Below are 133,222 nucleotides of genomic sequence, written 5' to 3'. Positions count from 1 at the left end.
GTCCTTGCCTCCTGGCGCACGTGGGTACTGATCTGAATTGGGGCTGTGCACACTTACGCTAAAGTAAAAATAAATAATAGGCTCAGCTATACACAACACAACATAATGTAGTTTCACCCAAGTGATCTTTTTTTAAATCACAACTAGAGTTTGTGATACTAGGAGTATCCAGCTGGTGGCAGCAGTGCTTTTCTTAACATTATAATGCAACTGAATACCTTCCAAAGCCTAATCTTTGAAGGAGATGGAAAAATCAAGGAATATGGAGGAGTCAGATCCTGATAAAAGTAGTGAATACGCTTTTAAACAACGATGCCTGTAAAATCATTTCTACATATTGGCTTTCTTAATTTTCACCGTGAGGTCATGTTTTCGAATATTCATAATGATATGGGTACGAAGTTTTTAAAATGAAAGGGTGAAGCTTTAATACAGCACCCAGAATCATGAGACTTGCACTGAAAGCCTAGTACCAAGGGATCCAAATCACCAGTGTTCACTATTGTCTGAAACTAGGATTCTGAAAAGCGCGAGGTAGGTAGAAAGTTGTAAGGGTTATTGATCTCTTCCTAGCCTGCTGGGGGGTGGGGGTGGAGGCGTGGCATTCTGTGAGGATCATCTCCCTAAGTTGTGGCGTTCTCTGTGTCATCCCTCCCAATGCCCCTAGGAAGGTAACTGCATGGAGAAATACACTGCACCAGTGAGTGCTACGTGAGTATGCTGTGCTGTGAATTCTGTGATCAAAGCAGCTCTGCAGCAACCTGCTGCAATTGCAGAACATAGGAAGTTGCCTTATACTAAGCCAGGCCCTTGGTCCATCTAGCCCGGTATTGTTGACACTGGCTGACAGCAGTGGCTCTCCGGGGTTTCAGGCATGATTCCTTCCTACCTGCAGATAGATGCCAGGGATTGGACCTGAGGCCTTCTGCATGTAAAGCATGTGCGCTACCCCTGAGCTATGGCCCCAGGGAGCTCTGCTTTGACAGCAGAGAGCGTACCTCTATATTCACAGCCGGTTTGCACATTACATTTCTTCACAGAACCCTATACATGGGGATGGTCAGGACTGTTTTCAGAGAGGGAAATAAGCCAGCAGCTTGTATGCAAGTACTGTCCTTTAGATCAGTGCAATCCAGGCCAGCTGTGGATTGTGTGCTCTTCCTCCCATAAGAGTGGATCTTGCTCAGGCTCAGTATGGCCACCACACTGTTTGCTGTTGAAATATTTGTTCCCTGGAATGTCTGCCTCTGGAACTCTAATTGGTGTCCTATTTTTCCCCCTGCGCTTTGATGGCTTCCAGATTTGGGACAAGATGTGCAGTGCTGCTAATGTTCACCTTTTGTTTTTAATTTCAGTTGTGGGGCAACTAAAACGGTTTTCTCTTGAAAGAGGCAATAACATTTGTGAACCACCACTCAAAAATGCTTTCAGTTACATATTTGTGGGAGAGAGATTAAGATGCATTTTCTGCACTGCTGAGACTCGTCCTAGCTCAGCTTCCATTCTTGGTAACTGTAGTATCAAATGAACCTCTTGTGAATAGACTCTGTGTAAGGGTAATTTTCCTGAGCAGGCACTGCTTTTTGTGAGACTTGCCTCCCTTGCCATAAATAATAGGCTGTTGCTGGCAGAAAGAGCTGGCCTGGCAGGTCAAGCCTTAGCTCCATTATATCCTATGTACCCTCGTGTATGACCCCGATTGAAGCCGGTGCCCCTAAATGTGAACTCGTGTATGACCCCGATTGAAGCCGGTGCCCCTAAATGTGAACTCTTGGAATTTTAACATGCTCTGTGGTTGTGTTGTCCCGACATGCACGAACCATAAAGGCAGAAGTAGGGAACCTTTTCCAGCTGAGGGCCAAATTCTACTTCAGAGAAGTGCGTGGGGGGCGCATTCCAGTGGTGGGCGGGGCCAAAGTCCAAAGGGGTGAGGCCAAAAATACAAAACATACCACCACATTTTAGCGTCAAGCTCTTCCTGCCAGTAAGTCTGAGGAGAGTCATCTGAACCTTTAGAATGGGAAAAGAACTGCACAGAAGCCAGGAAACAGTTGGGGAAGGGGGGTGTGTGGCCCTCCAAGGAACCCTGGAGGGCCAAATTTGGCCCCCAGACCTGAGATTTCCCATTCCTGCATTAAGGGCTGTTTCACCCATTCTTAAGTTTTATTTTGAATACTGGGTGATAATCAGAGCTAAATTTGAAGCGAGACAGGGCTTAGGCACAGAACTAAAACTGTCTGCCACACATGTTTATCACATCTGCTTGTTTCTGAAACAAGAATATACTTAGCGCTTGTAATATTTTTCTTTTTCATTACCCAATCCGTTAGGAAGCTGTGAAACGAAGCTCCAAAATGTTTGTATATCTGCTGTCTGAAAAACATTCAAGAGTCCTTTGAGGAGGAGGAGGGGGAAAGAGAGAAATTCTACAGTGCAGTCACTGAAGAATACGAGCCACACCCTGTAAAGTTACTCACCCCTGTGGTATCAGCCAAAAGTTACAGGCTGTTCCTTATTTCAGCATTGCTTAGAAAGTGACTGTTTTTGACAAGATACACAGAACTTAGTTATGAATGGAAGAGATTAGCACGCCCTACAAGGTGGTGAAAAAATAACTTAAGGGCAAGTTTTAGCATAGCGCTATACACATAATTTTACTTCTCACGCACTCTATGGTTATGTGTGTTTGAACGTATAGCCGATCTGTTGGTCTTTGGGTGGGTAAAGATGATTATTTTTACCACACATTTTACTTAATGTCTGCATCTAATAAGTGGTAAAATGCTCCTCCTCTCTTTGCAGAATTAGAAAGACAAACAAGCTACCCCAGAGTGAGAAAGTTCTCTGAGGAGGCATTTTATTGACTACATAGGCTTTTGAGGAAGGGTGGCAGGCAATTATTGTGTAGATTGAGTTCACACAGCCATAGTGCCAAGTCTCACAGAAGCCACACTGGGGGAGAGTTTTGATGTGTCATATTTTTCCTGCTACATCATGAGAAACGCCGGGTTGGATGAATCACAGGTCGGAATTAAGATTGCCGGGAGAATTATCAACAACCTCGGATATGCAGACGATACCACCCTAATGGCAGAAAGTGAAGAGGATCTAAAGATCCTCTTGTTGAGGGTGAAAGAGGAGAGTGCAAAAGCTGCTTTGAAACTCAACATTAAAAAAACTAAGATCATGGCATCTGGCCCCATCACTTCCTGGCATAAAGAAGGGGAAAAAATGGAAGCTGTGACAGATTTTATTTTCTTGGGCTCCAAGATCACCGCAGACGGTGACTGTAGCCATGAAATTAAAAGACGCTTGCTCCTTGGGAGGAAAGCTATGGCAAACCTAGACAGCATAGGAAGAAGCAGAGACATCACCTTGCCGACAAAGGTCCGTCTAATCAAAGCTATGGTTTTCCCAGTAGTAATGTATGGCTGTGAGAGCTGGACTATATGGAAGGCTGAGCGCTGGAAAATGGATGCTTTCGAACTGTGGTGCAGCTCATAAGGTTTCATGAATCCTGTCCAATAAGAGTTGTATCAAAGGAAGGATTTCCGTGCCATCAGGGGGCTGGCCATAAGTGCAACCAGGATGCATGGCTGAATAGCTGCTTTCTGCTCATCTTGGAATACATAAAACTGTTGCCAGGGAGTCCATAGCCTCTTAACAGAGGAAGAGCTAGCTAAGAAATAATGCATAGGTGAGTGGGGTGTGCTGTTTGAAACGAAAGCCAGCACGATTGAAGGGCTGGCCTATAGGGCTCCCTAAATGGAAAGATTCCAAATGCACACAAACTAGAGCTTGATTTCACACACCGCCAGAGATTCCCAGCCCCGCTCAAACGTACTGCACACAGGATCATACAACATAATGTTGGATATGTACAATTTGCCACTTCAAAGGCTGGGCTGAATCTTGGTGCAGATGTGTGTTTCATTCTGTGCGAATGTCCTTCTGAAGTCTGCCTCTGCACTAGAGCTACAGAAGACCACTGCTTTTTTGTAGATGAAACTGAAGTTTCTGTAAGGATTACTCCTTTAGCCTTCTATCAAATAAAACAAATGCTGTTTTGTCCCTGAACACACAGGGTTGTATCCAGTTGTGGTCACAGAAAGTGTCTGTAAGTGGAATGAGGAGGAAGGCGATTTTTGGTGCTTCCCCCATCTGCTCCAGAGAATTAGGGAACCCTCCAGAGTAGATTTGGGGGTTCTGGGGAACCACAGGGGGAGGAGGAATTGCTGAAAATTGTTTCACTCCCCATTCCGCTAGCTAACACCTTCCATCACTGGAATGACCACAAATGGATACAATGCATAATCATTAATCCTAGTGACACACAGGCCCTGTTCAGCCATAACAGTGGCAACTTAATCAACCCATGAATTGTGGGAATGTGCACTGTGCATCCTGCTTTTACTTTCGAGCAACAACCTATGAATGTTGCCTTTGTACATTATTACCATGATGTTCAACCTGGGCACCTGGGATTGTTCGTGGGTTAAACAACCCCTGGTTAACCCATAGTTTGTTAACCCACAAATTGCCACTGAATGCCACCATTACATCCAAACAAGGTCACAGTTTCTTTCTAGTTCACCTCTGTGACATATTTGTCAAAGTGAGAGTCTGCTAAATAAAATTGAAACTAGTTTTGATATTTCTAGCTTTCTCACAAAACATTTTTTTCTTAGTAGCACAATATTCCCTATGCACTTTTAAATTCAGCATTCGCCTGTTGCGCTAGAATACTGAAGACTTCTTGGCCATCTTCCCTTTCAGTGCAAACAGCAAATTAGCCACTACAGTTTCCTAATCCCCTTTCTATCTCGGTTTCCTCCCCAAATTGAGGGGAGATGCTTTTGACATTACTCCGCCATCTCTCTCTGTGTGTGTGTGTGTGCGTGCGTGCATGCGTGTTTACATACAAATACATTTGCGTGTGTGTGTGTGTGTACACACACAGAGCTAGTTAGATATCTGAGGCAGGAAGGTATTTTAACATGCATTAGGAAAGTTGCAGTTCTTTTCTGCATTGTGATTCTATTCTAGGATTGTGATTGGTCCCTGGATCCTGTTGCATCTTTCTGTTCACATGGTGAAAAAGATATGTAGCCACTTTTTATGGGAGAGAGGTAGGTACATACTAATTTTTCAAGATGCATTTGTGAAGTAGCTCTAAGGTAAACAGATTGCAAGGTCCTCTGGTGACCTGTCCTCTGGTACTCCTTAAAGTGCCATGCACATTAATGGTACTATACTAGCAGCAGCAGCAACAACAGCAACAAATATTTTAACAACTATTGTTACTGTTAATTGGTGTTGGTGCTGCTATTGGCATTGATAGATGGTTGGGAATGGTTACCCCCCCCCCCGCAAAAAAAAGTTTTGGCGTACTGTACGTGGTGGGCCTCAGGGAACCCTTGGAGGTTTCTTGCAAGCGAAGTGAGGCATGAACCATTCAAATGATACACATCTAATCTGAAGTCTGATAATGCCTCGCTGAAACTTGTGAAAAATGAAAAATCTGACACCTCAATTGGCATTTGAGAACCGTGGCATTTCTAGACAGAAAGCTCCTAGCGCTAACTACCAAAAGGCATTGTGCAGTTATTCCATCTTTTCTTCCTCAGCAGATTTCTTCCCAAAAGAAGCAGTGAGAAAACATAGGAGGGCTACAAATGGAAGGCGATGGTGTCTGGACCCTCCCCCCACCCCCATAAAGTTCCATAAATGAGGCGCTGTGATTGCATAATAAAAGACTCATCTGGAAGCACCCTTGGTATCATGGAGCCTGCTGGAATATATCATTTTGCCCATACGTGCTGCTAGAAACCTCATTAAATATTTGCAAAATGACTCCATTGCAAGTAGCTTAGTTTATGAATTCATTATATTTGCTGCTGGATGTGTATGTGGCGTTTGCATGTGTTGGATATTCACATGATAAGCTGGCACATCTTCAATGACAACATATTCAAGACTATGGTTAAGGTTTATATGCAAATGAATATTCTTCAGATTGTTCTAGTGCCTGGTTTTATTTTTAATTTGAAGCCTTGTGCATATGCCTTATATGTCGAAGGCATGAACTCTGGATAGTTGATGTAGTATAGTATCTGGAGAGAGATCTACCATCCCAACACAGCAGCCATGGGCACCACAGCACCTGCAGGGACCTGTAACAGCAACTGTGAGACTCATTGCTCCCCACGACTGCTGAGATACATTTCTTTGTTTTTAAACATTTTTATGAGGCACCAGGCACTGTATCCTGCCCCTGAACCTGCCATTGGTCAGTTACTGGCAAGCTAGAAGAGTAGAAAAGAGTAACTTCTTAGTCCTGCCCATCCACTCCATTCCCCCTGAAATGATTGTCAAGAGGAGAGGTCCAGAGACGGTGACAGGAGGCAGTTTTGTTACTATTAGGATTCTAGCTACTGCATACAGTGTATAGAAAGATCCAACCTCTTTCTTGTCCTCCATTTAGTAGTCAGCGTACTGGTCTTTCAGTTCACAAGTTTGTCTTCTGTGAAATGGGTGTTTTTTGTGGAATGTGGGGTCAAACACATAGTTTAGTATTTGGGGCTCAGGCCCAACCTCTGCCTTGTATTCAGTTTCTTGGGCAAGTTACTTAACCTTTGTGGCTAGCCATACCCGCAGCAGCCATTTTGTGATTGGCCACACCCCTATGGCAGCCATTTTATGGTGGCACCCGCAACAGTTTCTCAAGTTTTTAAATGTGTCCACCGGCCCAAAAGGGTTGTGGGGCCCTATTCTAGGTGTAGGCTGCATTTTATGTCTGTGAGAGTCTTTTTTTACCTCTTGTCACTTGCCTCTACTCACTGTTCAGAGATAGGATTGAAGTAAACACAACTGCTACAACCAGTGGTACCATTGCCATTATGATAATGCAAAAGTAGTACAATCTAACAAAGGATGTGATTCCATTACTTTCAGTGGGACACTATCCAACACACTGCTCTTGTGCTAGTAGGAATGGCTGCTAGTGCAACTGAGGACTTCTCCTATTCCGTAAGTGTTAGTTTGAGCTAGTTTCCAGGGCTTGCGCTATGAAGTGGTAGCTTCTGGTTGTGCTAGTGTTCATTCCTGCTAGCACAACATGATTGGCACTGATGGACTGCCAGCACTGGATACTGCCCTATGGGATTTTCAGCTCAATCTTTTGCACGTTTACTCAGAAGTCCCACTTTGCTCAATGGGGCTTACTCTCAAGGAATGACTAGGCATGGCTAACTTTTGGTGGAGTGGGCCCAAATTCTGATGGGCCCAATGAGCCTTAAAAATACAAAAACAAAAACATTTTTCTCCCTGGCCATGTTACTCAATTGTTGAGAAAGTTTTGATGATGTAGGCATTAATTTCCTTAGGTATTGTATCTTGCCCAAGGTCAGAGGACAAAGTGACCACACAAGGGGTTTGTAATTGCATTACCCTCTCCTAGATGGTAGACAATGACTTTTCCTTCTGTAGTTGCCCCAGAAAAAGGGATTACAAATTTGTTTAAAAGATACAAATAGCTTCAACTACAATAAAACAATTCATCCAGTATGCTTGGGAGAGGGGTTTTGTTTTTGTTTTTTAAAAAATGTCGTTTGAAGCTTTTGTGTTTCTTGTACATTGTATAATTCTTCTACTTTTCTTTGTCTTTTTAAAAAGCAGTCACTGAGTTCTGGAACTAAAAGGCATCCACTGTACTTTTACACAGAAAGATAAAAACATCCTTCAACCTGCCAGTTCTCATCAGTCTTATCTTAATTTTCCCCAACCTCATTTTTCAGAGACTGAATGAATGCTGAAGAATGTGAAGATTCAGAAGCAGGAGTCTTGGGTACTAAAAAGGCTATAGCTGGGATACAAAGAGGCATGTCCAGTGGAATTTTGGCTTTCTGTTGTTGCCTAAACAGCTGAGTGTCTGAATATAGTTACTGATTTTCCTACTTTTCAGATAGACACTGTTTAGGTGAATGTCCAATATTTCACTGGTGTCTCTCTGAGTTTGGGGGCATGCACAAAATTTTTCTGGGATAGTCAGCTTTCCCAGGTGAATGTTGAGAGTCACCACATTTCAGATGTTCCACGTCAAACTAGACACACATCTTAGGAAGACAGGAGCTGCCTTACAGTGGCCCAGTTCACACGGCATGACAGCCCACCATGGGTTGTTTAATCCTCAGCGGGGCATGGTGCGTGCCAGCTGCCATTTTGCAAGTTCATCCCCTGACCAGGGGTCATTGTGCTGTGGGTTACACGAGGGTTAAACAATCCTTGCATAACCCTACAACAGACCATTGGTTACGCAAGGGTTGTTTAACCCTCACCTTCTTAACCCATGGTGGCTGGCTTTCCATGACACAACAACTCCCAGTCAGGAGGGTTAAATGTGCAAGCTACAGGCGCTGCAGCTCATCATGGGTTAAGTGACCCACAGTCAGCCATGGCGTGTTCTGCAAACCAGGTCACTAAGTAGGACATCTGAACCTGTATGCACTTCCCATATCCCCATCTGCCCCTTCTCCTCATCTCGATACAAGATACTTGTTCTCTGAGCATGAGTAACTTAGGAACATAGGAAGTTGCCTTATACTGAGTCAGACCACTGTCAACATGGACCAGCAGCAGCGGCTCTCCGGGGTTTCAGGCAGGATTCCTTCCTAGCCCTTCCTGGAGATGCCGGAGGTCGAACCTGGGGCTTCTGCATGCAAAGCATGTAGCCCACCACCAAGCTACAGCCCCCAAGGTCCCATGCTTGGAACTCCCAGCATCTTTTACCTGTTTCAATATGCAGCTGCAAAAGGTGGGGAGTTCTCACCCTTTGCCCCCAATGCACTGCCCTCATCCACCCCCCCACCCCACCCCAAGCTCCCATTAGCCATGAAGAGAAGTTTTACTCTCTGCGGATAATAATAGCTTCAGAGGTGATTTGGATTACAGCCCTCTGTAGCTGATCGTAGCTTGGGGGTGAGGGGAAGAGTTGTATTAGAGGTTTGAAGCATGGGGGCAAGGGCTAGGCACTTGCTCCTCCTGCATTGTGGCCCCAATATAAATCGCCCTCTCAGCTGCTTTTATGTCAGCCGAATAAAACAAATGTGGTCTGACTCTCTCACTCTAACATGGCTAATTAGCCATCTAACTAGCTGTCAGTTTTATTGGTTTCCAGGGAGCAGTATTTGAGTAGCACACATTTGTTTGTTTGTCTTCTCTGTCCTGTGATGCATATTTGGTGAACTGGAATTTTTTCTTGAATTGTTTTGGGTCATGGTCCCACGGAGCTTTTTGTTTTTCTCCCCACGTTTTGAGGAACAGCCATCATCTCTGTACACCCCACCCATTCTCATGGCAGCCGAATGTGGGTGAAATACAAAGCACACATGGACGCCTCACGGGAACTGATTCAGGTAAAACACCAAGAAGATATGGGAGGAGCGGTGTGGTGTACTAGAGGCAGGGCTCACGGGGATGCAGCACTGGCACTTTTTTAAAGAGCAGGGATGCTGACGTCACCTGCCTCCTCTCCAGACTTCCCTGGTCCCTCTGAGCTGTAATCCTCACAGTAGCTTGCGGCATGGGTGGGGGATGAATTTTCTCTGCAACAATATATAGTTGAGAGTGATCTCTGTTGTAATGCAAAGTATATTGGGGTGGCCTGATCTTGAATGGGAAACTTAGACCCATTACCTTTACAATTTAACCTCCTCATAGTGGGGGATGGAAATGGCTAGAACTGCACTGGCTACCTATTCGCTACTAGCGAATAGCGCTACTAGACCAGGTTTAAGGTTTTAGCACCAGTGTACAAAGCCGCGGTGGCTTAGTGGTTAAGACGCTGAACTGCAGACTGGAAGGTCGGCAGGTCAGCAGTTCGAGACCCGAGTGCTGCGTGACGGAGTGAGCTCCCGTCTTCAGCCCCAGCTTCTGCCAACCTAGCAGTTCGAAAGAAGAAATTGCAAGTAGATAAATAGGTACCGCCTTGGCGGGAAAGGTAACAGCGTTCCGTGCACCTCGGTGTTCAGTCATGCCGGCCACATGACCACGGAAGTGTCTTCGGACAGCGCTGGCTCTTCGGCTTAGAAACGGGGATGAGCACCGCACCCTAGAGTCGGACACGACTGGTTGGGGACACCTTTACCTTTTACAAAGCCCTAAACATCTTGGGACCAAGATACCTGAGAGGGTGCCTTCTCCCTTCCCAACCTGCCTGGTCACTGAGATCATAGAATCATAGAATACTAGGGTTGGAAGGGGCCTATAAGACCATCTAGTCCAGCCCCTTGCTCATATCAGGTATCCAAGTCAAAGCATCCCTGACAGGCGGCTGTCCAGCCTCTTCTCGAATGCCTCCAGTGTGGGAGAGCCCACCACCTCCCTAGGTAATTGGTTCCATTGTCATATTGCTCTAACAGTCAGGAAGTTTTTCCTGATGCTCAGCCGGAATCTGGCTTCCTGTCACTTGAGCCCATTATTCTGTGTCCTGCACTCTGGGAAGACCAAGAAGAGATCCTGGCCTTCCTCTTTGTGACAACCTTTCAAGTACTTGAAGAGCACTATCATATCTCCCCTCAGTCATCGGAGGGCTTGCTCCTGGTGATTCCACATGGACCTATAGCCCAACTGGAGTCCACCAGGGGAAGAGCCTTCAGTCAGTGTGGCAGCCCCCTTTCTTTGGAATTCCCTGCCCCTGGAGGTCAGGCAGGCACCAACACTGTTCTGTTTCTGGAGCCTCTTGAAAACAGCACTGTTCCAGGAGGCTTTCCTTAATCGACCAGTCATGGTTTTTATTAGTATTCTGTTTTTTAAAAATAGCATAATTTTAATGTGGTGTTTTAATCATTTTATCCTTTTACTGTTTTGTCTCCTGCATTCACCGCTCTGAAATCTGTTCTAGATATGGAGTGGTATACAAATATTGTAAACAAACAAACAAACTGGTTTGTTGGTATGGATCAATACAGCCGCCTGCATTTTTGGCCTCTCCGGGGGCGGGGGGGCTATGGGGACTGTCATGATGAGCACGTGCTCTTCAGAATTTACCACTGCACCACAGAAGGGGAGTGCAGTGCCTGCCCTAGGTTCTGCTGCTGCAACTAATGGTGCATTCCTATCGGGATGGCCATCAGCCCTTGAACTCGGAGCCTTACGGCCATCCAATGCAGAGTAGGAGGAGCGGCAGCGGAGATCTTTGCCTCCACGCTCCTCTCACTCTGCATTTTGGCTAGATGGGCTTTTTTGCCCACCTAGCTGAGGCTCTACAGAGCGGGAAGGAAGGGGGCTGTGAAGGCCCAAGGTTACATCATAAGCCAGCCTCCCCAGTCCCCTCCCTTCCCTGCCCACCAGCACACACCCATTCCCGCCTCTCCAAGGTCACCTTTGCAACCTGGAAGAGGCAGCTGGCGCAGTTCTCTCCAGGCCGGCTGTGAGGGGGACTCGGAGGGAAGCTCGGATTCCAGGCTCCGAGGTCGGAGCACTGTCTATAGCCTTGGAGCCAGGAATCTGAACTATCCTATGGCCCCCCAGACTCTGCCTAGGGGCCATAGGATTGCTCCCTAAGTTGACAAGATACAGAGGAGCTCCTCTACCTGTAATAGCACAATGAGGATTTTGGCAGGGGCACCTGTTCTGATCCCTACATAGCAAGCTGCACCTGCTAAATACCTTTCTACACTGATAGTAAAAGTATGGGAGCTTTGTCCTCCCTTGCATCTGTTCTCTTTAGTTGCAACTATTGTAACTTTCCAAGGAGCTCTGCATTTCTTCTTGTTCTTCTTCAAATGCTTTGCTATGTGGCTGAAAGTAACAGAGCAAAGAGATTCTGGTGCCTTGGGACATTTCTGGCTATACTCCAGAGTGGGAGGGAGGCATCCAATTTGATCTGGCTGCACTCCACCAAGTTGCTTGTCTTGAGTCTTTTCAGTGATGGCCCTGAAAGGACCAGTAAATCCCATTGTCTTTAAGGAATATTATCTGTACATGTTGGATCAGTTTCCTCCATTAATTGGTTTTGGTCTCACCAGAATAGTCATTTTATCACTTAAAAGAATGGACACCTTCCAAAGGGTTGGAAAGGAATACATCTTCTATATGAGCTCCTTTTGTCTCAGATGGATTTGCATGCAGTCAATAACGAGGCTGTTCAACTGGAGCTGAAAAACAGCCTGACAATGCCAGGCCCTGAATGGATCCTCTGTCAAAAGTATGAGCCAATGAATCCACCCAGCACATAAGAACTCCAGTTGGCTTCCACAGTCCTGAATGTATCTTTAGCATTCTATAGGCTTATTGGCTTTGCCTGCTATGGCCCCAAGTTCTGATGTATGCTCTTGAACCATGCTATGGATCCGAGGGGTGGGTAGGTATCTATTGGCTTTAAACAAATCAGCAACCATGATTACAAATACATATTTTTAAAGTTCAGTGAATTTTAAAAAAAGGTTTCCAAGGCTGCCTTCATGATTGCCCTTTTTTCTACATTTTTCCCTACAGTACCAGAAAACAAACTCCCATTCATGGTGCTTATGTAAATACCTAAATTGCTACTGATGTCAATAAAAACAGAATCAGTTCCAGCATTGAACTGAAGCTACCATAATGCCCATCATTATGACAGCAGGTATGGCATTATGGTAGCTTCAGATCAATGCTGAGTGCAATACACAGGGCCACCATCAATGGTAGGCATGGTTGAGCACCTGCAAAGGGCACACACCAAGCAGGGACTCACTGCCAAGACCCCCGTAGACTTACTGTTCCTCTTCACCATTGTAACCTGCTTGTTCACCTACCTCGCTGGCCCAGACAACCATGGTGGTGAGAAGGAGGGGAAATAGACGCCACGACCTACCTGCACACTGGCTCTCTGCCTATCAAGCAAGCAAGTGGCGGCAACAATGAGAAAGAGGATGAGGAGCAACAGCAGCTGGTGAGAAGGGGGGCAAGATGGTAGACTCATTGAGGGAGGGAGCATTTAGGGTGTCTTGCCCAGGGGCCCTCAAAAACTTGGAGATGGCACTGTGTACACACCCCGTGAAGTGCAGTGACTCGGTGAGCTCTACACACAGAGACACATTGTACTTCCCTGTAGAATTCCTGGCTGTGAGGACCAGGCCATCCACTATCAGGGACAGCATGCCCTCACCACAGTGGTCCCTGTATTTTACTTTTCCCTCATAAAATGAATGGCAGATTTTCATGTATACAAGAGAAACATACTCAGAACATAGTCAAATGGCAGTAGCCAGTGCTGGAAGTCCACCAACAGCAATCGCATTGCCCTAGCAGGAACGGCTGCTAGATCAACAGAAAGTTAGTGCTTGATAGCAGAACCCCAGAAACTAGCTAAATTAGCACTTCCAGAAAGGGACAAGTCAGTGGAGCTCCCTTCTCCCATTCCGGAAGCACTAGTCAGGGCTATTTTCCAGTTGTGCTATCCAGCGTTAGCTGTATTTCCATTAGCACAAGGACAGCACGGAATACTATCCACAGTCAGCTTATTTCTATACTGCATTTTCCACAATACGTGGTGCTCAAAGCGGCTCACAAAACGAACAGATGCAGTCGCCACGATTATAACGCACGACAATATACCATTAACTCAGACAGTTCATTTAAAACATACCAAATTTTAAAGAAGCACAAGACATACTGGTAGGTCAGTTAACAATATCTAGGACCAAAAATAACATAAGTGCATCAAACAATTGACTAAACAGTTCATGTTAAGAGACCTAGAAATAAGAAATTCATCCACATCAAACTCACACCAAAAAAAAAAGGGGGGGGGAAGCCACAAGTCACTTCCAGTAGCCCACCCTCAAGCAGCAGAAAGAGACCCTCTTCTTAGTAGAGTCTCATGTCCTGAGCAAAGTAAGGCCACCCTCATCCTCATAACATCTCCCCGCCTAGTTTTCTTTTGGCAGAAGAGCCCCAGGAGAGATAAAAACCTCTCCCTTTGCAGGGGCACATAGGAGCAAGCTTGAACACCATTGTATTGGAGTCAAAAACTGATCCCTGCCTTGATAACCCCAGATATTCATTTATTGATTGATATAACCCTCCCCTCCAAGGAGTTCAAGGAAGCAAACATGGTTTTCTCTCACCCACCTCCACGTTTTTATCCTCACAATAACCCTATGAGGTAGGTTAGGCTGAAAGGTAGTGGCTGGCCCAAAGGGCTGAGTGGAGGTTTGAGCCTCCCCAGTCCTACTCCAGTGCTCTAACTACTACACCACACTGGTCCTCTCTCTTAAAAACAATGCATTCCGTGCCTGAAATGAAGCTTGCTGTTGTTCGCATAGTCCCATCCCGGGTTCTGTTGCTTGGTCATCCTGGAGTAAAATGGAATGCTGGAAGACTGGGACAAAATTGCTTATGATCCACATTTTGTTCATATTCAATCAGATATTTTACAGCACAATCCTATACATATCTACTCAGAAGTTAGTCCCATTAAGTTCAATTGGGGTTTAATCTTAGGGTGATGTGGGTACAATTGTAGCCTTAATGCACTTTTAAAAGAAGTCATTAAGGCTGCAATTCTGTACAGACTTCCCTGGGAGTAGCCCCTGTGAACTCAATTGAGCTTACTTCTGAGTTGACTTTCTGCACTTTAGGCCAACCACAGATTGATTCAGAGACACAGCACTGTTTGTCCAGCTTTGTCTTCATATGACCATTAACAAAGCCAAATGCTTATTCATGGATATTTCTAAGTACCCACGCCATCTGCCCACTGAAGTATTGGCAAGGGATTTCACTGCCTGCACTGTTGTAAGAATAGCATCAATGCTGCATGGATGGGCCTGTGTTGCATTTGCTTTAAATGAAGTGATTTTTCTTGCAGTCATTCCTACAGGCATGCTGGCTGGGGAATGCTGCAAATTGTAGGACTTCTAAACATGCATAGGATTGCACCTTAAACAGGTTTTGTGACAAGGAGCCCCAACTCCCTTTAAACTTGTATGTTTTGATGTGCCATTGAAATTCTTCTGTTCTTGTATCAAGGGGTGGGGGGAAATTCTTGTATCGCCATTTGGTTTCTGAGCTTTCAAATATGAGTGAGCTCCTAATGAAATAATGATTCATCATTTATCCTAGCTTCTTCACATGACGCTAACTAGCAGCCTGTTGGCACAGTACAATATGTTTTAAGTTAATTAAGTAATGCAACAATATCATCTTAACCTCAAAGCATATGGTTTTATTTGGGCAACAAATGGAAGTAACAAAAGTCAAGCTAAAAATATGTCTTAATGCCTTTTAAAAAAAGAAAGAAAACCTATATATAGCACTACGATGTAAGATGCGATGTTCAAATGGTCACATGAGTTTCCATTTCATTCTAGACACACGTGGCAGCTTCTCAACAGATACCTGACGCAAAATAGGCAATAGGTAATAGGCAGTTTGAAACATTACATATCGTACATGCTTTCCAAAGTATTGATCTTGATAGCAGGCAAGATCATCGTCCTAATCCAGCTGCTCTGAAGTATATGTCATGTTTCTGAATGCACAAAGGATCTGGGGGTTCATCACATGGGGGCAGAAATCCGCATCAATACTGGGGCTTTCTCCAACCAGTTTCATCGCAGGATTAGATTGGGCTCCTTTATGCAGTTGTTTCTATCTCACTAAATTCCGTTCCTTACCTTTTCACGGGGTGGCAACTTTTCCACGAAAAGCCATTATGCGCACTGGGGGCATCATGAAATTTCCTCCCTGGTTCCTGCCACCTCCCCTCCCCTCACAGATTACTGGTGGTTTGGTTGTGATTGATTGATACGCAATGCGGGTGGACAGCAACCTCCACCGAACTGCCCAAACTCTGCCCTCGCAGGCACTGTTTTCCCGGCAAACTGCTGGCATGCTGGCCGGTCTGTGCTGTGAAGTAAGCAGCTGGAAGCAAAACTCGTTGCATTGCATTTAATTGCGGCATGGTGGCAAGCCGACACGACAGCAAGCCGGCAGGTCAGTATACCGACATGCCCACCACCCTGACATCACTGTCATCCGCATGACCGCGCCCCCAACAACCCCAAACAAAGTGGGGGTTTCACACTTCGGGAGAAGTACACAGGCAGGCCATGGTGCTCCTGTTGTCCAGGCTGAAAAAATACTGCATTTTTTCTGTTCGGGGATAACACGGCATAGGCAGGGGGAAATGGCAGGAAAATCACTGGAGGATTACGACATCGTGTAATGGACCCACAAACTTCCATGAGTGACCCATCATGAATGTACGATCAACTGCAGTTGTAGAGATGTCCATAGAGTCTCTGAGTGTTCATGCTGTCCTCTCCACACTGAACTGAATGGAGAAGTCCACCACTGTAGAAATTCTGGGTGAACATCAAAAGTCACCTCAGAGCTCTGGACTGAGTCCATGATGTGAAGTGTTAGTGAGATTACAATTAGCCTTGCGGGGTCCACGGAAGGAGCCTCCTCGAAGATTGTTACAATTGGGCATACCCTGGAAACGGTGCATTGCGCCGGCTAATCCTTCTACCACCTGATCAAACCGCAGCTCGGCGGTGTGGTGCTGGCTACATTTTGGCGGAGCAGAGTTTGGTCTGGACATGACACAACGACGACGAATTAGCCTTGCTGGACAAATGGTTGTGGAGTTAGATTTCTTTAGGTCCTTTAGATCAGTCTTCATCCATGGAAGCCCTTCTTCAAGGGCCCCCTCAATCTGAGGCTTGGAGGATGGCAACAAGAGAGAGATCTTTTACAGTTGTTGCCCCTCAGTTCTAGAATGGTCTCTTAAGGGAAGCTCAGCTGGTGCCCACACTGCGATCTTCTGAGCGCCAGGCCAAGTCTTTCCTGTTTTCCTGGCCCTTTTAAAGTATTTCAGTATTGTTAATGTTTAAGATCCACTGTGGTTTCAATTCTTGTACCTGATGGTGGTTTTAGTTTTTGTGTCCTTATTATGTTATGTGTTGTGTAAGCATGTCTATTGGTTTTATACTGTGTTATTGTTTTAATGTTATTATATTTTTAAATATATTGTAAAATGCCAACAGAGAAATGTATTTTGTGAGGCAGTTAATAAAATGATTAAGGGTGCAATCCTATGCCTGTTTAGACAGAAAAGCATGGCTGGTTGGAGCATGCTGGGAACTGTAGGACCGCCCCCCCGCCGTCTAAACAGGCATAGGATTGTGCCCTAAATAAATAAAATAAATCTGGTGCTCTCCAGATGTGTTGGTCTACAACTCCCATAGTGATGAGGGATGATGGAAGTTGTAGTCTAACACATCTGGAGGATTCCAGGCTGGAGAAGGTTTAGATATTTAAACCATATTATTAACTCCCTCCAAACCTACTGCACCAACAACAATTCTTTCCTAAGAGAGAAGGTCACATGCTGTTTCTCCCAGCTGCAGCCCATGCACACAGGGATATAGGAAGCTGCTTTATACAGAGTCAGGCCATGGGTCCATCTAGCCCAGTATTGTTGACACTGACTGGCAGCGGCTCTCCAGGGTTTGAGGCAGGAGTCTTTCCTCGCTCTTCCTGGAGAAGCCGGGGATTGAATCTGGGACCTTCTGCATGTAAAGCATGTGCTCTACTACTGAGCTACCATAATGCTGTAGATCCTTCCCCAATCTGGTGCCCTCCATATATTTTGGACTACACCTCCCATCTTTCCTGTTACATAGAGTGGGATCCAAAGCACCAGAGGTGGTGTTCTGCTCACACATGGGTGCTTTTCCGTTTCCTCTTTCCAGCAGCAGCTCCCTACATCCTTAAAAAGCTCACCCCAAAGTCAGGAGACTCTCTGAAGTTGCAGCCCATGAGACGAGCCCTGCTGCCACCAGGATGAAATGTGCTTTCTGCTCACACACAGAAGGGGGTGGGGGGTGGGGGGTGGGCCTCAGTCATAGGATATCCCGTTCAAGCACAGTGCATAGCCTCAGAAGATTCAATAGGTTTTACGAAGGACTACCTTGTGAATTACTCTAGCCTGATGTTGAAAAAGTAGGGGCCATGTGTCTACTCTAAAGTGCGGTAAATGCCTGTGACTTACAGGTCAAGTTTGCACATGATTACAAACAGGAAATTGAACATTTCCTGTCTATGTGACATGTTTGAGTTTGGCATTACACTGATCATCAAAAATGCTTTTCTAACGTTAGCCTAAGGAAGAAAAATCCTTGACCTTTTCCAAGAGCATTTGCTACAGAGAGCTGAACCCAAACTACTGCTGCATGTGTTCACCCCACTTCCAAGCAGCGAGAAGTTTCAAGGGTTCCAGCACTTACCCAGGATTCCGTTTTCTTAGAAGGAGGTCCCTGGAGACTTACAGAGTTTCTATTACATAAGATTTTTTTACATGTATATACAGGCTGAGCCTAAGATGGGGGTTCACACAGCATAAACACTCCATCACATTCCTGTATCAGATTTCTAGGGAGCCCATAGTGCCATAGCATTCCCTACAGAGAGCAAGCCAGCCCTCTGCCCCTTTCAGCCTCATTTCCAGCATTGAATGACTTCCTGCTGCACACACAGGCCTCACTTCCCCTGCCCCCGTGTCTAGTGGTGGGCAGATGGAGAGAAAGATGAGTCATCTCTGCCCATCTCCTCTGCCACCTTGGGCCATTCTAGCTCCCACTGAAATACATCACCAGAATGTGACCTGCTGTCACCTCTCCTTTTGTCAGGTGCTTTGAGAGCTCTACTTACAAGAATCTGAGAGCCAAGAATTACAGAACTGGGCAGGATTCCGAATCTCTTTGCAGTCATAGGCACTGGGCTGTAAGGGACCCAGAAAGGTAATTCAGACCAACCCCAACCCATAAGACTGCAAATCTGAGCATACTAACTTGGTATAGTGGGAAAGATCTTTCTCAATCCATTTTTCACACTGTAATGTCTGTAAATTCACCTTAGATCCCTGAGTGTTGGGCAAGCTGACCACATCACATATCTTTATTGTGTCCTGCTCAGCATCATATCTGGTTTTGTGCATTTTGTTTTCAGTCCTTCCTTTGGGATTTTTGGATAGTGCTTATCTGAGGAATCTTTCAAGTGTAAATGAATTTGGTTGCCAAAACATTAACCCTTACATTACCTTGATAGTCCATCTCGTTGGTGTGATTTTTTAATCCAGCTTTCCCCAACCAGGGTCCCCCCAGATGTGTTTGCCTATAAACCCCATCATTCTTGACCATTGGCCATGCTAACTGGGGCTGTGGGTGTTAAGGCAAAAACATCTGGAGGGACCCAGGTTGGGGAAGCATAAGGAATCTAAACTAGAGACACTGTTGTATCCATTATTTATACATTAAAGACGCAATCCTATGCATGTTTAGAAAGAAAAAGGTCCTACAACTCCCATCATCCTCCAGCCAGCCATGAGTTGCAGGACTTTCTTCTGTCTAAACATGCATAGGGTTGTGCCTTAAGAAAATTCCAGCTTCAAAGAGGTACTGTCACTGTCCACTTGACCATAGGAACCTGGCACTGGCAGATACAAAACTTCTTTAATGAGCTCTGTCCTCCTGGAAAGCTATGTAAGGAGGGATGCACCCTAAGAGCTACATCCCTCCTTTCCTACCATCCCACCTGAAAAGAAGGCTTCTTTCCCATGAAGCCTTTCCCAACTGGTGAATCTCTATCCATTAGCCCACCTGAGCAATCCTATCTAGATAGGCGGCTGCCCCCAAACTCAGAGGCATCCGCCTGTCCAAAGCAGAGCAGGAGAAGCATGGAGGGGATCATTCCCTCCGTGCTTCTCCTGCCCTGCTTTTTCAGCTAGAGAGCCAATTGTGGCTGTCTAGCCGCAGGAGCACGGAGCGGGGAAGGAGGCTGCTGTACGACACATTGTCAGGAGGTTGCTCCCTGTTGCCTTCTGAAATCCTCAGGTAGCCAGAATCAACATCCAGCGGGCTGAGCACCGCCTCTCAGTGCCCACTATCTTGCGCTTGAGGGTGTGCTGGCGCCTAGCGTCCAGAAACTGCTGTTGCTCCACCCTCTCCCTGCCAGGGTCACTATCACTCTCAGGAATGTGTACCGGGAGGGGCTCTCCCCCTGGCTGCTCCTCTGAAACACGCGCGGGTTCCTCTCCCACAGATTCTAACTCTTCCTCAGAATCAGAACCACTTTGGGGCTCTCTGGGCTCCGATTCAACCCTGACATACATAGGATGTGTCATACAGGCAGTTACGTCCTCCCTGCCCCGGAACGCCCCCAGCCACACCCCTTTCCGGCCGCTCCACACTCCTCTTGCGAGTGCAAAGCACGGGACTGTTCTGCGCTGCCTCTGAGGCAGCGTGGAAGTTGGGGGAGGTCGGTTCCTGGAAAACAACATATCCTATGGCCGTCTATCTGCTGTCTAGCGGCCATAGGATTGCTCCCTAAGCCTGTAGGGCTGGATTATTCACAAGATTGTGCATAGGCGTTTGCATGATTCACTGATGCAAGCCTATACCTGGAAGTTAGTGTTATTTTAACTTTCCTTTCCTTTTCAGCAATTGCCTGGGTTCTCTGTGCATTACCAGTTAAACAAACTGGATCGTATTATAGCATAACGTAGCTGAATTAAACTCTGGTGTTAGGTCCAAAGGAGTAAGTTTGATCACAATGTGTAATGCCCTGTGTCAAATAAGGTGGCTGAGGCTTCTCAGGTGAGTTGTTCTGTGCTACTTGACAATGAGACTTACTTTGGCATAACTGGGTGTGGGCTAAGGCTGTAAATTACAGCAGAAATTCTAAATGAGCAAAGTACACCTGGTGATAGAGTCAGGTAATCATTTATAATATTGTTCCACATTTCTGTGAGTCTGTCCATCTTTTCCTCCCAAAGAGCTTTGCTGATAGAGGCAGAAGAGGTACCAAGGAAAGCCGAGATGGAGGAAAGTTAATAGACTGGGAAACCTGTCTTTTAGGAGAGAGTCCCTCAAATTTCCTCTCACTCTAGGAACTGCATAGGAGATTACCATTGCTTCCCCCACATTAAGGATCCATTGGTACCTCTGTGACCTCTGCATTACACCAGTCCCCATTCTCATCTCAGACCTATTTGCCTGTTGTAGCAACCAACAGACATAATGCAAAAGAAAGGGGTGAACTATTCTGTGCTCAGCAGACCTGGGAGGAAAGAGTCAGCAATGAAGGTGAGTAGGGGTGAGCTACAACCGGCATATATTCCATACATATTTCCACCATTTGGTGAAGATTTTGCTGGTTTCATATATTTTCAAGATGAGGACATGCAGAGCTCTGAAAAAGCTGAGTTCCATTAATTAGTGGGTACCTACTCAGTACAAAGTGCCTTGTATTTCTGGGCACACAATAAATCACCAGAGAAATAAGCATTTTCCAAAAGTTCTGTATGGGAGAGAAAGATGGATGCGATGTAGTTGAGTGTGCAACATAAAATGGAGCTTCCGTACTCCTGTTGAGTCAGCAATTACTGGGTCTAGAATACATCCCATTAAAACAATAAGATGGAGCTTGTGCAACTCTCATCTTGCTTAATTATAGCATCCAGGTAATGTTATGCTGTCTAAAACAACTGGATGGCACCAAGGGAGTCAGCGTGCAGCTGTGACAGCGACCTGTACTGTTTAACTATGTTTGGATGACTAACATTTGCAATCCAGCACAAGCGTTTGGCACTGTGTCCAACCTGCCCAGCATGCCCTATGTCAATGTGCACCATGCTCTCTTCTTTGCCTGTCTGGCCCACCAGTGTTAGCCGGGCATCCACACACCTTTACTGGGTCATGACAATTTTGTCAGTGGTCCTGCATTCATTGAAGCACAGGTGAGACCTGCCCATCCCAGTTCCAGGAAGTAGAGAGGCTTCCTGGGCTGGAGTCTGGGATACTTAAGGGGCTGGATCAGCTGCAAAGTAGTTTTTAGAATGCGCTCTGACACCTGTCCAGAGCCATGCTTGATTTGTGCCAGTTTTCAGAGGTTTCCATAGGATGTGGAAACCTAATGTCTTACTATGGATTACAGATGATCATCACTTCAGTCTTAGCTGGGGGCATGTGAAAATATATGTGGAGCTGGTAATCTGGGATGTTAATCTACATCAATGGTGCAGAACCTCAGGCTGAGGGCCAAATCCAGCACTCCAGGATTTCCCAGAGGGCCATTCTCCTTTCCTCTGGCCCCACCCTCTTTTCCCTGACCACCAATCATATGGTGAATTTTGTGCAGTTTTCCCCCCATTCTAAAAGGTTGAAATACCTCTGCTAAGGCATGGGACTGCTCTCTGTGGAGCTAAAATCCTGCAACTTTACTGGGGTTTCTGCTCCTGGATTCCTTGTAGGATTGTGCTTGGCACCTTTCCATGTGGTTTTTTCCCCCTTTTCTTTCTTTCTGGGCAAGTTCTATATCTTTCATTAAAAAGCCACTAGATGGTGCTGTGGTATTCATGCAATAAAGTGCCATTTCATCAATACAACATAGATTTACCATGGTTCCTAGAGAGAGGAGGGAAAATACCAGACTTTTGTCGTCATGAAAAAAACTACAATAAAGGTTGCAAAGAGTGGGAGGTGCCCTGTAGGATGCTGACGTCGTATATAGGACCTGCGTGTATAGAACTTTCATGAGTGACCAGTCACAAGTGCAGAATAAATGTCTCGTGTAGAAACGGCCTTAGTTACTAGCAGTAACATCTTTGAACTACAATTTGCTGGCATTTTTTCACTCCACCACTTTTGCCTTCAGTTCCACCCACTACTGGAATGTGCCACCTGAGATCTTGTCCAAAGTGGAATTCAGCCCTCAGACTGAAAGGGGTTCAACACCCCTGAACCACAGGGCAAGGGATTGCCTCCACATCTCCTGATTTCCTCATGCTTCTGAATGTATGGTAAAAACTGACCACTTGGCCAATGCCTTGTTCCCCATCTGTGGCTGCCTGCAAACTCTAATAGGGTTACAAATGGTCGGCCACCATATGGTAAATCAGTGTACCTATTTAGCCACCTATGATGGAGCATTCAGACAGAGTTTTACATGCACACGTGGCCCAGAATACACACTTTGTGGGGAGTTTTCCATAAGACGAATGATTGTGAGAAACCAAGGCTCACACAAAACCCAGGGGAGAAAACTGAGCCACCACTGTAGCTGAATAACAAGGAAACAAATCACCTATTAAAAAAGCTGAAGTTATCCATATATTGAGGAGGAAGTGTTCTTTATTGCTCAAGACTGGCACTGAGAATTTAAAAACAAAACATATCTCTTGGCATTTAGTATCTGCCTTTTATCTGTGTGGTTACCATCCCCCCTCCTGCAGTTAAGAACAGGCTATGTTTGTTTTTAAAATAAACAAATCATGCCACTGCTTATAAGAATACTTTCCTTCTGACTTGCCCAGAGTGTGTTGGCATGAATCACTGTTCCAAGCAATGGGATTACACAGAGCACTGTTTTTTCATGGGCTGCAGTTACGTGGAAGAAAAAGGCTCTGGGCCGTTGGTTTCCAGCAGAAGAGATAAAGTTGCCATTGATCAGAATGAGACTGCTCTGTATGGCAAGAAGAGAGAGGGCCTTCTCGGTGGCAGCCCCTGTGAGATCTGTCTGGCACCAAGATTGTCATTGTTTCAGTGCCAAGTTAAGACTTTCTTCTACTCCCAGCCATTTGATGGCATATGATGGGGATTCTTAATTTAGTTGCTTTACTGGCATTTTAAATTGCTTTTAGTTGTTCTAAATTGTTTTAACTTTTTCTATGCTTTAACCCTTGCTGTCTTTTTTAGAGAACGGGATCTAATTATTGTTGTTGTTGTTATTAATCAAATAATATATCTAAACATTCAGATACCTGATTCTCTTGTAACAACACTGTCTTTTGAACTAAAGCTCTAAATCAGAGTTATGGATCTCCTGATGTTGTTGGACTCCAATTCCCATCAGCCCCTAGCCAGCCTGGCTAATGGTGAGGGATGATCATGGGAGTAGTTGTGCATCAACATCCAGAGGGCCAGCAGTTCCCCTGCCCTGCTCTAAATAATTGAAGGAAGATTTGCTATGGGGGAAAGGACTACATAAGTCACACTACAGCAGTTTCTTGTGGACATGTAGGACTTGATGAACACATGGAGCCCCTTACGTTCAAGTGCTTCACCATTCACTTCAGTGGAACTCTGTGCATCCAGTGGGATGTGCATGAAGAACTGGATACTCTACTGGACTCAACGGGGAAGTCTATTTACAAAGCTGTGGTCCCTGTGACCCAGCAATGGGCTTTACATCCACTCTATTTACTTAAAGCAGGTCCACAAAAGGCTTCCTTGTTCTCCTGGAATAGTGCTTTGAATTCACAAGTGGAAATGTGAAAGGTACTATGAGCTTTTCTACGCGAGGCTGTTAATTGGCTGTTAATCCACTCTAGTTTTGGTTTTGTCACAGAATTGTGATCTGAGCATTACAAGAGCAGCATTTCCTTTCCTGCTTTTCTGCTACATAACCTCTAGGTGGAGCTGTGCTATAGTAGCATAGCACAAATACACAACAGGAAATCATGCTTTTTTCACATTTTCCCTGCTCTGAAGAAACTCACAGATAGTGCTGGTTAGACACAGAAGTGAAAATGGAGGGTCACATCATCCTCTAAAAAACCTGCAAACAAACCGCGAATAGGGAATGATGAGTGCATGATAAATGCTTTGAGTAGAAAAGCCCTATGTTGTGTTGGATTTTGTATACCTGTAAACTGTGTGGACCTGTGACGATCCAGAATTCACTCTGGTGTGTATATATGTGTCTAAAATAGTGAAGAAAAAGCTTGGGGGCATCGTGTGTGGTTTGTGGTGATTGCATGCACTGAATTGGTGTATCTAGTCATCAGTCACAACCTTCCCCAAGGGACATACGGGCACGTTTTAAGACTTTGACCTCTTTTTTTAAATTTTCTTGTTGCATTTCAACCAGCTTTCTTTGAATAATTACTGGTTTTCATAGAATCATAGAAGAGTAGGGTTGGAAGGGGCCTACAAGGCCATTGAGTCCAACCTCCTGCTCAGTGCAGGAATCCAAGTCAGAGCATCCCTGACAGATGGCTGTCCAGCCTTGTCTTGAATGCCTCCAGTGTGGGAGAGCCCACTACCTCCCTAGGTAATTGGTTCCATTGTCATATTACTCTAACAGTCAGGAAGCTTTTCCTGATGTTCAGCCGGAATCTAGCTTCCTGTCACTTGAGCCCATTATTCCGTGTCCTGCACTCTGGGATGATCGAGAAGAGATCCTGGCCTTCCTCTCTGGAACAACCTTTCAAGTACTTGAAGAGCGCTATCATATCTCCCCTCAATCTTCTCTTCTCAAGGCTAAACATGCCCAGTTCTTTCAGTCTCTCTTCATAGGGCTTTGTTTCCAGTGCCCTGATCATCTTTGTTGCCCTCCTCTGAACCCTGTCTGCATCCTTCTTAAAATGTAGTGCCCAGAACTGGACACAGTACTCCAGATGAGGCCTAACCAGTGCTGAGTAGAGGGGAACTAGTGCTTTCCAGGATTTGGAAGTGATGCTTCTGTTAATGTAGCCCAAAATAGCATTTGCCTTTTTTGCAGCCACATCACATTGTTGGCTCATATTCAGCTTGTGATCGACAACAATTCCAAGATCCTTCTCGCTTGTAGTATTGTTGAGCCATGTATCCCCCATCTTGTAACTGTGCATTTGGTTTCTTTTTCCTAGGTGCAGAACTTGGCATTTATCCCTATTAAATGTCATTCTGTTGTTTTCTGCCCAGCACTCCAGTCTATCAAGATCACTTTGAATTTTGTTTCTGTCTTCCAAAGTATTAGCTATCCCACCCAATTTTGTGTCATCTGCAAATTTGATCAGCATTCCCTGAACCTCCTCCTCCAAGTCATTAACAAAAATGTTGAAGAGCACTGGGCCCAGGACTGAGCCCTGCGGTACCCCGCTCATTACCTCTCCCCAGTTTGAGAAGGTCCCATTGATAAGCACTCTTTGAGTCCGATTTTGTAGACAACTGTGAATCCACCGGATCGTTGTTTCATCTAGCCCACTTTGAGCTAGTTTGCTCATCAGGATATCATGGGGCACTTTGTCGAAAGTTTTGCTGAAGTCGAGGTATATGATGTCTACAGCATTCCCACAGTCCACAAGGGAGGTGACTTGATCAAAAAATGAGATCAGATTCGTCTGGCAGGACTTCTTTTTGACAAATCCATGTTGGCTTCGAGTAATCACTGCGTTGTTTTCAAGGTGCTTACAGATGGATTGCTTTATCATATGCTCCAGAATTTTCCCAGGGATTGATGTCAGACTGACTTGTCTGTAGTTCTCAGGTTCCTCCCTTTTACCCTTTTTGAAGATAGGGACAACATTAGCCCTCCTCCAGTCATCTTGCACTTCACTTCTCCTCCATGATTTCTCAAAGTTAATAGACAGTGGTTCTGAGAGTTCTTCTTCCAGTTCCTTTACTACTCTAGGGTGCAGTTCATCTGGTGCTAGAGATTTGAACTCATTCAAAGTAATTAGGTGTTCCTTGACCATATGCCTATCAATCTCAAGCTGCAATCCTGCCCCTTCAGCCTGTACTTCGCCTTTGCCAGGGGGGTCATAGACCCTCTTTTGGGAGAAGACTGAGCCAAAGTAGGAATTGAGCACCTCTGCCTTTTCTTTGCCATTTGTTATCATTTTGTCATCTTTATTTAATAGCTGAACCACCATTTCTTTCCTCTGTCTTTTACTATGCACTTAGCTGAAGAAAGCCTTTTTGTTGCTTTTAGCATCCCTCACTAACCTCAGCTCGTTCTCAGCTTTAGCCTTCCTGACGCCATCCCTGCAATTCTGTGCTACCTGCCTGTACTCTTCCTTTGCTGCTTGGCCTTCTTTCCACTTCCTATATGTGTCCTTTTTTGTTTTCAGGTCATCTCTAAGCTTTTTGTGAAGCCTCATTGGCTTCTTTTGTTGTCTTCTACCTTTTCTTCTTGTTGGAATGGTTTGTAATTGTGCCTTGAGAATTTCCTTTTTTAAACGCTCCCACCCATCTTGGACTCCTTTTCTCGTTAGAGTCACTTGCCATGGGACCTTACTGATCATTCTTCTGAGTTTATTAAAATCAGCTTTCCTAAAATCCAGGGTACACATTTGACTACACTCGGCTTTTGCTTCCCTTAGAACCAAGAACTCAAGTATAACATGGTCGCTTTCCCCCAGAGTTCCTGTAACTGCTGCTTTATCCGCTAAGTCATCTCTGTTGGTTAGGATCAAGTCAAGGATAGCCAATCCTCTAGTTCCTTCCTCTACTTTCTGTAGGAGGAAGTTATGCGCCACACAAGTCAGGAATTTCCTGGAGGGCCCATGTTTTGCAGAATTTGTCTCCCAACAAATATCAGGGAAATTGAAGTTCCTCATTACTTCCTTGAAACATTGGCTATTTGCTTTTCAAAAGTTTCATCCTCGTCTTCTCCTTGATTGGGTGGCTGGTAGTAGACTCTGACCACCAGGTTCCTTTTATTCTTTGCTCCATTTTTTTGATCCAGATGCTCTCGATGGGGCTACCAAGCTCATCCTCCTGTATTTCTGTGCAGAGATATTTATTTTTCACATACAGTGCAACCCTACCTCCCTTTCTGTTCCTCCTGTTCTTTTTGAACAAGTTATATCCTTCAATTGCTGTATTCCAGTCATGAGAGTCATCCCACCAAGTCTCAGTTATACCTATCAAGTCATAATTTCCCTCTTGTATTAAGAGTTCAAGTGTGTTCTGTTTGTTCCCATACTCTGGGCACTAGTATATAGACATTGAAGACCAAGTGCTTCATAGTCTGGCTTTCTTCCTGCTGGCAGCACTCTGCTGCCAAGTAAAACTGCCTTACATTTGTCCTGCATCTAGTAACCAGTCCCACCATATTCAGATTTGTAGGGCATTTGAAAGGAGTCATATACAAGGAGAAGGACAATCCCAACAATGACACTGCACCAAGGAGCTCAGTTTGGTTACTCTATATACGCACTGTACAGTGGATAGCATAGAAAGGTTAACTCTGGTTTTCCTTGATCCTATTTGCATGAACTGGCTTGGCCTAACTTTTATTTAATCAATGCATCGTGTGTATGATCCATTCGTTTTGGATCAATTCGGATCAATTACCAAAACCAATGTAATTCCAATTACATAAATGATAATGCTGTGCCATCAATGTATGGCACTATATTAATACAGATCCATATCCTGAGAAGCTCCTAAAGTTCAACATAAGAGAGGTAGTAAAGCAGCCTTTTCCCTCCTGTTGCCCTCCAGGTGTTTTGCACTGCATCCCTGACTGTTGGTCATGCTATCTGTGGATGATGGAAGTTGAAGTCCAAAACATCTGGAGGGCAACAGGTTGGGGAAGGTTGCAGTAGAGGGAAAATGGAGACAAGGATAAGCAGAGAATGAATCTATGTTTACTTTGGTCAAACATATTTAGGTAGATTTCAGTAAGTGACAAGGACTAATGGCTGTACCAGAGACTACACAGGCAAGTAGCTTTTGAGAAGGAATTTGAAAGAAAAAAGAAAGATGACATGACAGGTGTCCAGGAGCAGGAGACCTTTTTGGACCACTGATGATGGTGGAGTTACTACAGCAAACGTTACTGGGCAGAATATATTGGTGGTATGAATTGGGAGGAGGAGTGCAAGGCCATGGAGGGTTTTGAAGAGAAGACAAGGAATTTGTACTGGACTGGGATCCAGTAGGGATCTGAGATGGGAAATGTAGGGATCTGAGGTGGGAAATCATGTGGTCTGAATGATGAAAGAGGTGAATGGTTCTGGCGACAGCGTTCTGGATATAGCTGAGAGAGCCAGGATGTAACAATGCAAAGCCAAAGAGAAGATGCTTGTTATAGCCAAGGCATCAGATGACTAGATGGCTTTATACAATTGCAGTCAATGCCTTGAACATTTATTGGAACCCTTCTGACATCGGTTCCAATTGCTTCTCCTTGCAGCTACATCATTGTAGAAAGGAGAAATGGGATGTTACCAGTTTTCAGAAACAACTCCTTTCTCAAGTTGTTGCTCAGCTGATGGTCTAACTTCCCCACACCCACTTCCCCAGAAAGGTGCCATGCTTTGGCACTCTTGCATTCCTCAGTGCCTCCTCATTTGCCTGGCAGAACCCCAAATCATGCAATAATTTGGAAAAGTCCCATGGAGTATCTGCAAGGGAAAACCAGGGACACATCCCTGGATGAATGTGGTGCCACCCCTTCATCATGGTCACTCATAAAGATCTGTTGCACACAGAGCTGTAAGTGCAGGAGGAAATCACTTATGCAACATAATCTTAGGATTTGATGTTGAGTGGCACTTAAAACTCCACTGTCATCCAGTTCATTATGTGTGTTGGGACAATTGCTTGTGACTGCCAAAAGTATATAATGTCCTTGACTGAACAAATAAAGCCATGTTCTCTGCCTCTGAAACTGTAGTCAGGCTAGTCTTGCAGAGCTTGTCCCAGCAGAAAATGTTTTTTGAGGATCAGAGGCTGAGTCAACAATCTTCATTCTTCCAGTTGCTTGATCCCCATTTTGAGCCATTTGCTTCAGAGAAACAGGCTGCCGTTAATACTCAAGGGCTTGCCTACACTGCAGCTTGTCATAGCTCAAGCTTGCCTGGTGATGCATGGGACTTGCTCTGACTTTTGTACCCGACCTTTTTATTACACAAAAGCTGTTCTGGGATGGTGTGTTTCGGAGGGTGAGGGGAGCAGCAGGGGAGAGTACTTAACCCTTTCCCCACTTGCCAGTTTCTCAGTGCAACTCCCCCTCCCCAAAGATGCGCCCACTTGCAAGGTTCCTGATCAACTTTTACACTTGTCTGGAACTCTGCTGGTGAAAAGTGACCTTGGAAAGAAAGTGGCTGTAAAAGCATGGCAAGTGAGGAAGAGGTTAAGCATCACTTTTCCAGGAAAAATTGTTCCCTCTTCAAGCAGATTTTATGTAAGAAAAATTGCCACCTGAGTTTTGTTACACACACTTGGATATTATGCTTATTTCCAACCTTTGGTTTAAATCCAGTTGTGTCATTCATTCTGCTAATAAAAACAGTTCCTTCAGGAGAAGGGGGGGGATTTCCCACCCCACCCCCACAGCCCCCTGTGCACCCTCAGAAACAGCTCTGGTGGATTGAGAGGGCTGCAGCAAGAAGGAGAGATGGAGTAAGTCCCATCGTGCTAGCGGACTTCTGTTAATACAGCTCTGGACTTTACCCATAGGCAACAATGATTTGTTGCAGTAGCATTCTTTAGTTTAAAAACTCACAGAAAATTGTGCAACTGTGCCAAGCTCTGTTCAGAAAAACTGAAAAGAGAAATGCACAATGGCCAAAATAGCAGGCGGGGAGTGAAAAATTGGCTTGCTTTGCATGCAGTCACCTTTTGTGGGGAGCAGCAGAGGAAGTATAGCAAGGACACAGCAGCCTCAGTCAATCACAGCAATCATGTCCGCTAAGTGCAGAGTCAACAGGAAGTCTCTGTGACATCAGAGGAGCAAAACCAGTGGCAGTATGCTATCAACAAAAGCCCACTGTGTGACATCAGAGCAGATTGGCCAATGATATCAAAAGCATAGCCACAGGCAGAAAGGTGAGAGGCTGAGCTTTGGGGGGGGGGCAGAGTCCTTAGGTGGTTATAAATTTGCTGTGTTGCTTTTTTTTTTTTTTTTTGCCCTATGCCTTCAACTAGGACATCAGCACAGTGAGAGTCATTATTCCTGCCTTCAAAAGTCCATGTACTTTGTTTAAAAATGCAGTCTCAGTGTTTTTCAAACACTTTACTTATTTTTAATACAATAGCAGAGGGACCCCATGATGCTTATGCAATGGACCACTGGAACAAATATTTAAGGACTCAGAAATGCAGAAATGTTCAATACAATTTTTTTTATTTGGGGGGAGGGTCAGAGTAAAACCGAGCCCAAAATTTGAAATAGATTTTGGGGAGAGGGAACACTGCCTATTAGCTACATTGCCTAGCCTGCAGGCTGGTGAGCTAGAGCTTTTGAGCATCTACAGCAGGGGTGGGGAAACATTGGCCCTTAAGATGTTGAATTACAATACCCATCTTCCCTTACTATGCTGGCTGAGGCTGATAGAAGTTGGAGTCCAGCAAGATCTGGAGGGTCAAAGGTTCCCCACCCCGATCTACAGCAACCAGGTATTCTTCAGATGTTTTTGACAGCAATTCCTATCAGCCCCAGCCAGCATTTATTCATTCATTACATTTTTATATTGCCCAATAGCCAAAGCTCTCTGGACAGTTCACAAAAATGAACCAATGGTCAGGGATAATGGGAGTTGTAGTCCAGAACATCTGGAGGGCACCAGGTTGGGGAAGGCTGATCTCTACAGGCAGGTTCTCTTGAGTTTGGCCCTTCTGTTTAGTCTTGAGCTTTGACAGCTTTCCATCAACTGTTTGGGCAACTGCCTCCTTCCCTGCTTCTATGGTTTAAAAAACAGATTGAAAACAACACAAAGCAGTAGTTTCCTGACTCTGAAGCTAACAGCCATAACGGTGCAGGAAGCAAATCCCTAAAGCACAAACAGGAACTGGAACAGGAACTAAAGCATGAACAGGAAGTGGATTGCAGATGTTTTGGAGGGAGGTGAAGGCGCATCCCATATGCTTGTGACCCTTGCACAAGCCATGTGTGCCAGAATACAAGAGTCCGCACAGGGCCCTTGCGGGCATATTTGGGGAACACGGAAGCATAGTGGGAGACCGTTGCATGCTGTCCACTCACACAGCAGGAAACCTGCTTCCAACCTGCAATGAATATTCTTTTGATATTGCCTTCCTTCTCCCCAGCTTCTGTGTTTTGTTGTTCTGCTTCTCACTCTTGTGGCTTAGCACACCAGCACCACAACAAGATAGGATGGTGCTATGTGGACATGTAACCCACTGGTATATTTTTGTTTAAGAATTCTGAGTGGGAATATTGCTACACATGCTCAGTAAAGGTGTGAGATAGGGAGTGGCCACCATTTTAGGCAGTTACCAAAATGCAGTGTGGAAGAAGCTTGCATTCTCCTCCCTGTAAGACCCTGAACCTTTGAGACAGGTTAGTAGGGAGGTTTCCTTTTGAAAAAACTTTTAAAGAGTCGTGATTTTTTTACAAACACTATGAGTTCCTTTTTCTTTATGTTCTTTTATATTGTATAAACTGCTGTTTGCAAAGTTTCTTCTGTTCTATTGGACTCATCCACCTTGAGAAGATTGCTGTGGAGCTGGAGTGAACTGAGTAGAGACTGTTTTCCATTGGCCAGCAGAAAAATCAAGCTTTGGAGAGAAGTTTTATTTATATTTTTGTTGTGGACTCAAGCTGAAAGACAGAACTTTGGGAGGGCTTTGCTGTTTTATTGTTTTGGTGATGAGTGAATTGTTATGCATGTAAAATTATTACATGTGCATTATTATTGTTTTTAATTAAGAAATTAAAATTATATATGTTGTCTCTGTACAAGGCCTTTGCTGTAAGTCCCTTTACAGACCCTGAAGAAAAGTGTTACAGGCATGCTCTTAATTAATCAGAAATAAAGTGCTAGATAGGACAGAGGTATCAGCAGCCACAGAGGCTGGCCTTCCCTCTATGGCACAGGTGCAGAACCTAAGGCCCAGAAGCCAAATTTGCTCCTCCAGGGTTCCTCAGAAGTCCACACCCCCTGGCTCTAACCCCTTTCCCCAGCCGCCAATTGTTTGGTTGTTTCCCTGCTTTTGTGCAGTTTTTTCTCCCTTTGTAAAAGGTTGAAATGCAGTTAGTTACTAGCAGAAAGAATGTTCAGCTAAAATATGCTAGTATTTGGGGCATGTTGGCCTTGCCCTGTTTGCTTTTAGTCCTGCTGCAGGAACCTAAGAATCTATAGGCCCCTTTCACTGCCCCTTTTTCCTTCAGCCTCCACCCACCACTGGAGTGCGGCCCCCAATTGCTTCTCTGAAATGGAATTCAGCCCTCTGGCTGGAAGAGGTTCAACACCCCTGCTCTGTGGCATAAGGCAAACATAGAGTTGGAACAAAGCTCTTCCATTCTCTGTCCCTCAACTCCCTGGTTAGCTGCTTTTGAAATTCAGGGTGTCCAGAGAGCAGCTTTTCATACTCCCATTTTGGGTGGTGGTGGAGGGGTGTCCTTAGCAGGTCAATGAGGCAACAATTTGAAAACTGCATCTCTTCCATGTGCACCAGGTCTGGGGAACCTGTGGCCCTCCAGATATTGCTGGATTACCACTCCCATCATCCCTTACAATTGTCCATCCTGGCTGGGGCTGATGAGGGTTGGAGTCCAACAACATCGGGAGGGACAGTTTCCCCATCCCTGCTGTATACAGATAGTGATGGGGATATGTTCCCCTGCTGAATGTGTTCCCCTTGCCTGGCACACAAGCTGTGAAAGGCCCATTTTTCTGAGCGCGGTCAGAAAAATAAAAGATGGGACCAAGGGGGTGTTTCCACCAGAGATTTACTTCGAGCTGGCTGTGTGTTGGGGTCATTAGGGATACATGATGTCATGGCCCAATCAACAGCACCCTGGAGTTTATCAGGGAAAAACTGAATTTCCTGAGACTGCTTAAAGTCTGATTCTTTTCCTTGAGTTGGGTTCTCTGCAGTATAGTTGCTGTGTGCCCCAACCCCCGCATTGGCCTCAGGTATGCTAGCCCTGCCCAGGGGTGTGCCTTTCACCGTGACCCCAGTCAAGGGGTGTTTTCTGTGTTTCCTGTCCCTGCACAAACCAATTAGTGTATCCTCAGAAGTAACCCCCATTGTGCTGAATGAGGCCTGCCCTCTGAATGCCCACATCAGCACTTACAGAGCTCCCCCTCAATTGATATGGCACAGTTTAAAGCCTAATTCCCTAACTGCAGTAGGCTCTGATTCTCCTTTGTTTGGTTTATTGCCTTAGGAAGTAACTACTTTGACCCTACTGCACTTTCTTTCTGATGTGATCAAAAACAGGCAGGGGTGGGGATGTGTTGGCCGGGGCCATAGGGAAAATATTCAAATTATTTGATCTGCATTGGCTGGTAGGCTTGATACTATACATTTTCTGTCACATGATACCATCTGTCCCACCAGCCCTCAGAAACTGAAGTGTGTGTTCATATGTGTGTGTGTTTAAAGCAGTTGGCTTGGTATGATGGGAGTTGTAGTCCGGCCTATCTGGAGGGCACCAGGTTGAGGAAGCCTGCTTTAAAGCAACCATGGAGCCTTCTCCAACCTGGCGCCATCGATGTTTTGTTCTACAATGCCCAGCATTCCTAACCATTGACCATGCTGGATGGGGCTGATGGGAGTTGAAGTTCAAAATGACTGGAGGGTACCAGGTTGGGGACAGATGTGAGCCTGATGCTTTAGTGAAATATCGAAAAGAGCCTGGTTGTCCTCAAAAAGCACCTTCTTTTCTAATGTGAATTAGATGAGCTGAATCGGAAAAAATCATAGACAGCAGGACCACCACTGAGAATTTCACCAAAGAGCTTTAGAGTGGTTCGCAGATGATATGGCAGTGATTCAATAGCTGCGTCTGTGTGGTATAACAATTAAATGAATGACATATGTGAGAAGTACAATGCCTTCTATCACAGTCCCTGCTTACAATGATCTGTCTGTCATTTTTGTGCTCTAGCCAGGCAGTGCTTAAAGTTAACGAACAAGGCAAGAGCATGTTATTTTGCTGGGGACATTGGGACATTCTGCTTTCCCTTTTGGTTTCTCCCATGGAGGGAGCCAGGAAGGGCTGAACTATCCTTTAGCTGGCACCTGTAAGCATAGGCTTCAACCCACCTCTTCCAGAGAGTGCGTGTGAGAGGTGATCTGCACTTTCAGAACAACTATGTGGTGCAGCTAGGTTGGGCTGTATCACTTTAAACTGCAGGGTGGAGGTTGAATATTTGACTACTCCTCCATTTCTCTTTAACAAAGTAAAATCTCCGCATATTGGGGAGAGAACTAGACTACAATCATTACCTATATTCAATTAAAAAAAAAAAACCTGCCAGTTTAAGACCAGAGTTAAGGCTATCTCATGTTTGCTCAAGTTCCACAAAGCCAGGAATTTTTAAGCTAAGGCTCATGCCTTAGCTGATGTGCCCCATGATCAGTGATGATGTTGTGCGGTGTCACAAATTGTGCTTCCTTACAACTTAGCCTTCATGCACACTTTTCTGTGCTCTTTCAGGCCCAAATCCAGATGGGGAGGGTGGAGTGCCTGGGACCAACAAAGATGTCCCACATGATCCTGGTCCTGTACTGCCTTATGAAGCATCTGAGCCTTACTGCATTGCTAGAGGAATCCTCCTGTGGGTTGACCCAGGGCAGTTTGTTGCTTGAAAGCAAGCACAGTTTGTGACATGACGCAGCAGCAGCATCACTGATTACAGGGCACATCTGTTAAGGCATTAGAGGGGTGAGGCCACACATGCCATCCCCCATCACCAATGTCTTTGACTTCGCCGCATTGAGCGGGGAAAGTCTGCAGGGTCCTTCTGCTTACTTGCGTTTGTGCATTCCCTTGAAAGCAAGTAGAACCCTTTGGGCGGTTGGGAGCCCTGATAAAGGAGAGTTCCCAATTACGTGGGGGCTTCTACTCACACTTAAACTAACGCAAGTAGAAGCACCCTGCAGACTTCCCTACTCAACATGGGGAAGTCAAAGACATCGGAGATGGAGGCTGGTGTGTGTGGACCTGTCGCTCTTGTACACATTGCTTGTACCCTAGTCAGGTGTAACTCCTGCATAAGGTGCTAGTTTGGCTTTGACAATGCTTCGACTAGATGGGAACAGTTGGGCTTACTAGTTTCTGGGGGCTGAAATAGACATTACTTTAAATGTGTGTCTAGCAGTAATATCTTCCTTTCATTTGCTATCTACAGTAAGTGCAAGAGCCCCAAACCAGATCTTAAAAACCTGCACTACCCGACCCCCCATGCTACCAGTCTGATCTGGATCAGGGTCCCTGTACCTACTTTGGAGTAAAAATGAAAAAAGCTGTAGCTGCTAGACACACATTTAAAGTAATGTCTGTTTTGGGTTCTGTGACAAGGGTTCCTCTAGTCTATTTTCTGGAACTTAAAATGTGTTCAGGTCACCTCAACATAGGTCTGGAAGAAAATTTTGTTCTTGAAAGGAAACTCATATGTGGAGGGGGGATTTGATTAACAAAATTGATAATTGAGCCAAGATGGCAAACAGAATACAAGCTTGTGGTGGGTGCATTAGTTTAGGGACATCCTTGGACCATGCCTTTATGTGTTTATTTATTTCATTTCTATATTGCCCAATAGCCAAAGCTCTCTGGGCGGTTCACAACAATTAAAATGACAAATGCATCATAAAATACAATATAAACTTTTAAGAGCTTAAAATGACAGTATTGAAATACAAACCACAATAAAGCCTACAGTAACAGATTTAAAACAACAGAGCTAAAAGACTAAAAGCCTGCTGTTTCCAGTCAGGGATTCACACTGACACCAGACAAAATCACCTTCCCTTTACAGTGGGTCTTCCTGCAGCCAGGAATAGAAAGGCTTGGAACAAGATCCACTCCAGCCAGGTGGATTGGAGCATCTTCAGTTCCTGCTCTCTAATCCTGTGGTCATGTGTTTAAATCCCCTTGGGATTCCTACTCAAGAGGTGAGGGAGGTTGTACTTCTAAAGACTTTACTTTTAGGGGAGGGATCACAGTTTAGTGGTAGAGCAACTGCTTTGCATGCAGAAGGTCTTAGGTTCAATCCCCCAATATCTCCAGCTAACAAGTGATGGGAAAGACATCTACAAGAGCTGCTACCAGTGACAATACTGGGCTAGATGGTCTGATCAAGAATCTACAGCAGCTTTTTAGATTCTGTTTTTCAGCAACAAGCAAGAGCCGGCCAATATAGGCTACTTTTATCTTATTTCTTTGAGGGAGGGGAAGCGGGCTCAGCTGTTTGTACTCCACTTTGTTTCAAAACCTCTGTAGCAATTTCATTTTAAAGGTGCTTGGGAAACAAAGCAACAGCCATCAAATTAAGCAGTCATGAGATCGTTTCTAGAAACAGAGGGGACAGTTTGTTCTCAGCTGGTTTGTTTTATCATGATCTCAGAACAGAAGCCCATGGCTTCAGCGGTCTCCTCTGTAATAACTGCCAAGTAAGGAACATAGAATCAAGAAAAATCACTCAGAATCCCTTTTCCACACCAGGGGAGAATGACTGAAGAGCAGTATTTTTTTTAATTTATATTTTGGCATGACATAAAAACTGGGAGGTCAGAGGAGTAGATCACCTTGGGCTCACACTTTCTGATATCTGTGAGGATAACTACATCCGCCTTACCTTGCTGACAAAGAATACTTAGCCCATCCACAGTAAAGTCCATATCAACTAGCAGCAACTAAAATGCAGCTTGTTAGAGGAGCAAATACAAAACTAACAAGTGATTATGAACTAATCAATGAAGCATACTTTGAAAAAAAGAATCCTGAAGTTAATATAGCCCAAACGTCCCCAACCTGCTGTTGGGCTACTTGGTGAGAGGTATAGTTCAGTGGTAGAGCACATGCTTTGCATGGAAATGGTTCCATGCTCAGTCTGTGACATCTCTAGTTAGTCACAGGTAGCAGGGCTGAGAAAGATTCTTGAGAGATTCTGTGCAGCTGAAGTTCCTGGCTAGATGGCCTGTTTGCTGAATTGGTGTAAGGCAGGTCTTTGTTTCTTGTCACAGATGCAGCATTATTTTACAAAATGTAGCTCACAGTGCCCTAGAAATGTACCCATTTTAGAGACATGCTAGCGAAAACAGAAAACTATAGAATGTGTAACCATCATTTTGCAGGTTCTGTGCGGGTTCTCAATGCAGTTATCACTTCCTAAATATATTGGTTTCTCTAACAGGGTAGAGTGTCCCTCTGGATGCTGCTGGACAAAACTGGAACATGAGAGCCTGTGTGTGGTGTAGTGGTTAGAGTGCTGGACTGGGACTGGGGTGACCCGGGTTCTAGTCCCCACTCGGCCATGAAACTCACTGGATGGCTTTGAGCCAGTCGCTGACTCTTAGCCTAACCTACCTCACAGGGTTATTGCAAGGCTAAAATGGAGAGGAGGACCATGTACGCCGCCTTGGGCTCCTTGGAAGAAAGGTGGGATATATAAATACATAAGCAGTCAGGTAAGCAATGACTTCTATCCCTTTTTTGTCACATCACAAAGTACAATCTCTCAGCCTTGTCCTATGATCCCTTGTAGTCATTCTGCTCAAGTGTACCCAGGGTCTCCCCCTGCCCAGGAAAAGTCCGCTCACATGTTTCAAAGGAAGGTCAGTTCTGCACATGCATTCCTTGGCACACGCAGTCCCATCCCGGCCACTGAAATCAATAGCTGAGTCTGAATGCAGTGCACACTGGGTGTGCACATACAGAACTGCACATCAAGGACATAAAATGTGACCTGAATCATTAGCATTTTCTTATGAACGACAAGTTAATATTCAACGGTCTTCATTTTCAGGTTTCAAGTGTCATAGGATCACAGGCTATACTGGAAATCCTCGTTAACAAATGGCAGCTTATTTAACGAAGAGCCCTATAATGATCATTCCAATCCAATACAGAATCTGGCAGATAAAACCTGGACTCCCACCAATGTGTAATTTAACATAATCAAGCTGGGAGACACGATTGAGAGAGTCTGCCTAAGAACTGATTCTGAAGGGCACTTCATAAATGTAGTGCTAATGGAAATACTCCATCAGTACTCATTTATTTCACATATCTGAAGAGTCTACAAAATAAGTGAAATGACTTCACTACAAATATCAGTTCTGAAGGTCACATAGTTTGAAATCCTCTTAACTACTCACAACAGGGCGGAGGGGGGTGGCAGGCAGCTGCTGTGATCAACCTCAGCATCTGTGTAAATTGTGTGCTGTAATAATCTGTCAGTGGCCAATTTGCATATGGACCAGGCACTGCTGTTTAAGGCTGCATTCCTATACTCATTTAACTGGGAGTAAGCCCCCTTGAAATCAATGGGACTTACTTTCAAGTAGACCTGTATAGGATTGCACTGTCAGTGATCACATCTCCAGCCACAAAATGCAGCCACATTCTTTAGAACTAAAACATGGCAGCCAGCTGTCACCAGAAAGCCCTGCCCACCCAGTTGGTCCTCTGCTACGTTGTGTTCTATATGAGACTGCCCTTGATGACTGCTCAGAAGCTTCAGCTGAAGTATGAGGTCAAACTCCAACACCTGCATTGGCTCCCTATTATCTTCCATGCATAATTGAAGGCACTGTTTTTGACCTCTGAAATTCTAAACTCCTGAGCCATGTATTCAAGAAGCCACTATTTCCCCTACATTCCATCATTTTAAGATCATCGAAGGGCAGCCTCCCAATAATACAATTTACGGACAACAACATCGTGATGGAGAGCACTCTTGGTAGGGATTCCACTGTCACGCCTTGCTCTCCACACCTCCTGCCCCCTTGGCAGGTTGTTTTGTACCATAACGGTGCTGACAGCAAGCAGAAATTTAACATGTGAACCCAGGTTTAGAAGCGTGATTTTATGTACATGCCTTAAGTTCCATTTTGTCCTTCACTCTTTTCTATGTCTTCAGCAAGGTTTTACAACTGAAAAACAGCCTGTTCCATAAAGTGTTGCATTTTTCATGCAAGATCAAATCTGTACCATCAACCTACCTGGGTGGTGTAGAGCCAGTCATTTTTTGTTTCTTTTATTGTTGTGCTTTAATCTAGTTGTTTTATGACTGTTTTAACAAAGATTAATTTTATATTGTTTGTATTACTCTTAGCCACCTTCCATGCCACTTTTGGGTGGGGGTTGGGGGAGTGGAAAGGCAGGGTATAACTCAAAGCAAATAAATAAGTACTGAGGTGTTTTGAAGGTAATATGGGATCTCTCTCTCTCTCTCTCTATATATATATATAGTAATCTGCCCCAAGGTCCTTGATGGAGGATGGGAAAGAAACCTCTGAGCCAATGGAGCTGTTTGCATGACACAACAGCCCACCATGAGTTATTTAACAGGCTGTGGATTATGCAAAGGTTACGCCTCATAAAACCCACACAACAACCCCTGAGCGGGGGTTGCGTATTGAATGTGGGGCCCATGGGCGTCATGGTATGTCACGGGTTAAATAACCCACAATATGTCATTTGAACCGGTCACTCTGCTCTTTTTCTTGAGGGTAGGGTGGCCTGTTGTCACAGGACAGTCCTCTACTTGAAGGTGTCCTCAATTTGAAGGGGATACCCATCCAAGCCTGGTTTAAAGATCAAGAACCTTAAGAAGGGAGAGCGGGAAAGGGGTCTTGAAGTTGCCAATCCACAGTGAGAACCTGGACAGGTGACTAAGCGGGCACACAGGAGGTCACCTAGTCAGTCTTCTGTACTATGAGATGAACTATATTTATAGTAATTATTTCTAAATTTGCATCTACACATATAAATTAGCATATGCAATTTTTCTGCAATCCTGCATTCTCTTTTTTGGCAATGCATGCCCTCCTTTTTCTTAATGTGTACTGGCCACCCTACTCTAAGGACATGGATCTGAATTGTGCAGCCAGTCAAGTGCTCTGACCTTTAGACTTTGACAAACCATTACCATCATAGGAAGCTGCCTTATACCAGGTCAGACTGTTTGTCCATCTAGCCAGTATTGTTACCATTTTGACTTGCAGCTACTCCCCAGGGGCTCAGGCAAAGTTCTTTCCCATACCATGCCAGAGATCCTTTTAACTAAGTATGTCAGGATTCAACCTGCAGAACCTGTGCCTGACCACTGAGCTAGGGAAGAGGTTCTACACAGCCTTCTCCGCTTATAGTAAGTACCCCGTTGAATAGCTCTGTATAACTCGGAAGTTTTGCATTTATTCTTTTACGGAGATTTATTTACTGGAAGTGTGAGATTGTGGAACAACGGCATTTTAGTCCTGACAACGATTGATTTCTACAGATGCCATTTCAAAAGAGCCTCAGCTCTTTAAACCATTTTGTGATTGTCGCATAGACATAGGAAAAACGTGATTTTAAACTTTGTGGTGCGCTCAACGTTTTCCGTTGGCGTTACAAACACGGCAACTGCAAATGCGGGGAAAACTGGGGAAGGGACAAGAGCTCTTTTACTTTTTTTCAGGTGCGAAAAGCTACGATCGTGAAGATGTGCGTCGACGCGCCCCGTCCAGCCACACAGCGCGCTGACCCGGGTCGAGGCCGCCCGGCCGCCGCGCGCGTGTAACCCACTAGAGAAGGCCTGAATCCTCCGCTCGGCCCCTCCCCTTGAGGCTCCGATTGGCCGCCTCCGCCGCCGGGAAAATGGGGTGACCCGCGCGCTGGGGTTTCCAGCGGGGAAGAGAGGCGAGTGAGCTCAGCCGGGAGCCGCCCTCTGCAAGGGCGGAGGGGCGTTCGGCGCGGAAAGAGGTCTGAGCAAAGAGCCTCCCTCTTCCCGCGTAGGCCGGGTTCAGATCCGTCCCTGCTCAGAAAGCAATTTAAGGGCAAGGGAGGTTCTGCAGCCTCGCGCGGCCGGCAAGCAAGATTGCCGCCAGCGTGGAGCGGGAAGTAGAATGAAGCACAACAGGCATCTACAAGTACCTTCCCAGCCCATCGTGCACACGTCCACTCGGCGCCTCCCCGGACTTCTTCCGAGTGCCTCCACGCTCCAGTGGCAGCATCTCAGCCCAACCCTCCTTGGCACTCTCGCTCTCTCCACTCCTCTCTTTACTGCCTTTCCTATTGGCAGGCCCTGGCTTCTTTCCCCAAACTGGATCTTTCGGCCCCCAGACTACTTTTCCGAGGCTGCATGCAGTTGCGCCGCCCTCTGCACCGCCGCCCTCATAAGCCACTAGCGATCCTACATGTACGACTCCCGCAGATTTTATTATTTATTTATTATTATATATATATATCCCACCTTTCCTCCAAGGAGCCCAAGGCGGCTTCCATGACCCTCTCCCTCTCCTCACAACAAGCCTGTGAGGTAGGTTGGACTGAAGAGTCAGTGACTGGCCCAAACTCACCCGGTGAGCCTCGTGGCCGAATGCGTACTAGTACCTGGATCTCCCGAGTCCCAATCCAACCCCCTAACCACTACACCAGATAACCGGCCTTGATTTCAGCCTGGGGCGAGCGGCCAAGTCTGTTCTTCAGTTGGGATCTGCGTGATCATCACTTTCTAGGGTGGCATTTTGCTCGTCCTTTCCTCTTCCCTCCCCTCGCAGTATGATGTTAATCCCTTCAAATAGGTGGATTCGCTGAAGCCAGAAAGTTTAGGTTGTGAATGACGATCTTAAGGGAAGTTAATCGGCGGTCCGATCCGGAGTCATAGCTTTGAAGGGGTGATGCCACGAGACCTTTCCGGTTTAAAGTCCACCGGTGCGTCCCGGCCATACGCGTATTCATGAAAAAGCAAGCCCCCCACCAAGGTAACTTGGGGGATCCCTTACATGACTGCAAGCGTAACATGTCTCTACACACACTCGTCGGACCTGCTGGGTCCAGCGGAACTTCATCTCAAGCAAGCCTCCGGTCTTATTCAGCCGTGCAGCCTCCGCATAGTTGGGCACGCCTACACCGACTGAAATCGATAGGCTCGCGACCGCGCCCAACTCTGCCTAGGACGACAGTAGCCTTACTTGGGAGTAAGCCCTACTGACCTCAATGCGACTTTCTTCCAAAGAAAGCTGCATAAACTCGCGTTAACGGTGCATAGGAGCGTAGCCTTGCGGTCGAGGACCGGCGCCCGCTTTCCCCCGCCCACTTCTTTCTTTTCCTGCCGAACCTCCCATTGTCCCTCATTTACCCGCCTCGCCTCGCGGCCCCCGTGACGCCATAAGCCCCCTGTCGCCAGATCTCTCCCCATTTGTCTCCAGCCACCATTGTTACGTCACAATCAGCCCACAATTTAGCCGGAGATCGCGCTCTCCTTCCTTCCCTTCCCTCCCCTCCTCCTCCTCCCCCCAGCGGTGGCCGAGGCTCGGACCCGCCCCTTCGTCCCTTGCCCGCCTCTGCAGCGTGACTGAGCCGGCTGGCTCGGGCTCCCGCTCTCTCTCCGCCTCCTCTTTCTGCCGGGATCCATCGCCACCTTAAAATTGCCCGCTGCCGAGTCCGCGTCGAAGGTAAGGAGGCATCGGCTTGGCCAAGTGCTTCGCGCTCGGGTCGAGGCCTCTGTCGCAACTCGCGCCTCCGAAGCGGGAGGTCGCCGAGGCGGGGGGGGGCGGGGGGCGCCCAGCTGTTGCTTTCCAGGGCGCGCCCCCGACTCGGGTTGCCCTTGTAGGGGAAAGAGAAGGCGCGATCGAAGGCGCGCGTTTCCCTCCCCCCGTCTGGGGCGGCGGGCCGGGCAGCCGAAGCGGAGCCTCTGCTCTGGCGAGCACGAGAAGGTGGGAGCGCGGGGAGACTCCGAAGCGGCCGGCGCTCCCACGCCCTCGCATCAGCCCATGCCAGCAGCGGCCGGTGGTTGGCTGGCATGCGCTGACAGGCACCGTGGGCTGCCGAGGGGGCTCCTCGCAAGTGGCGCCGGCCGGGGAGGGTGGGGGGAGGTGGCTGTTGTTTCCAGGCAGTCTTCGCGAAAATGGGAGCGCGCGCGCGGGGGAGGGACACGTTTCTCATCTCCCCACCCCCGAAAAGCTGGGTCAGGGTGGGCACCCGATCGCGAACTACACGTGCATCCGCCCTCTTTCGCTTCCCCGTTATTGCTCTGGGCGACGCACGGAAACGGAGAAGAGTTGGTGAGGCGGCCTATCGCGAGTTTTTAAAATTAACGCTGCAAGCCAAGCGCTGCCTATTTCTCCCCGGCAGGGGCTCAGAAGACTGCAACAAGTGCTGCAGCTCCGACTTCCACCAGCATCTTCCCCCTCTTCCTCCGCTGCTGCTGGGGAAGGAGGGTGTGAGGCGGCTGGCACTTTGCGCCCCAGCTTGCTGTAGCAGACAGTGACTGACAGACCCCATGAGAGAGTTTTAGTCTCTCGGACTCGAATTCGCTACTCGAAAGCAAGTCCCTCTGAAAGCCATGGGGCGCTGTAGGAAAAAGCCTGGTCGCTTCCAGGCACAAGGATCCCTGCTGCAATATGCTGACGTAGGGCAGGGGTAGACAGGAGAGAGATCCCCAGATGTTTTGGACTTCAGCTCCAGCACTCCTGACCATTGCCCACACTGGCAGGGGCCTCTGGGAGTTGGAAGTCCAAAATATCTGGAGATCTACCTTCTGCCAGCCCACCCCTGTTGTGGGGTATTGCCGGTTTTGAGGGTACTCATAAGTTGGGTGGGGAGTGCCCAAGACTGCTGGTGATGGAGCCCTTCTGTGATGAGCAATCTTAGATTACCTAGTGTTTAGAATTGTGTGTGTGCACGCATGCAATTAAAAGGTGATCTAGGTTGCCTCCCTGCTCAGGATTTCCCATTCTAAGCACCCTATGTTCTCATAGGAATAAGACTATAGCCCATCGTTATTCAGACTACAGTGTGCTAGCAATAGTCTCCAGCCACGCACATGCTTCAGAGTTGGCCTCCTTATGGTGTGTCACATCCACAGGAAGGGATGGTCCAGCATTGGAGCTTTGGGAGAAGAGCAGGCTTCCTTCCTGTAGGCAATGCATTGAGCAAGTTCCCTCCAGTGTCAAAACAGGGGTGTGCATTCACATACACACAACTGTCTTTGATTCTGGCAAACAGCCCTGTGTCTTAGGCTGCAATCTCATGCATGTTTTCCAGGGTGAAAGCCCCACTGTGGGATGTACTTCCAAGTAAATATGCATAGGGCTGTTCTGTTGAACTGTATGAAGTGTATCCTTGAGCCTTACTTCTACATTTGCTGCATAGTTAAAAACTGGAAAACTTTCAAGTTCAGTTTTTGTTGAGGTATGGGAGGCAATGGACTACTATGAATTATTAATTCATTTGTAGCCCCCCCCCCGCCCCAAAGGCAGAGAACAGGAAGGATCTTGGTATGCCTGTTACGGGGGGGGGGGGTAATGCAAATCAGGGACCTTGAAGGGTCAGGCAAGCTATGCTGTATGCTTCCAAAGAAGGCAACCCCCCAGCCCCCCCCCTGCAGCGCACACACACAAATATCAGCAGCTGCTTTCAACAAAAGAGAATTTCTTCCCGTTTGCTTAGACATTGTCAGAATGAGAGTGGATTTTGTCTGTCCTCACAAGAGTAAACTTCTGTATTCTATAGAACTGCTCAGTCCCACTTGATTGTGGTAATGTACTGATGTGCCTCAGAAGAGGCAGGGAACACCCTAAAGTGACTTGATTTTCCACTCCGGAATTATGCAAACCAGATTGAAATCTTTGATTGGACAAATGTGTTGGTGCATAGGCATCACCAAAATAATGACTTCTTCTTTTGGTGTTACATTTTTGTTTTTTAACTTGGGCCTCATGATTGGATATTGGTTTGCTAAAAGACATTAACCAGCTTTCTTTCATAGTAATGCATTGTTTAATATCAAAAATATAAAGTGTCTAGCAGTGCATATCAAAGACTGGTAGGTTGCTATGGTAGATGAAAAAGTGAAATAACCTCTACTGTAGGAACTTAGTTGCATGTGGGCTCTGGAATACAAAAGATTCAGTATTGCAAAGATCACCTTTTTGTTTATGTGGAAAGACAACACCATTGCTTAGTCAGCAAGGAGATTTGCTCCCAAGACATAAGATCCTTCGTTCACAACGTGGAATATGCTGATTGCACAGCAGTTGCAGCACTGGGAAGGAGAGGCCAGCAGGGTCTTGTATCGCAGATCTGACAGGCTGACAACATGGTCCTGGGCTAACATTGATGTAATGCTAGTAGTGGGTATGGTTAACACTAAGCAGAAACCACAAGAGTAGCTGTAGAAATGAGACAAGATGGCAGTTACGGATGGTACAGGTACCTGACTGGGTGTAGGAGTCCGTCAGACTCCCCCACCCCCGGAATCCAGGTCGGTGAGCTGCCGCCCCTGTCCACCGAGCCGCACGAGTGGCTGGGATTTATTGGACCCGTCTGCTCACGCCCGGCACCCACTCATCCTCCTTTCAAGCTGCCATCTTTATGCAAGATGGAGCTCTACATTTTTTCATATTTACTGTTGCACACAGCGGTGGTCATAAAGGGCCATTTCCACAACATTAGAGGTCTCTAAAGTTGTGGAAATGGCTCTTTATGGCTACTGTTGTCTGCAACAGTAACTATATGAAAATATAGGCCCCATCTTGCATAAAAGATGGTGGCTTGCATGGAGGAGCAGGCAGGCACAGTGGGCTCCCGGACAGCTCTCTGAGTTCTCTAGGGACTTGCACATCCTGGCTTGCGCAGACAAGGAGCAGGCCTGGCTGCTCGAGCGCCCGCAGAGTACGGACTCCAGTGAGTCTGTCCATCCTTAATAACAGTAGCAACAGACACATCATCCCTGGCAACTCTGAAGCCACCCATCAATAATGACATTGCACATGGATGACTCTCCTACATATGGGGAAAGCACCAATCAACACATTGTTGGGGCTCCTGTGCCTTCCCAAAACAGAGTATTAGTGTAACTGTACATAGGAACAGCTGGTTTCTCACTGGCAGGGCATGTGGGGCGTGGGGAGAGACACCTATGCCACCATGGAAGAATGGCTACCTGCTTCCCTGTGGAGAGACATGTGGATAGTGAGATACAATGAGTAGCAGTATTTGACGTTATCGATGGTGGATGGTCCTGTGGGATTGGCAGCTGGAATCCTTTGTGCTGTCCTCCCCACTCGCCCATTGGTAGTCTTCCTGCAGTCAGGCGTTCAGAGATTTTGCCTGTTGGTGATAAGATAATGTCACTGCTGCAACACTTGTCTCATCTAGGGAACTTTGGAACTTTGTCTCCCGGTGGTGTGTTCAGCTCCATGTGCCTTGGTTCTGATTTCTGCAAGATAGAATACCTCATTGGTACTTCTGGCTGAATACTCATGAGTGGAGTAGAATAGTTGGGTGCTCACCAAAAAAGGTGGCTGTGCTTTACATACTTAGTTAAAACTGAGAGGGTTGTTTAAGCCAACACTGATGGGTCCTGGGGAGAGTGCAAAACAAATATTTTGAACAAAAGGAAAGGATTGATTGTATGAAGTGCTTAACTGGAAGATGTGATTCTACTGGAAGGAATGTCTAATGGTTTGCTCAGTCTTCCCCAACTTGGTGAACTACCATTCAAGTCAATGGCAACTCCCATTCCCAGTGGCCATGCTGGCTGGGATGATGGGAGCTGTAGTCAAACACATCTGGAGGGAACCAGGTTGGAGAAAATTGGCTTAATCTAATCAGGCTCAGCTCTGTCACTACGGAGCTCTCTTAAAGTACAGCCGGTGTTATATATATTTTCCAGCTCTGTGTGTGTTTGTAAGTAATAGATTTGGATTTTCAGCTCTAGCCTGAAAATGTCTAGGGCTGGGCAAGTGTCTGAAAAAGGTTTTCATTCAGATGTTGGAGGCAAAGTAGGCATAGGTATATGGCAGGGGTGGGCACATGGCAGATCTCCAGATGTTGGTAGATCTTCAGATGTTTTTGATTTCAACTTCCTTAAGCCCCTGCCAGCATGGCCAATGATCAGGAATGCTGGGAGTTGATGTCCAAAACATCTGGAGACCTACTTTCTGCCCACCCCGGTATATAATATCTTTCGTCAGGCCACTGTTTGTTACATTGCAGATTTCTGGACCTTTTGAAGTAAGAAAAAGTGCGCTAATTAAGAGCTTGCATATGTACCTTCCCCACTGTCTGGAGCTAACACAGTACCAATGCTTTGAACAAATGAATATGATTCTTGGAAGGGAATAGTTAGTAATGGGGAAATGCTCTTTGAACAATTGTGATTTGTTTTCTTTTAGTGTGAAAAGTGGATCAGGGTGCAATTCTATGCATGTTTAGACAGAAAAAAAGTCCTGTAACTTGCAGCATTCCCCAGCCAGCTCTGCTGGCTGGGAGTTGTAAAACTTTTTTCTGTCTAAACATGCAAAGGACTGCACCTTTACTCATTGAGCTTCGAAAAGAAGTCATCCATGTACCTGCATGGCAACTATGTACATGGGAGCAGCGTTACATTTCTCTGTATCTCTCACACTAGCCTCCATGTTTTGTTCCCACTCTTGTGTTGAAGGGAGCCTATAGTGTGCTTGCTTGTTTAAATCCATCACGTAGAGCAGGCTTCCCCAACCTGGTGCCCTCCAGATGTTTTGGACTTCAACTCTCATCAGCCCCAGCTAGCATGGCCAGTGCTCAGGAACAGTGGGAGTTGTAGTCCAAAATATCTGGAGCGTACCACCCTGGGAAAGGCTAATGTAGAGGGTTGCCAAGTTAGAATTACAAGGATTATTTTGGATTGACAGAGGATATCTGTTGTTCAGAATGACTATGGAAATAAAATGGATACTTCTTGTAACGTTGTGATGCTTTGGAATAAGGAGTGACCCTTTTTGAGGTGGAACATTTGGTAACCATGTGCAATCAGTCTAAGTGATCTGTTTTGTTTTTGCTGTAAAGGTTTTTATCCTCTTGTCTTCAGAACCGCCCATGTTCATGATCAGTACAAACCACATCCTTAGATAAATTATTTGTATTCTGTCATTGTACACAACAAACTGCCTGCTATGCATGATGCTGTCTGGCCTGCTATTCATTTGAAAGGAATGGATAAGTATCTTAAATAAGTTTTTATCTTGTTGGGTAGTATTCCTTACTACTGTTCCCAGTGCCTTCGACTTGAGGACTTGTTGCCCCTGCTTTGTCATGACTAAAGGTCACTCGCTTTATTCTGGAAATGTCTGTTTTGCAGTGTTGTGGCTGCTTCTCGAGGTAGGCTTCCTTTGTGGGGTGGGTTATTATTGTGAAGGGCACAGGAAGAGCCCCTGTAGGCCAATTTCTCTCTGTGTGCTAAACTGATCAGATTATTACAACTGTAGGATCATAGAATTATAGAATTGGAAGGGATCTTGGAGGTCGTTTAGTCCAGTCCCATGCTCAGTGCAGGAAACTTTCTGCTACAGCATCCCTGACAGACAACCACCCAGCCTCAGCTTAAAAGCCCCCAGTGAAGGAGAGGCCGCCACCTCCCAAAGCCATCTGTTCACTGTCAAACAACTCTTATAATGTACCTACTGAGTCTCTGGTTGTTGATGTTAAGAGAAAGAATTGAGGCCAAGTTAAGCTGCTTTGTGCTTCTAATAGCCTTTTTTTGCTAGGGAAAAACGTATATCTTTAGAATTCAACACAAGGAACAATTTCATTGGAACAGTTATTGTGCAAAAAAAGTGTGTCATTTGGAATAGAATTGGCTCTCAAGTGTGTCCTTAACATTGGTTGTATTCAGAGTTTGGATGTGTGTGTGTGTTTAGGAATGCAAGAATGGACTTGTTCTCCTTGATGTGCTCTGGGAGGAAAATGTACCTCCTTAAGCTCTGTTTAAACACAAAGTTCCTAGAAGTTCAGAGGGCAGTGGTGCTTTTCCACCCATTAATTATCAGCTCACTTTGCTTTGCAAGTGCATACTCACCCAGTTAAAATTGATCTTAGCTACATTTCCCAAAGCCTGTGTTGAAAATAATAATGGAAAAGTAGATGGAGCGAAATACTTAGCTGGAGAGAACTGCTTAATCCTCAGACAGCAAGCTTCTGATATGGTGCAACAATCCACTCATTTGGGAGTAAGTCCCATTGCACCAGTTAGGCTTGCTTCTGTGTAGACATGTATAGGATTGCGTTGTTAATGGGTGCTTTTTAACACGTGTCCTAAACTAATGATAAAATCTAATGTAATGACTATGGTTTGTTAGGAGTAACCCCTGCATCACTAACATCCTGATCATGTGGGTGTCTGCAAAGGGTAGCTGCTACATCAGTGAACTGGTGCAACTGCAAGTGAGTTGAGATGCCATCCCTAGTTGGTATCCCATTGACTTTAGGTTAGCCTTTCCCACCCTGGTGCCCTCCAGATGTTTTGGACTACAACTCCCAGCATTGCTGGCCATTGTCTGTGCTGGCTGGGGCTGATGAGAGTCCACAACATCTGGAGGGAACAAGGTTGGGGATGGCTGCTTTAGATAATGGTGTGATTAATTGACACTCATTCTATTTGTTGACAGCACTGACCATATGCAAAAGTTGCCCCATGTCCTGCTCATATGGGTAAGATTGCATTTGAGGGTTGGTTGGTTCACACATTACCTATTCACAGTGAGGCAGCTCACTGCACACCATGCATGCAGTGTAATATGTGAGGCAAGGGGGAGAGGTCTATACACAATTCTCTTCACCCCTTTTTAGAGGAAGTTACAATGTGAATAGTACGTGTATGTAGTGTTGCAAGTCTGCCATGAAAGGCTGGTGTCACATTCCATAATTTGCACAAAATGATTACTGAAGAAAGTGACTATTTCCACCCACCACAAAGCAAAATCTGCCTTATCTGGGAGCTGCAAGCCTATGGCAATTAAGCATGTTGCATAAAAGGTCATTAGGAATCCAGAGAATTAAAGAAATAATAAGGTAAGTGGTGCCAGTGGAGAAGATGCAAAGTCAGTCCACAATGAACATTAGGTAACTGATATCAAAACATAATTGGCAAAACAGTTTGGATAGTATCCAAAGAGAAAATGCTGAATTAAAGCTCATCACTAAAACTGGAAAGGGATATGTGAGAGATGAAGTGGAATCAAACTCTATTATTCAGGGTCAAAGTGTACTTAACATTTTCGCTTATGAATATTGTGTAGAATGTAGACATTGAAAAGCTTGATATATGGATGTCTAGAAAAAGTTATGAAGTTAGGTTTACTTAGTAAACTCTGAGTAATACATCACTTTTGTCAAAGAGATTTCAAAATTAATTGAATCTAGCCTGAAATGTGTATGTTGAACACCCACGCGCGCACGCACACACACACATCTTAATCACATAGGATTTTTTTCGAAGTGAGGATTGTGATCCCAGGTCTATGAAATAACAATAGTATTGCCAGTGAGGTAATACTTTGGGAGGTGTATAAATATAGTCTGATTTTGGGGTCAGATAGTTTCTTTGATATCAAAGCTTCTTAGGGTGTGACAGCTTTATAGAGAAGTCCTGGTAAGCAAAATAGACTTGGCAATGCTCTCTTCTGTCATAGCAAGAAGTATGTAGAAAATATTCTTTTATTTGCTTTTAAACACATTTTGGAAATTGTACATTTGTATCAAGAAAAGAAAGAAACGGATTAAAAGATTCCTGAACTATAATTACTGTTAGCACGAAACTTGCTAAAACCCACCAAGCGATCATAGAATCATAGAACAGTAGGGTTGGAAGGGGCCTACAAGGCCATCGAGTCCAACCCCCCAATCTAGGTGCACACTTTGTCTAGGTGTGTCATTATTTGCTGTAGTGGGTTACCAGGCAGCCAAAGGCTCCTGGACTACTGAACTATATAAGCAGATAGCTCAAACCCAGGAAAACCATCACTGCAGGTTTCACCTCTCACATTGTACCATACCTGTGCCCGTGCCCATAGCTCAGTTTCATGTAGGAGGTTGAATGGGCTCTTATTGTTTCATATCCTGTCTTCACATGCTTACTGGCTGCCTGCACCTGACTCAGGCAGACAGTATGTAAACAGACACTGTCACTTCATGACTTGGTCATCCTTTGATACTGTACTAGAGCCTTTTTGCTCCTGATCGTAATCTCCTTTTGCTTTGGCCAGGAGATCAAAAGGTTGGTGCACTGGTGTAGACCAGCCTTCTTCCTGAAAGACTGCTCATGTACCAGGACTGACTTTTTATCTCCATCCAGCTCCTGGAGAGCATGTGGTGCATTCTAGGGCACACTCTCTCCTCATGTGGGACTACAGCTAAGCCTCTCTCACATGGCATGTGCTCCATTGGGGTTCGTATGTTTATCCATGTTCTGAACCCCATGTGTGGGATAAGCAACCCTGCTGCTTCTGCACTCAACCCCCCCCCCCAAGTGGCTTTAAAAAGAAAAGTGTCAGGGGGCTCAGTTACCTGTCTTTATGCATAAGATGCAGCTGAGAGCTAGTGTGGGGTACAGACTGCGTAATCCCCAGGTTCGTCCCCACTCAGCCATAAAGTTCCCTGGGTGACTTCAGGTCAGCCACTGACTTTCAGCCTAACCTACCTCACAGGGCTGTGAGGACAAAATAGAGGAGAGGACGATGTATGCCACATTGGGCTCCTTGGAGGAAACAGTGGGATATGAATGTAAGCAACAAACAAATAAAATAGCCTGGCAGACTCTAAAAGTCACTTCTGTGTCTGAAAGCAAAATGTAGGAGGGTATTATGTATATGTCAATTTTGCTAGTGCTATATGATGACAAGGCTCGAGGAGGATATCAAACATACCTGTATCTTTTTCAAAAGTAGATCCTTTTCTTGTTGGCTTTTACACATTAGGCAAGAGCAGACCTTTAACTTGGAGCATTTTCACGAATGAGACAACTCTTATTTAATTGTTCTTAATATCTTAGTGCATTTTCATACAGGAGGATTAAAGTGCTTCAGTGGGTTTTTTAGTCAAAATGTTCATTTGCATGACAAATGTCTGTTCTCTGCATTCTTGTCTGCATGAACAGCAATAGGACTTTTTAAGAGGCAATTTTAAGCCTCACATGTGAAAATTCCCTCTTCTGCATGAAGAATAATGTAGACGAGAGGCATTTGTAGTACAAATGATCATTCTGGACAATATGGATTTCATGTTTATATTACAAAAGTAAACCATGTTAAGCCTCATGTATAAAAACAGTGCCATCTATGAAGTGGCCCCTAGAATTGCTACAAAAGAATAGTGAGTGTAGAGTTGCCTTGATCCTTTCTGGCCCTTAAGATTACACAGAGCTGACAATGGCAGTGCTCCAGATATCCTATAGTATTTCTTACTGCTTTTTGTAAATAAAATAAATGGACAAGTATTGAGAGGAAGATGTAGAATGTATTTTTAAATCTACATTAGTCGCAGAACTGTTTTTCATGGTTCTGAGAGGGATACTGTGGGAAGCACTGAACAGAAATGGGGAATAAAGTCCAGAAATGGGAGGGGGGGAAAGAACTGGAAGACTTAATTGGTATTAAGAACTCTGAGTGCCATAAAACCTTACATGAAGCAATTAAAAAAAAAACAGGCTTGTGTTCGCTACCTTTTCATGTAAGGGCTTCTCAGATAATTTGGTGCCTGAAGAAGAAAATCTAAATGGTTTCCTCTGCTTAATGGTAAATTGACAATTTGCTGCTCTTTTAGTGGAACCCCATATTAACCATTTGAGGCAGCCTGCCTCACTCTTTCTAATTGTAGGTTGGGCTGTGGGGCTTTTGTTTGAAGTGAAGGTGCTTTTCCTCCTTGAAGATAGCGATGGGTGAATTCCCCTGCGCTCAACTTGGAACTCAAGTGACTCATTATGTATGAGATTTCACGGACATCTCTTTGGAAGTGCAGCGGGGGGGACTTCTCTCTCGGCTTATAATGTCAGTGAATATATGCTAATGGTACCATGCACACACCTTGTTTATTTATTTATTTACAGTTATATCCCACCTTTTCTCCAAGGAGCCCAACGTGGCATATATGACCCTCCTCTCCATTTTATTCTCACAGTAACCCTGTGAGGTAAGTCAGGCTGAGAGTCAGTGACTGCCCCAAAGTCACCCAGTGAGCTTCATGGCCGAGTGGGGACTTGAACTTGGGTCTCCCGGGTCCCACTCCAACACTCTAACCGCTATACCACACTGGCTCCTGTCATTTTGGCCCCTTGGAATTTTATTCACACATGCAATACACCTTTGCACAATGTGTACATGTGAGAACAAGATAAACGAGATGGGCGGCAGCAAGAAAGCAAGCAAACAAGAATTGGAGTCAAATAGAGAAGATACTCTCCAAACAACAGACCGCTTGAATAGTGGCTTGATCTCATAGTTTCAAGGGGAGTTTGAGCCAAGAGCGAAGGAATAATATTAAAGATTATTAATAATCTTAATCACACTGGGGGCCAGTGTGGTGTAGTGGCTAGAGTGTTGAGCTGGGAGCCAGAAGATCCGGGTTCTAGTCCCCACTCGGCCATGGAAGCTCACTGGGTGACTTTGGGCCAGTCACAGACTCTCAGCCCAACCCACCTCACAGGGTTGTTGTTGTGAGGCTAAAATGGAGAGGAGGAGGATTATGTATGCTGCCTTGGGCTCTTCAAAGAGGAAAAAAGGCGGGATATAAATGTAATAAATAAATAAATAATAAATAAAGAACTCTAGCAAGGCAGCCTGGACAATACATGCGTGGAGCTTCTAAATTCTGAGCCGGAAAGGATTTGAGGGAAGTGAGATTCCATTTACATCCAAGCATGACATGCTGAAAGACTCCTATTCTGAACCAGGTAACTATGAACACTGACAATGTCATTAGTTGTAGAACATGATTATTCCATGCCTTTTATTTTGTCAGCCATGGAGAGATGTCAGTCTCTTTCTTCAGCGATGGTCTCTGTCAAAGTTTGAGAGAACAACGGTATCTGCACTGCCAGCCAGCATTGTGAAGTTTTTAGTTCCAACTTTAAAGTAAGATCTTTCTCTTTTTTTTGCACGGTCTTACAACTAAGTATGCAAGTTGCATACTTTTCCTGTGCTGCATTCAGTTCAGCTAGCATTTACTCTTGGTGCCAGTCTGTGCTACCAGTGGGAGTTAGCTGTCAGCTTTGAGGTAATCACATCCAATGAATTCCAGTATCTGGTAAGCTTTAGACCTATAGTTACAGGAAAGGATAAGTGAAACCTGATCAGGGGTAGGTGATGATGACATCCTGAAAGTTGTTGGTTCTTCTGCACAGGAAACCACCATTTTCCCCACAAAGCCGACTTGCATGCTCTTTTTGCCTGCCTACTCATTTTCTCTTTCATCTGTTTTAAAAAATAATGTGGAGGTTTTTCACTCCTTAATTGTGCCTCTATACTATGAATCTTGTATTTGATTTTCATATTCTGCCCTTTAAAAAAGCCATGCATGCATGCGCGTGCGCGCACACGCACACACAGGCAAGCAATCTTTTCACAGTGCTGTGGGCTGGGGAATTTCCATACACTAAACCAGAATGCTCACTAGATGATAAAAAAAAACCCTCTCCATTTGCCTTTCATTGAGTAGCATTGCAAGAGAAGCTCCATCATAGCATAAAATCCTCGTCTTTGCAATCCCTTAATTTTTCTCTGTGTTTGGAATTCAACATGGGACTGTTCTGGAGTAAATTAGTTGTTAAGGCTTGAGCTACATTTTGCATACCCTCATCTGCATCCTTCCTAGGAAGTTCGATACCTTTTTGTTAGGGCTCTGCTACACAATTAACAGCCTTACCTGTAGTTCTGCTGTACCACTTGCTGTTGGTGGGGGGCTTGAATATTATAATGTAAAGCAACTTTGTTAATATACAAAGGTAACAAGGGGAAAGGAAGTTCTAGTCTTTGACACACTAATTTGGAATTCAAAAGTAGCGTTTTAGGTGTGTGCTTGTTTTAACATAGGGGGGTGTTGCAAGGTTCAAGTTTCCCCGCTTGAAGTCTTAATTGGTAAAGTAACAGACATCATGTGAGGCTACTGATCGTGCGTTTCTTCAGTTCTGCTGTGGGCCTGTCCACCATGGGTTGTGTGTTCCAGTGGATAGGTGAACTTTGGCCTGGGATGCCTAGGCTGTGTTTCTGGCTCACTCCACCATTGGTCTCCTGCTTCGACCAATGTCTATATCTCAGACTCAGTTTTACCCCTTGTTCATTTTTTAAAATTTAGGTTAACTTGCTTCCCCCTTCTGTAGAATAGCAGCAGTCTTGACCTCCCTCACACACGTGAAGCAGTAAAATGCTTTGTGTGTTAAAGCTCAACACAAACACTCTGTTTTCTATTATAATAATCCTAAAGTCTGGCTGTTGCACTACCATTTTGTTAGTGCAAGCGAGCCTGGCTAGGTGACTCAGCCCCTGCTCCCCCCACTGTAAGCTAAATTTGCAGTTTGTGCCAATATTAAAGAAAGCAAACCTCCCCCTAACCTGTTAATTCCTTCTGTGGCTCATAGCCATGTTAAACACAATGCGCCAAGCGCTGCTGGTGTCCTGCGTGTTCATACCAATGGACCTTGTTTTGGAATCTCTCTTCTGATTTTACTTCATGTCATTTCCTTAAAACCCTGCATCTCCTTTGTCCTTCATTACCTTTGTAAGAACAACAACAAAAAGTGTTTTGAAATCCAATCCAATGGATAGAGTTAATCTAAAGTCCTCGCAGGGCAATGTTAGTAACAGGTATAAAACTTTGCCTTTTAATCTGGTTGGTATTGATTTCTAAACTTCCCATTACTGGCATGCTGTGGGAAGTGGAGGGGGACGTTGTGCTACTGACATAATTTTTAATGGGCTCCTCTATAATTATCTTCAAAATCTATACTTTAGTCCTAGAATTACTCTTTGAAGCACTGAGCTGGCTAGGTATAAAGGAGCTGTAAAATCTTAAAATGTGGGTAGTAGCAGGGGGTGGAACCTAAGAAGCTTTCATATCCCAGGTCAGATAATCTAGGCCAACACTGTAGGCTGACTGGCAGCAACTCTCCAGGGGGAGAGGAAATTATTTGGGGGTATCTGTGGAAATTAGTAATGAGAAAATATTTTCTGTCCATGTGGAGCCCAGGAGTGGTAATTGAGGGTTTGGTTATTGCATTAGAGCAGGCTTCCCCAACCTGGGGGTAGCTGGGGATGCATTGACCATGCTGGCTGGGGATGATGGGGGCTGTAGTCACTAGAAATTCCTGCTGGAGACAAACCAGGGTCCATCTAGTCTCGGATTCTTTTTCCAAATGGTCAGCCCAGAAACCTCTGGGAAGTTTGAGGGCACCAAGATAAATGGCCTTCTCTTGATATTTGTCCCCAGAATTAGCTGGTTTTCAGAGGTGTGCTGGAGGATCAGTCAAGCTGTTATGGCTAGCAGCTGTTGATACTCCTATCCACTATAAATGTATCTTAATCTCTCGTTTTTAAAAAAAGCCACTGAGTTAGTCACCTCTGCTACCCTGTGTGGCATTAAATGCCATACGCGAATTATACATGGTATAAAGTAACGTTTGCAGCAGCATTGGTTGTCTGAGCTTCTCTTCCTTCTTTCTCTGCAAAAATGGAGAAGTCTGGGGGAGAAGAACCAGTTCAAACCATGGCATTGCAGCAAACTCTGGGTTAAAGGAGTGGTGATTTGAGGGAAAGAAAAAATTATTTGGGGGTTTGGTGCTCAGTTTCCGCCTCCGTCAGATTGTGGTCCTGGGGAATTACTTCTCTCCATCTAGTCCAACATTGTGTTAAACTCATGCAAGGTCAGCACCCCTTTTTTTGTGTAAAGGAAAAACTACAGCCATAGAAGGCTGCTCACACATACAAGCAATTTCATCACTTCAGTTGGGCTGTACCTTGTAATCGGGACAGACTCACTGGGCCGTACCCAGTGCGACACTACTGCTAATGTAAATTACATTGTGCTGGCATAAACGACCCCTAGCGCAATGCTAGTAGTGCTCCTGGAAACCTGTCGTGCCCACAAGTACTATTGGCTTTGCACCGGCACAATGTAATTTACAGTAGCGATGGTGTCACATTGGATACTGCTGCCCGCTGAGTGCATTCTGGATTCAGTTATGAACAATCAAGTATTGCTGTCTTAAAACTAGCAAACTCGGTTTCCTCAGAAGTTTCCATGCTTTAAAGAATGGTCTCTTCCTTTACTTTTAGCAAAACACCCAGGGAAACTTCCCTCAATCTGCATGTTGGTATCATGGTTATAGCTCTGTTCACGCTATACTGGTAAGAGCCCTACTCGGTACATTAAATTTACCATTGGTAAGCCCAACCTATATTATAGATCAGGAATGGGCAACTTACGGCCCTCCAGATGTTTTGGCCTATAACTCCTTTTAGCCCTAGCCCAAACAGTCATTAGTGAGGGATGATGGAGTTGTAGGCCAAAACATCTGGAGTGCCACAGGTTGCCCATCCTTGTTGTAGATGGATGGTGTGTGTGTGTGTTGGACATTATTATTATTGATTACATTTCTATACCATAGCCAAAGCTCTCTGGCCAGTTTACAGAGATTAAAACATTAAAATACAATATACATGTATCATCTCTCAAGTGTGGAAGGAGGAATCTTCCCCACCCACATCACTGCCACAACCATCATTCTTCCCTAGATATGTTAAATATATACACTTTGTATTGCTTGGTTAGCATATGGTTATGATAATGCTGTTCAGAAACCAACTTTTGCCTGCATTCTGTATTTAACGCCCATGCCTTGCTTTACTTTTGATTCTAGCTCATTGCTTCCTTCATAGGTGGTGAATGACTTGGTAATATTATATCTCTTTTGCCTCCACTTGTCCCTTGCTCCAAAGGGTGAATCCTAACTTTCCAAACTTGGCTTGGCTGGAACATGAACTTGAAGTACACCAACCTTCCCCAATCTGTGTTTTGGATTCTAACTCCCATCAGCCTCAGCCAGCATGGCCAATGGTTAGGAGTGCTGGAAGTTGTAGTCCAAAATATTTGGAGGACACCAGGTTGGGGAAGGCTCACATACATACATTTTGCTCCATAAGTGGCTGGGTCTATGACCAAAGTATATCTCGCATACATTGTCAAGATGAATCAGCACCAATCTCTGTTTAAGAGGCTGTTGGTAGAGGCTTCTCTATAAATTGATCTGTGAGTGGATGTCTCTCTGCATAGCATCTGCTTGCTACTGATTCAGCATGGAAAATTCCACATTGGAATGTGCTCTTGATCTCTTAATCCTTCTAATGTTGTTTCTTGCCACCATTAAAAATATAGACATTTTTACAAGTAAAATTATTTCTTGTTAGAAGTGAGTGTTGATCATGAAGCATATTTTTTATCAATTAATTTTAAGGTATTTTTACCTTGCCCTTCAGATAAATTCCTAGGGCATCTTACAGTAATAGATCAAAAATACAATCTAACAAAAGGTTAAGAGCATAAGGGTACAGAAGGGGGAAATGTTTTTCCCGGCCTCTACTTAGAGTGAATATGGATGTGAAAGGTTCATGATGATTTAGTGTAGCAGTTTTCAAACTTTCTACCTTCAGGAGCCCCTTCTACATGGACTCATCTGCCACTGAATGCCAGAATGTCCTATATAGAACGCACATTGATGTTGCTATATAAATTAAGCCCAGCACGGTGATGCGCTGGCCAGCCATGTTGGCCCTTGCTGCTGTGTGAACTTGACATAGCATTCTGGAACATACCACATGGGGTTAAATCAAACATCGTCTGAGCAGATCCCCCCCATTCTCCCCTCCCCACACTGCACCCCCCTCAGTCTGCCCCAAGAGGGGAAATCAGTTCCACCAGCGGTTTCCATTCTGCTGGTGGGTGCCAAGCATTGGATACAGCCCACAGTTTTATATGCCTGAATGTTGTAAGGAAACAGGTGATAGTTGACAAGCTTCTCTGAAGGTTTGCATGTCATTGCTGATCCTCTGATTGAGGAGTTTCCAAAGACCTTCAGATTTCCCCTGAACGCACTCTAGAAAGCACGGTTCTACAACAGTGACCAGTTCTGGTTGACCGGAGAACACCCAGTGTTCTCTTCTATGTCTGTACATTTCAGTGAAAGATGATGATGATGATGGACAAACTGTATTTTCAGCAGGTTGTCAACAGTTTGTTCCCTGTTATTTCCCCCCAGGCCCATTCCACATTCCCTGTTATCTGGGCCAAACTAGAAGTGCCATCATTTGTGCAATTAGGTGAATGGCTTTTTATAAATACAAACTGTATTCTTCCATATGAGCCTGCCCGAGTTTTAAAACCAGAGAGAGAGTTTTCTCTCTCTCCTATCACTATTGGAGGCAGATTTGGTGGGAATGTGAGAGAGGGCCTTCTCGGTGGCTGCTCCTAGGCTCTGCAACTCCATGTCAAGGGAGGCCGCCTTAGCTCCTTCTTTGTTGTTCTTCTCCCAGCAGGCAAAGACATTTATATTCAGAGAGGCTTTTGACTTCTAAGTTGTTTGCTGAAGTGGGTTTTAACTGGTGGGTGCAGTTTGTTTTTTTATTGATGCATTTTTAACTGATGCATTTTTATGCTTTAATTATAAAAATGTATGTTATCATATTTCAGTGTTGCCTGCCTTGAGCACTATTTGTAGCGGAAAGGCTGGATATAAATTTAATAAATAAAGAGCAGGTTGTGAGGCCATATCTGGATCAGGACCAGAGTGAGGGAGGCTACCCCACCCTGTAGTCCTTATCCAGATTAGGCACCTTGCACTTGCTGTTTACTCTATAAAAGGAATAGTCACATAATTAGTGATACGAATAAATGATCACAGAGAGCCAAACCAGTAAAGAATAACGTCAGATGTGGCTCTTGGGGCATACAGAGTGGCTCTTGGGGCGTGCAGATGTGGCTCTTGGGGCATGCAGATGTGGCTCTTGGGGCATACAGATGTGGCTCTTGGGGTGTACAGAGTGGCTCTTGGGGCGTGCAGATGTGGCTCTTGGGGCATGCAGATCTGTAGGGTGTACAGATTTTGTTAAATCTGTTCGTCTGTGTTTTGTGGATTGTCAGGTGTCTTTTGTTCCATCGTTCGCTCATTGGTGGAACTGGATTTTTCTCAATTTCCTGAACTTGCGTTCACGCTGGAAAGTGCACACTTGTGCAGATGTGCACTTCTGAAAATGTGCAGGGGCCCCCTCCACATTTTTATGCTTTAACCTATGAGGGAAATGTGCATTTTGGTTGGTGTGTCCCCCCCCCGCATCTTTGTACTAAATATGTGCACAATTCCTGAAAATAAAAAAGCAGTCCACAAGTCCACGTGACTCAGAAAAAGTCAGTCTGCTTCGAAATCTGCAGGTCAGATTAATAGAAATGCAAATTCGTTTGAACGTGTTGCAGTGTTGCAGATTTCTCCAACATCCCTTGAGGGTACATCTGCAACCACAGATGGGGTGCTGCTGACCACCATGCTAGTCTTTTAGATCCTGCAGACGGATCCTGGCCTGGGGGAAGCAGCCTGCTGCCAGCCTCACTCAAAGTTTCCTTTGCTTTCTTCCTCCTTAGTAGATTTGCCTGATTAGCCAGCTGTGAAATGAGAATTCTTACTGTGAATGAGCTTCAGCCAGAGATCTTGAGGTTGTCTCCCTGCCCCCATTCCTTTTGTCTTCTTTTAATCGGATTACAGTAGCTAGTCACCCAGTTTAATCTTAGATGGCCTATTGATGTCTGATCCTGTTCACTAGATCCAGAGCATGCTTCTTGACCCTTGCACTCCACGTATTTAATAGCACAGCAGATCAGATAACCTGTGTATTTAACGAGACTTGTATATCTGATAAGAATTGTCTCATTCTTTATATTTTGTTTCCCTTGCTATTTATGAACCGATTTCTGATAAAATCTCAGTGGCTTACAAAAGATAAAAATATTAATGCAGCTAAAACAAAGCCATAACCAAAAACAAAAAGCACACAGAGTAGTAAAATGGCAAAGTCAAAGCAACAGAATAAAAACATCTTCGAACAGGATTTAAAAGACCTGAGAAAATAAAATGGGTTTAGCCTGGTTCCAGAAAGATACGACTTGATACCAGGTGAGCCTCCCTGGGGATGAAATTCCAAAGATAACCAAGGAGGACTTCTACTTGGTAGCCACCTACTTAACATCTGAAGCTGGCACACTTGGAGAAGGGCCTCTGAACATGACCTTGGCATATTGGCAAGTTTATCTGGGTGGGAGAGAGCAATCCCTAAGGGACACAAGCCATAAAAGGTTTTTAAGGCAAGCACCAGCACTTTTGAACTGGGCTTGGAAATGGACTGGCAGCCAGTCTGTTTTGGAACTGGGAAGAGATGATAAAATCATAGGGATGGAAAGGACTCCAAATGTCATCTATTCCAACTCCCTGCCAATGCAGGAAGGATCACAGCTACAGCATCCCCAATAGATGGGCATCCAGCTTCTGCCTGAAAACCTCTTATGAAGGAAAGTCCACCACCTTCTAAGGTAGTCTGTTCTACTGTCAAACAGCTTTGTACCATCAGGAAGTTCTTCCTCATAGTTAGTTGAAATCCCCTTTCTCGTAACTTGAACCTGTTGTTTCCCATCGGCTAGTCCCAGTTAGTCCAGAATTCAACTGCTGGGTTACTAACTGCAGTTTCTGGGCCATCTTCAAAGGCAGCCCCATATTGCAGTAAGCAAAATGCAAGGAAAGAGCTGAAATAGAAGCAGATGGTTCTGATCCACGTTTATACTTGCAGGCCTCTGGGGTGCTCTGTTCGGTCAGACTTGGGCATATGCTACTAATGTTTGAGTAGCTGTATATATGTTAAATGTCTGGTACTTGATGACTTCTCACAGTTGTTAAGGTTATGATGACTTTAAACCAAGCTTAAATTTTTGGTCACTTTCATAGCAGCGATCCAGTTTCTCTTACTTTGAAATTGTAGGAGCATTGTACTGTAACTGCAGAGCTGGCCCAAGGCATTTTTCTACCTGAGGCAAAGGACAAGATGGTGCGGGGCCCTCCCCATTCTGTGCATGTACAGAAGCCAGTTGAATCTCGCTCCTATGGTAGCAATTGGATAGATTCCACAACCACACTTGATGCAGCACGCTTTTCTAGGTGGCCCAGGACAGGATGTGTGGCATACATACCCAGGTCTGTCCTCCAGTGGAGGAGAACAGCCGGAGAATCCAGGAGGAACAACTGGGAAGTTGTCACTACTGCTTCTCAGCATCTGCTGCCTGAGTCAGTCGCTTCACTCTGTCTAATGGTAGGGCCAGCCTGTATAACCGCTTATGTTTAATGTGTAAGTCATTTGGTAGGAGCAGTGTAACCTGAAAGGTGGATTATTATTTTTAAAATAAATACATGACTTTGAAGTAAAATACATAGGATTAGATTGTTACTGGGAATGTTATACCTGTTGGAAATCTAGAGTAGTGATCAGAACCAATTTACAGGGTTAAGTCTAAGCCATTACCAAGAAAAATATTTGGGGTGTATGTGTGTGTACACCATCAGTCGTATGTTCCAGTCACCTGGATAGTTTTGGCTGATTCACATGATTCTCAAGGCACAGCAAATACCGGTCATGTAAGAAGTAATTATTTGAGTGCTCCATGCACTGCAGAGTATCCTGGGGTTATTGTGACACATAATGGGTCAATCAGATTGGCTGCTTTGCTATGCGGTTGGGAGAAACACACATTCTCTCTCTCTTGAGATAATGGCATATTTTTGATGATTTAGCCTAATGTACTAGCCCTGAGCCTGTTGCTATTAATTACTTGCCTGTGAGTGTGTTATGGGTGCATCATTAAAACCTTCCTGTGCCCTCTTGGTTAACGCTTTCAAACAGCTTTGCCAGATAGAATCCAGACACCATTTCTTTCACTTGTTATGGTTTGAAACTGGGGATCGATGTTTATTTCTCTGAAGTTCCCAGGCTCTCTTAATGGGAAACAATGATGGTATTATATCCTGTGCTTCCTCCAAAGACCTCAAAATGTTTAGCATGGATTTTCCAGCCGGGGGACTAACCTAAACTGGCTTAGTTTAAGAAATTGAACTGTCTTCATAGCCTTTCCATTTCTGAAGCCATTTTTTTTTAAAGAAAGGAAACCAAAAAAACTGGCATTAAAATGGTGAACAAATGAGACTAAATAATAGCTTCTTTCACCTTGAATATTTAAGAAAGGCAGGGTCGAATGGCACATTTCTGCTTTAGTTCTGCTAAAAGAATGACGTGTTGCTATTGCTCAGTAGTGGTGGCCTCATTTGATCAAGCCTGTTGGAGCGTTTTTCCTGCTGTGCTTCCCAGCTAGACTTCATTTTTGTTGGGACAGCATTAGTCCTGCTCTCCTTTCAAAGACAAAGTGGTAACCTAAGAAAATGTGATCAGCCAGAGGCAAATAGTATCTCTGACTTCAACCTACTTAAGGCAACACTTTGGACGGCAACCAAAGTCAAATGGTAGTGAGATTATTAATTTCAACAGTAGGAAAGTTTTTGCGCTGCCTGTGCAGAATTACCTTTCAAACTTCACTGTCCACTTGTTATCTGCCTTCCTCCAGGCCATCTGTTGGCTGAGCAATGGCTGGGCAGTTAATCATACTTCAGCAGCTACCCGTCTTCCAAGAGCTGAGGTGGAAAGTGGCCATGTGGCTGGAAGGAGGCCAAGTTCACATTTTTACCACGTCAGCTAGGGAGCCGCTTTTCTTGCAGCTCTGCCAGTGTGTTGTATGTTATCTCCATAGGCAGGGCCACTGACAAAATTCCTTTTCATGATGATGCCTGCTTTAAAAGGAATCCTAGAATGGTCTCACTCGGGTTATTCTGATGCGCATATTGCTAGAGGGGCAGAGGATTGAACCATGGGGAAGCAGCTACCATGCTGCTAAAGTAAAGTGATAATTGGGCCTCGGTAGGCCCACTTGGGCATTCTCCATGCATCAAACCTACATGTGGAGTCTGTGCATTGACACAGACATCTGCCTAGGGAAATGCTACACAGAAGTCTGTGCCAGTGCACGGACATCCAGAGGCTGTGGCTAGTGCTATGCAGGATGTTAGGACAAGGCCTGCTGCTCCCTTTTGCCCTGTGGCGAGTGCTCAAATAGGGGTTCTGTCTGATGCCATTTGTGAATGGGAAATGGGAACGCTATATAAGAGAGGGGCTCAGTAGAGCACACATGTTGCCTGCAGAAGGTCTCAGGTTCAATCCCAGGTAGGGCTAGGAAAGAATCATGCCCTAAACGCCAGAGAGCTGCTGCCCATCATGCCCATCGGTGTTGACAATAGCAGGCTAGTAGGATCAGTGGTCTAAGGAAGACACCATCCTGTGTTCCTATATATGGGCATATGTAGCACTTTCGAAATTCTTTTCAAAACTGTATTAGCTTTTTTGGCAGTGTATCAGAAAAAAATGATTTCATTCTTTTCTGATGCATAGTGAAACTTGTGCTATGTGCTGACTAGAGATGTGAAGGCTCAGGAAAAAACAATTTTTCTCCCAAGGAATTTTTTGTATTTTTCCCAATTGAGCAATTGGGAATTTGGAGGGTAATTGGGGGAAACAAAACTCCTATGAAATATTTTCTCTTTTGGAATGAGTGAAATGCTTTTTAAGATGAGGTTTTTAAAAACTGTGTAGCATGATCTTTTTTCCTGGGGATACTGTAGACGTATGCAACATGCAAATCCAAAATGCCCTTCTTGCACCTAGAGTGCTGCCATCTTCAAGAAAGGGATGGACAGGGCTTTTGTTTCCTTGTGAATTGCTGCTTGCAGCCTTCTGGTGACCTTTGATGAAGTGTGGAGATACTACAAGCAAGTATTCTGCATCTGCTATCCTCTTGATTGCACAAAATTAAAGCTGCAGTCCTTTAATTGGGCCAGTCACTGACTTTCAGCCAAATCTACTTCACAGGTTGTTGTGAGGATAAAATGGAGAGGAGGAGGATCATGTAATCCATCTTGGGCTCTGTAACAAATAAATAAAATGTACACGATTGCACCATATGTCATTTATACTGTTGAAACTGCAGCGCTATGTGCACTCTCTCTAGGGAGTAAGCTCCACTAAACAGTGGGTCTTACTTCTGAGTAAATATATATAGGATTTCTCTGCAAATTTCATAAATATGCCAAATAGTGTCATTTTATATGCTACGTTATGAATGATAAACTTTATGCTAAAGCAGTAAAATATGTTTACGTTTGGTAAGAAAGTATTGCATATATTTCAAATCCTCCCCCCCCCCCCCGGTTAAAAAAAAAAGGCTTGTTTTTCACGATGTCAGCATTTCCAAAAGTTTTATGTCATCCGTTTGTGTATTTTCCCATCCCCATCTCCACATCTTAAGCTACTGTTGCATTATGGAGACAGTAGAATTGAATATGGGAATGCTGTTTTTAGAGGCAATCCTATGTGTTGTACTTTTAAGAATGGAGCTACTTGCCACATTGCAGATATCCTAATCTAGAAAGGAAAAGCTCAAGAAAATGGTGTACACCCGGGATTGCAACTCGTTGCATATGACCCTGAATTTACAACTGATGCAGAATTATACATAACTCTTGGAATGGATTGCTACTTGTTTACGTTTTCCCCAAGGTTTCACATAGAGTGCGTATATGTTTGATGTGTTTCAGTTTGAACAAGCTCTTTATATCAACTATACAAGCCCACTCAGTTTTGCTAACGTTGCACTACGCAAGTACTAGTAACATAAACGGCCCATATACTTGAGATAGCAGCAGATCACAAATAAAAATATTGTATGATTTTATACATTTGCTCCTGGGACTTCAATAAAAACTTAAGGAAGACATTTGAGATGGCTATATCAAAACACCTCTTTTAGCTTGACTTTATTTATTACATTTATATCCCTCCATTTTTCCTCTTTAAGAAACCCAAGGCGGCGTACATAATCCTCCTCTTCTCCATTTTATCCTCACAACAACAACCCTGTGAGGTAGGTGGGGCTGAGAGTCTGTGACTGACCCAAACTCACCCAGTGAGCTTCCATGGCCGAGTGGGGACTAGAACTCGGATCTCCCAGCTCCCAGTCCAACACTCTCGCCACTACACCACACTGGCTTAATTACTCTTAGATAGGTTGTATACTTCTGAGCAAATTTGTTTTCTTAAGCCTTCATCCAGTGTGCTTCCTTTTTTCAAAGGGCTTCACCATAAGAACATAAGAAGAGCCATGCTGGATCAGACCAAGGCTCCATCTAGTCCAGCATTCTGTTCACACAGCGGCCAACCAGTTATTGACTGAGAACCCACAAGCAGGGCGTGAGCACAACAACACCTTCCCACCCATGTTCCCCAGCAACTGGTGTACCTAGGCTCACTGCCTCTGGTACTGGAGGTAGCACATAGCCATCAGGACTAGTGGCCATTGATAGCCTTTTCCTCCAGGAATTTGACTAACCCCTTTTTAAAGCCATGATAAAGGCTATCATTATATCCTGTGGCAAAGAAACTCCATAGGTCAACTATGCGCTGTGTGAAGACGTACTTCCCTTTATCTGTCCTGAATCTCCCACCAATCAGCTTCATAGGATGACCCCAGGTTCTAGTATTTTGAGAGAGGGAGAAAAATGCCTCCCTATCCACATTCTCCACACCATGCATAATTTTGTAGACCTCTATCCCCTTACCCTCCTTTTTTCCAAGCTAAACCATCCCAGCTATAGCAACCTTCTCTCATAGGCGAGATGCTCCAGCCCCTTGATCATTTTAGTTGCCCTTTTCTGCACTGCCTACCATAGAGCAGGGTAGGCAGTGTGGTGCCCATGGGCATCAGTGAGCCTTCAGACACCTTTCTTTGTGCCTGCTAAGGTGCTCCACCCCTCCAACTTTTTAAAACATTTCTTTACTTGCAGCTGGGATTACTGGGAAATAGGAATCTGTTGGTGCTGAAAACTGTGGGTCCAAAGGAGTTGTTTAGTGTGTTGGGGCTGAGCCCTTACCTCTGCCTTGTACTCAGAGTTTTGAGCAGGTTACTTGTCTTTTGCTATGACTCCCATGGCAGCCATTTTGTGGTGCTGCCCAGGGCAGTTTTTCCAGTTGCCAAATGTGGCCAAGGCCCCCAAAAGATTGCTTACTCCTGCCATAGTCTTGACCATTTGCTAGTGCACATTGCTTGACATGATACCCACTGCAGGTCACACTGAGGGTGGCGTTGGCTGCTTAGCATCTGGCTAGGAGTCCCTACATCTCAGGGAGTAGTGGGTTTATGAGCCACAGTGGTGGAGGTTGCAGAGAGCAGACCAGTGGGGAACACTTAAGGGTCAAGCTGCACATGAGAAACCTGTGATTGGATCAATGCAGCTAAGCGGGCTGCTATTTGATCAGAGTATGGGAGGGGGTGAAGCCTTCCCCCATACTTTTCTCAATCATTGCCCCTCCCCCAGCTGCTCTTTGTCCTGGAGGGGAAGTATCGTTCTTACACTTTGCACACACTTTGCTGCTCAGACTAAATGGCAACACTCCAGAGCTTCACTAAAGAAAGGAGGGGGGAGTCATTTCTTGTGTAATGTGCAGTTTGGGCCCAAGGTAGATTAGATCAGGGGTCCCCAATGTGGCCACAAAACTTTTTTAATTTTTAATTTGTTTCTGTGTTTTTAATATGCTTACATGGGTTTGTATATATCCCTAGCAATGAATACATACAACCTTCTAGGAATTATATATAGGCTTCAATAAAAGCAGACCAAATATCCAAATAACTATCCATTTCAAGGTGCCTTCTATATGCCACCCGTTGAAATATTGAAAGTGTTGTAAGGTCCTCAATCCATTGATTATAAGAGGTGAGAGTGTATCTTTCCAATATTGTAATATCAGTCTTTTACCTGTCAAAAGTGTGCAGAGAATCCATTTATGCCGACCATTTGTTAATTTCCATGAAGCAGGTAAATAATTTAAAAGAACATGTACATCGGTGAATGTTAAGACTGTTCCAGTACAAAATTTATCTCTGTGTTAACCTCTTTCCCAAAAGAAGTAACTACTGGATATTGGCAAAACATATGTTTAAAAGAAGCATTAGCTGTATTGCACCACCAGCAATTAGCCGAATTAGACAATCCCTTTAAAGAGGCATGGTGGTGTCCAACAAACATGAAACAAAAGTTTTTGCTGAATAAGGCACAGGCCAAGATCCATAGACATGACAAGTAGATGCCAGAGCAGCAAACCACTGATTAAGTGTGTTGTGGTGGTGCCCACAGCAGTTTCTCACATTCCCAAATGTGCCCACGGGTTAAAAAGGCTGGGCACCCTGAATTAAATAGTTGCTGAACATGGGCTGGATGTGCCTGATCTCAGAAGCTAAGCAGGGTCAGCCCTGGTTAGTACTTGGATGGGAGACCCCCCGGGAATCAAACTTCCTGTATTGAGCAGGGGGTTGGACTCAATGGTCTTGTAGGCCCCTTCTAACCCTATGATCCTGTGTCATTTGTGTGTTTTAGTAAGATTTTAGGAACATAGGAAGCTGCCTTACTGAGTCAGTCCCTGGGTCCGTCTAGCCCAGTATTGTTGACACTGACTGGCAGCAGCTCTCCAGGGTTTCAGGCAGGATTCCTTCCTAGCCCTACCTGCAGATGCTGGGGATTGAACCTGGGACCTTCTGCATGCCAAGCAGGTGCTCTCTCAGTGGGCTGTGGCCCCTTCCAGTTTGCTTCCCATTTTGCTCTTGCATTTGACTTCCGGTATTAACACTCACTTTCATTATAACCAACCAGTAAAAGGTATTTAAAGATTGCTTCAGGTTTGTTTATTATATCATACTCTGAAAAGTTACTTTCCTATCTGAAACCACAACGTTAGTATTAGAATGGGTGTATCTGCTGCTCTGCCTGATAAACCAACCCTGAGGTCATTCTGGTTTTGCAAGCAGATATGCTGGAGTGTTACTACGGTTTCTCTTTTGTCCTTGACACCACTGTTTCTTCATGGTCTCTGCGCATCCCACATAATGGGGCTTTGCGCCTGCTCAGAACCTTTGTTGGAATCATTGTTTCTCCTGTATAGAACATGAGTGTCCCTTTCTCTTGTACATCCTATTCATATTTTGTTTCTGTATTATCGAGTAACCTCTTTTTCTAACTGTACCCTCCTTCCTTCCCGTTCAAACTCCTGACTCACCTATGTCAAGTTTTATACTATTGTGAAAGCAACCCATGTGGAGAAATGGCCAGTTACCACATCCTGAAAATGTAACGGTTTTCATGATGCATTAGCTGGCACTTCTTACCACGCATGGATTCCCTGGAAGACCATTTTACCATGTGAAGATGAAGTGGGGAAATCTCCTCCTGATTTTCCTCCCTTCCTTATCAAAAGGTCAAGTGATTTGCTTCTGCTTCATCTGCTTCATCCCCTGTCCATTTGTTAGAATGCATCATCAGGGAGAATCTAAAGGAGATCCCATGAACAAACAACTTAAAATGTGTTTAAAATGTGTTGCCTGGGTCATTATGTGTCCTAGGATTCTCTGTCTCTTGTAACTTATTCATGGTAGGAGCAGTGTGAAAGTCCAAAAAACCAGTCACTGAACCAGTTCTCTCTCCTTTAAAAAAATAAAATAAAAAAGCAGTACAAATACTGGCCTGAAATGACCTTTACTTTGTTCTCATTTTGGAACAATGTTCTTGAAACTGGACTTTGACATCTGTCCCTTAGACGGCTACTACATTGTTCTACTTGCCACCTTGTTTCACTGTTCTGGTTGATGTATTTCTATTATCGTTGGACCTAAGCAGTCTTTATGCTTGGCAACTGCCCTTACTCTCTCCTTCAGGCCGTAGATATCTATCACATAGACAGCATTGTCCAAACAAGAGACTGAAATATAAGATAATGATTGGAGCTGGATGACGAATACTTAATAATGTTTATTTGTTGTCAGTTGTGGGGGAAGGGTCAAGGGAAGGAGAGGAATGAGTTTCCTAAAACAGCCTTCCCCAACCTGGTGCGCTACAGGTGGTTTGGACTACAGCTTCCATCAGCCACAGCCAGCATGGCCAATGGGCAGGTATGATAGGAGTTGTAGTCCAAAAACACTTGGAGGGCAACAGGCTGGGGAAGCCTGTTGTAGACTATCTATCTAGTGGCATTAAATTACCTATTAGATGGAAGCAAGGTTGAATAATAAACATACATGGAGAAAAGCAGCTTGGGGGTGATTTGTAGCAGACAAGCAGTGGGAAAGGAAAAGGTGATGTGCACACATCACCCTCTCTTGAACTGTTGTGGGTCATTGGTTTCTTGCTTGCAACCTCTAGTCCACTCCTCATCCTGTAAAATGTAATTGAGGAGGAGAAAGCCAAAGTGTGCATGTCTATAGGCAGTTGTTTTCCTATGTAGAGATAACCTATTTTCCGTGTAATCCCCTTACTAGAATGCATTGACTCTGTATGTGGGGCAGAGCGGGGGAGGGTTGCTGTGTTTTGGACTATGGAGATTGATATACAGCACCTGGTAGATTGTCTTCTAGCAGGATCATTAGGAGCTATAAGCTGAACCTTTGTAGAGCCATCTAGTTATAACCTTCCTAACCTTTAGGTAGTAATGAAGTCGAAGTAACAAGCTCAGTTGTTTGAATTACCCAGCTCATGCTACTCCACTATGTTTAGAGGCTCTCCAGTAATGCTCTTCTGCCTATAATTTTAAATTGAGAATGTGATAATTTAAAAAAAAAAATAGAGGAACTCCAGTGTGTTTCTGTGGATGTGTTGAAAAATGAAACTGAGGAGAGCAAAAAACTGCATCTGATTCTGCAGACAAGTATTGGCTGTACTTTTCCTTCTTTAATAGGAGTAGAGGTCTCACATGAATAAGTAGCTAATGCAGTTATTAAGGATTTTGTTATTTATTTATTGCTCATTCTTATAAGCCACTTTTGAAAATACAGGGGGTTTTTTCCCAGATGCCAGGGCTGCACAACGTGTTGCCCATGGGCAATTGCAGTGCCTTCCCTGTATATCTCCGGCCCTTGGGGAATTTTAATGGTCCATTGTTTGCAGCCACCTATGCCTGGGCATGTTTGTGTTGTGTTTTCTTTAAATTTAAAGATTCTCAGGGTGCAATCCTATGCAAGTTTAGACAGAAAAAAGTCCTACAACTCCCAGCATTCTCCAGCCAGCATGGTTGGCTGGAGAATGCTGGGAGTTGTAGGACTTTTTTCTGTCTAAACATGCATATGATTGTGCCCTCAGTGTACACTCACTTTGCCCAGCATTTTGTAGGCAAGCATATAAAGAGTCTTGATGCCAAGTCCCCAAAGCAGTAGCAGGGAGGGAGGGAGGATGCATTGTATGCCCTTGATTGACAAGCTGGGTGTGGTAGCAAAAGTTTTAGCAGAGACAGACTATGCAGCAGAAGGCTTGTGGGTTTGTTTGCTGGCCTACCCTTTGCCTGGCATGTGGAGGTTGAGCTTAGCTTCTTTGGGCAGGACTTGAGAGGAACTTTCTACTGGGAGGACTTGAAGAGTAAGTCAAGCAATAAGGCATTATTCTCAGGTATCATCATCATCATCTAAATGCAAAGGCCGCATTAGCTGATTTTGATGTCGGGTGCAGGGAAGATGAGGGCCCTAAGCTAAATAATTCAATACCATTTTCCACTACTAACCACCCCCATAAAGCTTAAATTTCTAAAAAGGTTTCTTAGGTGGGGGGGGACGGGACTAAAAGCCAAAACAGATGAGATGGAAGGTATCCTGATATATGTTTCCCCCTTCAAGCAGCTTCAGGGACCCCCCCCCCCCACACACACACATTTTGATTGGAGAAGCAGCAGTGCTACAGGAAGGGGTGTTTAACCCCGTTCTTCTTGCTCTTTTCTCATCTAGATCTTCTCTCATTAGTTTTTTAGCATGTTTGTTAAACAGGTGTACTTCCCCAAGCAGAGCAAATATTGCCCCCTGCAGAGCAAATATCAGCTTTGGACAGGTGATTTAGATCAGAAAAATATCATGGAGTGTGGGGAAGGTCAAACATCTCCTCCCCTAGCAATACTGCTCCAACTGAAATCAGAAGCCCTTCCCCAGCCTCTTTGAGATATAGAAGATACAGAAATAGAAGATATAGATAAAGGCAGGAGACCAGGAGATCTGTTCACTGAACTGCTACTGCTCATTTGTTTTGGGCATAACCAGACTTAACCACCATTAAAGCCTTACTTGTCTGAAAATGCAGGCAGAGCAGACAGGATTCCGTCACTCTGTCAGAAATCATTTATTTGATATTGCTCACTAAATTACTAACAAAAGCTTTCTCTTTAACTTGAGATTATTGCCCTTATCTCAGGCTGCAATTTTACACCCATTTACTCAGGGAGTAAGCCCATTAAACTCAGTGGGATTTTGTTCCATATGAGAATAGTATTTGGTTTTAAGAAGCAAAACATTTTTTTAAAGAGGGAGATGATAAACCTGTTGTTATCAAGCTTGTTAAATCAATTTCCACTGAAGTTTTCACTATACCCTGCTAGTTGCTGTCACTTTGTAATCAACAAATGCCAGCCTGTAAAGACTTTTAAATGGCCTCTGACCGTTTTATTTATTTATTTATTTAGCACCCAATAGCTGAAGCTCTCTGGGCTGTTTACAAAAATTAAAACCACAAATTACAACATAAGACAATATAAAATATAAAGCTTAAAACTACAATATAAGAGTACAACCAGAATAAAATCTAGCAGAAATGCAGAGATTTAAAATACAGATTTAAAACAGCAGAGCTAAGAGCAGATCCTGACCTTACATAAGCTACAGAAACCCCTGCCCTTAATCTCCTTAAGTTTCAAATCCTGTTCAAACAATCAAGTTACATATGTACTTACTGGGTGAAAGAGCTTCTGTGGTGTTAAGGTAGCATGGGGACAAGAGGGTCGTGCCAAAGGCTCCACAGAAAAGGTGGATTTTCAGAAAGGATTTGAAGGAAATAAGAGAGGAACAGAGGAAGCTGCCTTATGTGGAGTTAGACCCTTGGTCCATCTAGCCCAGTACTGACTGGCAGAGGCTCTCCAGGGTTTCAGGCAGGAATTTTTCCAGCCATACCTGAAGATGCTGGGGATTGAACTTGGAACCTTCTGCATGCAAAGCATGTGTTTCACCACTGAGCTGTGGCTGCTCCTCAAGAGAGGTGGTAGCACAGAGGTGTTCTGAAAGGCAGTTCCAAGCATATAGGGCAGCAAGGGAGAAGCGGCAGGGTCTTTTCAGGGAACAGGAGACCTTTGCAAGTCTGAGGGTGGTGGAGGTGGAGGAGCAAATATAATGGGCAGGGATGTATCAGAATATAAGATCAGGGGCATAAAGGGGGCAAGGGTAAGACCATGGAGGGCTTTGAAGGTAAGAGCAAGAAGCTTGTCCTGGATCTGTGAACAGACAAGAAATCAGTCTAGGCACTTAAGGGAAGGAATCATATGATCAGAGTGATGAGAGAGGTGAGTGATTTTCAGCGGCGGAGGGGCCTGATAGACACAAGGGGACCAAGGTAAGACAACAGTAAACCAGAAGGCTGTAGTCATCTGGCCAAGAGCTGACCAGGACATGAACTAGAGCTTTTGCTGAGGATACAGAGAGGAGAGGCCATGTTTTTGCAGTGCTGTAATGGGAGAAGTGAGATGACGAGGCTACAGGCTGGATACGGGGAACAAAGGAGAGAGCGGAGTCAGGATGGGGCTACATGCGGGTGGACAGTATAAATGTCAGTGGATAAGGCAAAGTGAGGAGGGATTGGGAGGAAAGATGAGAAGTGCAATCTTGGGCGTATTGGCCATGTTCAGATATAACGATTATTCAGAATTGCTGAGAATTCTGGCTTATCATTCATGAGCAGCTTCCCATTATGCTCTCCTAAGAAACCATAGTCTAAAACCAGGGTTTGAAGTTGGGTTCCAGTTCCTGGTTTGTAGGAGCAACAAGCCAGGGTTTGGCTTCAGACGTAATGGGAAGCGTTTGCTTGCTTGTTAGTTTTTGGTTAATTTAGCTGCTCTGTTCGTAGGAGGAGCCAGAATTCTCTTAGTAATTCAGGCTTCGTGTTCCATCCAAACATGGTAGTTTGAAATGATGAAGAAGCATCCAAGCAGAGATACTGGATAGGCAGTGGGAGATGCAGGACTGGAGGGAGACAGAGCTGTCTTGAGTAAGAAGGAGGGTATCATAACAAGGCCGCTAGCACCGACTTAAAGCCCTTCTTTCCTGGCTGTGGGTCTGGATTGGTTTCCTATCTGCAAACCAAAGTTTGAACTTGCCAGAATTGAGAGTACATACTTATAATTATGTGGGGTTTTGACATAGTTTCAAAACACTCCCGTCTACCCCTCCACTGTGACTAATTTCTGAATGATTCATTTCCCAGTATAATAGTTGCATTTTTTAACCTTGTCACGAGGTGCTCCTTGACTAGGAGAATTGTAAAAGCAATTGTCTTAACCAAAGACATGTGTGAGGTTTTTTTGCTTGAGCTCATCTGAACTCTGATTTCTGGACTGCATTCTCCTGTTTTAATTCTCAAGGAAGTGGTTTTGCTAGTGTACACTAACTATGCCAGCAGAGTTTATGACAACCTTTCCCCATGTGAGGCAGGCGTTCTGTGGATACACTGATGGTTTTCAGAGGAATACCAACTCCTTTATGACCCCTTCCAAGCAGTAGAAAGCAAAAGCCTGCATGTGGCACCTTTTCGTGCTCATTGTAAATAAGCAACATAGCCTTATATGTAAAAAGCTTTGCCTCCTCTTCCCTGACCTCCTCCTCACATTTTGTCATCTAGGTCCAAAACAGACAATTCCTGTAGCAGTTCTTACTGCTATTTTTCTGTTGTCTTGGGTCCGGTCCGCACATGACTGTGACAGGCCCATGTTTCTAAATGTGGATCTGTCCTTTGCAAAGAGCATCCTTTCCCAATCTGGTGCCTTCCTGGTGTGTTGAACTACATACAGTTCCCATTGTTAGTAGCCAGCATGGCCATGACTCTTCCTGCCTTGGATTGATGGAAGCTGTAGTCCAGTGAATCTGGAGTGATGGGGGTTGTAGTCCAAAACAGCAGGGCACCAGGTTGGGAAGATTGACGTAGGGGGTGCAAAATGAAGGGCCTAAGGAGTATGCAGGCAGGAAGCGTGGAGGCCACTCCCTAGCTGAAGGATTAAGGTCTGGAAATACGAACTGTAGGGGAGGGTTTGGGATGCCTGCCACCAGCCTTCCTCTTTGGCTCTCTTGCCTCCAGCACCCACACCATGCCTGAATGGGGCAGGGTTGTGTTTAAATATATGGGCCTACTACCTCGAGGTGTAGCTTTGGCCTTAGTTACACTATTATGGAAGTGTTTTGTGTTTGTTTTTCTCCTATTGTGAATGTGTGACAACTCCTGAGTTAATAGCTTGACTATTGTCTGGAGCAATGCTGTGAATAGAAAGTGTGTGTTCTGCAACTTACACACCTAGATATGTAGACAGAACCTTTTGTGATCTGAATAACAAATAAACCATTTTTTTAAATCCTCCTGGCTGTTAGTGGTGGCAAATCCCCTTCCTCCCCCGCTTCCTCCCCCGCCCCAGGCCCAGTCTTCCCTTTGACAAGGTATTTAGGAGTAACTGCGGCTGTTTCAGAAACATAACTTGAATTCTGTTTTATGATGGGGAGGAAAGTGAAATTTTTCTCTTTCCTGCGTGACTCTGGCAAACTTTAATGACAAGAATTAACATGTGTTGCAGAAAAAACAAACGGTTTTCTAGCTGGAGCTAATGGCAGCGCGAACAGTTCAAGGATGCAAGTTAATACAATCCATGTGACATATATCTACAATAAAGTGTGTAACTACTTTAGGGAAATAATGTAGCTTTAGAACATTTGCAGATAGGTGCCTTTGCCCATTTTATCTTTGTGCTGATTGTACTTTCTTATTCCTGTGCCTGTATTCTGTTTGGCGATGGCCTTAGGGGATTATATGTGGATGTATAAAGCTCTCTTGTACTGATGGAAAGTAGCGGTCCATCTAGCCAGCCAGTAGTATCTCTGTCTGGCAATGCCTCCTTAAGGTGGAAGGTTCCCAGCCCCGCTGCATTGGATCCTTTTAGCTGGAGAGGCCAAGGACTTAATGATGTGAAGTATGTGGTGTATTGTGGAGCTATGCAAAGCAAGGCCACAAATATTAGGGCTTTGGTAGCTGAACCTGATCTGCCCCCCCCCCCATACGCACACACACATGCACACACTTCAGTGCTAATGCCTTCCACCTTCAAACACTGCAAAGCAGCATGACTGACATTGCCTTCTCCTGGTACATACAGTCAAAAGGTGCTGCCCTAGCAGGAGTTGGCTTGACAAGCTTGGCTCAGCTATGCTAATCTGGGAGGTGGCGTCATATCATTATAAGCCTCCATTTGTTCTACTGCAGTTTTTCCTGGTCTGAAGGATTGGGCTGCCGCCCATGAGCTTTGTTTAGCAAGCCTCAGCCTTCTGTTAAATGAACTGTTGTGACGTTTTAAGTTTACCGTTCATTGACTTTAAAAGAAAAACAGGCAAAAAGGTGATTCAAAATTACTTCTAAACTTGGAGGGGACAGGCGGTTGGGAAGAATCCCTTTTTAAGTTCTTACTGTTCCTATGCAGTTACAGCTAGTCATGAAACAAGTTACTACCGTTTCAGCTTCAGGCTTTGACTTGTGGATATTGTTCAGGTCGAGTGGAGGCTGCTTCCATTTTATCCTTTCCGTGTATGGTGCCTTCAAGACAGTGAAAGCCATTTTAAAAGATCTGTGTTAGATGTGAACTTCTTGATGTTCCGTTCAGTGTCAGTAACTTTCTCCCATTATTGGTGGTCTAACCCTCAATACTCAGCTACTGAACACAAGGGAATTTTTACCCTGACACACTACGCACATTTAAAACTCTCTTAGAAGATCGCAGTTTGTAAGCAAATGTTTCTGATGTAGTTTTCACGAAATCTTCTTTAAGCTTCTCGTGCAATTTAAGTGGAAGAGCACCATCCAGTTTACATTCTGGCTATATTTGTAATTATAGTCTTGAGAAATGTAGAAAGCACAGTTTCAGAGCAATCCTACACAGGTCTACTTGGATGTAAGCCCCACTGGGTTCAATGAGATTTACTCCCAGGTAAGTGAGTATATGATAAGCACCGCAAAAGGGCCGCGGTGGCTTAGTGGTTAAGACGCTGAACTGCAGACCGGAAGGTCGGCAGGTCAGCAGTTCGAGACCCGAGTGCTGTGTGACGGAGTGAGCTCCCGTCGTCAGTCCCAGCTCCTGCCAACCTAGCATTTCGAAAGCAAGAAATTGCAAGTAGATAAATAGGTACCGCCTCGGCGGGAAAGGTAACAGCGTTCCTTGCGCCTCGGTGTTCAGTCATGCCAGCCACATGACCACGGAAGCGTCTTCGGACAGCGCTGGCTCTTCGGCTTAGAAACGGGGATGAGCACCGCACCCTAGAGTCGGACACGACTGGTTGGGGACACCTTTACCTTTACCTTTAAGTGAGTATATGATAGCAGCTTAGTGTCATGCAAGGACACACACACACCCCGCCCACTTTCCTGGTATTCTGTAGGTGGGGTATATGACACACATACACACCCCTCAAGTATTTCAGGAAGAGGAGCCTTCGGGTCAAAAGATGTTACTTTAAATTGTATGCTTCTATAAAAAGGGTAAAAATGACTATTTTCTTCCTTTAGGTTATACAATGGAATCCCTGGATAAAACAATCAATAGCTATCTGGATGTTTGGCTTGGACCAAGAGGTATGTAGTTTATTTGCAAGAGATTGAGCTATCTAGCTCCTGGTTAACTGTCAAATTCGCAACTGAAGTGTCACACAGTGCTTGCTTGAATGAGGGCCGAACATCTCTGCCTGCTTATCTGGCCTATAATGGGATGTGTGTGTATGTACGTATGTGTAAAGTGTATATTTTTAAATTAGTGACTCTTATTAGAATTTAATAAAATAGATGTTCTGATTTGTGGCCTTAGCTGGTTTTATCATTTGGACCGGTGATATATGTAGTTTAAAAGACCCCAAGAACGCTTCTCCCCTCAAATGGGGTCAAAACTTCCTGAGACCAAAATAGTAGCAGAGTGAGTGAGTAACAGCTCACTTCTGCACTCCCACTGTACACAAAAAGATCTACTGCTGCCCTAAATTTGTAGTTTTATCCCCATAGGTATTAGAGACGTGAACAGAGTAAACACACACACACACACACACACACACAGCAGTTATTTAGACATACTTCATTAGAACTCAGGCATTTCCATCGCCAGCTCGGGATTGACTTTGCAGAGTTGGTGCCAAATTTGAATCCATGTGTTCTGACCACTGTACAAGGCTGACATTTTATAGTGCCGTTCTTTGCTGACATTGGCATATGAAAAATTTACATGGGGAGCTCTTATTATTAAAAAAAAATCTCATATTCAAAAATCCATCAGTTAATAGCCTCGTAAATAGCATGTCACACTAACAGTGGGAATGCCAAGTACTTAAAATTGTTCCATGATTAGCAGATGTTAAATAATTGTGGACACCATCCAGCCACATTTAAGCACTTAGTTCCACTTACATAAGTTTAGTGGGAAAGATTTAAGCACATATTGTCAGTGGCATTGCTAAATGATGGAACACGTGCCATACGCTTAGGACATCCCAAGTTTGATTCCTGGCCTATCCACTTAAAATGGGAGAGGGAGGGGACCTCAGGCCTCTGGGCCAAATCTGGCCCTCCTGAGGTTCAAATCTGGCCCTCTGGGGTTCCTTAGACAGCTGTACTCCCTTTATCTTGACCATTGATCATTTGGTGGTTTTCCAGGTTTTGCATGGCTTTCCATCCTAAAAGGCTGGATGCCTCTCCTAAGGCTTAGTTACTGGCAATAAAGATGCCATCAAGCAGAGCAAATAGCATTAAACTTGTTGGACCAAAGGTTTGATGGTATAAGGCAGCTTCGTATGTTTGTGTGCTTAACTCTGCCACTGAATCAATGCAAATTAAATTGCTCAGCTCCTGGTTGGATCAAGCCCCAGGTTTCTAAAATGTAATCCCCAAAAGTTTTAAAGTGCAGCTCCTTGGAAGACTACTTTTTTCCCCACAGAAGGCTGTAAAACTGAAGAGCACAAACAGTTCTGCATGCAAGAAGATTCAAAGCTATTTAGAAAACAAAATCTGAAATTGTCATTATTTTGCCACAAACCTGGCAGTTTTGGACTGTAGAAAATTGGTCAAATTTTGAGGGTGGCAATTAAATGGTGTGTTTGGGCACTCCGCCCCTCATAAAATCCCTCATATTTAAAAACATAATGCAGTAATGGCAGGGGGGGGAGAGAAGTTAATTGATATGAGAGAATGAAAAGTAACATGGAATCAAAGCACCTGGAATCAAGATTTGAGAAATAAATATGAGGACTAGTATATCAAATGCTCCTTTGGGGAATCACATTTTGTAAAGAGAACATAATTAGTTGTACTTCCCTTAGCAACAGTACAGTTAAATGAAACCTCACTACATGTGTGGGGTTATTGCGTAATTCAGAACAATTGGCCTTTCTGAGTGTATTTGCCACCTATTCCTTCAGATTCTGTTACTAAGGCCTTGGTGGGGGGAGAAACCCAGCACAAGCTGTAGTCCCAGAACCCTTTATTCTGGGATATTGGCACTGAAGTTGGCCAGATACTTGGGAATAAGTGCTTCTACACACACTGCCCTTCTAGCCTTCACTAGTCTTAAATCTTTGCAGCAACTACATCCAGACAGTAAAGTTGTAATTGCATTGCATTAAATGTGTATTCTTTTTCAGATCCCAGAGTAAAAGGATGGCTTCTCCTGACTAACTACACACCTACCTTCATCTTCTCTGTCTTCTACCTATTAATTGTATGGTTAGGACCAAAATATATGCAGAACAGACCGCCATTCTCATGCAGGGGTATTCTAGTGGTCTATAACCTTGGACTTACACTGCTGTCCCTCTATATGTTTTATGAGGTAAGAGAAGAAGGGGTTGTGCATTTGGGTTTGCTCTGTATTAACCAATACAGTGTTTCCCCCCTATAACTACATAGAATAGTCGTATACAGTAACTTCACCGAAATCAGTAAAACGACTGAGTAAGTGTTCAGAGTACCAGCTCATAGCATAGAATTGAGTCCACATCCTGTAATACATCCACTGCCTCTTCCCCTACATCTCTTTATCCAGTGCAGGCTATAGACATGGAGCACAAGCAGATTTATTAATCAACAAGTTAACACTGGCCTTTAGGATTCCATTTTTCTTGAGAGCAGGGCTAAATTAATAATCCCATATGTCTTTTGGACCGTATGCGTGTAGACTTGGTTAAAATGCTTGATGTTTCACTTCTGAATTGAAAGTTTGTTTATAGATATTATAGTATTTTATTGTTAGATCATTTTTCATATTGTTGTCTTTTGATATTTTATTTTATGTCATGCTATTGTATTCTATATATTGATGCTGCTAGTCGCTTTGGACTTCCTTTTGGAGGAAAAAGCTGGATACAAATAAATGGGTGTGATGATGATAAAACGCATCTCATATCCCACATGCAGATATGAGATACTCCTGAGGGCAGGTTGGCCAGGCATAATCCCACTTTCCACTATAGTAGACTTTATATACTTTGACACATGCATGGGGTGGTAGCTGCCCACTGGTTTAAAAAGAAAAAGTTACTTGTATTTCCAGTATCATAACATTCTGTATAACAGTCACTAAAAGGGTGTGTTTATTATCTGCCCAGTTCATGCAATTACTGGCGTGCCCAGTCCCTTCCTGTGGTGGAGGCACAGACATGTGCCCTTCTACTTCCTCACACCCTTCCTCTGACTTGTGAGGGCTTTGTGCATTCAGCCATATGTGTAATGGTCCTACTTGTACATCACTGTTTCAGGAATTTATAAGCCATGCACATGAAGCTTGAGGGGAAACTGTTCATCTACTACAAGAAGAGACTTAGTGGTGACCTGTGAACAATGGCCCAGTTCACAGGTCACCAAGGTAGAATTCTTAGTAGTCGTAATTGGTAAATGCTATTAAATAAAAGCCAGCACTCTAGGGATGATATTGATGTTCTGCCCTATTAATTTGTGGCTTGCTAAAATGAGAAAATCAAGGAGTTGGATCCTAGCAGAGATCTTCAGAAATGGAGATAGCAACGTCACTCAAGAAATGAATATACAGAACCATCCTTGCTATATTAAAGAGTGGTGTGTTTTCCCCCACATGTAATGTAGTGGTCAACTTTGGCCTGACTTCAGAGTATATATTGCCATTCCCAAGTTTTTCTTATGCATTAAGGAAACTAGCTGATAGTGCAGTAAGATGTTGACAGCACAATCCTATGCATCTTTACTCAGAGGTAACTCCTGCTAGGTTCATTGGGGCTTACTCCTGGAGGGAGCAATCCTATGGCCGCTAGACAGCGGCTAGACGGCCATAGGATATCTTATTTTCTGGGAACCGACCTCCCCCCACTTCCGCGCTGCCTCACAGGCAGCACAGAACAGCCACGCTCACAAGAGGAGCGTGGAGAGGCCGAAAAGGGGCGTTCCGGGGCCCTCCCACGGCTAGACAGCCACAATTGGCTGTCTAGCTGAAAATGCGGGGCAGGAGAAGTGTGGAGGGAATGATCCCCTCCGTGCTTCTCTTGCCCCGCTTTGGATAGGCAGTCGCCTCAGAGTTCAGAGGCGGCCACCTATTTGGATAGGATTGCGCCCTAATACGTTTTTTTTAAGGATTGCCATGTATTTGCTCAGTCTTTCTCCCCAGTCTCCTCCAGTCACTGTATTGGTTAAATGCAGTAAAAGGCCCTGTGTGGAGAAGCTGAATTACGCCTGAGGTGGATTAGGTTTTTATATGCTGAATAAAATGCACAGTTCACTTTTTGGTCAAGACATTTTTAGTGGGCTTTGACAACAATGGAAAAATTAAAGATTACATTTATAAAATCAACCCTATTATTTAGCCTTCTGTAGCCTGCTGGTAGAAAAACAGTATTGCTTACAACAATATGCCCTTACTGACACTCCCAAAACCTGGGTACAGCAGTCTTGAAATTACTACTCTAAAATACCAGGACCTGATTTTGCTGAGGAATGCTTCTGACCTGCTGTTCTTGTGTATTCCTATCAAGTCATGCGATCTTTCCTAATGGAAATGAATAGAGGTGTTGCCACAAAGCGGGAGTGGGCAATTTATCATGCACTCCCTAACTTACGTGTGTGTGTGGGGGGGGGGGGGCATTCAGGGGAATCCCTAAGATTATGTACCATGCAACCTATAAAACCCATCTCATCTAGACTATTGTGATCTCCGAGAAAATTATATTTGCTTTCAGCATTAAACTTTGTCCGTTATGACATGTGGTGTTGGCTGTGTCACTTAACTTGTATGGATAGGATCAAAGTAGATGCAGAACAGCCTTTCTCCTGAAAGGGGCGGCAGGATGTGACATGTATGTAAGCATGATTTTTAGCAATTCCCACTTCTCCCTGTAGCCCACACCCCTTCCCATTCCATTGACTTCTGTCGGCAGAGAAACTAGTTGGATTTCACACTTTGAATCTTTTGCAAAGGAGACATTAAATTCTAAACAGCACCCCCCCATGTAAAATCCACAACATCCTCTCAGAAGTATAGCATACTTAAAATTCATATTGCTTGAGACATTGTCTAATAAATGTGCAGATATGATAGGAGCAGTTTATTTGTTCAGAGATTATTAGCCTGTGTTTACTTTTCCACTTGGGCATATCTGCTGTGTCAAAGTAGGTGCTCAAGTGAGATAATGGCATCTGTGGTATGTATTCCAGGTCAAATAGTTTGGCACCAGTACTTACAGTGTAAATGTGTTGATTGTAACTGATCCTTTCTCCATGGGTACTTTGAGGAGTGATGGTCTTTGCCTTATTTTTTAAGTTTTCCCTTAATGGCAGGGATGTCTGGGTGAACAAATAACTCAATCCATAAGACGTATTTTGCTAAACGTCTTAAAATTCAAAGCCCGTATGGTACATTTTTGAGTGTTATTGTAATAAACGATAATTGATGCTAATAATAATAATTAATAAATATTAATAAATAATCTGGTATCTGCTTCTACAATTTCTATTTGTGGCATTCTAGCACACCAGGGAGGCTCTTGCTGAGCTTAGTATGGTACAGCCCTTCTCCAGCTTCTCATTTCCCCTTGCCCTCCTTTTTATAGCACTCAGTTGATCACTGGCTTTCAGGCAGAAAGCTATAGGTTTGTAGTGGTGTGTCAGTGTAACCTTGGTTAATAAAATATTATTCTGGAGTACCACTGAGGATTGGGGGCCAGGTCCCACCCTTGAATTCCAAAGTGGTCTGTGAGCAAATCCTGTTAGCATAGTCACCAAGATCCACCCACCATATACAAAGTGACTGTAGCCCCAGCTGAGGAGAAAGGTGGTGGATCTGCCCACAACCACTAAGGCTTGTAGACCACCCAGGGCATGGTCTGAAGGCACATGAGGCAGCCACCTTCCTGAAGCTAAGCAGATCTGGGTCTGGTCAGTGCTTGTTGATTCAGTAGTCAAGGTTCAACAGACAGCACAATAGAATGCTTAATAATCCCCGTGATATGTGACTCTCTGCCTTCTGGAAAGGGTGGGGAAGTCTGGCTTCTGTTAACAGATCAGTAGATTCAGATGCCATATAGTACTAAGCTGCTGCCTAAATGGCATGCACAATTATCCATTACCTGTAGAAAGTTTGAAAACAAAAGGCCAAACTGTTGCCACAGAGCTTGTGGCTAATACTGTGGGGAACAACTAATGGCCAAGCCTTCATTTCCATGTGTGCCTAAGTCTCTCTTTGTCATATCAGACGTGAGAGGAGTTGCACTGTTGAAAGTTTGGAAGAGATTGCAGTGTTACAGTGAGTGTTGCTAAGAAGAACGTGCAAAGTATAAACAAAATACATAATGTTAATGGTGTCCCTACATGGTAAGTATTTTCCAAGGAAGGGTTTCTAGCAGAAATTCTGCAGGTTAAGGCTATGCTCCAATTTGGTAGCATTGCAAAAGATGAAAAATCGGGGGATTCTTTCCCCTTTCCTGCAAAATGCATGTTTTTATTTGTTACTGGAAGCAAGATGCTAATAATAATATTACACTGATCTGGAACAAAAGACAGCTGCTTATTATGCTATACCAGCCTTCTCCAACCTTCCAGATGTGTTGGACTACAACACACCTTCCAGATGTGTTGGACTACAAATCCCAGCATTCCCCAGCCAGGCTGCATGACACCTTTACTCTTCTTCTAAAGACCTTAGGGTAGCATACATGGTATCCCCTCTCATTGTCACGACAACCCTGTGAGGTAAACCTAGCATGATTGAGAGTGACTGGTCTCAGGTCACCCAGAGAGCTTCATGTCTGAGGTGGGATTTGAATCTGGGCTTCCCCAATCCTAGTCTAACCCTTATATTTCATATTGTCAACTGCAGAGGGCTTGTTTCTGGCTTCAAGCAGCTGAAGCAAGCCCAGTTGGCATGCTGGAGAAATGAGTCTCACATATGTAGGCCAGTTGATGGAAGCCATTTAAGTACGTAACAGGTGCCCTGCAAATATTGTGGCTAGTCCTTTCGATCAAAAAACCCAATTCTTGGAGCATGGAAGCTGTGTTAAATGGGGCTACTGATAATTTTCAGAAGACATTGGCCAGGTTCACATTGTCAGGGAAGGAAAATAAGTTACCTTATCTAAATTCTAAAGGGTGGGCTCTTGCCTAGAATTTAATTTTAGTGTTTTTTTCTTGTGATTATCCACTGGGTTGGGAATGCATGCAGACTAGTTAAGTCTAAGTTTTATGTAAGAAGTTTTATGTAAGAAGTATTAAGTTTTATGTAAGAAAGCTCCTAGTGGCACAAGTCAACAGGGAGATGTAAAAAAAAGATAGATGGAAAGTGTAAAACAAGAAGACTGTTTCAGAATATATTCATTCCCATCCTGAAGTCCCTACTAAAGTAGGTTAGGGAAAGATTGTATAATTCCAGTTTTTAACTAATTGTGATATGTACCTATCCCACTTTTGCGTCTGGTAAAGCAGGTTTTGTAGGCTTTTGTAGGTTGAAAATCTTCAGAACCTGCCTGACCACAGGTATCTGTTGAGGGGAGGAAATGTGTACACACCATGGGAAGCAATCCCTCTCTCAGTTCAACTCTCTTGAAAGCTATTGTACCACCACCTCCACCTGCAACTTCATCTTGCCTGAGGAAGAGATCTGGAGATCTCAAAAGCTTGCACATCTTTTGTGTTGTTTCAGCTGGCCTAATAAAGGTATTGTACTATATGGGTTTTGGAATTTTTCTTATGGCCAGCATACAGCCACCTTTATTTTTTGTTTGTCTATACACCTCTGTCATGTCTCCCCTTACTCACCTTTCTTCCAAGCTAAACAATCCCAGCTGTTCTAACCTTCCCTCATAGGGGAGTTGCTCCAGCCTCTTGATCAATGTAGCCCTCAACAGACAAAAGAATTCTCACCCCTGCCCTAAGGTCTCATAGATATGATCTTGGTTCTTTAATTTCTTTCACTCTTAAAGCGTTTCAGTTTTAACATGTAATGTTAAACTGTATCATCGTGTTGTTGACAACTGACTATTCTTTTTCATTAGCTGGTGACAGGAGTATGGGAAGGAGGATACAATTTCTTCTGTCAGGATACGCACAGTGGAGGTGAAGCTGATATGAAGGTAACATTATAAGCTGACTCTGCTTTGCTTTGCCTCTTGCATTGAGAGTGAAGGTCAGTACAGTTCTTACATGTGTGAGCAGTGCAAGCGTGTTTGGGAAAGACATGTACTCTTATGTATTATTAATATAGCTGAAGAAAAGGCATACTGTAATTTGCAGTGCTTGATAGGTGGTCTGAAGGAAAAAGCAGACATAAATCATTTGGGCAAAGCTAGTGCAATATCTCTAAATCAAGACATATCTGTATATAAAAGGGAGAGTGTTCAAATTGTGGATACAGGTACCCTTATGTAATTGCTCAAGTGATCAAGGACTTGTGTAAGACATGCAACCCACTGTGGCTTGTTTATATTTTCAGCAGGTCTCTCTGAAATTCCTGACTTAATTCCCAGTTGTAGGCAATTCCTAATTGTGAGAAGTACATCTATTTAGGATGTGTATAACTCCTGTGTGGCTTGCAATATTAGGCTTACTGGTTCTGAAGAAAAATATCTAGCTGGAAGAAAAGTGTGCTTTGGTAGAATCATAAAATAGTAGGGTTGGAACGGACCTATAAGACCATTGAGTCCAACCCCCTGCTCAGTGCAGGAATAAGTCAAAGCATCCCAGACAGATGGCTGTCCAGCCTCATCTTGAATGCCTCCAGTGTGGGAGAGCCCACTACCTCCCTAGGTAATTGCTTCCATTGTTGTATTGCTCTAACCGTCAGGAAGTTTTTCCTGATGTCTAGCCAGAATCTGACTTCCTGTAACTTTAGCCCATTATTCCGTGTCCTGCACTCTGGGATGATCGAGAAGAGATCTTGACCTTCCTCTCTGTGACAACCTTTCAAGTACTTGAAGAGCACTATCATATCTCCCCTCGGTCTTCTCAAGGCTAAACATGCCCACTTCGTTCACTCTCTCCTCATAGGGCTTTGTTTCCAGTGCCCTGAACATCTTTGTTGCTCTCCTCTGAACCCTCTCCAGTTTGTCTGCATCCTTCTTAAAGTGTGGCACCCAGAACTGGACACAGTACTCAAGATGAGGCCTAACCAGTGCTGAGTAGAGGGGAACTAGTACTTCCCAGGATTTGGAAGCTATGCTTCTATGAATGCAGCCCAAAATAGCATTTGCCTTTTTTGCAGCCACATCACACTGTTGGCTCATATTCAGCTTGTGATCGACAACAATTCCAAGATCCTTCTCGCTTGTAGTATTGTTGAGCCAAGTATCCCCAAGTATGTAACTGTGCATTTGGTTTCTTTTTCCTAGGTACAGAACATGGCATTTATCCCTATTAAATTTCATTCTGTTGTTTTCTGCCCAGCACTCCAGCCTATCAAGATCACTTTGAATTCTGTTTCTGTCTTCCAGGGTATTAGCTATCCTGTCCAATTTTGTGTCATCTGCAAATTTGATCAGCATTCCCTGCACCCCCTCCTCCAAGTCATTAACAAAAATGTTGAAGAGCACTGGGCCCAGGACTGAGCCCTGCGGTACCCCGCTCGTTACCTCTCCCCAGTTTGAGAAGATCCCATTGATAAGCACTCTTTGAGTCCGATTCTGTAGCCAACTGTGGATCCACCGGATCATTGTTTCATCTAGCCCACTTTGAGCTAGTTTGCTCATCAGGTTATCATGGGGCACTTTGTCGAAAGTTTTGCTGAAGTCGAGGTATATGATGTCTACAGCATTCCCACGGTCCACAAGGGAGGTTACCTGATCAAAAAATGAGATCAGATTCGTCTGGCAGGACTTGTTCTTGACAAATCCATGTTGGCTTCGAGTAATCACTGCATTGTTTTCAAGGTGCTTACAGATGGATTGCTTTATCATTTGCTCCAGAATTTTCCCAGGGATTGATGTCAGACTGACTGGTCTGTAGTTCCCAGGTTCCTCCTTTTTACCCTTTTTGAAGATAGGGACATCATTAGCCCTCCTCCAGTCATCTGGCACTTCACCCATCCTCCATGATTTCTCAAAGATAATAGACAGTGGTTCTGAGAGTTCTTCTGCCAGTTCCTTTATTACTCTAGGATGCAGTTCATCTGGACCTGGAGATTTGAACTCATTCAAAGTAATTAGGTGTTCCTTGACCATATCCTTGTCGATCTCAAGCTGCAGTCCTGCCCCTTCAGCCTGTACTTCGCCTTTGCCAGGGGGCTTATAGACCCTCTTTAGGGAGAAGACTGAGCACTTCTGCCTTTTCCTTGTCATCTGTTATCATTTTGCCATCTTTATTTAATAGCTGAACCACCATTTCTTTCCTCTGTCTTTTACTATGCACATATCTGAAGAAGCCCTTTTTGTTGTTTTTAGCATCCCTCATTAACCTCAGCTCGTTCTCAGCTTTAGCCTTCCTGACGCCATCCCTGCAATTCTGTGCTCTCTACCTGTGCTGTTCCTTTGTAGCTTGGCCTTCCTTCCACTTTATAGATGTGTCCTTTTTTTGTTTTCATGTCATCTCTAAGCTTGTTGTGAAGCCACATTGGCTTCTTCTGTTGTCTTCCACCTTTTCTTCTTGTTGGAATGGTTTGTAATTGTGCCTTTAGAATTTCCTTTAAAAAAAAATCCCACCCATCTTGGACTCCTTTTCTCATTAGAGTTGCTTGCCATGGGACCTTACTGATCATTGTTCTGAGTTTATTAAAATTGGCTTTCCTAAAATCCAGGGTACACGTTTGGCTACACTCGGCTTTTGCTTCCTTTAGAACCAAGAACGCAAGTATAACATGGTCAATTTCCCCCAGAGTTCCCGTAACTGCTACTTTATCCACCAAGTCATCTCTGTTGGTTAGGGTCAAGTCAAGGATAGCCGATCCTCTAGTTCCTTCCTCTACTTTCTGTAGGAGGAAGTTATCTGCCACACAAGTCAGGAATTTCCTGGAGGGGCCATGTTTTGCAGAATTTGTCTCCCAACAAATATCGGGGAAATTGGAGTCCCCCATTACTACTACTGCATGCTTCCTTGAAACCTTGGCAATTTGCTTTTCAAAAGTTTCATCCTCGTCTTCTCCTTGATTGGGTGGCCGGTAGTAGACTCCAACCACCAGGTTCCTTTTATTCTTTGCTCCATTTATTTTGACCCAGATGCTCTCGATGGGGCTACCAAGCTCATCCTCCTGTATTTCTGTACAGAGATATGTATTTTTAACATATAGTGCAACCCCACCTCCCTTTCTGTTCCTCCTGTTCTTTTTGAACAAGTTATAACCGTCAATTGCTGTATTCCAGTCATGGGAGTCATCCCACCAAGATTGAGTTCATCACTTAACAGTGTCTTGCTCCCCTTTAAAACAAAAAACCCCAAAAACTTGAGGCCAAGGTGCACATCCATTCCTTTGTAAGACTTTGGCTTGTTACAAGGAAATGGAGCCTGCAGTACTTGTACCAAGTTGCTATATTGGTATAGGAGCTTTGCCAATAATTCCTCAGGAGGTAGTTGTCCACTTTCATATTCCCTTCTTTCAGCTGCTTTTAGTTTCTAGCACTAAAGGCCACCAAGTGCTAGAGAAGAGAGAGAGGGCCACACACACCCCTCTGCCCCAATCCCAAGCCATGAATGACAACTCTCTGGTTCAGATCTGTCTTGAGGAGAGAGCCACACTAGAGTGGCAAAATGCATTTGGCCAGTCCGTATCTCTCCGCCTAACCTACCTTGCTGTGGATCTGTCCAGGTACTTGCCTGCTACAACTGGAGGAGGCAGTTGCCATAAGGAGAAAGGCCCTGTTGGATCAGACCAAGGGTTTGTCGACGCCAGTATCCTGTTTCCAACAGTGGCCAGCCAGATGCCTCTGGGAAATCCACCATGGCAAACATTTTCACTGGCAGTGGGAGAAGGCAGCAGACTGTATGCTTTCTGCTACCCAGGAATGGGGCTTTGCCTAATTAAGACCAAGTAAGGCAATACCTTTATTAGGTCCAGCCAAAATGTCACAAAACAGTGAGCAAGTTTTCGAGTTCTTCATAATTCCTCACTAGTCTGGACTTAAAAGCTTGCTAATTATGTTGTGACCTTTTGGTTGGATCTAATAAAGATTTAGCCCTACTGTAAGTTATAGGGATTTTTCCCCTATGAGACAACACAGCTATTTCTGTTAAGTCCGTCACCTTCCCCCACCCCCTCCCCATAGGGAGATCTGCCAAATGGCTTTGTCTTAGGTGGCATTGATAAAGGATCCAACCAGGCAACCACACCTAGCTAGGTGTGGTTGCTCGGTTAGACATGCAGGTAGAAATTCTCTACATCCAACCTCTCCCAATCTTCTATCTAATGATACAGTTCTCCCTGCAATAGATCCCTGTAACGGGTGTTTCTAGCAGCAGGGGCGTGGGGGGCACTCTTACTTGTAGCATTGCCAAATGGCAGGTTGGAGCAGAGCAGTTGCTCTCCAGCAGACCATGGGAACTATTGGGACTTGATTTGCTTTCATGCACGAACTGAATAGAAACCCGGGAGACAGTTGCTTGAAATGCAGCCTTGTGTACAGTGAAACCTCTAATGCAATCTCCTATCCAACAGATCTATTTAGGGGTGTGCTTTTGCATGTTTCAACTGTTGTTGGGAGCAGAATTCTGTGCAGGGTCTCTTGTTTCACTTTTATCAAGCCTTCCTCCAAGAAGCTACACATGGTTCTTCCGCTCCCCCCCCCCCCAATTTTATTATCACAACAACCCTGTGAGGTAGGTTAGGTTGAGTGATAGTGACTGGCCCATGATCACCTAGATATCTTCATGACTGAGTAGGGATTTGAACCCAGGGCTCCCTGGTCCTAGTCCAGCACTAACGGGTGTACCACACTGCACTTACCAGAACAAGAGAGGGGAAATTGGAAAGTCCTTTGTTTCTCCTTTCCCAGAGGGTGAGGAAGGCCTAGGGTGGGCAATGTCAAAATGTTACAATAGCCTTCCTGAATATCCTAGAAAGATGTCAAGTGTCCAACAAGCAAAACCCTCTTATAAAACAATTCTGAAGTCTGCCGTAGTTGAAAAAAAACTTTAAAGCATGGAATTATTTTCAGCCTGTCTCCCCTAGGAATGTAATGCCTTAAAATCACACCACTCATTATAACCATATGAAAGAATAAAAATCATAATCACTCACTTTCTTCATTTTCAATTCTTTTGTTTGGCTGCCTGAAACACTTCTAATTAAACGCTTACTGACGTTTGCATTTGACGGTTTAAATGGAAGAACATTCATAACCAGTGACAGGGGATCGGGCACCTCTTTTCCCTCCAGAGGTTTCCATGAGACAGACATGGTGTCCAAATCATTATATAATATGATAAATTGGATCCCAAGACAGCAACAACATTTTAAACCTGAAAAGGATTAAGTGAACCCAGGACAAGTGGCTGCAGTGCAGAGACGTTGAATTCCTCTTTTCATGTGGGCTCCCACAGAGGTATCCACTTGGCTCATTTGTGGCTTATTAGCCTAGGAAAATCAGCTGGCGCAGATGTGCCTGTGCTCTCTATGTCCCTGCTCTTTGCTTTCCTGACTCACATTGATAAACCTGTGTGTTATGAATCAATTATTTTAACTGGAAATATTTTACATATTTAGCTGTCAACAGCATTAGGAATATCTGCCCAGGTCTCTAGGGAGCTATTAAGGGGACACTGCTTTTACTTAGCGACTAAGGGCACAATCCTATGCATGCTTAGACAGAAGAAAGTCCTACAACTCCCAGCATGCCCCAGCCAGCCATACTGGCTGGGGCATGCTGGGAGTTGTAGGACCTTTTTCTGTCTTAAGCATGCATAGGATTGCGCCCTAAATTTTGGATCTGCAATTTAGTTGGTCATACCAGGAATAGGTAGGCCAACCTCTTTTATTTTAGTGTGGGTTTCTTGCATCTTTGTCCTCAGTGTGTGTAAAGCCTGCCTTAGTTGTGTTAGGCTGACAACGCATTCAGAAGAATCATGTAGTACAGCACCATCAGGGCTATACCATATCAGTCTGCAGATGGGGACTGAATGCTCACTTGTAATATTTTATAAACCCTATATGCATATATAAAATCACTTTGGAAAAGGTCTAGGTAAGAACTTAGGCACAAGTTGTTTGTTGTGCAACATTCAGACATGCAATTCCCCAACCGCAACCTGGACTGTTACAGTCCCAACAAGGCTATACCATGTGATTGAATGTTTCTGTTTGGACACAAGTCAGTCTACAAAGGCCTATGCTTTTTAAATAGTTAAGAAATCTGTCTTTAATTTAATAAAATGTAACTATGCCATTGGGGGTGTTTGCACGACACGACACCCCATCATAGGTTATTTAAGCCACACCGAGGTTTTGGTGTGGGCAGCCACCATTTTGAATATGCAACCCCTGCACAGGGGTTGTTGTGTTGTGTGAGGGTTAAACAACCCTCACATAACCCATGGTCTGTTACAGGTTTTATTTAACCCTTGTATAACCCACACTTGCCAGCTTCACACAACCCAACAACCTCTGAGTGGGGGTTAGATGTGGTGCCCACGGGCGCTGTCGCTCACTATGGGAGCCACAGTGTGTCGTCCAACCCTAGTCATCATGTTTCCTGTCTAGTTAGCAAAATCTCACTGTTACGAAACTTTGGCCTGGTTCGGATATCATAGTCTCAGGCAGATAAGCCACAGTTTATCTGACTGGAAATAAGCTGTTTGCCTGCTCACTTCCGTGCTCCCTCCTTCCCTTCCCCTTGTGTGCCTGGCTTCAGCAACCATGTGGAATTTCTTAAATCACACTTTCCCATTTCTTCGAAACCGTGATTAAAAGGCTATTACCAAACTAGGATATCAAATCAGGATAATCAGACTGAGATCTTAGCATTTAACCTGGGCCTTTGTATCCCGCCTTTCTTTCAGGGTGCTCAGAGCATCATACAAGGCGGCTTTCCCATTTTTATGATTGTAATTCTATTAGTGAGGTTAGGTTGAAGGATTGTTATTGGCCTGAGGGGGAGCAAGAACCCAGATCTGCTCAGCCTCTGCACCACAGTGGCTCTTGGAGCCTGACCACTGTAGGAGCAAAGGATTAAAAAAAAAAAAAATGCCATGAGGTCTCTTGGATATTGTAGAGATGGTATATGGGACTAAAATGGGCAGTAGCATTCTTGCAATATACTGAAGGCAGTGATAGTTGCTTGCAGTTTCTTCCAACTTACATCTTCCAAGCTTGTTGGAAGTAACGCTTTCTCTTTCTTGAACGAATGAATGAATTGATAGAGATGATTTGCTGAGAAGGACCCTCATAGCATCGGGGAGGGAAGATCGTATGTGTTGGGTGGGATTCTACAAAATGAGGTGGGTGAAATTTAAAGCTTAAAGCGAAACGTAAGCTTTAAAATGTCCATTGGGCTCAAGGTTTACTTCTTGTAATAGAATATACAAGTTTCCTCTTAGGAAATGTGGAGGAGATTTAATGACAAACAGAAGCACTTACTTACTTGAAATATTTTTAGACTGTCTTTTAGGGAACAAACCCCTCTCAAGGCAGCTTGTAAGATTCCAACAATACAATAATAAACATCAGTATTGATAAAAAGCCAGTGACAATAATAAAACCAGCTCCCTCCTCCCCCCACCCTCAAAATTGCAATCAAAACCATCAGCAGTCCTGCAAAATATTCAACTCAGGAAAAGACTGAGGAAAACAAATTAGTCTTGTTGGCTTTCCTGAAGGCCTCTAGTGATGGAGCTTGATGGACTTCAATTAGTAGTTCATTCCAGAGATGTGGGGCCACGGCAGAAAAGGCCTTCTCCATCATCCTTATTTTTCAAATCTGATATATTGTATGTAGGATATCTACTCACCTCCCTACATTCCAAATTTGTTTCCAAATTCTCAAACATGAGGTTAACAGTTCCATGAACTGTAACATAACCTTAATAACCTCTTTGATGAGCTTCTGCCGGGCTTTGAAAACCTGGCTGTTCAGGCAGGCATTTGGGGTGGGGTGGGTTAGGTTTGTTTGCTTGCTTTAGAGCAGAGTTGTTTTGTTCAGTTGATTATATAAATTTGTTGTATTTCATGTTAGTTTTATTGTACGCCACCTAGAGTGGCTGGGTAGCCAGCCAGATGGGCGGCAAATAAATAAATAAATGCAGATTTGGGCATGTTTGTGGAATCGGAATCACTGGTAATTTCACATTATGGTTGCCTGTAGCTTAGTTCTCTCCTTCCACATCAACAATCCTCTGAGCCTCATTCTCTCTAGCCAGGAGAAAGCAATTTTCTTTTAGGGAATACAGTAGCATTATCTTCTGTTTGCTCAGATTGTTCTTCAGAGATCACAGTAGCAATATGGAGATTAAACCACCTCCCTTGTGTGCGTCGCTGCACCTGAGGTACACTTTAATAGGCGTATAAATTATTGTGCCTTTTGCTTTAGTCAAAGCTTCAGCTTTATGGCTACAGTCCAGACAGCTACTCCAGGCATGCCCAAGGCCTTGGGTCCACCCAGTGGGACATCCGACTTGACTTCAAACAGCTTTCTCTCTCTCGTTGCAAACTGGTTTTGAAATTCCCCTGAGTTAGGGAACATAAGGAAGCTGCCTTATTCTGACTCAGATCATCTTGCTCGGTATTCCTCAGCCCCACCTGGAGATACCAGAGATTAACCTTGGACCGTCTGCAGGTAAAGCAGGTGCTCTTGCCACAGAGATATGGCCATTCCCTGCAAAAACCACAACAATTCCAAGTTGGAAAAACTCAAGGCCTAGGACCTAGTAGGAATGTGGAGCTAGTCTCTGTATTGTGGCCCAACACAATCCGTGCTTTACTGGGAGAGCCACTCTGTTCCGGTGGATGTTGGTCCTGGGTTTACAAGGCTGACCCTGCCATGCAGCAGGGTGAAGGAACCTCTTAGGCTGCACCATGGAAGAGGAGTGATAGATGAAGGCAGGGATCAGTGTCTGACTATTACAGCAAGGCATCTCAAGTGTTGGTCTTGGCTATGGGTGTAGAGGGTGGGGGGAATGCCATTAGGGTGCCACGTGAATCAGCAAAATGTCTCAGACTGTGGATTCCTATGTCAACCGCAGGCCGGTATCTTGAGCAAGTCTCTATCTCTTTTTTGGCTCAACTTGGTAATCTGTCAGCACATTTTCAGGGTTCATCACTTCTGACTGGCAGTTCTGTTACTGAGAAGGTTTTACCCTTAAAGGTGATCTAAAAATAATTGTAAATAAATAAACAATGAATAAACAAAGCACCAGCCTCTGCCAGGCACTGTATCAGTGATGATTGATCTCTAGAGTCTTGTGAGGGTGACATTAGCCTTTGGGTCAGTGAATTTTGCCTTGGAACTCTTCATTCATATGTCTTCGTCGAACAAATGTCTGAACTATTTTTTCCTCTTCTTAGATCGTACATGTCCTCTGGTGGTATTACTTCTCAAAGCTCATTGAATTCATGGATACTTTCTTCTTTATATTACGAAAGAATAACCATCAGATCACTGTTCTTCATGTCTACCACCATGCAACGATGTTGAACATCTGGTGGTTTGTTATGAACTGGGTGCCTTGTGGCCATTGTAAGTACTCGTGATGGGAGACCTGTGTATGTATTTCCTGAAGGGCCTGTTTCTTTTTAAGAGGGATGTGTACATGTACACATATAAACTGCTCAGGAAAGCATTACCTGCGGTTGAAAGGTGTTTTGTGCTGGCTTTGCAGAGGTTTATAATGGCAGTATTAGGAAATCTGTTGTCAGTTCTGCATATCTGCTTTGATTTTGTTTTTGGAAGCTCCTTCAGCTATTATCCAACTGTTGGGATTTTTTTAATAAGCCCCCAGCTTTGCATGCAACATTTCTACTGTCTTGAGGTCAAAACATTGTCCTTGTGTCCATCAAGCCTCTGCTCATGAGGATGACCTTTAATTTGTTTCGTTATACAGGTAGCAAATAACCAGTAGCTCAGTTAAAAATGTCTGCCCTGTGGAACATGACTAGTGCTGCTTTAATCTTGTCAAATATTTGTCCCGTGCAACCTTGCTGCTGTTGTTAACTACATCTGGAATAGGCATCAGAGTGACTCCCTAAAGAACAGCACATGGAGGCTGCCAAAAGGCTCTTCCATGCGTCAGTGGCCCCACATGAGCATAACCTAACACTTGCGAACAGCTTGTTATCTAGATGCAATCTGGCCAAGTCTCCACATTGGTGGTATCAGGAATATACAGAACTGACATGAAGTAACGGCCACACCAGTCCAGCAAAAGAGAGAAAAGAGGAAGTAGTTGATGCCCTTCAATGCCGTTGCTGGAGCAGGAATGGCACGCACAGGCTACCTGCAGATGCACATCTGGATGTGGACTTGCCTTGTGATATTCACTCAGATGCAAAGCATTGGATACATCCTCTGTTCATACTGTGCATTGTGGATGGGGATGCGCATTTCCCCCTTCATTGCTGTGTGGATGGGAATGAACATCCCTAGCCATACCCTCGGGCTGAACATATGTGTGCAGCTGGATCAGGACCTGTGCGGGAGCTGGGGAGCTATTACAAATCGTAGCACCCTCTGAAAAACACAGTCCAAGCCAGCCTTGGGGGAAAACACATGACAATTAAAGCAGTTAAACCCAATTTGCATGGCAGATGTGACCTTAAGCAACCATTCTGTGATGTTTCTAGTTTTGGCATTTGTTTTCATGCTAGTGTGTTGAGTTGTAAAACTGATCCTGCAGAACTTTTAAAATTTATTTAGAGCAACTTTTAAAAACTGTTTTCCTGTAATGCATCTTGTTTCGAAGGATATTAAAACAGTTTCTCCTCTTACCTCTTTAGCCTATTTTGGTGCCACCCTTAACAGCTTTATTCATGTCCTCATGTATTCCTACTATGGATTATCTGCTGTTCCATCCATGCGTCCATATCTCTGGTGGAAGAAGTATATCACTCAGGGACAGCTGGTGAGTGGTCAGAAGCTTATAGTAGCTTTTTTTAACCAAAGCTAGGAAGTGCTGTGTGGGTGGATCATTCACTCATTTCATTAATTTATTATATTTCTATACTGCCCCATAGCCAAAGCTGTCGGGATGGTTCACAAAAATTAAAAACTTTGAAAATATTTTATTAAAATATAAAACCGTTCACGTAATAATATAGAACAAATAACACACACAACAACAACAACATATATCTAAAACAAAAACAATCAGCCAGAGACAGTCAAGAGACTCATTATATGCTGCCAAATGCCTGAGAGAAGAGGGCAGTTTTAACCTGGCACCAAAAAGATGACAGTGTTGTCCCCAAGTGGGCCACGTCAGGGTGATTATTCCATAAATGAGGAGCCACCACCAAAAAGGCCCTCTCACTTCAGGAACCAATGCTCTCCTTTGCAGTCAGATTATTGGATGACCTGCAGTGATAACCAGAGTCCTTATGCTAGCAGAGAATGTCTTCTGGCTAGTAATGCAGTCCTTAGCAGGTACAAGGGCTCCAACATGCACCCTGAGCTTCCTGCTCGTTCCATGTCCCATCCACTCTAACGAATGGAGAAGCGTGTCCACCAGGAGCTCTGTTTTACACATTGCAGCAGATACAGGGCTCTTGAAGAGGGCAAACATACATTTCTCTCAGTCCCTTTATCTCAGGGGTGTCGCAGCTCTTTCAGCCCGAGGGCCAAATTCAATTTTCGATAACCTCTTGGGGGCCTCATTCCAGCTGTGGGCAGGGCCAAAGCAAAAGGGGGCAGGGCCTAGCTCCCAGCCTATTGTAGCTTTAGGCTCTTACTGCCAGTAACTAAGCCTTAGGGGAAGCATTTCAACCTTTTCGAGTAGGGGAAAATTCTGTAAATGCCAGGAAACCACAAAATGGTCAGTCGGGGGAAAGGGGGTGGGGCCAGAAGAAGAGGTTCGGCCCCTAAGCTTGAGCTTCAGCACCCTTGCTTTACCTCCTTAGCCTCAGTTCCAGATCTGTAAAGTGGGAATAAATGCCTTTCTTGGAGGATTGCTATGTTGAGGATAGGTTTTGGACAACTGGCATGTGAAACTTGGTATGTAAATGAGAGGAGTATTTGGTCAACCTCTTGTAATATAGGGGACTGTATTCCCAAAAGGAATAAAGGCTTCAGAACTCTTTCAAAAGTTTCTGACGTTTTGGAACAGGTGGACAAAAGGGATGGGACTTGTGTCTTTTTAAGACTGTTGAAAGAGAGAGGAGTTCCATAGTCACAGTTTCTCCCAACAGAGTTGTAGTGAAGAGGGATACTTGTGCCCACTATTTTCTTCTTTATGCTTAATATGCCCTTGCTCTCCAGGAGACATTGGTGGATAGATCTATTAGTGAGACATTGTTACTTGCTATGAATTGGCATGGCCAGAACATAGATCATGTTCGTGTGCTGGATTATGCTGTGCCTGCTGATTGCTGGCTTACTTGCAAAGAATACTAGACCGTGGTCTGATCCAAGTGAGACTCCAAGATCTGTACACAGATTTGTTTCACTCAGTTCTTCAGAGGTCCTGGATATGCACACTTGTTTTCTTAGAAAAAGATACTGGTGGTCCACGGAGATTGTAAGGGGGCTGAGGTGAGAATAAGCAACTCCTGCAAGACTGAAGCCTGTTTAGTCTTGCTAGATGTAAAGGGGACACTCATTTCTATAAGGACAACTTCAGACTGGATGTCAGAATCTGTGTAAGATGAGGGAGACACATATTGTAGAAATGGAGGACCACTTTACTGCGTGATCACTGCTTACAAACCTCTCACGTGGGCAACCAGTCACCTGTTGGTCAAGCATTGCCATGCTTGCCTAGCCATGGGGAAAACTTCAACTCTGCTCACTGTCTAAACCCTGTAGAAAATGTCTCCTTGTGCAGTTAGAGCTGCCACATGGGATATTTTAAAGCAGCAATCGTATAGTAAATGGTTGTCTCTGCTCATTTTTCTTCTTTCATAATCTCTTCATACTTTTTCTATGCTAGTTGTAAATGCATGACTTCAGTCAAGAGAGTGTCCATCTTCAAATGATCCCTAATTTGTGCAGGGCAAGCAGCACCACCCTATCTCCCACTTTGAAAGTGACAGGACAGCCCTGATGTGTGTCTTCAAAGGGGCACAGCCCTGTAACAGCAAGTACAAAAGGCAATTAACAGTATTTGCATTCATGCCCCGCTATACTGCTACATAGGACAGGAGTGGGCAACTTGTGGCCCTCCGGATGTTTTGGCCTACAACTCCCATCCTTCACCATTGGCTTTGCTGGCTAGAGCTGATGGGAGTTGTAGGCTAAAACATCCGGAGGGCCACAAATTGCTCAACCACGACATAGGAAATGGCTTGAATGTGCTTCGTTGTTGGTCTTTTTCTCACTTAACCTATTTTTCCCCATTACCTTGCAGACTCAATTCGTTCTTACAATCTTCCAGACAAGCTGTGGGGTTGTTTGGCCTTGTCCATTTCCTCTGGGATGGTTATACTTCCAGATAGGCTACATGATCTCCTTAATTATCCTTTTCACAAATTTCTATATTCAGGTAAATTTAGTTAGCTGTTCATTTTTGTTTTTGTAATCACTGATGTTCAAAAATATTACTGGGAAGTTGATATATCAGAATGCACTTCTAAAATGTGTGGATAATTGGATCATAGCACAGAGCCTGCTTGCTTGCTTTTGCCCCCCGCCACATCAATTTTATAGTTAGTTTGCTTTTATTTTCACTGTATTGCACAATTGAGGGAGATTAGTATTCTCAATAACGATTGTGGTGGTATTTCTCAAAGTGTGCTTTAATACAGTAAGTTGTAGCAGCAGTGTGTCAAGGAGGAAATCACTGCAGTTGTACCTGTGAAGCTCCTAAAGTAAACGTCAGTAAATAAAACTAAAGCCCAGGCTTAACGAGACAGGGCATAACCCTTTCCTGCACCCACAAATTAAGGGTGGCAAATTGAGAAGGGAACTTGTACTGTCTCTTAAGGAGCTTATGCTCTCTGAAAGGATTGGGCCCTCCCTCCTACCAGTGGAATCTTAGGCCAGCTGTCTTGTACTAGTTTCATTTCTTTCTTTTTTAAAAAAAAAACTTGATCCAAAAAGTTGTTAAATTTCAAATTTTAAAAATGGAGGGGATTTACACACTGAACAAATGAAAAGGGACTTTCTGACAAGGAAATCTACTCAGGCTACTAGTCACAACACAGCAGCCCCAGTCCAAAGAATGCCAATTGCCCTTAACTCCCATTGGCTTACATCAGTAACAAATAACTTGTTTGTTGATTTCAATGGGATGTAAGTGCGATCGACTTTATCAGGATTGGGGCCAGTTGCTATGATATCAAATCATGGCTAATTCAGTTTGTGTAATTATTAAGGAACTGAATATTTTAGACCTATGGCATCCTGCATTGAAATGGCTTGTATTTACACACAATAACATCCCCTGATTACTGGAGAAAAGTAGCTGTACCTACTGGCTATAGTTGCCATATGGCAGCCTTCCCTAACCTCATGCCCTCCAGATGTGTTGGACCACAACTCCCATCATTCCCAGCCAGCGTGTCCAATGGCAATGTTTCCAGTGATGGGGAGGATGCATATATGTGTCAGCAGCAGAGAGCACTTTAAGAGTGGTTCACGAATTAGATGCTGTTTCCTTCCATGGTTCATTTATTTCAGTATGTAAAAAAGAATATTTTTAAGAGCTTTCTCCACACGAGGTGCTAATGTGGTGCTATCCCCAAACATGAGAATGGTGTAAAAATAATGTGCGTAGAATGCAAGGGGAGATGGGGAGAAGGTATTTTTCTAAATTCCTAATTTCAGTTACTTTCCTTACCTCCTACACGTCAGTGGAATGGTGAATAATAAACTGCAATTTATTTACTTACTATTTTTTTTTAAAAAAAACAACCCTGCTCTCTTGAATGGTGGAACACTGCTGAGGCTGCAACCCTATGCACATTTACTTGTGAGCAAGGCCTGTTAGGACCAGTGTGTGTTACTTATGAGTAAACATGTATAGGATTAGACTGTTAATTCTGCTGCCTATATGTACTTGCCTTTAAAAAGTAAATAATATTCAAAACAATTTCAAAACAGTTTCTGACATTTTAAGAGAAGTGGTGGTGTTACTTCTGGCACGTACGCTGTCCAATAGGTGTGTGTTTGGTTATATGCCTAGGCGCCAGTTGCAGCACTTGTCGTACTGCTAGGAGTTAAGTTTCAGTTTTTCCCAAGTAGTGCTGCAAGTGCTACAGAGACCTCCAGAATCGTTTAGTCCAGAGTCCACGGCAGGACAGAAAAAATGAATGTATGTACTGCAGACAAGGACAGCAATACAATACTGTTTACATACCTGTGAAAAGTTTGTCAGCAATGCACAGAGATGGGCAACAGCTTTTTCCTGCGAGTTGAAAGTGGTTTGAAAGAGGAATTGCTTCTCATGGTGCATTTGTGTGTATATACTTCACCTCCTTTTGTTCAACAGATTTTGCATAGTTTTTGTATTGTTTCATTTGTCTGGTTTTCTGGCATGACAGATTTACTTGACTGATGTCCTTTTATCACGAAACTTTACTTGGGGACACGGGGGGCAGTATCCAACAGTGTCATTCTGCAAACTCAAATAGTGCTAGTGGAGCTCCACGGAATCTTTCCATTGCTCAAGCAGTTGCCCATTACACTCGCGCAACTGGTTGTGCAAGCAGTTGCATAGCTGGTTGCACAAGCAGAATGTACAGTGGGTAGCACAACAGGTAGCAACAACAGGTAGCACAAGCATAATGCAAAACCTCTTGTGCAACCCTGCTTGCGCAAACAGAACTTTAGTTGGATTCTTCTCTTGTGCATAGTTCAAAACCTAGTTTCTGCTAGTGCGGCATCATTTGCGCTAACAGAATGACACAGTTGGATACTGCCCAAAACCTCTGTGAAACTTCTTTTCTTTCCTGAAGACTATGCCTCTCAGTCACCAATCACAGTGTATGCTCTGCCCATTCTTAGATGGTATGATAGAGCTATCACTGTCTGCAGTGTGCACACACATTTTTTTTCTTGTCCACTGTCAATTTTTTGGAGTGCTACAGAAATTATAGCGTTGCAAAATGAGTGTGTGGATATGTGCATGTGTGTAGCCCATGGGAAGCAATGACCCAGTTCACACATCACAGCCAATACCTGGGTTGTTTAACCCAGGAATTGGCAGGTGTGCACGGGAACAAGCAAACGCACTGCCTCCCACCTGCTTGCTACTTCTGCTTTCAATTAACCCAGGGACACTGTGTTCCTGGTTGTATTGTGACATGCGAACCTGGAAATGCTGGAATGTTAGGGATTAAAACCCAGAGTTAACGCAGCAACAAACCATCAGTTAACTCTGGGTTGTTTAGCCCCTAAATAGCTCTAAGTTTCTAGGTGCAAACAGAGCATTACTGGGTTGTTAATTGAAAGTGGAAGCGGGCAGGAACCAGCATGCTTGTTCCCTCCTACATGCTCACAAACAACCCATGGTTAATAAACCATGAGTTATTTGTGCAAACTGGGTCAATGCCTCTCTTACCACCTTCCGCTGTCTTAAAAATGGTTGGGCCACATTCAGACAATTTTCCAAACCGTATTTGGAGGATTGAGAATTCCCCCTTTTGCCAGACATGAAGTAAAGAGAGGAGAAGATTCTGCTCACAGTTTTCAGCAAGCCAGAGTTTCCTGTTTCATTTGAATTTGGGAAGCTGTGGCTTGTGCAAACCAAACTTGACAAACAAGGATATCCAGCCAGAATGGGATGGTTTGCCATTACATCTGAACTGAGCCTAGGTCTCCTAACTTTAGGCCAATATATGAAGAGATAGGTGCTTGTTAAATAACATGAAGGGTACAATCCTATGCATGCTTAGACAGAAATAAGTGTTATAACTCCCAGTATCCCTCAGCCAGTTATGCTGGCTGGGGGATGCCAGGAGTCATAGGACTTATTTGTCTAAACATGCATAGGGCGGTGTCTTAAACCAACTAATTTGCCCCTTCCCTTTGTTGCCATGGCAAATGCTCACTACTGACCTATATGTGTTTTTTAGACTTACAACAAAAAGGCAGCCTGCAGAAGGAAAGAATATCAGAATGGCTCCACGCCTGCTGTGAATGGGTACACAAATAGCTTTTCTTCTCTCGAGAACAATGTGAAGCAAAGAAAACAAAGGAAGGATTGAAGACCAAACTGAGAAACCGTTTTGATATTCTGGGCAATGAAAAAATCATCTGATTGTAAGCACAATATGTGTTGTGCACTGATAACTCTTGACAGCTACTGTAACTATTCCTGCCTAGAATAGTGTCGATTTATGTAGGACTTAACCAGTGCAAAACATCCTAGAAACTATCCATAGGCTAAAGTTGATGATGTTGATAATACTGGGTGATCACAGACCCAAGTGTAAACTGTGGAAGGGAGTATTATTGTAGAATGAATATATATATATATATATATATATATATATATATATATATATAATATAGTATATGAATGACACTGCTGTTGCCTTACTAGTCAATATGATAGGTGCTGAATTATGATTCACAAGTTCAAAACTGTAATCCAAACTCATATTTTTTAACTGTAGATAATGCATGTGATTGTAACTTGTACAATGAAGTTTAGTTCTTGGGGTTTTTTACTTTATTTTTCAGTTGTTTAAAACACACATGCCTTAAATTAAAATAAAAGCAGGGCCCAAAACTTAATACTGGTTTGAAAATTTTTGGAAATATTTCACTCTGGGAGCGACTTCTCTCAAGACAGTTTATACTCTGCTACAGATACCCAAACATGAAAATGAAATGTATAGCATCAGTTATGTGAAAAGAGCACATGCATATAAACTGTGGATTGACCCTTCAAAGTGCTTGTTAAGTGGCCACGCTGAAAAGGCAGAGCACTCGCAAACGCTTCCTGTGCACCATTTATCACTGATGCAGTGTGTGTGTGTGTGTGCGCCCAGTATTTGGGGATCACAAGTAAAAAATGGATTGTTGAGAAGCCACTCATAGCTGTTTGGTTCCTTTCATGAGTTAGTTGGATGTAATGTGGATGACTCATGTTAGGAGTCTGCCGTGTGCCACAGTGAAATTGGAAATGGCCAGCACACCCAAGGTAACTCTCCTACATGTGACCTGTTTGAAGTGAAAGGGACACTGGGAAAACATGGCCATTTATTTCTTGATGGCACTTGTGGAGGAGAAGATGTCGGTGGCTCATGCTTGGTATCTTTTTAGTTACATTTTCACAAGTCTGCAGCAGGGTTATTCCCCTTTGACTAAGTTTTAATTTGCATAAGTGATGGAAAGTTAATCCCCGCTTAAGCAGTATGTAGAAATGGGTGCTGACTCTCTAAGCTTTAGAGAATGTATAGGGTCTCCAGGACATCTGACGCCCTTTTAAATGAGCATTCCCAGGTTGCCATAAAGTGTGAGATGAGCCAGGTGAGGTTTCTCTTGCCTGTTCTTTTTGGCTGCCCTCCTCCTGAGGAAGGAATTGGGTAGAAGCCACCTCTGGTGTCCCCCCTCCCCGACTTCATTGCTCATTTTAAAGCCACAGAGCCGAATCTCCAGGTTGAAACCTGGCAAGCTGAACTTAAATGTATCTGGGGCTTAACTGCAAGCAGTTTTGCTGGAAATTGCAGAAGTTGTGATGCATTCTCAAAACTGACCAAATTGTTTGACCAAACTTTAATAAGTGGATTTCAGGGTAATTCTGGTATTTTACACTTTGTACTTATGTTGGCATTTTGTTGTTGTTGCTATTTGTATAACAAACATTGGGTTGGATCCTAAGAACCACAAGCGGAATTCTACTGGCAGAACAGGGCTTCCCTTTCCTGCTCCAGCTCTCTGAACCCCCAGAAATTGATCATGAGGATACAGGATACTTGAAAATGAACAATGTGGGATGTAGGTCTTACAACTGTTAGAGGAAACTGAGAAATCAGGGATCTGCCCAAATGCAAACAGTAATACCTTTCACTCACACAGCCCTCAGATCCAGCCCATTGATATAAAACGTGCCTATAGCAAAGGGTTTTTTTGCAAAATGTGCAAATTGGGCCATATCAGATTTTCAATGTTATGCGAAAAACCCTTGGAAATACGTTGGTGATGAGCGTCTGTGTCCTTAGTGTATGTTTATCTCTCCTGCATTTTCTTGACTTGTTAAGGGTTTATTTAGAAATGCTAGTTGAAATTACTGTTTACTGTAAAATCCCCCCCTGCACTTGCGGTGTCAGTTGTAAAGCCGGCATCTGTAACAGATATGCTATGTGATATGATGGAGTTTTAGCCTGTTGTTCATTGTACTTTGTGTCAAGCCATCTATTGTTTGTATCCCCAAGTTTGTTTATTAATTATTATTTGATATTGATATAAATATCACTTTTACCATGTTTTGCACAACTGATGTTGGGGAACTAATGAGTTCTCCCTATTACCCTTGTGGATTTTTTTTTTGCTTGTTTTTGAAATGAGAGACAGCACCAGTTTACTTTGTGTGTGTGTCTGTGTGTGTGCGTGTATTTTTTTAATGCTCTCAAAGCTCGTATATATGTGTCTTGGTTTCTAGGTACTGATTTGCAAAGTCTTTACATATTTCATACAGCAGCTTCACCATTCAAAATATGCTGTCTAAATATATGTGCTAAAAATAAAAAACTAGCTTGTCTGAAATATCTGCATTGTTAATGTTTTGTGTTTTAATCATTAAATCATTCTTGATTACCTGTGTCTCCGTTTCAGTACAGTGACATCTTAATAGATCCAGCTTTTCAACTGATGCTAATTTTGCATACTTAACAGCTTTCCTTGTTAGTTCAGTTCCTACATTTTTGCACAAGACATACACAATACCATTTTTTCCTGTTGTGCAGTACCCGTCACTGTAAGTATAATTCCAGGAATAATTGAACACAAGGTCGATTTTTAAATGGCACCTATTTTTCAACTTTCAGTAAGCAAAACTGAACAAGATCAGTGTGGCTCTTCTTTATAATGTAATCACTTCCTATTGTCGTCGGGGCATATCTAGACCAGTTTAGGTCTAAAGTGTATTTATTTAATACATTTCTTTACAGCCTTTCTCCCAAGGAGATTTACAATTTTTAAATTCTGACACACCAGAATATAGTTCTCGTAGGCGGATTGAAGGTCTCAGGAGCTGAAGATATGAACTCCTTTCTCTCCTGCCTTCCCTCAGTCAGGGCGTACAGGTCCCAGTAACCCCAGGAAAGTGGGGGAGGGGCTGCCCCAACTGACCTTTCAGGCCTGCGATGGTACCTTCAGGAGCTGATCTGGATAACTATGTATTTAAACACAGAAGAATCCTTACCTGCTACTTTTTAATGGAAATGTAGCTTCAGGGGGGTGCAGTTTGGACCAAGGGGAAGAAAAGTGCTTGACCTTTCCCCTGCAGCTATCACCCCCCCCCCCCAATATCATATTTAAGCAGCCATTCCACTATGCATGCAAGGGCAAACATGCATTTGAAACCCACAGAGGGGAGCTGCTTACGAGTGGATTTAGAACGAAAAAATAGGTGAAGAGTTAAGCATCCCATCCCTCCCTCACAACATTTCCACTTTAAATCCTCTCAAAATATATATAAAAATGAGAGAAACATCTGTTGTGTTACGATTAACATTACAATACGGATTTATTGTCATGACATTTAGAACAGAGACATGTCTGCATTTCTAAATAGTTCATAGCAATTGCTCTATCAGCAGTGAACAACAGTCACTCTGAGGAACACTGATAAGTTATTCGCTGCACTGCTACATTCACTGTGGAACAGCTGTTTGGTGGTGGTTGATGTTAACACTTTTTAACTCGGCCTTTTCTTCATAACCCAACGTGCTAGCTCTCTCTTCTCTCATAACCCCAAAGCATATTTTCTCTCTATCACCTACAAAGCCCCCACCATCTGGATTTGTGTTCGTCTTATTTCTGTACACTATAGTGTGCTCTTTCTGTGCACCTGCATACTTTCTGTTCATGCTTGCTTCAACTGGTATGTTACCACAGGTTCCTCAAGTGCCCCCTCCCTTTTTCACCTCTCTTCAGCTGTCTACACTTCCATCTCTGAAAGAAAGGGGGGGGAGTGTGAGAACAGTCTTCCTGCCTCCACTTTCTCTTCCCCTGCCCCAACATTCCTTCTCAATGAGTTTCACGGTAACAGTGTGCAAGGCTTTCACTCTCACAGTAACCCAGGTAGTGAGCCTTGGATGCAGTAGGCTGTTATGGGGCTGTTCATGCAACACGTTAACCCACACTCAGTGGTTGAGTGTGGGTTGTTGAAGTGTGGATTAGCGTGTTGTCTGAACTCAAGACATTGTCCACAGGGTGAGTTAACCATGCCGTGTAGCTTGTTAATCACCCTGAACAACCCAACAACCATGGGTTCTCAAGGTGGCTTGTTTGCAAGACAAAAAAAAAACAACCACACTGTATGTGTGACAAGCCACCCTGTGGAAAACGTTCTGGGTTCAGACAACACGCTAATCCATGGTTCAACAAATAACCCATCATTCAACAACAACCCACACTCAACCACCAAGTGTGGGCTAGTCTGTTGGGTGAAACCGTTCTAGGTGTGGTGGACCCGGTTGCAGCAGGCTGGAAAAATAAGTCCCAAATCTATCACATAACTTCAAATCCAAGCAATAGGAAGAGCAATGCAGATGTCCTGATGCAGACCTGTGGCTCTCCAATTATGGTTTAAACATCCATCAGCTCCAGCCAGCATGGGCAATGGTCAGCACTGAATTATTGTATATTTATAATGATGTTTAAGCCTCTTTTAAGGGTAGAACCCTTTGAAGGCAGTGTACAAGGTAAAAACAGTGCAAAACGACGCAGAACAAGTACCACAGACATTCAGTACAAATTCTATGAAAATGGCTATCACCAATAAAACCTGCAGCCTACAGACTGGAAAGGCCAGCAAGGTTGTAGTCCAACAACATCAGGAAGGCCATAGTTTTCCTACCCTAATGTATTGTTATTTAGTAGATTTATATACTGCCTACTATATTTTTTAAAAATCTAAGTGGTTTACAATAAGATTTAAATACATTAAAATACATCATGATGCCCATTAAAATACATAATGGCTAAAGCATTTATAAAAACATTAAAACCAATACAACACCATAATTAACAAATAAACAAACTGGGCAGCACACCCACTCAGTAAAGACATGGGTAAAGAGATGGGGTCTTTGGCACCTAAAGTAGGCCACAATTGGTGCCTCCAGAATACCAGGGGGGAGGGCATTCTAATTGGTGGGCACCACCATGAAGAAGGCCTTGCTTCCCGGTTGCTGAAACATTGCAATGTGCAGGCTCCACCTCTGATGAGCTTAATGATTGCACAGGTGTGTATTTGGGAAGGCGATCCAGCAGGTAACAGTCCCAAGCTGTTCAGGGAATAAAAGAAATGTAGACACTCTTCTATTCCTACCTCCCACTATTGATGAGTTTGGGGAATACTTAAATATTTTTTTCAAATAAGTGGTTAAGGTTGCAAACAATGGGTATTTAGAATTTCCCCCAGGGCCTGAAAATAATCAGAGAAGGAGTCTCAATTGGCTTCTTTATATTCTTTCTAAAGAGTTGTGGGCTATTACTATTCCTCAGAAGAGGTTTCGTGTAGGAGTCCTAGGCCATAATCCAGATAACTACTCAAGGCTTGGGCAAGGATTACATGCACTCAGTGGAATTTCTGTGCGTCTTGTTCTGTGAACAACATTTCTCTTGTCCACCGCTCCTTCCCCTCCCCTCTGCAACCTTACTTTTGAAACACTTTGGAGGGTGTGGGGACTGGAAAACCTCTCTTTTAAAATAATTTTAAAATGCTTTGGTGGTGTAACAAAGTGATCTGTCAGGTTTGGCTGCTGGGTCTGAGGAGTTGCCTGTCAAGTTGGGAGATCGCTCCATGACAGAATTAGGCAGGGGAGGGGAAGCGAGCACAGCCTCGTTGACAGTTGGAACTCGTCCTCTGGTCGTGGCGTTTAGCCTGAGAGAGAGGTGGGGGTGGGGGCAATGAGTTTTATCTATGCCTGTCCATGTCCCACACAGATGTAGTTGCACTGTTCTCATCTAAATGACCCCTTAAAGTTAGTGTAGCTAGCATGGGTGAGCACCTTTTGGCCTTCCAGATGATGTTGAACTGCAATGCCCATCAGCCCCAGCCAGCATAGTAAATGGTATGGGATGATGTAAGATGTAGGCCAAAACATCTGGAAGACCATAAATTCCCCACCCCTGTGCTAGGGATTATAGTAAGTTCCCCCCCACACCCTTTTTGCTCTTGAGTATATGTTCTGAACGTTGATTTTTGTTTCCCATCTCTAAACCATGCCTTTTTGCCTATGAATAAAAAAGCCCCACTGTGAATATTTAGTGGATCCTGTAGCATGGTTTTAAATATTCCTTCCTTGCAGACCTCCCCCATGATGCTTTATCCTCGACCTTGCCTATTGTGTCTGGGTGAAAAAGATCAAGGGTATTCCTAGCCCAGTCAGGGGGAATATGGCAAATGGGCTGGTGGCAGTGACACAACCTGAGCAGACCATGCATACCTCCTACGTCATAGGGAGGTGGCGCATGTCACAGTATCGAAGGCTCCGTTGAGGGGAGGCTGTGACCAGTGAGGGGTCACGGAGGGGGGCAAGGTGTGGCTGCTCAGTCTGCCACCCAGGTGTGCACTGTTGCTGGGCAACTTCAAGGCCCCTCTCGCACCCTCCCTTCTTATGGTTCTTGATCTTTAAACCAGGCTCGGACAGGGGTCCCCTTCAAATAGAGGACTGTCCTCTGACAGCCTTTTAAACTGATGTCTGTCCTCTGTAATGCAGGACACACGGCCATCCTATGTAATCTGTGTACAGCAGCTTTCTTGGCATTGGAGAAGATTCTGAATCATTTTAGAGCAGTCAGTAAATAAGCTTCCCCTAACAGGGAAGACTCCATATGGCCATCCTCACCCAAACTGACACGTCTCCTTGGGTCTCCCCTCCCCCAGAAAAATTAGGAAATGGGAAACATAGGTTGAATCCTAGTAGAACCCTTTCCCTCCCCGCAAAGGTGCTTTGAATCAAGTCTCCTTTTCTGAGTTTTCACAACATCCATGGTCTGCCCCATCTAGCGGAAGCAAGTATTTTGAGGGTCAAGTGCTGTGTATTTTGAGGGTCAAGTGTATTTTTCCCATACATCCAGGAAAAAAAGATGAGGGAATTTGGGTACTGGGTGCAGAATGCAGTATCCTAAAAGTATGACAGATCTTTTAATTAAGTTTCTGGCAGTGAAGATAGGCTTTAAACTAAATGGTAAAGAAAAGTGTGGATTCACACATGCTTAATAGGATTTGCAATGGCTGGAGTAGGTCTGTTGCTGTTTTTTTGCCAAGGTTCCTGTGACTTCAGTCACATGACAGAAATCATCTGGTAACGCTTTTGTTTGTATGGTGAGTCTACAGTAGGAAATCTTCATGGGCTTATTTGTGCCCCTTACACAGCTGTGCAGGGGTAGGCAGCTTGTGGCCCTCCAGATGTTTTGGCCTACAACTCCTATCAGCGCTAGCCAGCTAGGCCAATGGTAAGGGACATGGTAGATGTAGGCCAAAACATCGGGAGGGCAACAAGTTGCCCACTGCTGTGCCAAAAGCACAAAATCCTGCCCAAGGGGGTGGGGGTGGGGAGTTGGCAACCCAAAGTCAGACGGCGGGGATTCAGTGGCTTCCATAGATCTTTATCCCTTCCCACAACTAACAGAAGCAGGATAAATAATGCGTAATCAATATATGCCAATCTGATTAAGTGCACAAAATGTATGCAGACTGCAGAATTCAGCTTTTTCTCAGTGGAAAATGTTGACTTTTGTTTTCCCTGATGTTATGTGCCACATCAGGATCCACCTTTTGGGGGGTGAGTTGGAGGAAAAGGGGGCTTTGGATCCAGCAGATCCAAGGCCTCCCACAATAAGTGCTGTTTACAACCCTACTGCTCGCTGAGCAACTCAAGCAGTACAGTAATGGTGGGTGAGCCTTCCACCACAGCACCATGGGGGCCTCCATCCACAGACCTCCCTCCCCGCTTCTCAGCCATTCTCCCAGAGACCATAGATCGCCCCCTTAAGATACAATCCTATACACACTTACCTGGGAGTAAGTCTCATTGAACTCAATGGGTCTTACTTCTGAGTAGACAGTCATGTGCTGTTAGTGTTCCTAATAATTTTGTTTGTTTGTTTAGTACTAGCTTAGGCGAGCTGTAGTAGAAAAGTTGCCATGAGCTGTTTTGTCTTAATCAAGGAGCCCTGGATAAAAAGCTTTTCTAGACAAAGCTGTTAATCCACTGCATCTACTTTCAGTTTCATCACAGAATTGTGATCCGAGCACTACAAGAGGAACATTTCTTTTCCGGTTTTCCACTACATAACCTCTAGGTGGGACTGTGGCATAGCAGAACAGCGCAAATACACACATGGAACAGCATTTTCTTTCATCGTCAGAAATAATACCCCATTTTCCATGCTCTAAAAAACTTGCTGAAAGTGCTGTTTACAAACATAAGCAAAACTGGAGGGTCATGAAGTTGTCTAAAGAATTTGTGAACAACAGTGAGTAGGGCACAAAGGCACAATAAATGCTTCATGTACAAAAACTCAAAGTTTCTTCAAAATATTTATTTTATTTATTTATTTCATTTCTATACCGCCCAATAGCCGAAACTCTCTGGGCGATTCACAAAAATTAAATCCAAACGGCACACAATAAAACAATTTAAAATATATAGAACATTAAAACCACAATATAACAATACAACCACAATAAAACCTAGCAGCAGTGCAAGAGTTTAAAATACAGATTTAAAACAGCAAAGATAAAAATTTAGAAAGCTAAAATGCTAAAATGCCTGGGAAAATAAAAAGGTCTTCACCTGGCGCTGAAAGGAATACAATGTAGGCGCCAGGCGAACCTCACTAGGGAGCTCATTCCAGAGCCGGGGTGCCACAGCAGAAAAAGCCCTCCTCCTAGTAGCCACCCGCCTCACTTCCTTTGGCAGGGGCTCATGGAGAAGGGCCGCTGATGATGATCTTAAGGTCCGGGCAGGCACATATGGGAGGAGGCGATCCTTCAGGTAACCTGGCCCCAAGCCATTAAGGGCTTTGAATGTTAACACCAGCACTTTGAATCGGGCCCAGAAATGGACTGGCAGCCAGTGCAGCTGGAAAAGTACTGGCGTAATATGAGCTCGCAGGCCAGTCCCTGTTAACAATCTTGCTGCCCTATTTTGGACCAGCTGAAGTTTCCGGACCGTTTTCAAAGGCAGCCCCACGTATAACGCATTGCAGTAATCCAGACGAGAAGTTATCAGAGCATGGATAACTGTAGCTAGGCTATCTCTGTCCAGATAAGGGCGTAGTTGGTATACCAGCCTAAGCTGATAAAAAAGTGCTCCGTGCCACTGAGTTCACCTGTGCCTCAAGTGATAGTTCTGGATCCAGAAAATGTGTTGCGAACTGTAACTATGGTGTTACAGGGCCTCTGCTGATGATCACAGAAGGCAGCTAGGTTCACACAGGAGGAGAGACTTTCAGATACCAGAGGCACCTTATAAATAATAACTAATAATGGGTGTGTGTGTGTGTGTGTGTGTGTCGGGGGGGGGGGATTCTAATCTTAGCCCATTTTGATTTGGGTCCACTCTTCTCAAAAGTTGGAGAGCCCCCATAAGGACTTGATTTGTCAAGGTCACCTTTCAGACCAGTTTATATTTACCTTAGCTGGATCAAGTGCTTCTCTGTGCCACCAAAGCAAGATGGTTGTTCTGCCCTTCCAATATGCGTTTAGCAGTACTTGGGTTAAGGAAGTTAGCAATATCATTACTCAAGAACCCCAGCTTTTCAAGGGCATAGTCTGTTTTCCTGTACTTCTCAAGAAGCTCATCTTGAGTCTCTCAAAATCTTCGGGGGGAGAGGGGAGCTCTTCTGCAAACATTTACTTACTTATTTACTTACTTACTTACAATATTTACAGATTTCAGAGCGGTGAACACAAAAGACAAAACAGTAAAATAATAAAAAGATTAAAACACCACATTAAAATTAAACAAAAACAAAAAACAGAATGCCAATAGAAAATGTGATTGGTCAATTAAGGAATGCCTCCTGGAACAGTGCTGTTTTCAGGAGGCACCAGAAACAACACAGTGTTGCTGCCTGCCTGACCTCCAGGGACAGGAAGTTCCAAAGAAAAGGGGCCACCACACTGAAGGCTCTTCTCCTGCTGCACTCCAATCACGTCATAGGTCAATGTGGAATCACCAGGAGAAAGCCTTCCAATGACCTCAGTGACCGGGCAGTTGGTAAGGGAGGAGGCGCTCTCTTAGGTATCCTGGTCCCAAGTTGTTTAGGGCTTTGTATACTAGTACTAAAACCTTAATCCTGGCCCAGTAGCAGACAGAGCAGAATTTGCAAGACATTTGCAAGATATCCATTATTTGCGAGGTAACAATTTTGATATGCCCTTGTAATTGTTCTCCACAGTGCTGACAACCTGAATACAACGTCCCTTGACAAGGCAATGAAGAAAACATCTCCTTGCTATCTCATCAGACCTCTTTGCTTGCCATAGCCACTCCTAAGAAAAGTGGGGATAGGGGAATGCTTCAATTTCCTATTAGACGAGGGGATTCACATTTTGAAAATGAGTTTTACAAGCGGGACCCTGCACAGGATTTGTGATTTGGAATAAAAGGGGCAAAAGGCTCACTTTGTTTCTTTGCCTTCCTGTTTCCCTGCAATTAACTGACCTTTGGAATGGGGAGAATGATTGGGTTCAGAGCATGCTTTGGCCTCCTTTTGACTTCAGGGCAACTGTGATGGAGGATGGAGCAATTAAAAGGTCAAAATCTGGCAGGTGGGAAGATCCTGAAAAGGCCAGTGATGCAGCCCAAGAACTTCTAAAATGCCACCTGGATAAGAGACCACTTGGGAACCTGATATAATGGAAGGAAGGCAGGATATAAACATAATGTATAATAATAAAAGATGATATGTGTCTGACTGTCAGCATCATAGCTCCAAGACCATGAAACCTAGACACCTAAAACTTGGCAGGTATACTAAGGGGACCCTAGTGTGTACACCTCCATGGTGCACACCCTACCCTCCTACCACACCCTACCCATCTACCATGGTGCACACCCTGCCCTTGGAGGCAGTGCGGAGAAGCCTTATCCTCCGCGCTCGGAAGAGGAGCACAGAGCAACTGAAAAAAGGTGGGGCTGGGGTGTTCCGGGGCGGGTAAGCGGAGCTGTGTGTATGACACATCTAATGTATCGTATATGCAGCCTCCTCTCCCGGTTGGGCCCCCGCAGCTAGACAGCCAAAAACAGCTGTCTAGTGGAAAATAGGCGGGCAGGAGACGCCCGGAGGGAACAATTCCCCCTGTGCCTCTCCTGCCTTGCTTTGGATAGGCGGTCGCCTCCGAGTTTGGAGACGGCTGCCTATCTTGATAGGACTGCACCCTTAATATGTCTGTGTTTGAAGCCTGCAGGACCATCCTCAATCACTAGGGGCAGACCTCCCCAAGCAGCACATGGCTTTGCAGTCGACACCTTGTGAAGCTGGGGGGAGGGGTTCAAGGGGCAGAGTTACATGGCTGCCCCTCTCCCGTGCCGTGGAGACTGGAGCAGATGGACCTCTCTCTCAGGGGGCTATAGGGGTGCACCATGACAAGAACCATGCTTAGGGGTGCTAGAGGCCGTGGCCTCACTCAGACAGGGCAAGGACAAACTAAGGGTTATTCCAAGTCCAATTCTTGCAGAACCGGGTGTGTTTGCAAGTAAGCATAGAATGGTACCACAGCTCACTTCCCCAACAGCCAACACAGGGATCTCAGGCAATGACCACCCCAAAACTATTCCTAGCATCTCTCAGTACTGGCTGATGGCAGGAAGTCATCTCTGCTCACTTTATGGATTCATTTATTCATTGCATTACAGTGATGTATTACATTACATTACCTTTCTTCCACTAAACTCAAGGTGGAAACATGGGTTTCCTAGCTGGTCTCCCATCCAGCCATCAACCAGACACAAACCTAGTTGGCACCAATAAGGCTGATGATTCACAGCATTTCTCAACCTGGTGCCTTCCAGATGTTGTGGACTTCAACTCCCATCAACCTCAGCCAGTATGGCCAATGGTGAAGAATCCTGGGAGCTGTAGTCCAAAGCATCTGGAGGGCACCAGGTTGGGGAAGGGTGATATATCATGTTCCTTCAGACCACAGTTCCTTCAACTCCATGGAAGATATTGCCAAATAGCATGAAGGAAGCAAAGTTAGGATGGGAATGAGGAAGAGGGGGATTTTCCTCATGGCACTGGTTTTTGCCAACCCTTTACCCACCTCACCACTTAGGTGCCCATGTTGTCCAGCCATGGACACCCCACTTTATAAATTGATAGATTTATCATACTTATAACCTTGCTTGTCTTTCCTTCAAGAAGCTCATGATAATATCTTACAAAGATATTACCCATTTGGGTAATATCAAAGATGAGTTTGTAATACAAAGATGAGTTATGCCATTTTGTCCTCACAACAAGGCTGCCGGTTAAGTCAAGCTGATACAGGTCAACTGGCCCAAGGTCACTAAGCACATTTCATAGCTGAGCAGGGCTTTGAACCCAGGTCACCCCAATTTCAGTCAAACACTCTACTTACTAATGTTTCTACACTTACCCCTCTGGGGTGTAACACCTGGACTTTATTTAAGAAAATGTCAATACCACTTTTCTTAAAAAAAAAAAAATCCAAAGTAGTTCATAAAATAAAATAATGATAAAATACCATAGAACTATTCAATAAAACAGATGTAATAGAGAAATAGAGCTGGGTGTCATCAGGGTACTGATGACACCTTGCCTCAAATTGCCTAATGACTGCACCCAACGGCTGCATATAGATGTTAAAAAATTAAAATATTGGTGACAGGATAGTGCCCTGTGGCACCCCACAGCAGAGTTGGCAAGGGGCCAAGGCATAATTCCCCAATGCCTCTCTCTAGAACAGACCTTGCAGGTAGGAGTAGAACCACTGCAGTAAGTGCCCCCTACAGCAACCTAATGGAGCTGGTCCAGGAGAATACTATGGTCTATGGTATCAAAAGCTACTGAGAGGTCAAGGAAAAGCCACAGTCCCCCTGTCCCTCTCCAGATAAATGCCATTCTTCAGGGTGACCAAGGCTGATTCCATCCCGAAACCAGGCCTGAACCCAAACTGGAAAAGGTACAGATATTCCATATCCTCCAAGAGCATCTGCAGCTGTGCTGCCCTCTCAAGCACCTTGCCCCCCCCCAAAAAGGGTATCTGTAACTGGATGGGAGTTGTCATCAACCTCTGAGTCCAGGGAGGGCTTTTTCAGGAGTAGTCACACAATCATCTCTTTAAAGGCAGCCAACACCACTCCCTTGTGTAAAGGCGCGTTAATCACTCCCTGGACTTACCTGGCCAAACCTCTCTGGCTAGTCTTCATAAGCCAAGATGGTCAAGGGTTGAGAGGGCATGTGATCAGCTGCATCACCTGCCACATCATCAATTGAAATTGATTCCACAAAACTGCATAAGGTAGTGCATCGGACACCTCATCAGGGCCTGTTTCAAGCTTGGCAAGCAACTCTGTTCTCACAGTGCCTGGCAAATTCACCCCAGCAGATTCTGACCCTCCCTCTATTGTATGGTTGAGCTTAGTTCTAAACATATAATTAAATCTTGTTTTAAATGAATGGAAATGAAACAAATTATATATGATAGATGATGACAGATTCAGCATTCTACTAATGCCTTGGAGATTAGCTGCTTCAGATGGGAGACATTTCCAATGTAACTTTCTGAAAAGCAAACTGGTCTAGGTTTCATGCAAGTATCTGAGGGGATAGGATTGAAGACCACCTATATCTAACACAAGGACAAGATTCTTTAAAACCAGAAATGCTTTGACCCAATGTGACCTAAATGGAAAGTGGGTGATCTTATATCCTGCTCCAATGACTCATCTGAAGACACATGACAGACTTCAATTTCAGACTTCAATTTCTAAAGCTAAATAGGTCTGTGTCTCATTGGTACTTGAATACTACTCTCTGAGGTCTTTTGAGAAAGGCTGTGGTGCAAATAAGTAATTTCCTAATTACTAAATAAGTGATTTTCTTTATGGGAAAGCTAATTTTGCCATTTCCTGGCTATAACATTACTGCAAAATCAGGAATCATAACATGAGCAAAAGCCAAACCTCAAAACCACAAGAAAACAAAATTAATGCAATTAAGGATGAAATTAGGGATCAGCTAAGCAGGGTTCCTGGTCCATGTGTTGCAGAACTCAGAGTCAGAGAGACCATGGAGTGAAGGAAAAAGAGATTATTTAACGCGCGGGCTTAAGGCTGGAATCATTTCCAAAGAGCCAGAAGCCCCAATTTACATTAGCACATTGTTTTTATAGATATTGTGACACATAGGAAATGGCTCCTCCTCTCCTTCTCATGTGGGGTTGCAGTCCTCAACATTTCTTCTCCTAGCACCATTGTTTATAATACAAGAACTGGGTTATAGGGTAGCTATGATAAGGAGAGAACAGAAGAGAACAGCAGAGAACAAGATATACAATTGTATGACCTTTGACAAGATAAGGAATTCCTGTGTCTCGTCAGCTTACAACAATATATTCAAGGGAGAAAGAGCTCAGCAAGAACATGAAGCATGAGACTGCATGAGGCTACTTAGTCTGACCCCCGATATGGCTGCTACTTGTTGTTGTTCAGTCGTTCAGTCGTGTCCGACTCTTCGTGACCCCATGGACCATAGCACGCCAGGCCTTCCTGTCCTGCGCTCTCTCCCGGAGCGTGCTCAAGTTCATATTCATTGCATCCATGATGCTATGTAGCCATCTCATCCTCTGCCGTCCCCTTCTCCTTTGGCCTTCAGTCTTTCCCAGCATCAGGGTCTTTTCCAGGGAATTTTCTCTTTGCATTAGGTGGCCAAAATATTGGAGCTTCAGCTTCATTATCTGTCCTTCCAATGAGCACTCAGGGTTGATTTCCTTTAGAATGGACTGATTTGACCTCCTTGCAGTCCAGGGGACTCGTAAGAGTCTTCTCCAGCACCACAGTTCGAAAGCATCAATTCTTCGGCGCTCAGCCTTCCTTATAGTCCAGCTCTCACAGCCATACATTACTACTGGGAAAACCATAGCTTTGATTAGACGGACCTTTGTCGGCAAGGTGATGTCTCTGCTTCTTACAATGCTGTCTAGGTTGGCCATAGCTTTCCTCCCAAGGAGCAAGCGTCTTTTAATTTCATGGCTACAGTCACCGTCTGCGGTGATCTTGGAGCCCAAGAAAGTAAAATCTGTCACTGCTTCCATTTCTTCCCCTTCTATATGCCAGGAAGTGATGGGGCCAGATGCCATGATCTTCGTTTTTTTAATGTTGAGTTTCAAACCAGCTTTTGCACTCTCCTCTTTCACCCTCAACAAGAGGCTCTTTAGATCCTCTTCGTTTTCTGCCATTAGGGTGGTATCGTCTGCATATCGGAGGTTGTTGATAATTCTCCCAGCAATCTTAATTCCGACCTCTGATTCATCCAACCCGGCATTTCTCATGATGTACTCTGCATATAAGTTAAATAAGCAGGGTGACAATATGCAGCCTTGTCGTACTCCTTTCCCAATTTTGAACCAATCGGTTGTTCCATGTCTGGTTCTTACTGTTGCTTCTTGACCCTCGTACAGGTTTCTCAGGAGACAGGTAAGGTGGTCTGGTACTCCCATCACTTTAAGAATTTGCCACAGTTTATTGTGATCCACACAATCAAAGGCTTTAGTGTAGTCAATGAAGCAGAAATAGACATTTTTCTGGAATTCTCTTGCTTTCTCCATGATGCAGCGAATGTTGGCGATTTGATCTCTAGTTCCTCTGCCTCTTCGAAACCCAGCTTGTACTTCCGGTAGTTCTCGGTTCGCATACTGCTGAAGCCTAGCTTGTAGGATTTTGAGCATCACCTTGCTGGCATGTGAAATGAGTGCAATTGTGCGGTAGTTTGAACCCTCTTTGGCGTTGCCCTTATTTGGAATTGGAATGTAAACTGACCTTTTCCAGTCTTGTGGCCACTGTTGAGTGTTCCAGATTTGTTGGCATATTGAATGCAGCACTTTAACAGCATCATCTTTTAGGATTTTAAATAGCTCAGCTGGAATACTGTCATCTCCGCTAGCTTTGTTGTTAGTAATGCTTCCTAAGGCCCACTTGACTTCACTCCCTAGGATGTCCGGCTCAAGTTCAGTGACTGCACTATCATGGCTATCAGGGACATTCAGATCTTTCCTGTATAGTTCTTCTGTGTATTCTTTCCACCTCTTCTTAATCTCATCTGCTTCTGTTAGGTCCCTGCCTTCTTTGTCCTTTATCATGCCCGTCTTTGCACAAAACGTTCCCTTGAGATCTCCAATTTTCTTGAAGAGATCTCTAGTCTTTCCCATTCTGTTGTTTTCCTCGATTTCTTTGCATTGTTCATTTAAGAAGGCCTTCTTGTCTCTCCTTGCTATTCTCTGGAACTCTGCATTCAGTTGGGTATCTCTTCCCCTTTCTCCCTTGCTTTTCGCTTCCCTTCTTTCCTCAGCTACTTGTAAAGCCTCATCAGACAGCCACTTTGCTTTCTTGCATTTCTTTTTCTTTGGGATGGATTTCGTTGCTGCCTCCTGAACAATGTTACGGACCTCCGTCCATAGTTCCTCAGGCACTCTGTCTCTCAGGTCTAATCCCTGAAATCTATTCCTCACCTCCACTCACATATTCATAAGGGATATGATTTAGGTCATACCTGAACGGTTTAGTGGTTTTCCTGCTACATTCCCCCCTTAAATGCATAATTTCATTACAATTATAGCATTTCATTACACAAATAGACGTTCTGGTTTACGAAGCATAACACAGGACTCTTATAGCAACCCTCTTACTTAATAGCTTGTTGAGCTATTAGAGCGTAGAGGCAGCAGTTTTACTAGCCGAGACATAAAACAGATTGGTTAAACAGCACGTAAGACAAGGAATGCAAAGGCATAACAGTATCTCTATGAACAACACTGGTAGAATTAGGATGAACAATGCTTTAAGCCAGCTAAGATCTGGAAGCCAAGGGGTTAACCAATTTAGCCAATTGTTTTGTCCCATTGTTATGTCAGCCACTATATTATGCATGCAGATTATTGATTTGAACATCTACAGCATTAATATTATTAGTCAAATTAAATGATGGAGGAGAAAAAGATAAAAAACCTGTTTGCAGGTATATCTCTTGGCAAACAAAAATGCTTTACTTTAGTGATGTTAGCCAGGTGAAGCCAGTAATTATCAGTGAACTGCTGGGACAAACTTCCCCTTTCAGGGGCTGGCCCCACTTTTTCACACCTTATTAAGGAAACACAATGCAACACTACTAACACTACAACACGTATATTTAATCTTCTTTAATCTTCTTTGGGATCTGACCGTACGCTGGGCAGCCATTCACCTGGCAAGCTGCAGTAGGGTCTAGTCCCTCTCTTCAGTTCTCCAGCTGCAGGTCTGACCGTACGCAGGGAGGACAGTTTCCCAGTGTGTCCACAGTAAGATCTAGCCTGAGTCTTCTTACTGCTTTTTCAGAATACTTTTTAGAGGATTTTCAGGATTTCTGTTTACAGTCTACTTCCCCCCTCTCGCTTTCTTGACTCGTGTCTAATGTATTTAGGGTTTAACTCCAGCTACTTTCATAGCTGTGGGGGTGGAAAGTATGACAGTTTTCAGTCCTCTCTATCTGGGAGTCAAAGGGTTATTTTTCCTTCTTTAACTCATACTTTAACTCTTGGTTAGAAAGAATGAACTTCTGTGATGGGAATGGCTTATTTTCTAAGACAAAGTGACGCTGGGCTTGAAGAGCTTTGCCCAGTGTTTGGACTTCTTGTTTAAGGCTAACGTTTGCTTGCTCTTGATACCACTCCAGTGTCAATCATGAAGTCAATGTCACGGCCCCTCACAGTCAATGTCACGGCCCCTCTCAAGCTGTCTCCCTCTTCGCCCATTCTGGCCCCTTTGGTTTTCTCTTTTGTATTTGATTTATTTTATTTGGGCATTCATGCCACTAATGTCCATCTTGTCTGCACTGGGCACACTGGTTCTTTCTTAAGAATCTTTTTCCTCTGCCGGGTCTTCTTTTCCTCGCCCATGTCTTCTTGGGCCTCTTGGTCGAGGGGGGTATACTGGCGATAAGCATTTAAAAGACGCTCCAAGTACGCCCTGGGGGCTTCGGTGGCACCTTGCAGCACTTCAGACACTTTAGTCATATTAACTGACTTCTTCATACCTGCCTTTACGGCTTTTAATAGCAGGGTTTGATACTGGGTGAGGTGCTTTAGCCCCGCTTGTGTGTTGGGATTTCAGCAGGGGGTTTACTTACAAGGAGACTTTATTGGGTACCTTACAGCACACAGGCATACCTAATGGTTGGATCAGACAGCTTCTCTGAACCACGAGCTATTGGGCTAAATGGGTTTTATACCATACATGTTACTCATGAGGCAGCACAACACTAGCAAGCATTTTCAGCATAGGCTAGAAGTGTTTGGTTCTCAGGCACAGCTTTCTGTAAACAACTTCGCTTCCCAGCAAAGTGCTTGATAACACTTTCATTTATTAGTATGGGAAGATAAATTATTCTCTCTTTCTTTTACTTTCTTTTTCTTGCTGATCTGCCTGTATTGCAGATCATGTTTCAAACTTTTTCATAAAACTTTCTTTTTTATGCACCAGCCTTGTTTCTTTATTTGTCTTTTTCAAGTTAAACTCACTTAAACCTTTCTGCCTTACACTAGTCCTAATGACACACATTTGGGATAGGCTCTTCTCTTTCTGGTTACAATTTTCTCCATCTTAAAGAACTATTACATTATTGTGGCTACTTTACCCCAGGTAATAAGCTCCGGGCACAATCAGCTGCTTCTAATTCACCCTGGGGGCAACTATGGCCACGCTTCTTCTCTACAAATTTTTTTTTTCTTTGCCTCTTGCCTTTTCTTTTTGCGTTTTTTTTCTCCCTTCTCTATCTGTCTGCTACTTTCTCTATTCCCTCTTTTTTACTTGCCTTTGTCTTTTCTCTACTTGACTTTGTCTTTTCTCCTTGTCATCCATTGGGAACCACACTCAGTATTATTTGGAGTTGCAACTAACACTAATCTGCAAATATCACATATATTTTATGATATTTAAGAAATCATAAAATATACACAACAAACTTTTTCTGCAATTTAACACAATGAATGGAAAACACTTTTTGCATGGTAAGGCATGATGGAGCAGATCCAGCAATCATACTGCTCTTCTGGCTGAAAGCTCAGGGCCCATCAAAATTAAGGGATGGGCATACTCACACATGCAAAGAGTTCTAGGTCACCATTTTTGCATCGGCAACTCTATACTGCATGAGTTTTAGCAGAAGGAAATCTAAAAGTCATAGATCAAACTCAGCCTGCTGTACACTGAGCTGACTACAAACACAGACACACGGTCTACAGCGATGAGAGTTCAAGTTTATCATAAGCTTCACAGCACTGTCCATGGCAAGTCTTTGACAATTTAAAATTTTAGTCCATGTGCAGAGTGTCTCTAAAAAGCCCAGACAATGATGGAGGCAAACAGAGAAGGCTCTGGGCAATGAAGATGAGATGTTTCCAGCAAAGGCTCTCCACTTTTGCATCAGTTTAAAAAGGGGAAGTGTGGCCCTATACCCCTTCTGACAGACAAGGGCCTTTAACTTTTTAGCAAGGCCTCTGTCTAAACAGAGCGGCACAGCTCAGCTCTCTAGCCGTGACGCTTTAACCTGGGCAACTCCTCTGTAAATTTTATTCTACTTCTGTCAGGTTCTCACAGACATTTTAAAAACTTACTCTTTTTTTTTTCTCTTCTAACCTGGTACACGAAAGCAAAGTGCCAAAACTCAGGACGCTGGGGGGTGATGGGCATCGCTTTATACTTGTATTTTTTCAGGCAGCCATTAATCTTCTTCGGGGAGGCGGTGGGGTGATTTGCAGAATTTCAAAGGCAAGCTTCTCAGTTTGTTTGTATTTGTAAATCCTAAGCTTAAAACAGGACAAGATGAGGTACAGGGCAGCTAAATCTTTGCTTTGGCACGGGCAACAAATAACTCACGTTAGCTTTCTTCGCTGGGGTCTCAAACAGGAAAACAGTCTTAATTTAAAGTTGTAACATCACTGACAGCGTCAGCCAGCCAGCTACACAGATCTCACTGTTTTTCAAGACAGTTACTCCAATATCTTCTTTTCTTCTCAATCAGGTTGGGTCTTCCAGCTTACACAGTTTATTGCAGCTTCCAGGAGCATGATAGTAGCGTGATTTTGGCTTGACCAGGAACATGCTGTCTGGTTTCTCGGTCTGTTCAGCACACACACTCAGGCAGTGTAACACTGGACACTTAAATCAGTGAGATTTCTTCATTGCAGGGAATCCCACGGCAAAAGCTTAATGGTTACGCTCTTCAGAAATCATATAGCTGATGGTCAGTAGCTACAGGCTCTATGCAATTCTAACACAGTTCAAAGCTAAACACGGTTACCTTGACAGAGATCTTCAACGTGGTCTTTCCACTTCATTCTGCCTTGGGACAGTCTTATGGCACACTTTTCACTCGAAGAGGGGTCTAGCCTGTGCCATGGGGGCTGATTCTTTACTTTTATTTTCCATTTTGCGCCTTCATCTTCTGGGTCTTCATTTTCAGTTTCTATTTCTTAGGGATTTCATCTCAATTAGGCGAGCTGATAATGTTGCACAACTCAGAACGTTGTGGGCAATTTTCCTGCCCCCCCCTCTCAGCGCGCTAGGCTACTTCGGCCTTACACTCTCACGCTCCCACACTTCGTTAAAAGCCAGGCTGTCCTGCAACAACATTTTTCTAATTAACAGCCTCAGATCTTGTTCTTTTTTTTCTCTCAGCTCGACCTTGAGCTTTTTGCTGTTTTCTCTCTCTATTCTGAATCTTTAAAAAAAAAACTTTTTCCTTCTTTGTTTGACATACATCTCAAGGGGGTGCAAGTCTTGAGCAGTAGACGATGACTGATGAGCAGTAGACGAGCTCGCCTCCTCTTTTTTGTGAGAACACATCTTTTTAAGGGTTACCGCCGATTTTATTAAATCTTCTGCCCAACACTTCAATTCTTCAGTTTCTTTTATTAATGTTGATTGAGGTGTAAGAGGGGAACCTCCCGATCCCGTAGAGATGGAAGTCTCGGCAGACAATATCTGGGAGTTGAGGACCGTAGCTGAAATCGGCGAATTACTGCTGGTGGGGCTTGAAACTGATGGCGACAGTTCTAAGTCAAAGCAAGGGGCAATGCCTCTGCAGGGGGGATGGCAGGGGCTCAGGAGCCACCGGATCTGGATCTCGACGGGGCGGTCTTACAGTAACATGGGCCCGTGGTGGAAGCGGGGCATAAGCAGATGGAAACGCCGTTAGCTCTGCCAGATCTTCACACGGGGCTTCTAACACTGGTTGTAATTTCTTGGCCAATTTTTCTTTTCTGAGCACCAAAACTTTTGCCTGGGATTCTAGGCATTTCTTTAGCCATGGAGGAGAAGCGCGGACTATGGAATCCCACGAGTTTATGTAGGGAAATTGGTCGGGGTGCCCAGGTCTCCCAACCACAATGGCATATACACGGCTGGGCTCCAAAGAGCCTTTAGTAGGCCATCCTACACCAAAAGACGGCCACTCTATTTCACACAAAGTCTGCAACCGTTGAGGATGCATGGGGGGGTCCCCATAATCTCTACTAAAACCTTTCTTAAAATTAGCTAACATACAGCCCAAGGGGGTGCAAGGTTTGCTTCCTCCACCACCCATAGCCTCCCTCCTAAATTGAAGACAGACACAATTAGGGAATGGGGATTGGTCAGTGAGTAAGGGGTCTCACTGGCCGACACAAGAGGATTTTATACACCACGCACTTTGCTACTGGCCTGGGCACCCGGACGGTCAACGGTGTGCTTCAGAAACCGCAGTAGCCACTCACACAATCATCAATCTCTCCACTGCATCCATATGTCCCTGCCACCCACTTTTCCCACTTTTCACCAGAGCAGAAAGCGGCTTCCCCAGCTTCCTCAGCTTCCTACTGAGTACTGGCGTGCTGGGTACTGGCGCCCACTCGGGGGTGTGATCAGGCCCCCCTTCTACCCGCAAGGAGTAGGTTCTTTTCGTATACGTATACTAACACTGACCTTCTTCATAAGGCGGGGCCCTCTTTTTTTCTGCCCAGTGGCCTTTCTCCCTAAAGGCGGGGCCCTCTTTTTCCCATATACTTGCCTTTCTCCTGAAGGCTTCCAATGTGGGTTTCAACTCAGTTGCAGCTGCGATACAGGCAGGGCTCAAGTTCCTTCCTCCGCTTCCCAAGAACCAAGGTTCTCTTGCTGCTCGCTGCCGTTTGGGTGATCCCGGTGCAGGCTTTCTCCCATTCACTCGACAAAAAGGTCGGTGGCACCAAGAAAGGGAGGCATGCGCCAAGCTCGTCTTCCCGGTGCGGCGATCAAGAGCAGGCAAATGCCACCTGTCTGGCTCAGAGCCTGCCACATCCGAGTCACGGCACCATTTATGTTGCAGAACTCAGAGTCAGAGAGACCACGGAGTGAAGGAAAAAGAGATTCCAGAAGCCCCGATTTACATTAGCACATTGTTTTTATAGATATTGTGACACATAGGAAACGGCTCCTCCTCTCCTTCTCATGTGGGGTTGCAGTCCTCAACATTTCTTCTCCTAGCACCATTGTTTATAATACAAGAACTGGGTTATAGGGTAGCTATGATAAGGAGAGAACAGAAGAGAACAGCAGAGAACAAGATATACAATTGTATGATCTTTGACAAGATAAGGAATTCCTGTGTCTCGTCAGCTTACAACAATATATTCAAGGGAGAAAGAGCTCAGCAAGAACATGAAGCATGAGACTGCATGAGGCTACTTAGTCTGACCCCCAATATGGCTGCTACACATGAGGACTTCCACTTGGCCCCTCTAAATTCAAAAGAATTGAGGGAATGGTACCCATGACTTAGCAGGCTATTTTAGGGAGGAAGCTTGAAGCACTGGCTAAAACTCCTCACTAACTTCTTAAAGTGGCCTCCAGGACAAGTGGTTGCTGATCAGGGATATTTGTTTATGAGCACAACATATTTTGTAACTCTTACTCACTTGAGAAGGTATGTGATGGTTGCAAGAGGAAGGTATTTCTCACTCCTGTTGCAAAACCTGGCCTGTTTCATTCTGTTGCAAAAACTAGGTAAGTGGGCATGGGTGAAAATTGTTTCTAGGAATACATAGGGCTTCCCTGGATAACTGATGCTATGGCAGTGGCAATTCTATCTGTTGATTATTAGAGGATCACTCTCAACATCTAGAAAAGGGACAAACTTGAGGGGAAAATATAATCAGGGCCGATACTTGAGTGCGAGACTGTTCAAGATGGAAGATTCTTAAGTGAGAGGCAGTAATGGGTAGCGCTGAATTTGAGTGGGCATTTAAACCTGCTGTGTACATCATAGCCCAAATACACCACTGTTGTTTATAGATATAACAGACATCCAGATCATACTATTACTACCAGTAAGAATAGCTTCAGCGGGGCAAGGGGGTTCATTGCAACTATGGTATTCCATTAGTGTGATTAATTCATGAACAAGACTCCTTACCAACTTTTTAAAAAATCTGGTAAAAAAGAAAAAAAGTGTGCATCATTTACATTGCACTTGAGGAGAAGAGAAGAGAAAGTGTAGTTAAAACATAAAGAATCTGCTTGAGATCATTCCATGTCCCCAGCAAAATCAAGTAAAGATATACCTCTTGGATTATAATCTGAGAGAAAATGCCAGCTAAATCAAGGCCCAGTTCCAAAATGTAGCCGCTTAGTGTAGCTACTGATGCCTGCTGTCTCTTGCTTTATCTTCTCATTAGTGCACGTCCTTTGATAATATGAACAGGAAACAGTCTATGTCCTTCAGACCTATGACAATGTTAATGTGTTTTATTTCACTGTCATATATTTCCCAATGTGATTTTTCTTCACAGCTGGCTGAGCTCTAAAAGTAATTGAGTATCCAGCTCAGCAGTGTAGGGACATGTTCCCTCGCTCTCGTGGTGAGAAACCTGATGCATCCCACAGAGCATCTAAACACCAAGATTCTTCCAAAAGGATTCACAGTACCAGAAACATTGACAAAATAGCTATTAGGCCACCCCACAAATGTGTTGCCTGTTCCCTACCTCTTATTCCTGTTGTTTTCAACAAGGTGCCAAAGTGGAGTTTGCTCTTGCAAACACATTCTAAAAATATTTATTCTGACTCTTCATCAGGTTTCATTTATTCCCTGAAAATATAACCAGAACCGTGTCTACTCCATGCTTCAAATATATATTATATATAAATTACCAAGGAACCTAAAAATTTTGCACCAGGAAAAACTGGATTCTATAAGCTGTATACATTAAGCAAGTGCACATAGATTTATTTTGTACAATTCAGTTACTGATATAAATGCAAAGGAACAGGGCACAGAAGCTCCTCCTACTCCTTAGTAATAAGGACAAGAAACTTTGAGTTATTACTGTTACTACTACTACTGCTGTACATACGAACATAAGAAGAGCCATGCTGGATCAGACTAAGGGTCTCTCTAGTCAGCATTCTTTTCACACAGTGGCCAACCAGCAGCCAACAGGAAACCCTCAAGCAGGACAGGAGTGCAACAGTAGTAGTAGTAGTAGTAGTAACAGTAATGTAATACCATACTTTGCATAGCATCTTTTGAATGTTCAAAGTTGTTGTTCAGTCGTTACGTCGTGTCCGACTCTTTGTGACCCCATGGACTATAGCATGCCAGGCCTTTCTGTCCTGCGCTCTCTTCCGGAGTGTGCTCAAGTTCATATTCATTGCATTGGTGGTGCTATCTAGCCATCTCATCCTCTGCCGTCCCCTTCTCCTTTTGCCTACAGTCTTTCCCAGCATCAGGGTCTTTTCCAGAGAGTTTTCTCTTCGCATTAGGTGGCCAAAATATTTGAGCTTCAGCTTCAGTATCTGTCCTTCCAATGAGCACTCAGGGTTGATTTCCTTTAGGATTGACTGATTTGACCTCCTTGCAGTCCAGGGGACTCGTAGCAGTCTTCTCCAGCACCACAGTTCGAAAGCATCGATTCTTCGGCGCTCAGACTTCCTTATAGTCCAGCTCTCACAGCCATACATTACTACTGGGAAAACCATAGCTTTGATTAGATGAATCTTTGTCGGCAAGGTGATGTCTCTGCTTCTTACTATGCTGTCTAGGTTTGCCAGAGCTTTCCTCCCAAGGAGCAAGCGTCTTTTAATTTCATGGCTACAGTCACCATCTGCGGTGATCTTGGAGCCCAGGAAAATAGCATCTGTCACTGCTTCCATTTCTTCCCCTTCTATATGCCAGGAAGTGATGGGGCCAGATGCCATGATCTTCATTTTTTTAATGTTGAGTTTCAAACCAGCTTTTGCACTCTCCTCTTTCACCCTCAACAAGAGGCTCTTTAGATCCTCTTCGCTTTCTGCCATTAGGGTGGTATCATCTGCGTATCTGAGGTTGTTGATAATTCTCCCCGCAATCTTAATTCTGACCTGTGATTCATCCAACCCGGCGTTTCTCATGATGTACTCTGCATATAAGTTAAATAAGCAGGGCGACAATATGCAGCCTTGTCATATTCCTTTCCCAATTTTGAACCAATCGGTTGTTCCATGTCTGGTTCTTACTGTTGCTTCTTGACCCTCATACACGTTTCTCAGGAGACAGGTAAGGTGGTCTGGTACTCCCATCTCTTTCAGAATTTGCCACAGTTTATTGTGATCCACACAATCAAAGGCTTTAGTGTAGTCAATGAAGCAGAAATAGACGTTTTTCTGGAATTCTCTTGCTTTCTCCATGATCCAGCGAATGTTGGCGATTTGATCTCTAGTTCCTCTCCCTCTTTGAAACCCAACTTGTACTTCCAGTAGTTCTCAGTTCACATACTGCTGAAGCCTAGCTTGTAGGATTTTGAGCATAACCTTGCTGGCATGTGAAATGAGCACAATTGTATGGTAATTTGAACACTCTTTGGCATTGACCTTCTTTGGAATTGACCTTTTCCAGTAAGTCCAGTAAACTGAACTGACCTTGTGGTCACTGTTGAGTGTTCCAAATTTGTTGGCATATTGAGTGCAGCACTTTAACAGCATCATCTTTTAGTATCTTAAATAGCTCAGCTGGAATACTGTCATTTCCACTAGCTTTGTTGTTAGTAATGCTTCCTAAGGCCCACTTGACTTCACTCTCTAGGATGTCCGGCTCAAGTTCAGTGACCGCACTATCATGGCTATCAGGGACATTCAGATCTTTCCTGTATAGTTCTTCTGTGTATTCTTGCCACCTCTTCTTAATCTCTTCTGCTTCTGTTAGGTCCCTGCCTTCTTTGTCCTTTATCATGCCCGTCTTTGCACAAAACATTCCCTTGAGATCTCTGATTGTCTTGAAGAGATCTCTAGTCTTTCCCATTCTATTGTTTTCCTCCATTTCTTTGCATTGTTCATTTAAGAAGGATTTGTCTCTCCTTGCTATTCTCTGGGCATTCAGTTGGGTATATCTTCCCCTTTCTCCCTCGCTTTTCGCTTCCCTTCTTTCCTCAGCTACTTGTAAAGCCTCATCAGACAGCCACTTTGCTTACTTGCATTTCTTTTTCTTTGGGATGGATTTCGTTGCTGCCTCCTGAACAATGTTATGGACCTCTGTCCATAGTTCCTCAGGCACTCTGTCTATCAGGTCTAATCCCTGAAATCTATTCCTCACCTCCACTGTATCATTGTATCATACTGTATCATACACCTCCACTGTATCACCTCCACTGTATCACCTCCACTGTATCACTGTATCATATCATAATCATATCATAAGGGATATGATTTAGGTCATACCTGAATGGTTTAGTGGTTTTCCCTACGTTCTTCAATTTAAGCCGAAATTTTGCAACAAGAAGCTCATGATCTGAGCCACAGTCAGCTCCAGGTCTTGTTTTTACTGACTGTATTGAGCTTCTCCATCTTTGGCTGCAAAGTACATAATCAATCTGATTTCGATATTGACCATCTGGTGATGTCCATGTGTAGAGTCGCCTCTTGTGCTGTTGGAAAAGAGTGTTTGCTATGATCAGCGTGCTCTCTTGGCAAAACTCTATTAGCCTTTGTCCTGCTTCATTCTGTACACCAAGGCCATGCTTGCCTGTTATCCCGGTGATTTCTGGACTTCCTACTTTAGCATTCCAATCCCCTATGATGAAGAGGACATCTTTTGTTGGTGTTAGTTCTAGAAGGTGTTGTAGGTCTTCATAGAACCGATCAACCTCAGCTTCTTCGGCCTCAGTAGTTGGGGCATAGACTTGAATTAGTGTGATGTTGAATGGTTTGCCTTGAATTCGTACTGAGATCATTCTATCATTTTTGAGATTGCACCCCAGTACTGCTTTTCCCACCCTTTGATTGACTATGAGTGCTACTCCATTTCTTCTAAGGGATTCTTGTCCACAGTAGTAGATATAATGGTCACCTGAATTGAATTCACCCATGCTTGTCCATTTTAGTTCGCTGATTCCCAAGATGTCGATGTTCAATCTTGCCATCTCATGTTTGACCACCTCCAGCTTACCTTGATTCATTGATCTGACATTCCAGGTTCCTAAACAATATTGTTCTTTACAGCATCAGATTTTCTTTTCACCACCAGACACATCCACAGCTGAGTGTCCTTTCGGGTTTGGCCCAGCCGCTTCACTCTTTCTGGCGCTACTTGGAAATTTCCTCTGCTCTTCCCCAGTAGTATATTGGACACCTTCCGACCTGAGGGGCTCATCTTCTGGCATCATATCTTTCAGCCTTGTGATACGTTCCATGGGGTTTTCTTGGCAGGAATACTGGAGTGGGTTGCCATTTCCTTCTCCAGTGGACCACATTTTGTCAGAACACTCCGCCATGACCTGTCCATCTTGGGTGGCCCTGCACAGCATAGCTTATGGCTTCACTGAGTTACGCAAGCCCCTTCGCCACAACAAGGCAGTGATCCATGAAGGGGATGTTCAAAGTACCTCAAACCTATTATTTTTTTGATAACTCTCTAAGGCAGGCCAGTATTATCTCCATCTTGCAGAGGGTTAGGTTTACCTAATTCACCTGTTGACTTCGTGTTGCATGCAAGAACTGAGGACCTCTTGACTCAAAGCTCAATCACTGCTAGATGCTTATCTTAAGGCATCTTGAGTTTTTTTTACATTGCTGAATTCTGTACCCAAGTTTGCACTTGTGATATGCACAGCCCTGGTTAGTATAACACTTGTAACAGTAACAGTATTTGATTCTCCAGTTTATATTATTCTCAAAGGCACGCTGTACTCTAAAGCAGGGGTCCCCAACCACCGGGCCACAGACTGGGACCGGTCCGTGGCCTGTTAGGAACCGGGCCGAGGTGGGGGTGTGCAAAACCCCCTTACCTTGGGTCCGTGGGGGGGGAGGCGATCCATCCCTCCCTCCCCCCCCCGGAATCCTCACCGGCCCTGGCCGGCTCCGCTCCATGGCAAGTCTGCAGAGCCCCCAGCCAGCTCTGGCTGCTGGGACGCAAAGCGGACGCAAAGCGCATAGCGGAAGCCATTTGCGTCCCTGTTCTTTGCTGTAATAGGCTACATAAAGATTTACGTAGCCTATTACTTATAGAATCATAGAACAGTAGGGTTGGAAGGGGCCTACAAGGCCATCGAGTCCAACCCCCTGCTCAATGCAGGAATCCAGGTCAGAGCATCCCTGACAGATGGCTGTCCAGCCTTGAATTGAATGCCTCCAGTGTGGGAGAGCCCACCACCTCCCTAGGTAACTGGTTCCATTGTCGTATTGCTCTAACAGTCAGGAAGTTTTTCCTGATGTTCAGCCGGAATCTGGCTTCCTGTCACTTGAGCCCAGTATTCCGTGTCCTGCACTCTGGGATGATCGAGAAGAGATCCTGGCCTTCCTCTCTGAGACAACCTTTCAAGTACTTGAAGAGCGCTATCATATCTCCCCTCAGTCTTCTTTTCTCAAGGCTAAACATGCCCAGTTCTTCAGTCTCTCTTCATAGGGCTTTGTTTCCAGTGCCCTGATCATCTTTGTTGCCCTCCTCTGAACCCTGTCTGCATCCTTCTTACAGTGTGGTGCCCAGAACTGGACACAGTACTCCAGATGAAGCCTAACCAGTGCTGAGTAGAGGGGAACTAGTACTTCCTGGGATTTGGAAGCTATGCTTCTATTAATGCAGCCCAAAATAGCATTAGCCTTTTTTACAGCCACATCACATTGTTGGCTCATATTTAGCTTCTGATCGACAACAATTCCAAGATCCTTCTCGCTTGTAGTGTTGTTGAGCTACGTGTCCTCCACCTTGTAACTGTGCATTCAGTTTCTTTTCCCTAGGTGCAGAACTTGGCATTTATCCCTATTAAATGTCATTCTGTTGTTTTCTGCCCAGCACTCCAGTCTATCAAGATCACTTTGAATTTTGTTTCTGTCTTCCAAAATATTAGCTGTCCCGCCCAATTTTGTGTCATCTGTAAATTTGATCAGCATTCCCTGCACCTCCTCCTCCAAGTCATTAATAAAAATGTTGAAGAGCACTGGGCCCAGGACTGAGCCCTGCGGTACCCCACTCGTTACCTCTCCCCAGTTTGAGAAGGTCCCATTGATAAGCACTCTTTGAGTCCGATTCTGTAGCCAACTGTGGATCCACCGGATCATTGTTTCATCTAGCCAACTTTGAGCTAGTTTGCTCATCA

The 133,222-nt window shown here is 44.2% G+C and overlaps 1 protein-coding gene across 4 annotated transcripts; it reads left to right on the top strand.

The window, feature by feature from the left end:
- Positions 1–42,933: 42,933 nt before the first annotated feature.
- On the top strand, positions 42,934–103,622 carry ELOVL5 (ELOVL fatty acid elongase 5). Of its 4 annotated transcripts, none has more exons than XM_084826827.1 (8): positions 42,934–43,115; positions 78,254–78,319; positions 80,368–80,555; positions 86,233–86,310; positions 95,655–95,826; positions 97,083–97,207; positions 99,647–99,781; positions 103,314–103,622. In XM_084826827.1, the coding sequence occupies exons 2-8, from the start codon at positions 78,262–78,264 to the stop codon at positions 103,443–103,445; spliced, it is 888 nt and encodes a 295-aa protein (XP_084682953.1). In that variant the 5' UTR covers positions 42,934–43,115; positions 78,254–78,261; the 3' UTR covers positions 103,446–103,622. The 4 variants fall into 4 exon arrangements, with proteins under 4 accessions (XP_084682953.1, XP_084682955.1, XP_084682954.1 ...); XM_084826829.1 differs by having other exon boundaries at positions 43,112–43,376; XM_084826828.1 differs by lacking the exon at positions 42,934–43,115 and adding an exon at positions 54,436–54,548.
- Positions 103,623–133,222: the final 29,600 nt, after the last annotated feature.

Source organism: Heloderma suspectum, chromosome 1 (genome assembly GCF_057233095.1).
Source record: "Heloderma suspectum isolate Gila_16-S chromosome 1, 16-S_ref, whole genome shotgun sequence".
NCBI classification, from domain to species: domain Eukaryota; kingdom Metazoa; phylum Chordata; class Lepidosauria; order Squamata; family Helodermatidae; genus Heloderma; species Heloderma suspectum.
This window is presented reverse-complemented; position numbering and strand designations above follow the sequence as displayed.

Excerpts from the sequence above, each read along its gene's own strand:
- ELOVL5 (XM_084826827.1), top strand. The coding sequence starts at position 78,262 with ATGGAATCCCTGGATAAAACAATCAATAGCTATCTGGATGTTTGGCTT. Across the intron at positions 95,827-97,082 it reads CTGGGTGCCTTGTGGCCATT|CCTATTTTGGTGCCACCCTT; the intron begins GTAAGTACTCGT and ends TTACCTCTTTAG. Across the intron at positions 99,782-103,313 it reads TCACAAATTTCTATATTCAG|ACTTACAACAAAAAGGCAGC; the intron begins GTAAATTTAGTT and ends TGTGTTTTTTAG.